Consider the following 144,179-nt stretch of genomic DNA (forward strand, 5'->3'; position numbering starts at 1 on the left):
GTTTGCTCTTTTGTGGGGTGCCCATAGGAGGATATTGCTTGCCAGAAGGAGAGCTGCATATTCAGAAAGAAACAAATGGATACCTGGTTTTCCTCACTGTTAAGATATGGCAGGAGTTGGGACCTTGGAGGGTCGGGTGAGGACCTCGGTGGGTGAAAGAGTGCGCCATGCAGAGAGGGCTTGAGTGTGGAAGAGAGAATGGGAAAGACAGAGAGACGGAGAGACAGTGAGGGAGGAAAGAGGAGAGGAGAGGGAGAGAGGCTGAGACCTGCTTGCCTCAGAGGGGATAGAGGGAGAGAGAGAGAGAGAGAGAGAGAGAGAGAGAGAGAGAGAGAGAGAGAGAGAGAGAGAGAGAGACCACTTACTTTATGCAGAGGAGTACTGGGTTCCATGGGGCAGGGCCTGACGTTCCTTCCCTCCTTTTTATTAAAAAGGTGAGGTGTTAGGCATGGCAGGTTAAGGGGATGAGGGCGTCGAGTTCTCCAGACTGTTTCCTGCTAATTTGGGGCATGAGGGGACTTGAGACAGTTAGGGTGCTGCCAAGTTCTGGGGTTGCTGATTGCTTCCCTGCTGTTCAGTCTCTGTGGAACTGTCCAGTGTCTCTTGGAGGTGGCAAGGTGCTGGCAGAGCTGAGGACAAGGATAAGCTTAGGAAAAAAATATTTTTTTCTTTAGGTCCTGGTGATTGAGGGGGAGGGGTCAAGACCAGGGGAAGTTGGGAAGACTTGTGCTTTTAGGACCTGGTAATTTAGGGATGAGCGCACCTGACCTATTGGGGGTGAATCCACCAAGTCAGCTCCTGGAACATAAAAGAATTCTTTGTGTTTGTGAAAACCTAAATTTAGACACATTAGCATTTTTACTGTTTATAATCTGCACTGAAATTTGTTCCATAGAAAGGCAGTAGACTCATGTCAGAAGTGTCTGTGACAAGTCTTTTGCATAATGAAAAGTATCTTTTAGATTTATAGTTAGAAAACGACCGAAGAGAATTTAGAATCTTGATCTTTCAGTTATGATAGTGGGAGTACTCTGCCAGAGCTAGATTAATGGCTTATCAGAATTGTTTTGATTAATGTTAAGACTATGGACCCTTGGAGTCCTAATACAACTACAGCACAATGAAACAGAAAAATCTAGAACATGTTTTATTCTTTCAAACATCTCAAATTACTTGCCTTTGTCATCACTTAAGCTTTTTATCCTCAGACCTTTATAACTTGCAGGTACGCACCTTAATAACTTGTATGAACACACCTTAATAACTTGCATGAACACACCTTAAGAACTTGCATTTGCACACCTTAAAACACCATCTTAGACCCTAAACCATTTAGATCCTCACATCTTGAGCTTTGCATCCTAAAACACCTTTTGTTTAAACACGGTAAGAAGTTATGCTGAAAAAAAAAAAAAGAAGTTATGCTGAAGTCTGTTTTGTGAGATGGTCCCTTTTAAACTGGCAAACTTCCCAGCCATAAAAGTGCATCAGAGATCTTGAGAAGAATTAAATTTTACCTGAGTTATTGATTTAAAAATGACAGAGAACTTACTTGATTGGCTACCTAGACAGCCACCCCAGGGTCATCCGTGGTGGTTAAGGGCAGGTCTCAGGGCAAAGTCTTATGACAGGCAGTGTGGGGTCTAACAGGCTTCAGAAGATCCTGTGGATTAGGAGTTTATAGGAAGACCTGTCTTCCTTCCCCCGGGGAAACAAGGCAGTTGATTCCAGTGTCCTGTTGTCCACTGTCTGGAGAGATCTTCGCAGCAGTTTAGATAAAAGGCAGTTTTTCTCAGTGGCTAGTGCTTTTGTTTGATGAAGAGAGTTACGGATGGAAGCTTTTCTATGCCCGTTCATCTTCTTTGGAGGAAATAGGAAAATGGTTGCTGCCAAGAGCTACCCTGTCTCTCTGTTATAAAAAGCCTTTTAAAAATTATATTCCCCAGATCTCTGAGTATCTGAGGCCTCTCTGCTGAGTATTATGTGAGTTATGACTACAGCATAGGATCTACCTGAAGAGCTGGATCCAAGCTGAGAGGTTGTGGAGGAATGTTTTACCCAGAGTCCTCCGGCTTGACTGTAACTGGCTTTAACTTAGCAGGTGAGATTTATACTTGCAAAGGACAAAGAAGAAGAAAAAAAAAAACCTTTCGCAATAGAAGCTTAACAGTAAAAACTATCAATAGTGAAGAACAGCTTACAGCAAATCTCTAGGTTAGCTTTTGTTTATCTGAAATAGATCTTTATAACCTTAAATTTTTATTACTTTGTAGAATATATTTTAACGCAGAGTTGAATCACATAGACAGTATCTTGTAACAAATGTTACCATATATTTATCACCATTTAAAAGTACATGCCAAAAAAAAAGAAAAAAAAAGTACATGCCAATTTACAATATTGGAGACTTATTGCTTACTTAGTCTAGAAGGAGATATAATGAACAGAGCTCATTGGGATTAAGAAACCATTGTGGCTGTTTAAAGCATTTTTCTAGTCGGGCAATGGTGACGCATGCCTTTAATCCCAGCACTTTGGGAGGCAGAGGTAGATGGATCTCTGTAAGTTCCAGGCCAACCTGCTCTACAAGAGCTAGTTCCAGGACAGGCTCCAAAGCTACAGAGTAACCCTGTTTCGAACCCCCCTCCCAAAATCTAAATTGTAGCTGAATTTAAGATGCATGCACACAGAGAGAGAGAGAGAAAGAAAGAGAGATAAATTAGCTTAAAAGTCATGTGACTAGTAAGAGTGAGGAGGCTTGGCTTCTCTGATTCCCATGTTGCAGACCCAGCTGCAGGCACTGAGGAAAAGGCAAAGATTTGTTACAGGTGTTAAGAGAGCTGTTACAAGTGGGTAGGATCCTGTGGTGCTTGGTTAGGGGCAGAACCGCTTGAGTCTACGGATCCTCCCTGTCTCAGTCCCAGTTACTACCTGGGCTGAGTGGAAGTATAGGGGTGGCTGGTCACATGGTCATCCCTAGCAAAGATGGCGGTGAAGTAATTTGACCTGCCCTTAACCAGGATGGCACCTGCCTACCTGTTGTAAGGCACTGAGAATCCACATGTCTGTTAGAACAGTTATGCAAATTTTAAACGGACCCAAATAACAAGGCAGACATACAGGGCACACAAAACATACGTGTAAAACAGTCAGAACCACACCCGTGTGGCCACACCATTCACGCCTTCTTTCATATATGAAGTCGATAGGAAAGTTCCCCAGCATATGCTGCCAGCCCTCAGTCAGGCCAGAAAGAGGGAACCCCCGACTCCGGGCTGGATGGCATGGTAGCAATTGTGGCAGAGACAGGACAGATAGAAGAGAGAGACAATTTGAACAGGACAGTGAAACAGAACCCTTCCAGGTGGAGGGATGATCCCGACCCAGACGGGCTTAGTCACGGTGGGAGGCGGCAGGAGGCTGCTGACAAGACAGAGTTTAGTGTGGCTGGATCATACACCAGGAATGGGGGGCAGACAGAGGAGCAAAGAGAAAAGGGACAAAGAGCAGAGGCCGCACTTCCAACTACCAACCACCAGCAAAACGTAGAGTGAAAATAAACGGCTCTAGGTGGTTTGATTTCTGAAGGGGTGGGTGCAGTTTCTGCAACTGAGGTAGAGAAGAAAAGGTCCAAGAGACTGAGCTCCAGCTTCCCAGAGGTTCAGCACGGACAGCGGCTCAAGCTGTGTTTGGGTTGTCCCCTACAAGGTCCAGGGCCCATGAGGAATGGGTAGGCACATATGATTATGCCAGTTGTGAGATGGTTGTGATAGACTTTGAAGTGCTTCGGAGCAGCAGAAACGATGGTCCCAGAAAGAGACATCTGGGGTCACACCCCAGCTATCCACTGAGACTGCTGGAGCTGAGCTTGATCCTCATCTGTGTGATGGGAATCTTTGTTCAGTGGGACACCTGAGAGAGAGGCTGTGCAGGTAGCCTGAGCTGCATCACCCTTGTTCTGTCCCCAGATCAAAGCCAGGGCTACAGTTCTCAGTGCATGTGAGTGTGCAGATTGTGCTTTGCCTAAGGAAAACATCAAAATCTCTGATGAGAAACTGGGTAGCCTCAGCTGGAAGCAGGTCCACATCCTTAACTGATCTACTGCTTTTGTGTGTTAGACTCAGGGTTCAAAGCTTGCCTGAACCCAGTATCAGGGATTCAGGCAGAATGAAAGATAGTGTATAGGAGCTAGAGGTTCAAAAGGCTCCTTTTCTTTCTCCCTCCCTCCCTCCATCCTTTCTTTTCTCCTTCCCCTCCTCCTTTATAGTTTTATTTCTAAGCAACTTTATGCCAGTAAGCTCAATTTTTAATGATTCCTCATTGAACACACAAAGTCTCCTAAACAGAAGTTGAAAGTTTTATAAGGAACAGAATGTTTGTATAGTTTTAAAATATTTAAAAGAGCTCCATAATTTTAAAAGAAAAGCCATAAATTTATAGGAGAGAGAGAGAGAGAGAGAGAGAGAGAGAGAGAGAGAGAGAATGCATGACTACAAAATTCCACAGAGAGTAGAGCTTTCCCATGTTCTTCTTGGTGCTGTGCGCTGAGGCAGATACACACACAGCAACCACCTGTCCAAATCTGATTACATGCACTACGGAGAAATCAGACTGAAGGACACTCTACAACGCCACATCACATTCTTCAAAATCGTCAATTCCGACATCATGAAAAGTAAAAAAGGACAAAAGAACAGTTACGGACTTAAAAAGACAAGAGAAATGAAAACTGTATGTAATACATGATTCTGAACACAATCAGGAAGGTGAATTTTTTTGTGCATGTGTGTGCAATGTATTTATGTGTATGATGTTTGTGGGATGGTACTTGCCAGTTGTGCATGTCTGAGCAGGGCTTAATGTTGAGATATCTTCCTCAGTTGCTTCTCTGACTTCTTTACTTTTGACAAGCTCTCACTGAACCCAGAGCTTGCCATCTGGATTGAGATGGTTATCCTATTAGGTCCAAGGATCTGCCTGTTTCCACCCCCACTCAACAGGGTTGCAGGCATGAAGTGTCCCCAAGCTGTTTTACAAGGATACTGGGGATCCAAACTTCAGACCTCACGCTTGCCGAGGAACCCCTTTAGTCAGTGATTCGTCTCCCTAGCCCAGAAAGTAAAATTGAATTAAACCTGCAAGTTAGAGTTAGATGGCAATATTGCATCATTGTGAAAATTCCTGATTTTCCTTAATTATAGTTAAGCTATGAAATAGCTAAGAAAATCACTAAGCTTGTTTTAAGCTGGATGGTAAGGGGACATAATATCTACAAAATATCCTCAGAAAGTTCAGGGGGAAAGTAGACAAAGCAAGGTATTAATAATCATAAATTAGAATGACAGGCATGGAGTTACAACCTCTGTAAGTTCGGAATACTTTCCAAATAACTGGATAGTTCCACCAAATTCAGATCCTGAAACAAGGCACTGAGTTCCCTATATCCAGCCTGGCATCATGTCATCTTGGGGCTTACACTTTTCCCCCTGGCAGTGTAACCACTTGATTTTCCCCAAATCTGTACAGCATTTTCCACCTTAGACTGTGCTGTCTCTTAGCATTCTCTTGTCTAGGTAGCCTTTTTGATGCGGCCTTGTCTTTGAAATCCTGTTCAACCCTTAATTAAATATGAGCAATTTAAGAAAAAAAAATCCATTCAGGTGTCAACTTTGCTGCAAATTTGTCCCCTCCAGTTATTCAAATTAGATAAACACACTTGTCTATGTGCTGCAGAAAAGATTCTGCTCTGGTTTAGGTCATCAACACGGGGAATAAGACCTGTGTAATTGTGCTCTTGGAAATGGATGTCGGCTGCCCCCTGCTGGTCTTCAAGAGCACACCAGCCTGAACTTTTCTTTCTGGACTCAAATTTGTAGGAGGGAAAAAAATCTGATGAAAGACTTTCATTTAGTTCATCTGTTGAACACAATAACCATTTAAGAGATTATTTTAATGAGAGCTAATAAAAGTCACTTTCAAGTAGTAGTTGATATCATTATTAGAAGCAAAGGAACTGCAAAGAATCTCTTATTTCATCATTTTCCTAGTAAAAAACATAAAATCTGAGGGAAAATAAAAGGGAGCCTGAAGGGCTGGCTCTTGCTCCTCACCCATTCTCTGAACACACACAGAAGAAACAAGTTGAATGAGAGCTACAGGAAATTGGAGTATGTAGGTGTGGGTGGCTTTAAGGTGTTTAGATCGCACATGTAGCCACCCTTTCTTGACTCTGGTCTTCAAAGACCCTTGGGGCAAGCCACAGGGGACAGAGGCTGGGTATGCCCCGGGGCAGTACAAGTGCTTAAGGAAGGGAAGCCACTTTTTAAACGATTTTTATTTTTTTTATCCAGTTATTCGGCTTTACAATTCAGTTTCACTTTTTCCGGATGGTGAGTCACTTCCTTTAAGGTTCTGTTCCTGCCTCTGAGGCCTCTTTCTCAAAGCCCAACAAAGGGCTCTGAGCCGGGTCTCCTGCACTGATCCCTCAGAGGAGCTCCTGCTGACTTCTGATCAGAAATCAGTAGTCTCCTTTCCTCCAAGGAACTGATGCGGAAGATGGCGTTCTGCGACGCTCCTCCCTCTCTGTCCCGTCGCCCACAGGGTTCTTTCTGCCAGACTTGGAGGGAGTGGTGCAGATGTCCTGTTTCCGGCCGAGCGTTTAACAATTCTAAACTGCTGCCCACTGAAGAAACTGCCCTGATCAGCGTATTTTGAAATCTCAGTCTTCAAGGTAATTGTGTTAAAAGACAAGACATTTAAGAAATGATTACTTCATGAGGATAGAGCCCTTGTGAATTGAATTAATACCCTTGTAAAACCAATTCCAGAGAGCAAACTCTCCCTGACTACCACAGAAAGACAGCCACACATGAACCAAGCAGCAGCTCCTCACCAGAATGTACCCTCAATTTGAGCATGGATTTCCAGCCTTCAGGATGGATGCAAAATCAATTTCTTTTGCTTATAAACCACCCACTTTATTTTTGTTATAACAGTCTGTTTTATTACACTATTTCTAGGGAGACCTAAACAAACATCTCCGCATCCCAGATAGGGACCCAGGACAGACCAAAGTAAAAGAAAGTACCATCAAGGTTCACCATGGTGAGCCAGTGAGTTTCCTTGGGGTTACTTAAAGGAATATTGATAAGGGTTACTTAGAGAAACAGAAAAGACTCAAGAATACCACATCACCAAAACCCCACTTCAGCGTGGGTGACGCTCATGGAAGTCGGAAACCTGGCTGACTGCAAAGCCTGCTGGTCTTTTCAGGTGGCTCCCCTGGTCCCCACCACTTCCAGACAGCTGGACTAGTCTCAGGGTATCTCTCAACAGTTCTTACTGCTTAATAAGTTTGGAGAAAGAGGGGACTAGTGAATCCAGTCCGTTTCAGGGACTTCTTGAAGCCTTTGTATTGTTTACTGCCTGAGTTTTAGTAAGCATTCCTAGGAATGTTCCACTCAACTCTAAAACATGGAGGTCTTAAGAAGCCACCATCCAAGATCAAATGTTTTATCTCAGAATAAATTGCTACACAACATACCCCAACTTGACTAGGAAAGTTTCAATTCTAAAGCCTAATGTTAGTTACTCTTTGATCTCAGAACAGCCTGTTTTTCTTCCTCCCTCACCTCCTCTCCTATGAGTGGTTACTTTGTACCATGTATGTGGTAAGAAAGCAAGCCTTCTAGAAGCTTTCTTCTAGGCAGAGAGATCAGATTTGAAACTATTGAGGTCCATCAATTTCTCCAAATGGATTTTTTTAAAGTCTATATTTAATTGAGGTTTTCACCAAAAATCTTTTGCTTTTCTGTTCAAGGATCTCACACAGGACACCGCAGCACACTTTGCATCCACTTCTTCTTATTTTCTCTTTCATATGACAGTTTCTAGGGCTGCCCTTGCTTTTTTTTTATTAAAGATTTCTGCCTCCTCCCCGCCACTGCCTCCCATTTCCTTCCCTCTCCCCCAATCAAGTCCCCCTCCCTCATCAGCTCTAAGAGCAATCAGGGTTCCCTGACCTGTGGGAAGTCCAAGGACCACCCACCTCCATCCAGGTCTAGTAAGGTGAGCATCCAAACTGCCTAGGCTCCCCCAAAGCCTAGACTTTCAGTTAACTATTCAATCCCCAAATGGCCCTTCTCTACACTTCCATTTCCATCTCATCCTAGGGCCTTGGGCTTGAAATAAAACACCTTCGAATTCACTTGGAATCTCCATAAGCCCATTGCTTCTGAGCTGAAGGGGTTTGGGCAGAAGAGAGATGGTCCATGGGCCATCAGTCAGTCAAATATTGCATGTGAGTATGGTCAAAGACGAAAATTCCAGTATCTAATCCAGAGAAGACAGAAGCAGGGGACTACTTTCCAACACTAACACCCTCAGTCCTACCTCAAAAAAGGGGGGGAGGGGGGTACAAAGCGGGGTTGGTGAAGTGACTGAGTATAGCACTATGCACAGGCCTGAAGCCCTGATTTGACTTCCAGATCCTATAAGGTGGCAGAAGAGAACCTAATAGTTGTTCTCTGACACATACCTTATACACACACACACACACACACACACACACACACACAGAGAGAGAGAGAGAGAGAGAGAGAGAGAGAGAGAGAGAAACACATGAGCAGTCATTCAGAAAAATAGAATGCTCCCTCTTCCTTGAAGAGACACATTCCAAATATGTTTATAAAAATCTCCAAAAAGTTAAGCTTTAAAGAAAAACTCTTGACCTTTTAAAACTTCATATTTCCCCAATTTATCTGATCATAGTACAGTGTAATATTTAAGAGACAATGCTTCTCTTTCAGATGCTTGTGCCCATGTCGCGCACCGTGCCCCCGTGTCTGCGCTCTGTGCGCTGGCACCCAGTTCGCGAGCTTCGGGCAAGGGAGCTGGAGGTTAAAATACACAAACACGCACAGACAGAGAGACAGCAACACGGGTCACCCTTGAATTCCCCCAAGAATGCCCCCTTTATTGTGTTCAGGGGCAGATTATATAGAGATAGCCACGCCCCAGCCAAACCCACCAGAAACCACTCTCCTGCCATCAGGAACTCCTGAAGGTCTCGTGCTCAGAGCAGCTGTAGGCACTCAGATCAGGGGATTACAAGAAATTCAGGATCTGGGGTCTCACTGCTCCCAACATGCACATATACACAGATACTTGGAAGGTAGCCAGTATCACAGCGTTAGTGGCTTTACCATCCTGATTTCTGAAAGACTATCTTGTTCCTTAGTTCTGCTGGACTTATCATCTAGACCTCTGTGCACTGAGAGGAGGGATTCAGGAGAAGGGGCAGGCAAGAATAGAGGGTCCCACTCCTCAAGATCTTTCACTCCCAGGATGGAAAAGAACAACAGTACCTTGACAGACATATTTCTCATCATAAGAAACCCCTGATGAGCTGCCACTGTTCCTCCTCCCCATCCACAGCTACAGCCCAGGCTGGCCTGGGAGTCGCTTCTGCCTCCCAAGGGATAAGATTAGAATCGGGAGCCCCATATCTGGCTCTCCTCCTACTCTGGTCCTTTGATACATGTAGGAATCAAATCATGAAACATCTCACGTGAGCAGTTTAACGAAACAGACTCCTACACAAAAGAGCTTTTTTCTTATTATAGGAACCCGGCTCTGAATGGAGCAGATGTCACGCATCTGGGCCTGGACAGTGGGGCCCAGCTGCTAAGGCAGCGCAGGCAGGGCTGTCAGCAGCAGCAGCTTCTGTATCATGGGGCAGCCTCTCTGGGCAGCTGTCCTGGCTATGGCCCAGGTCTGGGCAACCTTCCAGATGAGCCTTAGCTCTTCAGCTTCAGACTTGTGCCTGGTCCCACCCATCTGTCTAATGGGCACATCAGAGGTCAGAATGGTTCGAATGTCACTGCCTATGGACATTATTCAAAAGTGGTGTATATTTGGCTTAAGCGGACAAGAGTCTTGAAAACATTTTCTGTTACATTTATGATATGTTTTGCCAAATATCTTAATATCTTAATTCTCCATAACAAACCACATTATAGGTATTAACTAATAAAAATGGTGTAGATGCTATATATATATATATATATATATTTTTTTTTTTAAGAAGGAAAGCATTTATTTGGCTTAAATAGCACAAGAAACAGTCCACTGAGGGAAGCTAAAGCAGGAACTCAAACTGGGTGGGAACCTGGAGACAGGAGTTAAGGCAGAGGCCACAGAGAAGTGCTCCTTTCTGGCTTGATCTTCCTTGGTGTGGGAGGTCCTTCTGTCTATGTGTTGTTTTTATTGGTTAATGAATGAAGAATTGCTTTGAGCCTATGGCAGGGAAGAACAGAACTAGGCCGAGAAAACTAGGCTGTATGCTGGGAGAAAGAAGGGAGGAGTCAGAGAGAAGAGATGGAGTTACCAGATTCAGACACTGGGAACTTTAGCCAGTAAGCCACTGTCACATGACGATACGCAGATTAATAGAAATTGGTTAAATTAATATAAGAGTTGATGCTATATATTTTAAAGTCAAGAGAATCTTAGTGGATTATTTTACTTTGTCTGAAGAGGACACTGATATTGAGTAAAATCGAGTAATCGGCATATACTCATATTGAAATCAGGTGTATCTTAATCCAACTCTGTGCTTTTACCTAATTCTATAAAGAATAAAGAAAGCCATCTTGGAACGACAAATTGGCCATAAGATGCAGCGTCAAACCCTTGAGGCATACATACAGATGCCACATACTTTATTATTTCAGTTAGTATATGAGTTTTGTTTATAACCAAAGGAAAAATAAAAGTATTTTTAAAAGGCTGACATCTTGAATGGCATCCGCTTCATAAATGTCAAATGACTATATTTTCATGAGCTGTGTGAAAAACATGATCAGTGAAGTCTGTGGTGTTAAATATAGTCAGAGGATGGGGGCAGGGCAGATGAAAGATAAGGGGGCTGGGAATCTGAGAGAGCAGAGGCCTAATGAGTCAGAAGGCAGCATGGAGAAACACTGCAGAAAGCACAGTCTTTATCTCTGTGCTTCAGCAATTGCTTGTAGAAGAACAATTTTTTCTTTAAAATTGAAAGGTCAAGTAGTAATTTTCTTTTTTATTAACCAATATCCCTAGAAATTACTTGTGAAAAAGGTTTAATGAAACATAGCTGAATAAACTGAAAACAGTTTATCTACTGAAACATTAAGAATAGCTGTGATAACTGATTCTTTGAGATGGGCATAACCGGCCATTCTAGATGGCCCCATCCCTCTACCTTTGAAATTGTTTCTTCAGGATCATCGTCCCATTTTGTACCCAGGAAAACTGAGGCCTACAGATGTTAGCGTGCCCATGACTGCAGAGCTACTAACAGCTGGACTGTCACTCCATGGGCTGATCTTCTAACACAAAAACTATATGATTAAAAAAAAAACTATATGATTGGCATTCACAAAATGTTGGCTTTTTGGCCAAGATAATTATTTCTTATTCTGAACAATTACATGCTTTCAAAGGTATCTTTGCTTTTCAGACACCAAATGCCAATATCAATATCCTAATTTTGCAAAAGCTAAAATTTCCTCTTATGTTTCCAGATTTCTAGTTGACATAGCTAATTTTCATACCCAAAACATGTAAAATGCAACAGTTAAAGAAAATAATGAATTCTATAAACTTAAAAAGTTTAAATTAAATTTAAGAATTCCTCAATTTTTACAGACAATTTGTAGATGGAAAAACTATTAATGAAGAACAGGAAATGCTGGAATTATAGTAGATTTAAATTTTATCTTTTGTGTATACTTAACATCTATCTTGTAATTTGTTCGACATTTTCATATCTGGCTATAAAAGAATGAGATAGGGTGAAGGTTTAAAGAGACGAGAGACAGAAAGTACAATTATCATTTCTTTGTAGTATATTTAATAAAATAATCTGCGAGAGAGCCAGTGAGGTGGCTCAGTAAGAAAAGGTGCTTGGGCCAGGCATGCCCTGAGTTTGGTCCTCGGAACTCACATGCTGGAAGGAGAAAACTGACTCCCACAAATTATCTTCTGACCTTCACATGTGAGCCATAGCATGTACACACACACACGTACACGCACACATACACACGCTAAATAAATAAATAAATGTAAAAAATATTACAATTTTACTCCCATATGATTTATTGATCAGCAGGCCCCCAGCGGTACCAAAAACAATATACACAATTGCCTTTGTTCTTAGTTATCCACTGAAACAATACAGTAAGGCTCTATTGCTGAAGACACCACACACTTTAGTGGCAAGACACAGAAAACTCAATCAAATGGACCCAGAATCTCACTGATGCTGGCTTTCATAATTCTGGAAGGTTCTATGAAGGCTGATGGGAGGAAAAATAAGGCATTAATGGCCTTATCCCGGATGGTCCCTGCATTATACAATATTGGCCTAGCTGGCAGATGTGTTCATTTGGTGCAATAGTGGCAAGACTATGGAATTAATCAATTGTTCTCTAGATAGTCTTCTTCACAGGAGAAAATGTATGCATAATGCTGTAAACATGGACAAAATTCACAGCCTAGGTAAGTCACAGGCCTTATGGGAGAATTTTGGGTGATGCTGTCTGTCTAAATGACTAAGTTATCAAATGTTTCCTATTTGTAGGTTGGTGCCGCTGCTCACAACTTTGGTCAGTGAGCTTCTCAGTTGGTAGCAGTTAATGAAGGATACGTTACTGTACAGAGTGCCAAGATGAACGGACTGCAAATGCTCAGTTGTAAATGGGACATCTGCGTCAACTCCATGCCAAAGCTCAGGGACTTCATCAAAGAGGTAAGGAATGTGGCAGGGAGGCATGAAATACTGTTCCCTGGACTCTTAAACTCATGAACCCAGTACAGCAATGATTGCCCATTCAAGATCCATAGATAAGACCAAGCCAGATAAAAATTCCAGCATGAAGAACTATTTAGCAGTCTCTGACCAATGAAAGAGAGAGTCACTTTTCTTTAGGGGTGTGGCACTACTTGAACTTAGTGATCTGAAAGTAAAGGATAAAAGGAGAATATGAAGTTGGAAGGTTGATGTTATGGCGTGGCCCTGTAAGGAGTTGGAGGGTGGGAGATGAAGGATGGATGTGATTCAGATACAGTGAATAAATACATGACATTTTTGAAGAATAAGGAAATAAAAGACGAAAAGAAAATCATGTCCCCAGAACTTAATTTTTTAAGCAAAAACTTCACTTGGACTTTTCCCTACCATACTGTGCTCAACTTGTTTCAGAGGGTTCTCCGCTGGGTCTTGAAATGGAATTTGGAACCATGGTGAAAATGAAACCCAACACACTACAATCCTAACATTAAAAGAGAATATACATGTGGTAGCAGTTAGATTTAGCAAATGAGAGGAGCGCTTTGTAAAATGATTATTGCGATAAGTATTTATAAGTAAGTGTAGTACTTAATTTCAATTGTCAGTTTAATGAGACTTGGAGTCACCTAGGAAAAGAGCCTCTTGGGATGAAAATGAAAGAGGGGAACTCTTCAAGAGTTCAGTAAGGCTCCCTGAAACTGGGAGACGGCAAACTGAAGCCAGCTCGAGGGTGTAATAGACTTTGAAAGTCCAACTCTTTAAAAAAGGTCGTCATTTCCCAGGATAAGGAAAACTGAACTGGTTTAAGCATAATAAGCAAAGTGTTCAGTAACAAACCTGTGGCCAGTGAGTGAAGACACCTGCTAAACCTGATGACCTGAGTTCAAACCCCAGGATCGACATGGCAGAAGGAGAAGACCCACTCCTTCAAACTGTCCTCTAGCCATAGCATGCATGCTGTGACATGGGTATGTACATACACAATGCATGTATGCATAAACAAATACAAATAAATGCAATAAAAATTGAAAAAAATACATAAAAATTGCTTTCACTGATAGTATTTAAGAGGAAGCTTCTGGGAATTTACCTGAAAGTGAAAGTTATGAAAATCCCAGGTAGGGAGAAGTCCTCTTCTCTGAGATAACTATGAATAGATTTTTATGGAGAGACAAGTCTTGTTTTTCCCTTTGACTGCAAGGGTGGATTTTACTTCTAAGTAATTGAAGGGAGACTTTCCCAGATTCCCATCATCCCTAAGTGTGGTAAACACAACAGCAGTTCTCTCAGAGGATGAATTCCCTCCCTATGAGCTTACAGGTAAGAGATGCTTTGCTCTTCAGTCTCCTACGCTAAAGCAGAGGATGTGGGTAGTGAGGAGGCGGGGACAGTGCAGATGCATGTGCAGATGTGTGTGTGTTTTCTCACATCCGCTTCCCCTTTTGAGCTGACAGTTGAATGAGAACAGAGAGAAAGTCACTGTCTTCGATATGAGACAGCCTCACAGTCCTCCCCTCTGTCACCACGTCTGAGAAGGGCTCAGGCCCATTTGGAGAACTTTCTTACCTCTGGTAAGTGCAGCTTTTACCTTGGTTTCAGGATGGGGCTGGTAGTAATAGAGAGAAGGATATGGGTAGGAAAAAAATCTTGCTTCCAAGGAAAGAGATGTGTCAAGAGACAACCTCCCATCCCTGACTTCGACTCTACGCTTTATCATTGGCCTTACTGAACAAGGATGCCTCCCTTTCCCTCCTGATAACCAGATGAGATTGTTCTAGGGTCATTAATCATGGTCTCACTTGATGAGCTAAATTGCTATTTACAAAATTTCATTTTTTTTTCCATGAGAGCTCTTCTTAGCATCTTGTGGAACTCACATGTGGGCTCACTTCATTCTATTTCCAACTATGAAAAGTTCTGAAGGAGAACAATTTCAGGACAACAATTTCTGAATGGCAGGTCCCGTTCTAGAGCCCATATCTCTGAATTTAGGAATACCTAAATCTGGATCCTTTTCTTTAGAATCTTCAGGGAAGAGGTGGAGGAAAAAATGCAATGGTGTGTGTGAAAGTTATTATGTAGGAGAATTTACATGGCTGAACAATGACAGGCCAGATTTACTAGAGGCCCACGGTTCATATTTTGTGAAGACTAAATTTTTCTTCATATCTCATTCTAAATATGTTTACATCTCTGTGATCTACATAATAACGGGGCTGAAGTTGAAGTCTCCAAGACCCTTTGTTTCAGGGTAACCACCACCCATCTGTATCCTGGGGAGGGAGGAGGCATGGAAATATAATTCACACCAGGCTTTCCCCTCAGCCCTGTGTACTACTAAGGTCATCAGTGGATGGAAGAGGCGAGGTGGCGATTTAGGGCAGAGCCCCATCATGATAAAGGTGTACTGTAGACATGGTTTAATAAGATAATAATCATTTGGAAGCAAATGACCAAGGACATACTTGTGACTTGTAGTTCATAAATATCCTTAATGGGAGGTTTTATGCATTTCAGGGGGAATTAGTGTTTGGAAGTTTGAAAATTGTGTGCCTGAACTTCCGATTCAGCAGATATTCGGCCAGAGTGGTGAGAGCCACAGATCTGTGTTCTCCTATGCATGAAACCATGGTGAAAAGAGGAGAGGCCAGGTTTGTTGGTTGATTGCTACTGAGCAATTATCACTGACAGCAAGATGAAGCCATAGTAGGAGGGATAGAAACAGAATTAAGACGTGATTTATTTACAAACACCCAGGTCGTTTAGGGGCTATTTATAATCATATTAATAATTTTCTTCTAACCCCTTTGGCCCTCTGAAAGTTAAAATATTTTTCTAGGATGAAGCATTATATAGTGGCTGTGGAGAACCAGCACAATCCTTTTAGGTCTGGGATTCAGATTCTAACAGATGATAAAGAGAAACTTTGATTCTTCACCCATAGTGACAGCAAGGGTAAAGATAAAGGCATTTCTTTCTACCTGCAGACCAGGGGTCAAGGAAAGTGACGAACCACAAACACACAGCACTGTGCCCAGACCATGCCCAGGCCCAATGAGAAAGCCTAAAACACAGATTTAGGCTGAGAAGAGAAGTTTGTCAAATAAACTGAAGGATGAGAAGATTATGTGTATCTACTGTGTAATAAAAAGGGGAAAGATGAGAACAGGAGTGAAATAACTTTATGACCATGAAAACAAGACTTTGAATCAATGCTATCAATGCAAAGGGATAACTCGGTAGTCAAGAAGTCTCTTCACTCATCCTAAACATGTCTGTACGAAGCCATGTCAAGTCAGGGCGCGTTGTTATTTCTTATTCATGATATGTTTTAGCTTACCCAGATTTTTTTTAAATGGCGTCTCTCACACATCAACAGTACAGGATGACTCGCTCCAATTATATGAGTTTAATATTTCCCATGGTCATACACAAAACTCACTCACATCTGAATGCTGAAGGAAGAAGAAAGGGAAGGAAAGGGAAAGAACTTGGACAGTTTGCATTCAGTATTCAGCTAAGTTTTTTTGTGGAAAGAAGGACATGAAAAAGAAAAGGCCAAGGAGTTACACTGAGTAGGTGACATTTTCTCCTTTTACTATTTCATGAATAACACCCTATTTTTCCACCCCCTGAAACAGAGATTGAAGTGATCCCTTAGGCCATAAATGTTTCAGGATGCTCCTACACCATAAGGGTAAGCTTTGATCCGATGATCTTCCTAGTGGCATATTGAGAAACAGAAACTAGGAAGATGGCTATCACTGATCTAGGAAAAAAAAATGTGATGGTCTTTTGTAAGTTCTGGGTATTTAGGGTCGAAGAAGGTCAGTCTGGCTTGAGGTTAAGTTTTCTCTGTTCATAGAGAAATGTTGCCTGCTCTGGGATTTCCCCCCAGTCTTCTGAATCAGTAAGACTATGCCTGGGCTATGGATGTAGAAATTCTGTTGGGCCACATCATGGAAACTCTATTTCCTTTTTCTCTCTTCTTATGCTTGATCTCACTTTCAGTCCAAATTCACAGGTACTACATGGGGCATAAGTAACATACAAACAGAAAAGAGAAAACTTTCTAGGTTGTGTCTGTGGAAGAAGGCCCACTGAAGACTCATCCAAAACCAAGAGTGGCAGGAAGAAGGCTGTGTGAAAAAGAAAAGAAGAGAGAACACATTTGGGATACAAACTTGTGATTCCTATTTTCGATCCTCCTTTTTCCCCTCCTATCCTTCCTCTGTCCCTCTCTCCTTCCTTCCCTCCCTTCCTCCCTTGTCTCTCCTTAGTCCTCCTTATGTCTGTCTAGCGTTCTCTACTCTAAAATGAGTGACAAGGATTAGATTTCTCTCTGATCCGGATCTCTGATCATTATATAAGGATAGGTAGTCTTGGGTTAGAGAGATGGTTTAATGGGTAAAACTTCATGAGGACCTAAACTCAGATCCTCAGTACTCACGCAAAAATTTGGAGGTGGCGGTGCACATCCGTTATCAATGTTGAAGTAGCAGGGACAAAAGAATCCCAAGGACTCACTGTCTGGCCAGCCTAGCAATTCAGCGTATCCCAAATTTTGTGAGAGACTATTTCAGAGAATAATAGAGGAAAATATCAAATATGGTTCTTTGGCCTCTATGGGTGCACATATGGTCACATGTATCTGTAAATATATACCACACACATACACACATATACACACAATACACACACACATACACACACATACACACATACACACACATACACACACACATACACACACACACACACACATACACACACACACAGTTAGAAAAGACGGAGGCTTTGTTTTATCTCACAGTGCCTAACGTGAGCACACCTATTTAACATTTCGGTTTTGCACATTCTAGTGTATTCTGATGGCCACTCCCTTTTCTCCATTCTAATTCTTAAAACTATTGTACTTTTAGAGATTGACATATAGTAAGAGAAAATTAATTGCAATATTGCATATTATTTATTACCTACTTTAATATCTTTTAATATTAATACACTTTTAATATCTTTTAATAGCCCAAAATGTGTGACAATTATCTGTTTACATATTGAAAGCACTTAACATACAGAGAGGTTCAATAATTTTTCCGAAGACTCACAAGTATAAATGGACAGACTATGGTTTTAAACAAGAATATTCTGATTCCAAGGCCCAAGCTCTTCCTAAATTTTCCTCCTGAGTTTCTAAATAACACTCTACAGAAAAAGAAAGACTGCCTACTGTTACTGGGCCTTTAAAAACATCCCCAAGTTGAGCCACATATAAACAGAGCTGATATTTGTCAACTTCACAGTGGTAGGCCCATTTGTTGTATTTAAATATTAAACTGGATGGGGAAGAAGAGAGAGCAGTAGAGGGAGGGGAAACTGTAGCCAGGATATATTATATGAAAAAGGTCTATTTTCAATACACATAAAAGAAAGAAGAAGAAGAAATGGAAGAGGAAAAGGATGATCAGGAGGAGAAACAGCAGCTGCAGTCCATTTGGCACATTGTTAATATAACATAGCACAGAGAAATGCATCAACCACAATTTCGAGTTTTAAATAAAAATCAAATTTCTCCCTTGGGGGAGAAGGCTATGTTCATAGCGAATTGTGGTAGATATTTGTTGCTCTTGTGATAGATATTCATTGCTCCAGGCCTTCTGAAAGCAATCAGTCCAGCCCTGCTCTTCCCACATGTTTCCCAGACTGTTCTAAAAAGAATCCAGAAGCTCAGTAACTAGACCTGTACTGAACAGGGCTGTGACTATTGTAAACTCTGTTAGTTCAGTCAGCGCCCTTCTACAGCTGCTGCTAAATATTCTAATTCTACAACATCAAAACAATGAAGAATTCTTTCATATAATCCCGAATTGGACCTTGTTGGAAAACTGGCCTGAAAGCCCAAGGGAGGGTTGTGTGTTTCAAGATCAATCACCAAGATGGAGTCAGGAAGAAAACCATGTTGGTAGCACAAACAAAGCAATACTTTTGCTGTGATTATCACACAGCTAAGTACAAAATGTGTTGGGTTTATGCTATTTCTCCTGTACTAGATTGTAAAATAGAAATCTGAACAGCGTGTCAAGTGGAGAATTTACTAAAATGTCTCTACTTTCCTTCATCCCAGATATTTGGATAACAATAGGCTACTTTATTATTTCAGTATTTGTGGAAAGATTTTCCAACATGGAATCAGTCCAATGTGACCTTAAATCCAAGCCCTTCAAGGCCTCAAATACCCATCTGTGAATGGGGCATTCTCCCTGAGCTTCAGATGCTAATGATTAGCTCTAAGGTGTTGGTCAGGATTAAGTGAAGTAATTTATAGGATATATATAGATAGAGATATATAGATATAGATATATATGATGATCTACACCAATCAGTTCCCAGTTATTATTACTAATACCCGCTTCTTTGATTCACCATGTCAGTACGTTGTGAAACTCCAGATGCTTCTTCTAGAAAAAGGACGGGCAATGTAGGACTGGCAAGATGCTGGTAATGTTCTCAGTTCAGCAATAATGACACTTTCTCCATTTTCACTACTACTGCTCTTGATGATATTTTATTGGAAGACAGACATTCAGAGTTCTTAAATAATCCTGTGCTCTTAAGCCACAGATGTGATTTCATCCTGACTTCTATAAATTCTGCCTTTTCTATACCCTTCACAGAACAAAGAACATCTTCTCTTGCTCTATTTGGTTGTAGTTAGATTCCAGACCTCCTAGTGGGCTATGGTAAATGATTCAAGGAAAACAATTCTAGAGAAACATCTAAGGGAAGTGGAAGGACAAAAGGCAATGGGGGGGGAGGAAGGAAACCGTTGTGGGAATTCAGGCAAACCCTGTGTGGCACTTTTCTTGAGTTAGTGGGAAAATGGGAGAAAAGAGATATGCAGACTTCTGTCTCCACACTGGACACAGTACAGTCAATGTTATAACAGAATCAACATCAAGGAAAATTGTAGAGTTCAGAGAAGTTTTTTTTGAGTAGGAAATGAAAATGTAGAGTGGAAAATAATTTTCTAAAGATAGGATAATTTGCTAGTTTAAGCTTTAATCCTTAATTAGACTTGAGTTGCCCTTATGCTGTGTTAACTAAAGCCTGAGAAGATGATGCCCCATAGCTTCTCTTCACTACAAGGCAGGTAACACACACACGGAAGATCTGAGGCTATAGAGAGAGGTAGTTGGTCTATACCTCTTCAGTGACATGTACTAGGTGAGTGCAACTTCCCAGCAAAAGTATGACTCTTGCTCTTCAGGAGGTGAAGGGTTTGCTGAGTTACCTCCATTGGAAAAACACCACACCATGTCCTGTTGTTGGGCTCCAGGGAGGTTGTACAGAGAATGGTCCCATTAACACAGACATGGCACACACTCGCTTCTTGAAAGTAACACAAGCGCACACGCTGGTTGCTAGACACTGATTGGTGAGGTGAAATGGCATGAATGCAAATGGCTGTTTATTTTTTAAGCTTTTACTTTTTATTATCATTGCCATTATCGTTGTTATGTGTTGTATGTGTATGGTGTATGTGTAGCAAAGTCAGAGGGCAACCTTCAAAACTCAGCTTTTTCCCTTCTACCTTAGATTGCAGCGATTGAACTCAGGTCATCAAGCTTGTGTGGCAGGCATTCTGACCTGATTCCTGGCTGTGCTCTTTGCCCCTCACTGTGTTTCTTTATATTGTGGGAATGCATTTTTGTCTGATGACTCTTGTTGTGACCGGAACATTTCGAATAACCATTTTCATCCCTATCTCTATATTAGACAGGCTCCCTCCAAAAGCCTCCAAAGCTTCACCTTGCTATCTCCGGCCCCATCTGTCATTTCTCTGTAGTATACTCACAGCTGCCGTGTTTATCTGATATCATTTGCCACTTCCTCCAAATTTTCAGAAAGAGTACTTAGTTTTTTTATCTGCCAGCAGTATATTTTAATCTTGTTACCATCAATCAGATCCTTCTATTTATTTCTGTTTCCCAATATTGCTACCCATTCTTACAATAGTTACATTTACTACTTTGTGAACAATTCATTATAAACCCAAATATGACAAAGATTAGGAAAAATTAATTTCTATTTAGGTCCCACACCAATGAGCCATATTTGGTAAGGTTGGTTCCTTTACATCTTCTCTCCTGAGATGATTGGTGTGCGGTGTTGGTAGGAGTGGATGTGAGTGGGTATTTTCACATGCGCATGTACACACAGGCATGTGGAGCCCAGAAGTCAAGGTCAGGTGATCACCTCCATCAGTCTCCATCTTGAATCGAGAGATGGCGTCTTTCACTGATGCTGGAATTTGCTAGACTGGCTGGCCAGAAGACTCAGGAATCCCTCTATGCCACTCTTAGTGTTGGGATTACAAGCTTGTACTATAGCTTTTGCTTTTTTTATAGGTTCTGAGAATCTAACTTGGGTCCTTTTGCTAGCAAGTCAAGCACTTAGAGGTTAAGCCATATTTCTAGCCCCTGCCATAGCTGTCTTTTAAGGTGAAGAAATAATTCCATTCTCATCCAAATTGCCAGAAAGTGACTGCTCTTTGCAGTGGGTGGTAGAGCTCTTAGCTCACTGCTTTCTGCTGCTTGTAATTACAGCCTGTTTTGGAATCCTTCCATTGTGGCTCCTTAAGTACTGAACATTCTGCTGCCATGCATACTTTCCTTTAGGTATTTTCAGGAAGTAGAAATTCTGTGTAAGGATACACAGACGAGGAACAGACATTTCCAGGCACATGTCAGCGCTGTCCTCAGTTATCATCTCTTTTTTCCCAACGTTCTACTCCAAGACACTGTTAAATTTTTTTGGAAGCCGTGAAGCTGAGCACTGAGTATGTCTCTGGTGACTTGTAAGGGGTATAATCACCTAGGAAGCACTCATTTATTTAGAGTATATGTTTAGCCAATAGCATGTTTGATTCTGTTTTAGACATTGGAAACACAGCAGTGGACAATCCAAAGAAGCACCTCTTACCCTGGAGCTTATGTTTCAATTAGAAGAGTAAGTAAAACATAAGAGAGATTAATAAAAGTGTAATGGATGTTGATGATAATAACCAAAAAGAAAAGTCAAGCGGAAGAAAGCACACAGGGACAGGGTTAAGGCCAACTGCAGAAGCCACATCTGGGTTCCTGGAGAAAATGCATTGAGAATGGACTGGGGGCTTTGTGGTTTGAGTGTGGCAAATACGTACGGTGAAAAGGGAGAGGAAAAGATGTAAGAAAAACCATGGCTAAAACAGGTGGAGAGGAAATTAGCTTATTTGAATGAGAGCCTCAAAAATGTGAGGAACATAATCTAGAGACATATCCAAGAGGGTGCAGAGACCTTTTACTTGGCATTCCAGGTAGGGAATCTCCTCTAACAAGGGGCTCCAGGAGGTCTTTGATACTGACAATAAGGTGTCAGAGTACAGTGTGGCAGCCCTTCCTCATTGGGTCGCTCCTCTCTTTCTCTGTCCTTTCTTCTCCCCCCTTTACCTCTCTCTTTCTCTCTCTCCTTCCTTCACTCTCTTCCTCTCATACATTCCTTCCTCATTCTCTCCCTTTCTCTCTCAACTCCCTCAACCTCCATCTTTAGCTCTCCCTCCCTCCACCATCCTGCCTTTTCCCCATCCTTCCCTTCCTTGCTGACCTCCTTTGAAGTCTTGCTATCCACCAAAAATGGCCTTGTGCACCAAGGATTCCCTGTGATTTATGTGAGGGAATTAAAGAAACAGGCAAGCCAACCCTCTGGTATTTTCTTTTCTGGGCTGGCTGGAAGCAGCCTATTAAATATTTTGGAAGGCAGAACTAGGAAAACACACTTGATTCAGGCTTTATGGAGACTTCATGAATTCTGGAGGCAGCTCCATCCTCGATCACCTAATGCCAGCAAGTCTTCTCTGATGTCCTTCTCTGTAGCTTTCCTTTGACCTGAGCTTAGCTAAAAATATTGAAATACTGAATATTTCCTAAAAGGCAAAAAGGAGTGCAGAGCATAACAGTCTCACAATGCTAACAGCTGCCTTCCCTAGAAGAGAAAACCTGGACTGGGCTTGAAGGGAAGGGTCCAAAATTAGACAGCAGCAATATACATTGTCTTTCCTCAGTATACATCTTATCTGTAGCAAGACAAAGCAACTAAAAAAAATTATTGCACTAACAGAACATTTTATGCTCAGAATGTTCTTTTTAAAAGTAGCTGTTTTAGTACCCGAGTCTTTGACCATCTCACAAATGAATCCTAGAAGAAGGCTCTTGAAAGCTCTATATTTTTCTCTTTTATTTTCCTGGATCTATATAATTCAAAGTATAACACCAAAGATGACGCTATGCATGGTGGCTCCAGGGAATAGAAAAATAAAATCTGAAAGTCTTGTTGCAAGCCTACTAGCTCCTGGTGGAGGGATGTGGCTGTGACTGGGTGTGCATTAATGCCTGCCTTTCAAGGCAGTTGAGTGATGCCTATTGGAGCAACTGAATGATTCTATTTATTCTTCTCAGAATCTGTGCCTAGAGGCATTAGTATATATTTTGAGGAAGAATGTAGAGGTGCCAGATGAACTATTACTATATGGACTGACAATTGCATTGACAAGCTGAGTAAGTAACTCATAGTCAATGTGGAAATACAAGTTCACAAAACTAGAAAGTGACCACTGAGGAGGCATGGTCTGTTAATTGCTTAAGACAGTAAGTTCAGTGTCTCCTTGTTTGTATCATAGCTTTTTTCTTCCTGGGAAAAGAATATATCAAACTGAAAACCAAATAAATCCAGAAACAAAATAAAATGTAAATTTTAAGATTTTGGTGAGTGTGTGTATGAGTTGCATGCATGCATGAATGCATGTGTGTGTGTGCACGTGCGTGTGTGTATACAGACTATGATCAATAGAAATGCCTTCCTGAATCTCTCTTCACCTTGTTTTTTGAGATAGGCTTAGAACTTTCTTATTTAGACAAAAGGGAGAGGGGCTGTGGGAACTTCTTCAGCCAATAGCCTTTAAGATACCAGACCGCTTGGGATGTGGTCTCTATACTATAAATGCAGCCGTTAAGCTTGTATGCTCTCTCTTGGCTGCTGGATTTGGTTCCTGCTCAGCATTTGTGCAGAGGACTGTGATCTGTGAGTCTACCCCTGAATAAAGAACCCTTTATTATACTCAAATTTAAGTGAGTATGGGATTACTCTATAGCATCTATCTTCATCTGCTGCTCATGTGAATCCCAATTCCATGCCTACTAGGACAGGCCCAAAAGGCCCAAAAGATCTGAGGCCCAGAAGGTCTCCGCCCCCACCTGCCTGGCTTGATTTCACCTACTAAGTGGTTTTTTGCCAAAACCCCACCACTGTGGAGTTACCGTACAGCAACTTGGCAATTTCCCTGGCTCATGCATGCCCCCCTGTGCCACTTTCCCAGCTGTGTGGTGACTTGCACACTTTCCAGTTTCTGTTCCCTGCTCACAAGCTCTGGCTTCCTTGATATTCTGGCCATCAAATTTATTTAATTGCTCTTAATTTGTCACGCAAAACATATTTGTCAGTATTTAAGCAGATGCCAGTGTGGAACTGAGCAGGACTCTTTATGCTACCGCTGGTTGCTTCTCTCTGCCGCTATGTGGTGACAACACCTGTTGGCAAATAAAGATTATTACATCTACAACAATTTACTAAAATCTCTTAATGGAGGTAACTTTATTTGATTAAAAAATAAATCAATAAATTTGAAAGTTATATAATTGCAGATAACTTTAGCATCCAGGAATTTAATAACCTTTTTGCTTATACTATGGATGGTATTCTGCAAGGTTTATATGGTTTTTCTGATACATCCATTTATTGGATATTGGGACTTAGCTTTGTTTTTCATATTATATCCTTAAGAATTAAGAGAGCCAAGAATCAGGCACTTTAAGAAATGATACAGTCTTTACACACTAATAATGAACAGCAAGCTGACAAGATTAATACCATTGAAAAGAAAAAGTTAGCTAAGAAAATTAATAGCATTGAAAAGGACAAAATTAATTTGACAGACAAAATTCAATCCATATTAAAGAGTACTGAGAAATAATCTGAAAGAACTCATTGAATTTGACTGTTGAATTTGACAATCAAAATCTGCTAAAAAGTTATAATAAATTAGCAGATAGAATATTTTTCCAGGAAGGTTATCAGCACATCATCCTAATGATATCCAAGAATGAGAAGTTATGCTTAATGGAAATTTTTCATACTTTGGTATCATATGTGCAGAATAAGAACCAGAGGCTAAATGATTCAATGAAAGCACTAGAATTATATGCAGGTCAAAAGATTTGGGCTTTACAAAAGGCAGTGGTAAAATGATTTGAAATGACTAAGGAAATTATCAGAGCTGATGAGCAGGGAAAGAAGGTTCAAGGACAGGATTTAACATCACCAGTACGTGTCAGAATCAGAGATGACTTATCCAGGATTTTAACTTCCTAGCTTGTAATCACTTCTAGCAGACCATCAAGTTCTAAATGGACAAAAGGATCCAAAGATTGTAAATGGAAACCTATAGGTATAAGCGATCTAAAAGAAATTAAGCAAGCAGTAGTATCTTATGGTTTGCATTCACCATTTGTTAGCAAAATGGTAAAACATGGGCTTCAAGCAATAAGGCTACCTACCCCACATGATTAGCCCTAATTAGTCTCAGCAGTCCATGGAGATGGAACTCAACTGCTATGGAAATGCTATTAGTGAGAAGAAGAAAAAAATTAGAACAACAGGGAAAAGCAAAAGAATTTGTGTCTTTCCAAGATAAAAGGTGAGATAAATTATTGGTGAGAATATTTATATTGACCCACAGGATGAAGCTCTTTATGATAAACACATCTTGTCCCTATGAAATGTGGCAACACAGCAGCCTTAAATGCTTGGGACAGAATTCAAGCATGATGAAAAAGAATGGAATCTTATATTATGGTTAAACAGAGACAAAGAGAACCCTTTCATTACTTCTTACAAAGATTAACCAAGGCTGTACAAATAGGAGTAACAGACACAGAAGCTAGACAAGTACTTATTGAATCTCTGGCTTCTTAAAATTCCAACTTAGAATGCAAAAAGATACTTAGATCTTTAAAGGTTAGATCAGCACCATTGGATTGATGGATCCTGCATACAGTGAACATTGAAACATTTGACTATATTACTGAGGCTTAAGTAGGAGAAGCAATTTCCAAAGTTATGAGAAGACATCAAACTGCCAAATGTTTTAACTGTGGTAGAATAGGAAATCTGACAATGGATTGTAGACAAGGAATTTCTAGAAATAATGTCTTCTCTGGGAATGGCAAGAATAGAAAGTCTCAGTCTTCTGGATTATGCAGAAGATGTGGCAAAGGCCAATTGGATCAACAGAAGACAATCAAGGCAACCTGATACCCTCAGGAAACCCCTTGTGGGGCCTCTCTCAGGCCCCAAAGTCAAATGTGGTCTAGTCATTCCCAGTTAATGTGGAGAACATGCCCCAGCAGGAAAATTTTAAAAATCCATTGTCTGCTGTAACAAAAAAAACCCGTACTGTTCTGGATGATGGAATAAACATTGAGGATGAATCAAAAATTCCAATAGGAAATAGGAAGCATAATTTTGGCAGACCTCTATAAATAGTAAAAGACCAAAGCTAAGAGTGTATATAAATAACATCGTAATTGAGGGTTAGTGGACACAGGTGTTGATGTAACTATCATTATTCCAGAATCTTGGCATCTGAATTGGCCTCTTCAAGAGGCAGATATTCAATTCCTAGAAATTGGAACTCTGTCTCAAGTGAAACAAAGCAAGAGGTAGGTTGAATGCATAAGGCCAGAAGGACAGAGAGAAAGGCTGAGGCCATATGTGGATAATATTACAGTGAATTTGTGGGATTGTGACCTGCTGTAGCAATGGAATACCCAGACTAAGATTTTTTGCAGAAGGATATTATAGGGTGCTATAAACAAAGGTCACCAACTATTCAGGCTGTACAAGAACACAAAGCAACTAGCAAATCTTCAGAGGTATCATAGCCCAACCTTTAAAAAAGTTAGCTGAGGGACAATGACGACTACTGAGAACTCAAGAACAATGGCAATGGGTTTCTGATCCTACTGCACGTACTGGCTTTGTGGGAGCCTAGGCAGTTTGGATGCTCACCTTACTAGACCTGGATGGAGGTGGGTGGTCCTTGGACTTCCCACATGGCAGGGAACCCTGATTGCTCTTCGGGCTGGGGGGGGGGGGACTTAATTGGGGGAGGGGGAGGGAAATGGGAGGTGGTGGCGGGGAAGAGACAGAAATCTTTAATAAATAAATAAATTAAAAAATAAAAAAAAGTTAGCTGAGAAACAAATATGGGTTAAACAATGGCTTTTAACAGAAGAGAAACTGCAGACTTTAGAACAGCTGGTCCAGGAGTAACTAGATGTTCACCATATTGAAGACTGAACCAGAATTTTTTTTTATTGAATGTATTTCTATATGATTAATGTTTAAGTTTTCCATAATGAACAATAAATTTTTCTGCAGTGATCCTTGAAGTTTCCAAGAAGAAGGTGAGACCCCAGAACAATGATTCTACCTCATTGGTATGATGTCATGACATTGTTAGCACTACTTTAAGATCAATTTTGGGTGCCAGCTGCTCAAAATGATTCCCACTTGGCTAGCTGAAATGGTGCACCTTCTTACAATGTTCTGGCCAGAACTTCAAGTAAGAACTTCAGAAAAAACATACCAAATATTCAGAGACTATTTGCAATTATTCCAGAAAGTAATCTTGAAACTTAACCATCATTTTAGTTTTACAAAATCCCATAGAAAGAACATTGCCCCCATGACAGCTGGAAGTAATTCTAGAATACAACCTCCCCTCTCCCAACAAAGTTTGTCCTCAGGGTTAGGGACATCAATTATGGGTTGATTATAACTGGTATAGGGTTGGGGGTTGGGGTGGAAATTATTTAGGCTCAGGGATCTTCTTTGAAAAAAGGGGAGAAATTGTATGGGTTAATAAGTAGATTAGTGTGAGTGTATTCACACTAATAATAATAGGGTGTTATAGAATAAATACTTGTGAGCTATTATTTGTAGACCATTTATATTTGTATAGATTCTTGTATATTGATACAAATTCAAATTATGTTTGTTATATTGAATATGCTCCTATTTCTGTTTACAATATTTGTACACCTAGCCAAAGTTCTTTTGTTCATATTATATGCATGCATGTATATATATCTACTTAAGACATTTTGTACATTGACACAGTTTTAGGATATATTTATCACATTTCAGTATACATTTCTACCTCTGATCAAGATACTTATACATCGTTTGCATTTCAAATGAGGTCATTGTCCTCATTTGCTGCACAGTTCCTTAAAGATTATTTAATATTCTAATATGAGCCCTTACTTTTTAAGCTATAGAAGTATTAATAATTATATGTCAACAGTCATACATGTTTGTCACATATAATTAGACTAATCAAATTCTTTAGATACATAAAGATTATATTCCACATAGATAGGTAATCTTTAACAACTTCAAAGAACTATAGAATACGGCATTTAAAAAAACTTAGGGTTCTGTTGACATGAGACATGATTGCTCCTGGCAGCACCAATCTATACCTGAGAGAATGTTGGGCATTTAAGATGCTCCACTTGGAGCTTGTTTTCTTCTTGGCAAAACTGCCCTTTGGGCAAGGAACTGCCAGTGCCTTGACCACTGACAAAGCACATGGTGTCTGAACAGGACAAGCAGGATACAAGAAAAAAGACTTCCAAACCTTACCAGGGCAGACTAAGATGGTTCTGAAATTTTTCCTGCCTCTGAAAATTATCTGTCAGTTACTCTAGGCCTTAGCCAAAGTTGGTTGCTCCAACATTGCAAATGAGACTTTGGGTGATTACCCAGGTAGCCAGTTGTCTCTGTCATTTGCTGCACAGTTTGGAAGTTGCTTGATTGCACTTCCTGTTTACTCAAGTAATATTATTTCCTCTCATGTTTTTGATGGGGCTGAAGACTAGATAGCCATAGTTATTTTCCTCTCATGACTTTGCCGAGCCATTTCTAATACAAGACTTAGACTCCTTAGGATAGGATAATTATTGAAACATTTAGCATATGTTTGTTGTTTGATATTATTTATACTGGTTGTAATTTTAATGTTTATACTTTATATTTGTTCTTATTGTATATAGTTTTGTATTAGGCTTAGAATTCTCTTATTTAGACCACATGCGGGCATGCTGTGGGAACTCCTCCAGCCAATAGGCTTTAAGACACCAGCCCAGTCATGGTCTCTTATACTATAAATGCAGCCATAAAGCTTGCACACTCTCTCTCTCAGCTTCTGGATTTGGTTCCTGTTCTCCATTCATGCAGAGGACCATGATCTGTGAGACTACTCCTGAATGAAGAATCCTTTATTATACTCAATTCTGAACTAGTATGGGATTACTTTATAGCATCCATCTTCAATAGGGTTTCTCACGGAACTTAAAGCTAACTGATTTGACTAGGTTATCTACCCAACAAGCAAACTTCAGGGAATGATCCTACCAGTTGTATCCATAGCTAGGATTATAGATCTACCCCTGTACTTGGTTTATATGTGGGTGCTGGGAATTTGAATTCAGGTCTTCATGTTTGTGTGCCAGGCAATTAACTGACTAAGGCATCTCCTCAGTCCCTCAAATATTTTAGTTGCAATGGTAAATTTTGAGAAGCAAAAATTTAAAAATAAAAAAAAACAATTTTTAAATAGAATTTAACAGGGAGATGTCTTGAAACAGGGAGATGTTGAGCTGTAGCTTAGATTCATCTGCCTCAGCCTTCTGAGTTCTAGAGCTACAGGTATGAGCTAACAAACATGCCTTAAGAAAAGTGTTTCAGTTACCATGAGAAATAAAGATACCTTAAGTCGAAAAAGTTTCCTCAGTGGCCTCAAACTCCTGTGATGTTTGAAGCTTTTAGACTCACTGACTTGAAAGCCTTGACCTGGTACTTAGATTTTTCAGGGCATTCCCTTTTTTTGGTGGTGGTAGTGGATGGGTTGAAACAGCAAATGGCTATGCATAATTTCTTTCCCAGTTAGGCAAATAGAACAGACTCTCTGTACAGACAGAAAATTGGGAGTCACCTTGATAGGAGTGGATTCTGAATAGAGGGTGAAAGATTTTCCTTGTGTTCCATCTTCCAGGAGGGTGTCGGTGTGGTGGACAGGCCTGAAAGTGGCCCAGGACCATGGAAGCATCAGTGCTGAGCCCCACATCCTGGGAGAAACGAAGAGCATGGTTACAACAAAGTCGTAACTGGCAAACCCAGGTCCTGGAAGAGGAGGCTGCAGCTGCCCTGCAGGATGCACTGGATCCCGAGCCTTCCAGCTTGGATGATGTTTTCCAGGAAGGTAAGAAGCTGCTGGACATCACACAGATATCCACTGTGTCTTGCAGTAGTCTGCAAAGGCTGGAAAGAGGCCTCGGTTTAAAGTAGGACCTGACAGAGGCTCATTTCAAAGAGTGTAAGGAAGAGGTGTAGTGTAATATGAAAAACAAATTATGTGAGGAAGAGGGAGGCATATGTTTAGGAAAAGGAAGGAACACATTCGCACCATTTTGAGAATCTTCTGTGAGAGTCAAAGGAAGAGGGTTTGTTTGGGAATTAAGTTTGCTTGTGCAACAAGACTACATACAGTCTATGCCCAGATTCAGGCTGCAACTCTGGCAACTGTGTGGCTGTTGAGAAGTCTTTCTGAAGATTCTTTGCTCAATGAAGCAGTGGTTTTTTTTCTCACATACTCATATTATCTGAAGTACAAAGAGAAAGACCAGAAATGTAGTCTGAAACAAAAACTTTTGGACACATAAACCCACCCTTTTTTATTTGTCAGAAAACAAAAGCCTAGGGCTGTCCTCTTCTGATATTTCCTTCCTTCCTTTCTTCCTGTATCCCTCCCTACCATTCTTCATTTCTTTTTTCCTTTTCCTTTTTTTTTTTTTTTTTGCAAAGGAACCATCTCTATTGCCAATCTTTGGGAAAAGAAAGCAGAAGCATGGTAGCCTGGACTCTGGGAACTTGCCATTTTCTGAGGTAGATAGAAGAGACGCAAAGGCAGGAGACATATACATCATCTTTACATATGAATGCATCCCTTTCATATCTCCCCTCCACGGGTAAAAGGAGCCATTTTGTGGCTTTTGTGAAGACAGCTCGCTGAATGCCCTGAATTGTTTGAGGCGGTATGCTTTTTTTCAGTTTCACAATAACCAGTGTCTACTTTTTCTAGGAAATCCAATCAATAAGATTGAGGACTGGCTGCAAGGCTGTGGGTAAGTTCTCACAAGCAAAGATGTGGCTGGCGGGTGGCTGTGATGGTGGACACAGTCCTTGTGAACTCAGAGACAGGAAAAGAGTGAGAATCAATTTGGTGCAGGCATGATGAAGAGACTTAGGTCTTGGACCAGTTGGTGATCCAGGCTGTGAGTCAAATGTAACTCAGAACTGAGATACAGTTCAACTGGTTGAGAATCCAGGCTAGGTCTGGGATAGAGCTAAGAATAGACGGAAATTGGCCTCTTTTTAGAAGTCCAGGGGTGAGTGACAGCCCTCACCCACTCGCTTTTCCCATTCTGATTGAAGTTTTACGTGGTGTGGCAAAAATGAAAGAGTTGGAGGTGGACCGTTCCTACTTCAGTAGCAGAACGCAGGAAAGGCTCAGGGACTTCAAAACCATGAAGAGTTCAGAGACTTTGAGATAGTATTACCTCTTTTCTTGAAAACAATTTACTATATACCACAAAGAAGCCTGCAAACGTGCTTACTTTTGTTCTTGAAGGGTAATTTAATATATTTATGTAGTATATACACATATTTTTAAATATAATGTGATTCATCTGTAATATTACTTGTATGTATATTTTCAGGGATAATCTTTGGATATTGGATCATGATACTGGATGACAATTTGTTGTGCTCCTTCCCAGGAAAAACTGTTTTCACCACTCTCAGCATTCCTTAGTTGGTCTTTATGTAGGGTAGAAGTTTCATGGGCTTTCCTCCATCCACTTTAGCATGTCTATCAGTGTCCTTGTTCAGTTCATGCTTAGACAGTCGTGTTGATGAGGCTTTATGTGTATAGCTTCTGGCAGTCATAGAAGACACAATCTTACAGAAAGCTCCCTGTTCCTCTGGCTCTTACAATCTTTGTGTCCTATCCCTGATCCTTAGGTGTAGATGCTGTGTTTAGTGATGTTAGTTAGGACTGGGATCCAAAACTCTGCATTTTTATTGGTTGCAGTTTTCTGCAATAGTCTCCATCATTTGCAAACAAAAGTTTTGCTGATGAGACTTGATGATTATACTTATGGATATAAGGACAAATAATTAGAGTGTAAATGGAGATTATGATGACTAAGTAAAGCAATGATTGTAAGTTTTCCTCCACAATCCATAACTTCACCAGTCCTACGGGCTGGATAGGTTTCCAGTACCAGAGATGATTTCCCTCTTGTTGAGCAGTCTCATGTCCAATTACAGAACTATTGAATACTGCTAAGATATGTGTGCCACTACTGTATTACTAGGGTTATCCTGTAATGCTGGTCCTTGTGGTTCATAGGCACCATAGCTGTGGAGGAATGTTGGTTGCTTTTCATCCCTTGAAACTTGCTTGGCACCTTATTGTACCCAGCTCTTACACAGATTACTTTGCTTACCAATTTCAGAGGAAGGGAATTTGTTTTGTTTGTCAAACTGCTGCTGTTTCTTACTATCTGTTATGCTGATTTCTGTTTTTTCAAGATGGTGAATGATTGATACGGCATCATTACAAAACCTAAAACTGTCTAACAGGAAGCAGTTTTTCTGTTTCCTGAAAGATGTGATATTCAAATAAGAGTTTGGGTGCTAGGAAAGTGAAGGGATGTGGGTAGATATGGTGAACTGACAAAAACCTGAAAAAATGACCTTTGTATATGTTATATAAAAATTAGGATGTCAGATATTGTCAAATTCTAGCTATTAGATCACTAGGAAGTGATAGGTATCATGGCATCAAAAACCTCTATTCTAATAACGTATTTCCCCAGTTTTGCTTCTGTATTCTTTTCTTATTTTGATAAAGACTGATGAACCATTGCAAAACCAATTTCAGGGTATGCAGCCTTAACAACAGTAGCACGTTTAGGAAATACAACATATGGCAATCTCAGGCCCTCATCACTCCTTCTATGAACCTGCCAGTCAAGTAGTCAGAGCCTAATTGTCTTCAATGTGAGAGCAAATTCAATAGTACTGATTATCACTGGAAAAATTATATGAACATGTGGGAGATATTTGAAGAAGGCATGAAAATGTATATTTTTTCTTTTGGTTTTAGAGACACTGAGGAAGGACTTTCTGAAGAAACAGGGCAATCCAACTGCAGTGGTGAGCTGCTCTAGTTTCTTTTCTTTTTGGATGCTGTGCAGCTCTGTGTGTGTGTGTGTGTGTGTGTGTGTGTGTGTGTGTGTGTGTGTGTGTGTGTGTGTTTACACAACTACATTTATGTGTATGCTTGAGATTATGAGTGTCTTTAGCTTCTGAAAAATACCATTTGTTTGTTAGATAACAGTTTAGAAAGTCCAAAAGGAAGTGCTACCACAAAGGAAATGATTCTAATATTCATAGAATACTACTATTGGAGAAGAACCTTGTGAACTTTGTGAATTTATATTTGTGTGTCCCTAAGGGTGGTCACACACCTGCACGTGTTAACTACTTGGCAGAAGATTGTGTGCATGGTTGTGATTATGTGTGGCAAAGTACACAGATAAATTACACATGAATTTATATAATTCTTAATCAAAATATAACTGTGATTGCTGACATAAAGCTGGGAGAATATTTGTGAACATGAAGATATCTAGCATGTTTGTGTAGTTATATAAGTCATGTCCTTGGACATGTTCAAGTGTGCATTTGTGTGTGTGTGTGTGTGTGTATTTGTATTGTGTTCTGACTCTATTTTCTGCAATTTTTCTGTGACGTTTTTGGCAGGGTACTCTAGCCATGGGACTAGCTTTGAAGATGACTTGAGTCTTGGAGCAGAGGGTGAGTGGTACAGCTGTATGGGGTTGGAATCAGTGCAGATAGATCATGTGGTATGATTTAAGACCAGGGTGGAGCAGAAACTTAATGAAGAATCAGGGTCATCTTGGGTTCTTCTGGATGGAAAGAATAGTTTGGTTTTCTTGTTGTTTGTTTGTTGTGATATGGGATAAACACAGAAAGTGTTCCAGATTTAGGAACATTTCTTCACCTGCCTGTTATGATTTCTGACAGTCTTTTTATGGTGGTTGAGGAGACAATATCAAAGTACCATCAAATCTGCTATATATTTTCCTTTATGATTTCTTTCTTTGTTAGCAGTCCAAAGAGCCAAAGAAGTTTGAGAGCTTCTTCCTCCTCTTCTACTCCATCTTCTTTATATTGGGTATCAGATCCAGTGATTCATTCTGCTAGGCAAATGCTCTATCACTGAACTATCCCCATCCCTAAGAAGTGGTGTTAAGAGGTAAATTTTGCTACAGAGGATAAGGGTTTAAATAAAAGATAAAAGAACTGTCTCTTTCCAGTATCTCCAGAGACTTGTAAGAGACCCATGTGATGGGCAGGAACAAGACCCTAAAGATCTGAGTGACCCCCACACTTAGGTCAGAGAGTTCCTTGACTAGATCTCAGTTACAGATCGTAAGTTCAGACTACAGGCTGGGTGTTTGCTTGACATGTCCACTGCGCTTCTTAGGCTGTGTTAGATGATACTGAGATTCCCAAACTCTGTACCACTGAGCTGGCCTGCAGTAATAACAGAGGTGAAGAGTGGAGCTATTTTATGGCCTAAGAAACAACACAGGTGTTTTTAATTTTCTTTTTAACTTATTTTTACCTTTCTGTTCCTATCCAGCCACGCTACTAGCCACCAATGGAAACCTCTTCTCCAGGTAAGTATGACGTGTAGACTGTTGAAATGGTGTCTCCCAAGGAGACAATAAACTGGAGGAGGTACAGAATCAGAAATTTCAAGCAAAGAGCTAAAGATACATGGCAAAGAGGAAGGCTTTCTAAGCAGCAAAGGAAGGCACAGTCCTCGGCATAAGAAAAGTATACCCAGTAGGGAGAACTTGAGGCCGGGTATAGATTAGAAACTAGAGCTGAATGTCATCCAACTTTGATCTCTGCAGGAAATTCCTCCAGACACCCAGGCCTTGTCAGTTACTTGATCTTGGCTGTAGTTTGGCTTCCAGCAGCATGACTGGCGGAACCAACAAAACCAGTTCAAGGTAAGGAGGAAAGTTTGGAGGGTTAAGTTCATTGAGGGATAAAAGGCTGTGGAGAATGAGCTGAGAGTCTGCATACCAGAGCTTTGATGCATTGTCTAGGTACAGTCAAGAAATATGATGATGTTTGTACCATGATGAGGGAGGAGTGTAGAGGAATATTCATCTCAGAGATGGATGCTGTGTATGATGCATAGGAACTTTCTTCCAATGAACCTGTACTCCAAGAGGTATAGTAACAATATTATCACAGTACCTAGATGAATAATAGGTGTTCAGCAAACAGTGTGTATTATGTAATCAACTAATTTGTTGATAGAAGCAATGCTAATCCAACAAAGGCTGTCTATTAATGAAAAGTCCAAGAATCAAGTAGTTTCTCAGTCCAGGAGTCTGGACATCTCAGCTGACTTCCAGTATATTTTGGAATCCCAAAAGTGTAATGCTTTGAAGGAATGAGCTTGCTAGGGAGTCAAGAGCAGACAGGCAAAGAGAAAAAGTTTCCTTATTCCTTGTGTTTATATAGGATACTAGCAGAAGGTGTGGCCCAGTTTAGAGGTGGGTATTCCCAGCTCAAAAGGTATGGATTAAAGGTGTGTCCTTTTACCTCAAAGAACCAGATTAGAAGTAGGTGTTCCCACTTCAAATTAAGAAATAAAAAAGAAACCCTTTTCACAGGTATGTCCCTCCATTTATGGACTTTAATTGATTCTAGATGAGGTCAAGTTGACAGCCATGAATAGCCATCACAGGTATCTAGATTTTTTTTAATGATTCTTTTATTTTTGTGATTACATTGTAATTAAACCATTTCTCCTGATTTTTACTTCCTATACATTCCCCCAGATACAACTCCTGTGTAAATAGAAGTTTCTATCTTGCCTGGTCCCACAGCCATTCAGTCCCATAGAAACACACAGAGCCTTATTTTAATTATAAACTGTGTTTGATCATTAACTCAGGCTTATAACTTGTAACCATCTCTTACAACTTAAATTATCCCATAATTCTTGTCTGTTTAGCCATATTGCTTAGTGCATTTTCTAAATAAGTCATGCTCATCTTGTTTCCTTCCCATCTGGCTGGTGACTGACTCTCTGCCTTTCCTCTTCCCAGAATTCTCTTAGTCTGGTCATGCCATGTATCCTTCCTGCCTTGCTGTTGGCCACTCAGCATTCTATTAAACTAATATGAGGGACAAATCTTTACAGTGTACAATAGTATTATCCCACAACATCCTTGATCTCTTTCAAATTCACGACACCTTTTATTTTATTAATTGTCGTTGTGTGTCTATGTGTGTGAGTTCCTAAATGCAAATAAAATCTGAATAATGTCACTTCTGTGTATGTTTTCAGGACAGATTATTTGATGTTGGTTAACCAATTCGTATGCCTATCCTTGTGAAAGACTATTTCTCCTGTTTTCAGCATTCTTTAGTTGCCTACAGTTTTTTGTGTAGGATTCAGGCCTCCTGGGCTTCTCTCCATCCATGTTTATTATTTATCCATGTTTATTATTTATCCTCCATCCATGTCTATTGCTGTTGTTCAGCTTCTGGTTTAGGCAACCATGTAGGTGAGACTTTATGTAACTTTTGACATTCCTAAGGGACAGAATCTCACAGAAAATTCCATGCTCCTCTAACTCTGAAATGTTTTCTGCTCCACTCTGAGTCTTTAGGTATAGGAAGTATGTTATAGATACATCAGTAGGGACTGGGTTCCAAAACTCTGTATTTTGATTGGTTGTGCTTGCCTTTAACTTCTCTATTGCAAAGAGAAGTTCCTTGATGAGGCATGAGGACTGTACTTATTTGTGGGTATAAAGATAAATATTTAGAATTCAGTTAGGGGTTGTGCTGGCTTAGCAAGGTGGTTCTAACACTCAGCTCCTGAGCAAAGATCAAGCAAATCTGTGTCAGTAACTCATAGATGAGGAAACCCACAATGGTGGAGATAAAAAGAACATGGGGCTGGAAACACAAGAACAGGTTTAGGGACTTCACAATCCAGCTGCTAATTAACAAAATGGTCCTGGTTTTGACTTAAAAAAAAAAATTCTACCATCCTTTCTGAAAAGAATGATAGTGATAGCCTGGACTTCACACACCTTGCTTCCACTGTTGAAACATAGTTATTGAAAACAGGTGTCAAGTAGATTCAACATGGTTCCAGAAGGAGCATATATGTGATCAGAGTAGGGGTAGTACTTAGTCTTCTGTGAAATAGCATTTCTCTAGATGAACAAATGTCAGAAGGAGGGACACCTCTCTAAATCGGGTATTGAATGTACCTAAGTTCAAAATGAAACTATAAGATCTATGTTCTTTATGCACTAATTGTTTAGTTGTCTCACACAACTTCTAAGGCAAATACAGTGACAGATAAACTGCAAAGCACCTGGCAAATCCAGATATATGGCAGCCTGCAATTGGGAATTGACAAGTTAGCAATGTAGGCATATTTCTTTGACTCTATATTGCTCTTCATTTTCAAGGCATGTCCATATTTTTTAAAATTTGTTTTCAGCTGTACAAACAGCTCAAAGCCCTAGGCTAATAGTTTTTTTATAAAGATATCTGGGATATACTCCCCATGCCTCAGACACAGAAATGAGATTCAAATAGTAAAATCTCTTTTCAATAGAGAAATGCCCAGGGTAGAGTATAGAGAAATTCCCAGGAAATAAATGTTAGTCTTGATAATATTATTAAATATTGTCCTTGGTACTGCTCTATTGCTGTGAAGAGAGACCATGACCAAGGCAACTCTTATAAAAGAGAACATTTAATTGGGATCTTGCTTACAGTTTCAGAAGTTTAGTCCATTATCATGGAAAAGTTTGGCAGCATACATGGTGCTAGATCAGTAGCCTGGAGTTACATCCTGATCCACAGGCTGAGAGAGAGATCCTAGACCTAGCCTGGACTTTTGAAACCTCAAAGCCCCCCTCCCCCATTAACATGCTTCCTCTAACAAGACCACTCCTCCTAATCCTTCTAATCTTTTCAAATAGTAATATTGCCTGGTGATTAAGTATTTAAATATATGAGTCTATTCTTATTCAAACCAACACAGATATTATGAATTCATGTTTATCTCCAAATTGTCTTATGTACCAAAACTCTCTTTCTTTAGCATCTCAGAGATCTTGGACCAGGTACAAGAAGATGCAGAAGACGTCCTCTTCAGTCTGGGCTTTGGCCATGAGGACCACAAAGATACATCTCGTATCCCTGCAAGATTTTTCACCAACCCCTCTCAGGCCAAGGGCATTGACTTTCAGCTCTTTCTGAAATCTCAGATGGAAAGGATTGAGATGGAGGATCCCTGCCTGATGCTGGCCAGTGAGTGTTACTTCAGCTCCATCCATGATCTTCTCCCTTACCTTCCTTCCATTTGTAACATGGCTCCACACCCTTTTTCTCTTGGTTAACTTTGTCCTCTCCTTGTTCCATCCTCAATTATATTTTTCCAAAAATGGAGCGCTGTGGTGTCTGCTTTTTCTCTTTTGAAGAGACAGTCTTCAGGAAATCCAGGGCCATTAATGTTTCGCTTAGGTCTTTTGTCCTTCAGCTGAATCAAATCAGCATAAAACCCTCACGTCTTTATTCCACTTTAAAATCTCATTGTTGGGGTTATTTTACTGGCAACTGGGAGTCTTCAAGCCAAGAAAGGAGTCTCTGGGTGGTGCCTTGATTCTATATTGGAGGATCACCAGCGGATCAACTGGTACTTCTCTCTCTGAAATTAGAGCTCTGGGGAGGGTTTTGAATGAATATATTAAAAATGTGGTTTGCTGATGAGCCCCTCAAGTCACCATCTTCATTCCTTGTATTCAGGCCGGTTCAAGCAGGTGCAAACACTGGCCGTCACTGCAGATGCTTTCTTCTGTCTCTACTCCTATGTATCTAAGACACCCGTCCAGAAGTTCACACCACCCAACATGTTCTGGCCTTGTGACCCAACTGATATGCCATCCATCAGGATTCTGGATGCAGAGCCTGAACCCCACTCACCCAGAGAACGTCTGCGGAAAGCAATCTCTAAAATGTGCCTGTATACAGGTTCCCGAGATCGCCTGGCACCATTTCACAACAACCCCAAAAGGAACAGTTTGGACCAAGTTGTGTGGGAAGTGATGGACAGAGTGAAAGGAGAAAAGCTAGGTCTCCAGCAAGGCTCTGGAAATGGACAAGTCCCTCAGGAAGAGTCTGTGTCTCCAGTACAAAATACAAAGCCGTCCACTTCTCCTTTTTCATGTGTTTTTTGCCCTAAAGAAGAAACACGGGGAGACAAGTGCTGTGTTCATGCTCTGGACAGAGCAGGTCCACAATGCAATACAGACTCTATACAAGTAAGAGAGCTGTGGGGTCTACAGGCCATTGAGGAGAAGCCCCACTCGGCTGAGAATGAGAGTTCATGGGGAAGGAAAAGCAAAGTGAGAAAGAGCCTATTCCAAAGTCCTCGCTCAGACAAGGAGATCAAATCACTGGACTTTTCCATCATCCAGAAGAAACAAAAGCAGAGCCAAGCCAGACACGAGCTACACCAATCTCTAACTCAGCAGCTTGGGAGTGCTTCTGACTTGGAGCAGGTGAGTGTCCTGGGGGTGAGGGGAAAGCAGGACGTGAATAGCTCTGGATTTTTGCTCAGAAGATAAAGGGGTAGTGATTTGCAAAGCAAATCCATTATCTTGTTCTTATTGGACAAAATAAACCCAACTTGAGAATATTCAGAAACTTTTGTTAAGTGTGCTGGTATAGACATAGAAAAAGAAAGAGCTACGCTTTCTTAAGAGGTTCAGTTTCTCATGAAACATGTATGCACTGATGGCTTTTAGTGTTTTTCATATAAGTGAAATTGAATACTAGCTATATACAAAGCTACAGATTATTTAATAAGATGTGTGTTTTATATACATAGGGAACCATTAAGATCTAGACATCCAGGTTTCAAACCCAGAAGTTGTATCCATTTAGCTGTGGATGGAGCTTCTTCCTAGCCCGCACTTGGCACCCTTTTCTTTCTACATCTGGTATAGTTGGAACCATAAAGGATTTCTCACATACTTTTGTGAACTCTGCAAATGATGTAGCTAGCACAAGCCCTTTCCTACACAATTAGCCATTCATTAGTAATAACATGGACCTACAGATACATACTGACGTGGAGAGGTTCTTGCGAGAACAGACTGCAAACAAAACCAATACAGGTCTAGGCAAACAACTTAGGGTCCTTTGACAAGCACATTTTGTGATTCTAGGTAACCAGAGTCTTCGAGAGGGGATATTCAGGCTTCAGATACTGCCCCATCTATTTTTGCCTGTTCTTTCCCCTGTGGACCATCTAAAGCTGAGCATCCCTTTGACCTTGATGTACAGATGGCACTGATATCAAGTGTCAGGATCACTTGGAAAAGCTTTCAAATCCTTTTCACACGAAATCTGTGCTCATTTACGATAAAAGTCAAATGCATGTTCCCACTCATTGACATTATATAAATCATACCTGACCACCAGATGTCTGACACAGCACAAGAAGGAACCCTCTGGAACACACTCAGTCCTCAGCCTTCTTTTTAACTCCTTCCTACTCTGGACCTTTCCTTGCTCCTATCTCCCATTAGTTCTGTCTGAGTTATGAGGAGATTTTGTTCACAGGTACAAAACAACAATGAAGAAGAGGAGGAGTGTCACTTGCCCAGCAGAGCTGGGCACCCCTCCTTCTACCACACTTCCCTTGGAGAAGACTCAAGAAGTAAGTGGGCCTGTGTGTCAGGCAGTGTTTCAATATGCGGACACATCCTCTCCCCAGTGAGAATGTATGACTATCCACAGCAGAACTTACCTACTACACAGTACAATAGCTATTTTTTTCTTTATTATTATTATTTATTTATTTATTAAAGATTTCTGTCTCCTCCCCATCACTGCCTCCTATTTCCCTCCCCCTCCCCCAATCAACTCCCCCTCTCTCATCAGCCCAAAGAGCAGTCAGGGTTCCCTGCCCTGTGGAGAGTCCAAGGACCTTCTACCTCCTTCCAGGTCTAGTAAGGTGAACATCCAAACTGCCTAGGCTCCCACACAGCTAGTACGTGCAGTAGGATCAAAACCCAGTGTCATTGTTCTTGACTTCTCAGGAGTCCTCATTGTCCGCTATGTTCAGCAAGTCCGGTTTTATTCCAGGCTTTTTCAGACCCAGGCCAGCTGGCCTTGGTGAGTTCCCAATAGAACATCCCCATTGTCTCAGTGTGTGAGTGCACCCCTCGCGGTCCTGAGTTCCTTGCTCATGCTCTTTCTCCTTCTGCTCCTGATTTGGACCTTGGGTTTCAGTCCGGTGCTCCAATGTAGGACTCTGTCTCTGTCTCCTTTCATCACCTGATGAAAGCTAAAGACACTTAAGGTTATGCTCAACTTCCTTAGCGATCAGGGAAATGCAAATCAAGACAACTTTAAGATACCATCTTACACCTGTCAGAATGGCTAAAACCAAAAACACCAATGATAGCCTTTGCTGGAGAGGTTGTGGATTAACGGGTACACTCATCCATTGCTGGTGGGAATGCAAACTTGTGCAACCACTTTGGAAAGCAGTGTGGCGGTTTCTCAGGAAATTCGGGATCAACCTACCCCTGGACCCAGCAATACCACACTTGGGAATATACCCAAGAGATGCCCTATCATACAACAAAAGTATATGCTCAACTATGTTCATAGCAGCATTGTTTGTAATAGCCAGAACCTAGAAACAACCTAGATGCCCTTCAATGGAAGAATAGATGAAGAAAGTATGGAATATATACATATTAGAGTACTACTCAGCAGTAAAAAACAAGGACTTCTTGAATTTTGCATACAAATGGACGGAAATAGAAAACACTATCCTGAGTGAGGTAAGCCAGACCCAAAAAGAGGAACATGGGATGTACTCACTCATAATTGGTTTCTAGCCATAAATAAAGGACATTGAGCCTATAATTTGTGATCCTAGAGAAGCTAAATAAGAAGGTGAACCCAAAGAAAAACAAATAGCTATTTTTTTTAATTCCACAGGTGGAGCTAGAAAATAGTTCTCTTAGTGAGTGGTGTTCAGTTTGTGTATATACCAGAACATCCCAAACGTCTTGAAAAATTGCAGATATCTGGGACTTGGTTCACGGTTTCTTTCTCAGTAGATCTGAACAGGCCAGACAAGTCTGAAATGTTTGGATTCTGAAATTTAATTATTCTGAATGACTTCAGGCTTGTGAGGGGGAACAGGGTTTCACGGACATCTTGGAAGCATTTTCTTGGGTGAGGCTGACACCTGGTGGACAAACAGCAGAGAAGCAAAACTTTGTGTTTTAGAGCAGGCGTCTGCTAAGAGGACCAGGCTCCGCAGTGTGCTTCACGGTTTTTCCATTTAAAATCAGTGAGCGCCCGGGCGATGGTGACGCCTTTAATCCCAGCACTCGGGAGGCAGAGGTAGGCGGATCTCTGGGAGTTCGAGGCCAGCCTGGTCTACAGAGCTAGTTCCAGGACAGGCTCCAAAGCCACAGAGAAACCCTGTCTCGAAAAACCAAAAAAAAAAAAAAAAAAAAAAAATCAGTGAGCATAGGATTTAACTTCCTTTCAGATTTCTGCTTGATATGCCTGGGTTTGACTAGCCCTTGAATGAGAGTTTGCTGTTGGTGAAGTCTAAAGACATAAAGAATGTTGATAAAGCTGGTGTTTTTTTACTATCTGTAATGAATCGTTTAAAAAGATGACCCAAGCCGGGCAGTGGTGGCGCACGCCTTTAATACCAGCACTCGGGAGGCAGAGGCAGGCGGATCTCTGGGAGTTCGAGGCCAGCCTGGTCTACAAGAGCTAGTTCCGGGACAGGCACCAAAGCTACAGAGAAACCCTGTCTCGAAAAACCAAATAATAATAATAATATAAAAAAGATGACCCAAACCTTCCCATTCCATGTGTCTTTGTACTGTCTGTTTTTGTCACCCATTAAATGTTTTAACTGAATGAGTAGATCTTATTTCCTGCCAACGTAACACAATTTCAGCAGGAAGGCTAGGCATTCTGTATATTTTGCATCCTATGTGTGTAATTTTTAAAACTGTAACATATCTACAGTTAGGATTAATTCTATAATTTATATCATTAGTCAAATTTTTCTTTTAATTAATATGTGTTCACATGCAATATCAAATAATTTTGAATCTTGTAAGAGACAACTAAATGCAATGACATTTTAAAATCTCAAGAAAATGAAACCAAAATAATTTAAACATTTCTCTCCTATGACTACCTGGGAGAACCAGAAATCTGTTCTCAGACAGCCTTTTGTTTGAGTTTTGGAGTGTTGGTTTTCCAAAGTCTTTCCCATGTTTTTTTTTTCCTTCTTTCTTTTTTCTTTTTGAAAATAGATTTTTTTTTCATACAAATTATCTTGATTATGGTTTCTTCTCCCTCTGCTCCTCCCAGTTTCTCACCACCTCCCTTCCCGTCTGGATCCACTCCCTTTCTGTCTTTTATCAGAAAACATCCATGCATCTACAAGATACTAATGAAATAAAATAAGATAAAAACAAACACATCAGAATAGGACAAAACAAGCGAACATGAGAAAAAGAACCCAAGAAAAGTCATAAGAAACAGAATAGATACAGAGACACACTTGTTTGCACGCTCAGGTATCCCATAAAAACACATAACTAGAAGCTATAAGATATACACACTGTGGTGGGGGGGATTTAAAAAATAAAAATTAAATTTAAAAAAGAAAAATTTCCAGCATGACATTATGAGACAAGGAATCTCCAAGCATGCCGTTGAGTATTTTCTGTTAGCCATCTACTGCTATGAACGGGTCCTACCTTTAAGAGTATTTTGTTTCCCCGGTGAAATGTTTCCAAAAGAGACATAAATTACCACTCTCAACCTGTGCCTCTCACTCTTTAAGAGGTCACAGGGTGATTCAGAAGTTGCTCAGTGCTGCTGAGATTGACACCTGTGTGGTGAGTGTGACAGGGGAATAGACTGGTGGACACTGAATAGACCTCACTCCTACCTCTTTAAGGACCTAAGGATGGTGGGATATGCTAGCAATATTCAGCTGGCCACCCTGTTCAGATGAAGAATCTCCATTGTCCAGCCTTCTAGGGTAACAGAACTTAAAATCTACCCCTCCCCAACAATTTACCACACAAAAACTCTAGGGGCCAGAGAGAAGTGAAAGTGGAGACCTATTATCCAGCCCGTATCATGGGCCATGTTCTCCTGGATTTTCTTATCCTTTTGTCTCCTACAATCCTTCTTTCCCCGTTTTCATTGGGTTCCCCAAGTTCTGCCTAATGTTTGGGTGTGGGTCTCTACATATGCTCCCATCAGCTTCCACAGGAAGCATCTCTGATAAGCATCAGTGGACTAGACACGGATCTATTCAGTTCTGTTCATCACCGAAGGAAGTCAGGACAGGAGCTCAAACAGGGCAGGATCCTGGAGGCTGAAGTGGATACAGATGCCAAGGAGTGGTGCTGATTACTGGCTTGCTTTCCCTTGCTTGTTCAGCCTGCTTTCTTATAAAACCCAAGATTTCCATACGAGGGATGGCACCACCCACCAAAGGCTGGGCCCTCCCTTGTTGATCACTAATTGAGAAAATGCCTTACATCTGGATCTCATGGAGGCATTTCCTCAACTAAGACTCCTTGTCTGATGACTCTGGCTTGTGTTAAGGTGACACACAAAACCAGCCAGTAAGCTGACCACTCCCACAGGCTCTGGGCCACCATTTCCCTTACACATCTTGCAGGCAGGACAGGTGTTGGCTCAAGCATAAGCTATCCCTTGTGTGATTGATCTTAACCATTCTGACAGATGTAAGATGGAGTCTCAAAGTACTTTTGATTTGCATTTCTCTTGCTTGGCCTCTTTAGCCTCCTTTTTCCCCAGGGAGAGGTAAATGCACTATCCACCCACCTGCAATCCCACGGTGCAGGACAATCAGAAGCAAAAGGGAGTCAAGTCAAACAAGGAACTCAGTCTATTACTGTGAGTGCCAGCCTATATAGATTAGGTGACATGCTGTGATTGGGGGAGGGGGTGCCTCCAGACAATGAGAGACAGCCAAGTCCTCCCTCTGGCTGGAGGGACATCTACCTAGATTTTGCTGTCTCATCTTCACTCGATTCCCTCAAACTTGAGCCAGGCTTTTCTCTGTCCCACAGGCCTCAAGGTACAGGCCCTGAGATTTTTGGCCCAACATTCCCTCAGTGCTAAGGATATTGAACATTTCTTTAAATATGAGACATTTTTCTTAAAGAAACATTCATTGGTGGTTGAATACATGAATGATTAGATTCAACTCATAGTGCAGTATTAAGGGTAGTTTCATGAATTTATTGATCAGTGTTCAGTAATTTACAAACAGGGATAAATATAAATATAAATTTTGCAGAATATCAGAGCCATAAAAAGCATACTTCAAGTATAAACATAAGAGCTTTTAAATATTAAAGAATAAGTGGCTAACTCTTCTTGGAATCTTTCCTTGTTGTAAAAATAACAGAAACTTTAAGTCACATGACTATTGTAGCTGCTGTTGCTATTGCTGATAAATTTAAATATTACTTATGGCAGTGAGAAACGAATCCACAGGTAAAATATAAAGAGTACTTCCAACCTTCCGTTACTAAGCTTATCTCAAAATAGATACATATTACATTTCTTTTGAATTACCATCACAGGTTCTCTCGACCACCAACTCAGCATGATCTGACAACAGTGGCTTCACGGAAGAGCCAAACTACCACCTCATCCCGCAGTTAAGTTGCACCATCCTCAGCAACCAGCTCCTGATCTTTCCCAAGCCTCTTACACTAGGATGAAGACCGGACAGAGAGAATTAGACAGTACATCCTGATGCTGGTGTAATTGGATGCAGAGAGAAAGACTTCCAAGTAACATTATTTCTGTATGGGCTGTTTTTTTTCTCCTTGGTGGATGCTACTCACATGATAGGGATATGGGCAAGCTGAACAAAGACTTGCTTTTCTAAGCTTTGACACTCACAAAGACAGAAGACATATGAGTGGTCATCTCCAGGGACAGGGATTATTCCTCAACGCTGTTAAAAGGCCAAAGCTACAGGAAAGAGAGATTCTAACTTCATGTTCAAAAACTTTGTGTGCTTTCCTCTGGACCTCGGCTCATCCTTAAGTATTAATTAAATTCCTGCTGACCTTGCACAACATCAGAGTTTTAACTTCTTTTCGACGATTTTTCTAAAGATATATATCTTTGGAACATTTTCCTTAAACACACTTCCTCTCTATTCCAAATTTCTGTGCCCTCCTAGAAAAAAACAGATGACTTAGCCTCAGGGTCCTTTATTTTGTATTATGTAAAAGACAAACAGAGAGAGAGACAGAGAGACAGAGATAAAAGCAAAATTTCCTGCTGGCAGAGAACAATTCAAATAAAAATAACTTCTAAATTGTATCAGTTTTGTTGTTGGTAGTTGTTGAGTTTTGTGTTTTTAAGACAGGGATGAATTCAAGATTTGTTCCGTTGTATAAAATGGGAGGAAACGGCTCACACTCACACAGTCTCGTTCTGAGATTTCAGGAGATAGGATCGCAATTTCAGACGAAGTAAGAGCCAGTGGCTGGCTGTTTTGCTTTTAGGATCTTCAGGCAGTATTTATTTATTGAAATACAATTGAAATGCCATTACACCTAAGTACTGGGTATATAGGAATTTGCCGCCACACTGGGTTTGTGATGTGTTTGCAGAGGTAGTTAACAGCTGTGCATGTCTTTGGCTGGGGGGGGGGGGGGCAGGGGATATTTTGTCAGAAAGCACCATGTAAAACTACAGTGTTCTGTTAAGTGGTCTAGAATACCCTAGCACTTTCTTCAAACTAGAACATTTGTTCAATAATAAAAAAATATATGTTTCCATAAGTAGATCGCTTCATTGTTTAATAAATTGAAAAAGAATACAGAAAAGAAAAGGGAATTTTTTTAAACATTTTGAAGAAAATCATGATCTTGAGGGCTAGAAAAGATAAACTATACCAAGTAAGAACAGAAATAAGTCAAACACAGGGGCAGACACAGACTACGTGTGGTTATCTAGTGACAGAAAATTTCTTTTGTATCCCAAACTAAATTGTAAGTTGAGGAATAGATGAAGAGGGAGAGAAAAGAATTAATTTATTAGCCTCTATGGGTGAAACCAATTTGAAAAAAGATTCCGTGTTTACTTTATTACCCAAATCCTTACTTTAAAAATCTTTACCCAGTCAATCACACCCTGGGCACCATAGTATCGTAATTATCTGGAAAACCTAGATGCAATAAGCACCTCTCACTATGGACTACTAACCACCTCAATTTTTGCCCTGTTTTGTGTTATACATCTTGCTCAGTTATAATCACTTTAGGTCGATGTCAGTAATATATGATTTTTCTTTCCATAGATGTATTTGACCCTAAATCAAGCAGATACATTTCCAACTGCTATGTATTACTGCTGGCAGTTTCAGAACACACCTGGTCTTGTAGATAACACCTAAAATGGTAAAAACAAAACAAAGCAACCCTTTCTTTAAGGGATCCTTCAGTCTTCAAATTTTTGGTTCAATACTAGGTAGTAAGAGGTGGCACCAATGGGCTGAGAGTTTTTACCTAAGTAAATGAGAAGTAAGCAACTTCCAAAACTCTAGAAACGGCAGAGATATCTCGCTGCCTGGACAGTCATCCAAAGTCCCTCTGTACCGTTGGGGCATCCATCTTCAGCCTACAGGCCCATAGCATCCAGCAGACATTTCCATGAAGCAGGAAAATTCAAAGACAGCTCAGTCACTTTCTTTGGTGTCCTGCGGAATGTCTCGCAGACTCTTTCATGAAGCAGGAACCCCGAAAGATCATCTCACCTTTAGGCAAGTTCAGCAGTCCTCTCTCTGCGGGTTCATTATGTCCAGTTTATGCATCAGTCCAGGCAAGAGCAATTTCTTGCCCAAATGGCTATCAAACTCCATAAGGAGCCTCTTCAATGCCCATCTTCTTCTTGAAGTAGATTGGTGCTGCCAGGAGCAGATATGTCTCATTGTCATGAAAAGCCATGGCTACTTTATTCCTGACCCCAAGTGAGTCTACAAATGATCCATAGCCGGGAGTTTGCACCGGCAGCAGGGCCCAGGAAGCCTCATTCTAAAATGGCATGGCTTTTTTTTTTTTGGCTGCTGAGTCAGGATATTGTCTCTGCGGCACGCCACCCACAAACAGCAAAAAGCTGTGTTAAGCTCTCTCTCTCTCTCTCTCTCTCTCTCCTTTTTAAGCCCTCTCAGGTTTTACATGGAGTTAGTAGACCACGTTGGGCAGCCACTCTGTTGTAATGAGGAGCGGCGGGCTGCATCCCCACCACCCAACTAGTTTGTACCCGAAATAACCACACCAAATTGTATTAATTAAATTACTACCTGGACCATTATTTCTAGCCTCTTATTGGCTAACTCTCCCATATTAGTTTAACTCATTTCTAATAATGTGTATTGCCTCTTGACTGTGTCTTACCAGCATTAGTCTAATCAGGGTCCGTCTCAAGCAGGAGAATCATGGCGGCTGCCACACTGCCTTCTTCCTTTAAGCATTCTGTTCTGTCTACTCCACCCACCTAATTTTCTGCCCTATTAAAAGGCCAAGGCAGTCTCTTTATTTAACCAATGAAAGTAACACATAGACAGAAGACCCTCCTACACCAGTTTTTATGCCAATAGCCGACTATTTTCATTACTGTAGTTCTGTAATAGAGTTTGAAATCAGGGATTGTGGTGCCTCCAGAAGTTCCTGTATTATAGAGAACTGTTTTGACTATCCTGGGTTTTTTGTTCTTCCATATGAAGTTGAGTACTGTTATTTCAAGGTCTGTAAAGAATTTTGCCAGGATTTCAATGGGCGTTGCATTGAATCTGTAGATTGTTTTTGGTAAGATTGTCATTTTCATATGTTAATTGTACCTACCCCAGAAAATGGGGAGCCTTTCCATTTTCTGGTGTCTTCTTCAATTTCTTTCTTCAGAGATTTCAAGTTCTTTTTTTTTCTTTTTTCTTTTATAAATTTATTTATTTATTAAAGATTTCTGTCTCTTCCCCGCCAACGCCTCCCGTTTCCCTCCCCCTCCCCCAATTAAGTCCCCCCGCCCAGCCCGAAAAGCAATCAGGGTTCCCTGTCCTGTGGGAGGTCCAAGGAACCCCCACCTCCATCCAGGTCTAGTAAGTTGAGCATCCAAACTGCCTAGGCTCCCACAAAGCCAGTGCATGCAGTAGGATCAGAAACCCATTGCCATTGTTCTTGAGTTCTCATTAGTCCTCATTGTCCGCTATGTTCAGAGAGTCCGGTTTTATCCCAGGCTTTTCCAGACCCAGGCCAGCTGGCCTTGGTGAGTTCCCAGTAGAACATCCCCATTGTCTCAGTGTGTGGGTGCGGTCCTGAGTTCCTTGCTCATGCTCTCTCTCCTTCTGCTCCTGATTTGGACCTTGAGATTTCAGTCCGGTGCTCCAATGTGGGTCTCTGTCTCTGTCTCCTTTCATCGCCTGATGAAGGTTAATATTCAGGAGGATGCCTATATGTTTTTCTTTGGGTTCTCCTTATTTAGCTTCTCTAGTATCACTAATTATAGGCTCAATGTCCTTGGTTTATGGCTAGAAACCAAATATGAGTGAGTACATCCCATGTTGCTCTTTTTGGGTCTGGCTTACCTCATTCAGGATAGTGTTTTCTATTTCCATCCATTTGCATGCAAAATTCAAGAAGTCCTTGTTTTTTATTGAGAGATTTAAAGTTCTTGTCATACAGGTCTTTCACTTGTTTGGTTAGAGTCACTCTGAGATATTTTGTACTATTTGTGGCTATTGGAAGGGTGTTGATTCTCTGATTCCTTTCTCAGCCCATGTAGCATCTTTATAAAGGTGGGTTGCTCATATTTTTGAGTTAATCTTGTATCCTGCTACATTACTGAAGGTATTTATGAGTTAGAGGGGTTCCCTGATAGAACTTTTGGGGTCACTTATAAAAACTATCATATCATCAGCAAATAGGTCAACTATTTCTTTTCCAATTCTCATCCACTTGACCTTATTTTGTTGTCTTCTTGCTCTAGCTAGAACATCAAGAACTATACTGAATAGATATGAAAAGAGTGGGCAGCCTTGTCTTGTTCCCGATTTCAGTGGGATTGTTTGAGTTTCTCTCCATTTAGTTTGATGTTGGCTGTTGGTTTGCTGTATATTGCCTTTATTATGGTTAGGTATGTTCCTTGTATCCCTGCTCTCTCCATGACCTTTATAATGAAGGAGTATTGGATTTTGTCAAAGACTTTTTCAGCATCTAATGAAATGATTTTTTTTCTTTCAGCTTTTTATATGGTGGATTACATTGACAGATATTTTATATGTTGAACCATTCCTGCATCTCTGGGATAAAGCTGATGTGGTCAAGATGGATGATTTTTCTGATGTGTTCTTAGATTCAGTTTGCTAGTATTTCGACATCAATGTTCCATGAGTACGACTGGCCTGTAAATCTCTTTCTTAGTAGTATCTTTGTGTGATTTAGGTTTCAAGATAACTGTAGCCTCATGTAAAGAGTTTGGTAATGTTCCTCCTGTTTCTATTATGTGGAACAATTTGAGAATTATTTGGTATTAGTTCGTTTTTGAAAATCTTGTAAAATTCTGCACTGAAATCATCTGGTCCTGGGATTTTTTTTTTTTTTGGTTGGGAGACTTTTGATAACTGTTTCTATTTCTTTAGTGGCTATAGGTCTATTTAATTAGCTTGTCTGGTCTTGATTTAATTTTTGTAAGTGATATTTATCTAGAAAATTGTCCATTTTATTTAAGTTTTCCAATTTTGTGGATTACAGGTTTTTACTTGATAATTCTCTGGATTTCCTCTATGTCTGTTGTTATATCTTCCTTTTCATGTTTGATTTTGTTAATTTGGATATTCTCTCTGCCTTTTGGTTAGTTTGGATAAAATCTATTTTGTTGATTTTCTCAAAGACCAACTCTTTGTCTCATTGATTGTTTGTATTGTGCTTTGTTTGTATTTTATTGATTTCAGCTTTCAATTTGATCATTTTCTGCCATCTATTTCTCCTGGGTGAGTTTGCTTCTTTTTTGTTCTAGAGTTTTGTTCTGTTAACTCACTAGTGTGGGATTTCTTTCAGTGTCTTTATGTAGTCATTTGGTGCTATGAACATTCCTTTTAACACTGCTTTTATTAAGTGCCATAAGTTTGAGTATGCTGTACAGTCATTTTCATTGAATTTTAGGAAGCCTTTAATTTCTTTCTATTTCATCCTTGGCCCACCCATTGGTGACTCATTGTTCAATTTCCATGTTTGTGGGCTTTCTGGAATTAGTTTTGTTGATGAAGTCTAACTTAAAGCCTTGGTGATCTACGAAAGTACATGAGGTTATTTCAATGTTCTTGCTTCTGTTGAGGTTTGCTTTGTTACTGGGTATGAGAAGGTTCCATGAGGTGCTAAGAAGAAGGTATTCTTTTATGTTTGCATGGAATGCTGTATCAATGTCTGTTAAGACCATTTGAGTCAAAACATCTGTTAGTTCCCTATTTGTAAGCTACTTTTCTGTCTGACAGACCTGTCCAGTGGTGAGAAAGGAGTGTTGAAGTCTCCCACTATTAGTGTGTGGGTTTTGATGTGTGATTTAAGCTTTAGTAATGTTTCTTTTCCATATGTGAGTGACTTTATATTTGGGGCATAGATGTTCAGAATTGAGATTTCCTCTTGATGGATTTTTCCTGTGACTAATATGAAATGTCTTTCTTTGTCTCTTTTGATTGATTTTAGTTTGAAGTCTATTTTGTTAGATATTAGGATAGCTACACCAGCTTGTTTCTTAGGTTCATTTGATCAGGAAATGTTTACTCAACCCTGTACTCTGAGGCAATGTCTGTCTTTGAGGTTGAGGTGTGTTTCTTGTATGCAGCAGAAGGACGGATTCTGGTTTCATATCCAATCTGTTAGCCTGTGTCTTTTTATAGGTGAGTTGAGTCCATTTATATGAAAGGATATTAATTAATGTGTGCTAGTTGCCCTGGCGATTTTAAATTGCAATGACCATACTTTGCCAGCAGGTATCGCACCGCCAAAGCAGGTCCAGGGACAGTGTAGATCCGGTCTGACTCATCCCAAGGTTGTTGCCTGACTTGTGAATTCTGAGTAAAACTCAAACAAACCAAACCGAAGGGATTTTCGGATCTTCGTTAGAGAGAAAGGAAAAGTGAGGCTGCATGTTCAGCAGTTGCTAAAAGGCTGCGAGTTGCTGGTAGTCCGGCACAGCAGGGCGGCCGTGCAGCTGGCGCAGGCAGCTGGAGCTCAGGCTATGGAGGTGCATGCAGCTCAGTGTCGTGCCAAGCTGAGGCGACCCAGCATAACCTTGTGATTCGCTGGTGCCCGCAGGCTCTGGAACCCATGCAAGAGGCCGGAGCGTAACGGGCACTGGAGCCCTGGAACCCAGGCCGGAGCAGGACAACCTGCTCAGTGCACAGAGTGTACAAGCTTCTAGGGCGAGCTCCAGCTGCCTCTTAATGCGGCAGGGAGCCAGGAACCAGCAAAGGGTTCATTTGACCTAGTGAACTCGCCGCGGTTGGTGGGGTTTGCTCAGTGGGCAAGGGACGCGGAGAACTGGGAGAACTACTTTTCTCTCTATCCCAGGTTGCTTTTCGGGGGCCGGACTTTCTCACCTGAGCTGGGGAGCTTGGAAGTGCAGCGGGGCTGGGCAGGTGTGGCAAAGAAAGCAGGCAGGGGTAGGAGGTTTAGGAGTTATTAAGTTAGCTCATGTGGGGCAGTTTGCCCCAGTAAGGACGTTTGTGTTCTGGTCACATTGGGTGCTAGATAAAAGAGAAGTCATTCAAGAGTTACAAGTTGTCTTTATTGTGGGGATACAAAGGGAAATACAGACGCACAGAATACAGGACAAGGTGGAAGCCGCCATATCCTGCTGTTCTGTCCCTCGGGAGATGTGAACAACTGCTTCTGCTCGTACCTCCCAAGTGAGAGACACCCATTCTCTTCCTTATAAGAAATCACATCTGCACACAAAAGACACATCTAAGGCTGGTACCCAAAAAGCTATCGATGGAGAAGATTTCCCACAACACATTACTCTCAGTTCTAGGGTCTTCCAGTTGGACTGGGATGTTGTGAGGATTCCTCTTCCTCCTCACCTTGTGCACATAGGATGCGGGTGCTTGGGCCAGAGGCTGGGATCTGTACTCCTGTATTAGCAGACAATATACACAAGTGTCCAAGTAGCATGGTGAAGAGTATTCTAGAGTAATTGGATCAGCATGTGGATTAGAGAGGGGCCTCCAGATATAAGAATCAAAATGCTTACTAAAGAATCAGCCATAGGTATAAGCCAGGAGATCCATGAAAAGTTGTGAAGCCTCCTATCCCGTGATGCTAATGCCTGCGGTCTGATTCTGATTCTTAAAGCACAGGCAGTTATCTTTTTTGACTCTGTCACCTGACTGGACTGGCACGCCTATTCCCATCCCCTTGGTGAAAAATACAGCATCTAAAGTGTTTATCTAGCAGCTACTGACCTAGGCAAGCCCTGTGCCCAGATTTTGAATTGAGGGAAGAAGTAGGCACACATCATACTTGTCCTCACAGCAGTTATAGGAAGTCCATCATGCTGACCGGAACACAATTCATGGTGTGGTGAGCTCTACAGAAAAAGTGACAGTGGTTATGGGAGACAAGCATAGTGACAATCCTGTGAGGGTCCCACCCAAGCCTTAGAGTATACATTGGAGTTAGCCAATTTACAGACGTTGAGAGAATGAGGCAGGACGGAAAGAAAAGCAGTGAGGTGAGGTCTAGAAGCAAGAGGAGGCTGAGGAAGATTTGAGATATGAGATGGGGGATAATAGGATGGATTAAAGGGACGAATACAGGGAACATATGAAAGTCCTAACATTTACAAGTTTCCCAAGGAGACAGGTGTTCTAAGATACATGGCTTTGCTCTCAGAAACGAGGCCATAACTCAAAGAGGGGGGTGGGCATTAGGGCTGTGCCTGCTTGCAGAGGCAGAGATAAAGATGGAATATTTACTTTACATTGTACTTACAGCTAAAGAGAGATAGAGATCTAAGCTGCAGGGAAGGGTTACAGAGGCCACATTAAGAGCAGATAGTACAAGAGGTTTATTGGGGGAGGGAAGACTCAAAGAGTGAAATGGCATGTGGATAGGGGACATGAGAGATGCAGACAGATAGATAGACAGAGAGAACAGGGAAAGATAGGAGGGAAAAACACAGAAGCGGTATGAGACACAACTCTGCCTAGCAGCCACTTTTAAAGAATGCACTTGTCGCATAGCTGACAGAGGAAAAGCACCTGGAGACAAGTGATGATGTAACTGCTCTGGCGGGAGAGGCAGGCTGCTGCCCAGGTGGAAACTAACAGTCCTGTAGAGTCATGTGTTTGAATGTGTCTCCTAAAGGCAGTGGTACCATTAGGAGGTGTGTCCTTGTTGGAAGAGTGTGTCGCTATGGGGATAGATTTAGAGGTCTCCTATGCTCAAGCTACACCCAGTGTGGAAACGTTTACTTCCTGTTGCCTGTGGATCAAGACGTAGAACTCTCAGCTCCTTCTCCAGCACCATGACTGTCTGCATGCCACCATGTCCAGCCATGATGATCATAGAATAAACCTCTAGAACTGTAAGCCAGCCCAAATTAAGTTTTTTTTTCTGTATAGGAGGATCCCAGGTCATGATGTCAGCAATAGAAGACTGACTGAGACAGGAGGTGAGAATATAGCCGATGATCATGTACAGATCTTTCACACTCACATCCTGTACGAGTGGGAACAGAAGATGAACTTGTTGGGAAACTTTGTCTGGTTTGTGGATGACAGGTCCCTGGGTTATTAGGTACCATGAGAGATGTGATGCAGCAAAGAGGGCAAACAGTTTAGAGAATGGAGTGAGCTGGAATTCCAAATGCATGTGGAGACATCACCTTTAACACGTGGAGACATCACCTTTAACAGGAGCCAAAGCTCTTCAATCAAGCCAGAAAGAAAATAGCAGCAGCCCACCAATGGTTTTGGTAACTTGGAAGGGAGAACTTTGTACGACATTGCTTCTTTGCTTTCAGTGTATGAGGCCCTGGGTTTCTTTAAACTTACTTAGCCTTTCACAGCTTTACGCACATACACAATGCACTTTGTTCTTGTTCCTCCCCAAATTCTTCTCCTATCCCCTTCCTCTTCCCACTGAGCTCCTTCCCATCAAGCCCTCTTCTCACTTAAGGACTTTTGTGTATGTGGGCCTTCAGCATAAGTACTTGCATTTCCTTGGGTGAGTGTTGATCTCTTGAGCAAGGGAGATTACCAGTGACTAAACCCCTGAGGGATGGAACTCCTCTCTCCCTCTCACCCTCAACAACCATTAACTGCTGATAGCTCCTCTGGGAGGGGTGGAGCCTCATACACTCCTCCCTCAGCCAGGCTGAAATGCTAATGGGACTAGCAGAAAGCCATTGCTGCTGAGAATGTCTGTGTCTAACAGCCATATTATATGCCTACTACAGCATTTCATAGCAAACCTTCAATCCTCTTTATAGTACAAACACTTCAAATGATTTGGAAAAACAAAGTATTTCATAGAATATAGTATGGTTTGGAGTTAGACGCATATGGCTATTAACTGAATGGCTATTAAAGCCTTGGATAAGCTTAAAACAAGGACAAAGTAAAAGATAAGAGTCTAAAGAGTTGCCATAAACAGTTTGTTAAAGGATGAAATGATATACTACTATATGTAACTGCAACAAGGTAACAAATTTTCCTTCTTAACACTTAAACCATTATCTTGAGGGTCCCACACAACAATCTGCACTGGCTATGACTTGAGTGGTGGCATTTTCAGGGAAGATGAAAGACAAAAGTGAGGGACAAAAGGGACGGCCACAGAATTTGCTCAGATCTAGCCAGCTTTATTCTGTTAGACCGAGGGGAAATTACTGAGAAAGAATTTCCTGAGAGTGCATGTAAGATGTCTGCTCTTGCAGAGGACCCAGGTTCCTTCTGAACACAGCACAGTTTACACTCATCTGTTCCTCGTTCTGGTGCCCTCTTCTGGCTCTTAAGGGCACTGATGCATGGGGTGCATAAATGTGGAGGGAAGACATCCATACACATAGAACAAAATGCAAAAAAAAAAAATCTGTAGCTTTTGAAGCCAAAAATAAAGAATTTAAAAATAAACTATGATGTTACTCATGCACTTTAAAATGCCTCAAAAATGCCGGAACAGCACACAGGGATCTGTCTGTCACTGTAGCAATGTCTTCATGTCTGCATGACTGGAGGATGTCATGTTGTGGAAATAACTGTGTCAAGGGTCCATTAGGGACAAAGGACCTTGGTCTGTTTACTTTTGAATATTACACCAGCAATATTCAGCAGGTTGCATGTGGATGGGAGTGTAGACACAGGATATGTGTAGATGAGGATGTAGCCAATGGCTATGTGTAGGTTAGCATGTAGGTTCTGCCTAAATGTAGGTGAGTATGTATGCCGTATTAAGAATACCTAGTTGATTTTTCCAAAAGATAAACAATTTTCACCCAGAGACCACATATAAGAGTAAGCACACACAAGATTTGCATCAAAAATCATTTAATGGTATTTGAAGTTTTTCACAATGCACTTAGATTTGCTGACACAAGCTCATCTGTCTCAGTTAGATAATATGCACGAAGCTACTTGAAGAAAGTCAAGGGCTAACACAGTCACCCATCTCTCTGGAATACCTCATGATCAGCACGTGAGGATTCTCCTAAGGATTAAAGCAGCCTGACTATGAGCTAAGAATTTGTATTTTAAGTGGTATAAATGGGACAGTTCTCTACTTTTTGAAAAGGTCACACATTTCATGACAGCAAGTTTCTAAGCTGAGGCTGTCTCAGTTCTACGCACTCTGACTTCTGTTCCCTTAAAACCAAACGTGCCCCACACAGCGGTGTTCTAACTGACTACGTGCTGAAGCCACACACAAGGCCTTGCAGCTCATGCAGCCGCCATTTTACCCAATATCGAATTATCTCCTTAAGAATTTGTTGTCTGTGTATCCAACAATGGAGATTAATTATGATGGAACATAATGTAAATGATGTCATAGGTGAAGAATTTACAGATGTGTACGATGATAAAGTGTTTGACCAGTGTGACCAGCATCTGCTCCATCAACTAACCAAAAGATGGAGGTTTTCCTTAAAGCAATGAGCACATAAGGTAGCAGTCAGCCACTTAGGAAACAGGCTCCATTTTGCTCCTGTTCCTGGTTTAACCTGATTGTTTGAAGGGGAAACCAAGAAAGTGTGACCTTTCCCATAACTACTTCTAGAGCGAGAAAGAGACAGGATGAGCTGAAGTGGAAACGCACAGCGGTTAGACTCCACAGTCCTTGACGTACTTGGAGAGATCTTGGTTTTGACAGTGGGTTCTCCATGCCACCCTGTGGAGAAAAGGAGACAGGGGAAAGATGGTTAAATGCTTCTCCTCTGTCACACAGATACTCTAACCTTGGGGAGAAACAGTGTACCAGTGACACTAATGGTGATTGTTTCTGGGCCAGCATCTAGTGTGAAACACAGCTACAGCTGCAGGCAGAAACAGCTACTGAAGATGGAGCTGTGTCTGCAGGGCAGTTTATTCCTCCTGAACCTAAGCAGAGCACAGGATGATCAATGTCAATGTGATGTCTCAGGAACAGAACAGTAAGTAGCTCACTCTATGGAGTGTTAAGAAGAAAGTATTCATGTATATAGGATTCTCAGAATTCAGAGAAATCCCCTAAAACTAATGATGTAGAGACAGGTCCCAGCTGTGCCTGCAGTGCTCAGAATGACACTTGGGCCTCATTAAGGCTCACTGCATAGATCAACAGAACCCACAGTTTCCCCTTTCAAAGTTCCCACATACCATGCTTTAACACCTTGTGGGTCACTCACAACCCTCTTTGCACACTTGATGGCTTGAGTGATGTCATCCTGGAGCAAAGCTGAAAGACAGGGGTGGGGAATGACAAGGACGGTTAGAGAAGCCATTTAGTTCAGATCCAGGCAGCTTTCTTCTGTGACACTGAGCAGTGAATACAAACAATGACATTACAGCTGTCCATTCATCTGTGATTATTGGAGAGAGTCCCTCTCGTTTCCATCCACTTGACGTGGTATAAGCCATTTTATTTCTCATTTCTCAAGACCCTGGGTGATAGAATAGACTTGAAAGTAGAGTGGTCTTAGAATTCCATCACTGATAAAAAGTAGAGAACAAAAAAAAAAGTAGAGAACATATTGAAGTAGTGAGGAGTTACTGGAGGTTCTATGACTGTCAGCTACCATGGGGGAAGTTCCTCTTCCTTCTCACACTGGAAATTAGAACATGCTAATAACAGTCACCTGGGTCTACCATTGGAAAATTCATCCTAAGAAAACACATACTGCACAGATGACTCAGTGACTAAGAGCCTCTTCCAGATGACTTAATTCCCAGCACCACATGGTGGCTCTTTAGTGTCTGTAATGCCTGTTCCCCAAGATAGAAAACCTCTTCTGACTTCCACAGGAACCAGGCACACAAGTGATACACAGTCCTATATGCAGGCAAAGCACCCACACACGTAAAGATAAATGAATACTTTATGAATGAAAACCATGCATAACCCTTGTGTGAATAAACCTCTTCCCAACAATTTATAACCAGTAAAATAAATGGAGTCAGGTGCTCTTAGACTCAAGATCTGAGGCTGTCAAGATAACTCAGACCAAAGACACTGGTTGAGCCCCAGGATCTTGAGTTCTATTCCCAGCAACCATATGGAGGCTCATAACCATCTATAATAAGATCCTCAGACATCTTTTGGAATGCAGGTAGAACACCGCAACTATAATAAATAAACAATTTTTTAAAAAAGTTTCTATACTTGTGTGGTGTTTTCAACAGAGAGAATATTGCTATTTAAACTTTATTCTCTTTTTAAAATGAGAATTCAGGTCAATATTTGTTACCATGAACATCTCTCGAAGCTATGCAAGTATAATTTGTGTAAAAATAGGAAATCTTTACATGTTTCTATGTGAGTACATATCTATGTTATATATCTCTACATATATAGAATAGATGTATAATCTAAGAGAGTATTTTCCAGAGGTTTCCAGGTATATGAACTCTCTAAGCAGTCAAACCAGGAGTAATATTCCTCTATCCCCGTAGATTCTAATCCCTTTCAATGACTGTAGATGAGTCTACAAAACACTTTTGCAGATAGGCTAAGGAGATGACAAAAATATTCCACCATCTGTTCTCTTGAAAATTTTAACAACCAAATTTAGCAGAGTAGGAATTAATAGTTCACTATTTAGTGCTTGGCTAAAATGTACCAAGTCTTGGGTTCACTTCCCACACTGGAAAAATAGAACGACATTGGCAGATTAAATTCATGCACAGAAATTGCATATTACTTCCACCATGGTATGAATTCAAGTTCTTCCATCCCAAGCCTCCATCCTGATATTAACCCTGTGTGCTCCGTTTCTTGTTGAAAACAAGTTTCTTCTTAAATACTTAAATCTATGTTATTTTATTTGATGAGATCCTAGGAGTGAATTGTTTGAATATGCAAACTAAAGTTTTAAAACTTAATTTGAAATTAGTAATTTGCTCTAAGATCTCTCAACATGAAGAGCACATCAATACATACCAAAGAAGCCAGTTGGACAAAATGTCAGGACTCCATAGTACCCTGTCATATGAGCTTTATTATAGTAATATCTTCATTTCTATATGCTACAAATCCTTATAATAAAATCCATTAGGTAAAAAGGACCATACAACAATATCTATAACTAGCCATAAATAAACTGTTAGAATGGATATCTTCAGAACAAAACACCAATAAGGCCACTTACAATTATTTGTTGCATATATATATATATGTATGTATATATATATATATATCCCAGAAACATTCATGTCATAAAATAACAATTTGTTGCAAATATTTACTTTTATTAATTTTAATTATGTGAATGAGTAAGTGCATGTGAGTATAAGTTTAATGAAACGTCAAGTTTTAATGATAACTATTTATTTTTAAATTTTCTACTATTTTAACATGTATGTCTCTGGTGGTATGTGCACCTGTGAACCTGTACATGTGTCTATTTATCTGTAGAATTCAGAGAACAGGTACAGGATCTGTTCCTTAGAAGCAGTCCCCATTGTTTCTGAGATAAGGTCTACCATTGGAACTGGCTTACAGATTAGGCTATGCTGGTTGGCAAGTGAGGTCCATGGATCTGCCTGTCTCAGACTCTGCTGGCCTGGTCTTACAAATGCATGAAACTCAGAAAAAAAAATAATGATTATCTTGAAATTTGCGGACAAATGGGTGGATCTGGAAAACATAATATTGAGTGAAGTAATCAAGACCCAGAAAGACAAATATATATACTTACTCATAAGGGACTTTTAGACATAAAGCAAAAAAAAAAAAAAACCCTACAATTCACAACCCCAGAGAACCTAGACAATAAAGAGGACCCTAAAAGAGACTTACGTGTATCTACATGTATCTAACAAGAAGTAGAAAAAGACAAGATCTGCTGAGTAAATTGGGAGCATTAGAATAATTGGAGAGGGGAGAGAGAGGGGGGAGAGGGAGGGACAGATTGGAGAAAATTAATAGCTCAATAAAATCTATTAAAAATGAAAATACAATGATTTTATTACAAAACAAAACAAATGCATTTCACCAAATTTTTATGTGGATGCTGAGGGTAAAACCTTGACTTATGGGACTCCTGTCTGAGCTGTCTTCCCAGGCAGTATTTGGTTTGTAATTCAGGGATTTTGAGGTGGAACCCAGGCCTTCTGAATGGTAGGCAGGGCATTCTATCAGCACACTATGCCCTGAGCCTACTGTCTTCCTTGGCTAATTTTGATGTGAATGACAATGACTTTCTCGCAGTCTAAACAGTCTGCCCAGGTTCCTGGTGTTCCTTCAGTGCTGTCTCCTGCACAGAATCTCTGCTCTTGCACCTAGGGCAGGTGAGCTGTTTGCTCTCTGAACTAATCCTGCCATGTCTTACCGCTGCAGGATATCCCACAGGCGTTCACTGCTTTCGGGGTTTTGCCATCATTGCACCAGTATCGGCTATTGATCTGAAATATTCCGTAGTCGGTGCTTTGGCCTCCAGAGTTGTAGTTTGTAGCCTTTGTGTTATAATTGCTCTCGTGTTGAGCCAAACACACCCCTAGAAAGAAAAGAATATTCATCAGTAAGCAGCGACACCAAATGATTTACACTGGATACCAAATTAGCTTCTTCTCTTGCTGTGTTTTACAAGTGATTTATTTATAACTACAAACATATGATTAAAATATAAAATATGATACTACAAGTTCAGATCAGGTCTGGCTGTGTTCCTCAGGGAAGTCCCTGGTCTCAATGATCCTCCTGCCTCTGCCTTTCAAGTAGGTGGAACTGCTGCCCCTGTCAGCAGGTGAAAATTTTCAAGTGCTCCAAACAAAATCTACTTGAAGACAAATCGATTTGCACTGAGAATAAATGGGATAAGGTCCTTTAAATATTCAAATATATGAAACAGACACAGTGGTACTCAATTATATTCCCAGCAGTGGTTAAGTAGAGGCTGTGAATCTTTATGGGTTTGAGACAGCCTGGTTTACACAGCAAGTTTCAGGCCAAACAATGCTATAGAATGAAACCATTCGCCCTGCTCTTCAAAATAAAATAGCTCTTTCTTCCACTGTTTCTCCCCCTTCCGTCTATCCTCAAAACCCCTCTGCCAGAAATAGACTCATCAAGAGCAATTAGGTAAATTTGATAAATTAATATCAAATACATATGCTAATAGATTTCCTATGAGAAAACTAAGGATTTCCTAAGATAATGCTATAATAACCAAAGTCAATTAGCACGTTAAATTAGAATTCTTTTTTCTTCTCTTTGGCACTAAGTATTCTACTTTTGTACAGAACATGCAATCTCCTGCCTCAGCGTCCCATTGCTTGAATTCCATGAGTGTGTAGCGCCACAAATGCTGGTGAGAACATTGAAAACAAAAATAGGAAAAGCTATTCTGCAATCCAATCAAATCATATGTTCATCAATCCACCCATACATCTACCGAACCATGTATCCAATCATTCATCCGTCCACCCATCCATTCATTCATCCAGTCATCCATCTGTCCACCAATTCATCTACACATGCTCTCTCGGTTTACTTGTTCATGGACAACTAGTTATTGAGTAGTAACTGCCTTAATCTAATCTGCAAACCACACTAGTTATAATGTGATCATGGGAGTAAGCCACAAACAACTTTTCTTCATCCATGTCCTCTACTGTGTAGGATGAAAGGCCATCTCAGAGTGAAGAAGCACACTAAATCATTGCATCCACAGTGTCCGACATCATTTCAGCAGCCTCTAGGGGAAATCGGACCCCTCTGTTCTGCAGAGGAAGTTCAAAAAGCTTGAAAACATTTCTCTAAAACTCTCCATACATAGTGAAAGACACGAAGACAAATGCCAGTCACTCCAGCTCTGAGAACTTCAGCTCTGAGTCCTCCCTTGCATTCTCAGCCTCCTGTGGACTTTCGAGTCTGAAGCAACCTGAAAACCCAGTGACGCTCTAAGAGCACCTCAGGTTCTATTGCCTTAGCCTGGCCCAGATGCCCCCTCCCATGCTCTCCTCACCCCAGTGTCTGTGATGATAAAGACAAATGCTGGTGTTTGCAATCAAACCAAGCCAAGCACACGGGAATCCTACAAGCTTATTGACTCTGGGTCCTGCTCCGCTCACTCATCGCTTTCTTATACCTGCTCTGTAGGGGTTGCTGGTGTAAGAAGAGACTTACAGTCTGCCAGGCTGACTCCCTTGTAGCCATCCATCCCATTTTGTTTCAGAAGTTTGGCTAACGCGCAGCGTGTATAGACCTTCGCGTCGACAGTGACAGAAAGCAAGAGCAACCCTAGGGCTAGGAGAGCCTTCATTTTGCCTGGGTATCAACTCAGCAGCTGCCTGGAGCAAACTGACACCAGTATTCAAGCATCTTTTAAGTCCCTTCATCCTCTAGTGGTTTGGGGGATCTTCCCTGTGAACTTCCAAGAAGGAAGTTCTTATTGATCCGTAAACTTGAAAATAATTTTTTATTATCTCCCAGTGTGTGAACAGAGATGTTCTGTCCTATAGACGATGATGAAATGAGACCGTGTAAAGACTTGGCTCACAGAGAGCCAGATTGCATTCCTCCTAAACAGGAAGCCCATATTATTTTATCTTGAATATGGCCAATATAAAGAGAAAAGCGGTTATGCTTTACTGCTTAAAATAAAGTGTGACTATTAAGTCATACGTCTTTTAAATTTTAATTGTTTTCTGTGTATTTACCATCTTGCATTGTCTTTTTCACTACAAACTATCTCGCATAGACCTTACCACATAAATAATCTCTTAGTATTTATGGTTATATGTCTTTGCTTAATCAGTTTCCTTTTTTAGACTTCTAGATTGTATTTTGTTGCAAACCAGTGTATTGGGTTTTTTTTTTCTGTGACAAGGTCTCACTGTGCAACACTCACTGGCTTGTAAATTGTTATTAGAGTAGACTGTACTTGAACTGTTCTGCCTACTGAGTGCTGGGGTTAAACATACGTGCTACCATGAACAGCAACCAGGTTTTTTTTTTCTTTTTTACATTTAAGTTACTTATCTAAGTCCTTTCTGAGCATAAGCAAAGGAAAAACCAATATACTGGTCATCTTTGATATAAGAAACAGTGTCTTTAAAGCCCTGGAAACTTTCTGTCCACGCCCTGAATAACAGTTTAATATAGAGCTGTGTGCATCGAGTCTTTTTGTCATATTTCCTTAGACCTCCAGCAACCAAACAATAACACAATTTTACAACATTGTGAGAGTGGAGCAGGATGGGAACAGAACTTCGCGCAGTGGGGTGCAGCAGCAAGATGTTGAGGAAGATGTGTAAGGCAATGCAGGCGTCTGGGGAGAAAATGCAGTTGGAGGAAACTGCACAGCAAACTGATGACCCGAACTACAGTAGGATTTAGACTCTTATCCTAGAGATAATAGGGAAATATTCATGAATATTTAACTGCAGTTTTGGGCAGTAGAATACTTACCTAGTTTGCACAAAACGTTGGAATGCCTTCTAAACCCCCATAAACCTAGGAATGATGCTGTAAGCCTATAATTTCAACATTCAAGACATGGAAGCAGGAGGACCAGAAGGTTCAAGGTTATCTTTGCGTAAGTATCCAGTTTGAAATCTGCTGCCCGAGACCCTGTGTCCCTCTGCCTTCTCAGTTCAAAACTGAGGCTGGTCTGATGGCTCAGCAGGTAAACTGCTTTCTGTGCAAACATGGAGGATCAAAGGTTATTACCCAGAACCCATGTACAATGCCGTGGGGCATGGTGCTCAGCCTGAAATCCCAGCACATGAGGTAGGGAGGCAGGGAATTCCTAGAGTAAGCTGGCCAGTGGAACAATCCAAAATGGTGAGCTCCTTGCTTAGTGAGAGACCCTGCCTCAAAGTGTAATGTGGAGAGCAACTGAGAAAGACACTGCGTGTCAGCCTTGGCCTCCACAATACTGCCTTTGTGAATGTGTGCGCACGGCCTAGGTTGTTGCATTAACATGGGTGAGTATTACTCACCTGAGCAAGGGCAATTACCAGTGGCTACACCACTGAGGAAGGCTACTCCTTCCCCCTCTGCCCAGCAACCATTTTCTGCTGATAGCTCTTCTGGGAGGAGTGAGGTCTCACATACCCCTCCCTCAGTGACTGGGTTCTGGGTCAAGATCTAGCATGAAACATGGGCTGTTTATAATCTAAGGCTTGGGGGTACCTCCCTCCCAGGATTACCACATGTTTGCCTCCCATAAATGCTTCCACCCTTCCTATAGAGGTCACCACAACATGAATTGTGTTCCAGTCAGCGTGATGAACTTCCCATAAGTGCTGTGAGGACAAGAAGGATGTTCTGTGCCTTTGTCCTCCCTCAACCCGGAGTCTGGGTAAAAGGCACGCCTAGCTCAGTGTAGCTGCTAGATAAATACTTTAGACTCTACATTACACACTAACAGGCTGGGAATAGTCGTGCCAGTCCAGTCAAGTATGAGAATCAAAAGATAACTGTGCTTTAAGAATCAGAATCAGACAACAGGCATCAGCGTCACTGGACAGGAGGCTTCAAAACTCTTAGTGGATCTCCTAGCTTATACCTATGGCTGTTCTTTTAATAAACGCTTTGATTCTTATATCTAAGTGTAAAGAGCTGCGTGGAGCTGCACCTTAAAGATGGCGCTGGCTTCCGCCCTCCACGATCCCAAAAGTGAGCGCTCTCTGACAAACAACTCCTTATTTGGCTAAGGCCGGACTCTTGCGATCATCACTCGATGATCTCAAGCTGTTTGCATATGCGTGGACCAATGGACGGTGCCCACGTGGCTATCCAGTGTTGGTAGCCCAGGCCTACTTAAGGGCTGGGAGAGGATTGCCCGGAGAGAGAAGAGAGAGAGATACAATTGTAAAAAAGATCCTGAATAAAACTTCTTGCAAGAAGAGCTCCGGTGTCGCGTCATCCATGCTGGTCGAGGAGGTCGCGACACCGGACCTAAGCTGTTCCCTTAATAAACACTTTGATTCTTATATCTAAGGCCCCTGTCTAACCTACATGCTGATCCAATTAATCTAGAGCACAGTTTAACATGCCATTTGGACTCTTATGTATAATGTCTCCTAATGCAGGAGTACAGATTCCAGCCTTTTATTCAAGCACTGGCATCCGATGAGCACAGGATGAAGGTGAGGAGGGAGGTGATTCCCCACAGCATGGCAGTCCAACTGGAAGAAGTTAGATCAGGGGGAATGTCCCTATCTGTGGACCCCCACACCCTTTGCCTTCTGTCCTGTGGAATTCTTTCCTTCATATACTGTAACCAAAGCAGGGAATATTAGGTCATGGCCTGCTGCTTTTCACATGGTCACTGTAAGACAAAGCAGCCACACCTTCCCCAATACATGGGTCTCTATCTCTCTTTAGCTATAAGAACAGTGTAAAGTTAATATTCCTTCTTTATCTCTGCCTCTGCAAGCAGGCACAGCCCCGATGCTCACCCACACCCCTGAGTTATAGCTTCATTTCTGATAGTAAAGTCACGTATCTTAGAACACTGAGCCCCTCAGGAAACTTGGAAAAGTAAGAACTTCTGTGTGATCCTTGTACTCCTCCTTCTAATCCATCCTGAGATGAATTCCCCGTTGTGGTGGCGGCCATTATCAAAACTGCCTGCTTACCTGGAATCCATCTCAGCACCTGTCATATTAACCACCATGCTTATCTAACAGTTATCTCCACAACCCACGGCTGTGGTGCCATGAAGAGAAGGACAGACACAAGAACCTGCTGACCTAGAGTAAGAAAGAGGACAGAGAGAAGCAGAGTAAACAAGAGAACAGTTCTTTCTGCGGCCCTTGATGAACTTCTCAGAGCATCAGTGCGGAACCCATACTTGGACCAGGTGGAACAGAACAAAAGGAAGAAGGAAGCAGCAGAAGAGGAGCCCCAGGGAGGATGGGTGCAGTCACAGCAGGAGCAGAGAGTTCTCTCATGAGCCTGGGGCAAATGCACAGCTGAGGCCAACTAGGCTCTTGCTGCTTAGGCTGTGGCATCAATCACGGCTTTGGAACACGGTAACCTTTAGTTGGGCTCTGTTTGTTTTGTTTGTTAGAAACTGGCACAATGGTGGCAGTGTGGTAGAAATAGCGCTGTTTACTCAGGACTCTGGAATATATTGAGCTGTCATTTCTGTCGGTGTTAAACTGTTTCCTGATGCAAAGGCCAACTGAGGTGAGACTATAGCTTTGATTAAACCAAGGTGATGGGATTGTGTCTGGAGACCTGGAAAGGAAATTTGCTGCCTTCTTTTACCTAATTTTCACTGAGTAAGACTTTCAACTCAGAGACATTGGTTATTTAGAGGCCAGAAATTGATCGTTAATCTTCAAACCAAATGCACTGGTTTTGACTTTCACACACCCAAAATCTGGGCTCGCAACCCAGGCATTACAGGGACTGCCAAAATACCATTTCTGGGTTAGGGTTAAGACCTCCTGCTTGCACTCACAAGAAGTCACCTGACCCAGGAGGCAAAAAGCAGCTCCTTAAGACAGTCTGTGTGTTTAGGGACTCAACAGTTAGAAAATTGCAATTTTATGCAACTTCTCTTGCCATTTTCATATTAATACAAAAGGGAAAGCAATCTTTCAGATGCAAGCTCAGAGAGTGGCCCTATGGATTCTAGTTTAATAAGACTCATTCTAGAGGACAATTGCAAACAGATCTCCAAAGATGCCCTCACAGTTCCAAAGGGTTCTGAACTGCAGAAACCAGAAAGATTGTTCAGAAGAAAAAGAGAAAGGAGTACAATGCCTTGGATTCCCAGGGATCATCTCACTCCCCGTTTTCATTCTCATTCAAATCAGAAGAACGAAATCTATTTCGACTATGTGAGTGGGAGTAAGCTTGTTAATCGTAAATGGAAATTTCACCTTCTTTTTCTAATTTGTCATCTTGTTCTGAGCCACAATTCTTATCAAGTGCAAAGGCGGTAATTCTCTTTCTGAATTCAAAACAAAAACAAACCACATTTTCTGTGCAGAAATTTCCAAGTGTTTCAAGAAACTACAGTCAAAAAACAAACAAAAACAAACCAAACTCCAAAAACCTAAAACAAAGAGGGTATCGCTCAGAGTGGGTCCAGTCTCCTCCTAAGACAGACATTCAGTGGTTATAGCTGAAGCTGAGGTCATCATCCAGAAGCAGGAGGTTCCTCCCCTGAGCTTCCTGACCTCTGAGATAGAGCAATGTGTGCTCTCTTTACCCAACAGCTATGTGCCCTTCAGACAATTCCTTCCATTGCCTCCATCACGTAGACATGGGTTGTAGAACATGCCTTAGCACTCCTAGTAAATGTTCTTAATGCAATCGCATTTGTCTTTTATAATATAATTTATATTTTCTCTCTATAAAAATTCTATTTTATTATATCATTGAAATTTAGCATCAGGGGGCAGTGGGAATTCCTTGCAGGCCTAAGCCACACTTGAATCTTCCCTCTTTAGGGCCACTGCCAACACGGGGCGCAAATTCCAGAATCAGAGGTGGATGCCTCACGTGATCTCCTACAGCTTGTCACCCTTTGAGCAGCGCGCCTTCCTTCCGGAACTACTTCAGCAAAGGCATCCCCAACGTGCTGCACGGCACCCGCGAGCGCATCCTGCGCGTGGCGCCATTTGTAGCATTTGAGTTGATCTACACCTGGGGGAGCCAAGAGTTTGAGCAGTCCAAGAGGAAAAACCACGCCACGTACAAAAGTGACAAGGGAGCAGCACGCATTTGGATAACAGTTTCCCGCCTGAAAGACCCTTCTCTGCGAGAGGAGTCTATATTATAGTGTTCTGAAAATACAATAAATTACTTACTTTACAGGCAGAAAGGAAGGAAGGAAGGAAGGAAGGAAGGAAGGAAGGAAGGAAGGAAGGAAGGAAGGAAGGAAGGAAGGAAGGAAGGAAGGAAAGAAGGAAAGAAGGAAAGAAGGAAAGAAGGAAAGAAGGAAAGAAGGAAAGAAGGAAGGAATTTATCATCAAACTTGTTCCATGCATGTGATTTTTTTCTTTTGTCTATAAGATACACATTATGGGTCATGTTGTTTTGTATTTCCTGAGCACCTTTTTTTTCTGAATTAATCTTTTTAAATGATTGCTTTGACCTGTCTTTCATATTAATTTTGGATAGTGTGTGGTGATTTTTGGTTAGTTTTATACAGCCTTAAACACTAAGTGACTAACTGGAAAATCGGTGAACTCTGTAGGTTTGACATCAGAGGCAAATGAGTAGAATTGGCTGTTTCAAAGGTAGTCACGAGTATTAGGATGGAAATGTCTCTTCTTCTTGAGATGATTGTCACAGACAGAAATCATAGTGAGTCCTACGTGGAAGTTGTTATGTCAGGGGGAACTCAAGTTGTTCTAATGCAGCTGATAGAAATGGGTCCTGGCTTATGGCTCAGAATGCAGGATTTTATTTTATCAAACAATTTGTATAATGACATTATAACTCTGATTACAACCACTCTGTCCCTGGACTGGTGTTTCTATAACTTTTTAAAAGGATGAGAACAGCTGGGCGGTGGTGGTGCACGCCTTTAATCCCAGCACTCGGGAGACAGAGGCAGGCGGATCTCTGTGAGTTCGAGACCAGCCTGGTCTGCAAGAGCTAATTCCCAGACAGGCTCCAAAACCACAGAGAAACCCTGTCTGGAAAAAAAAAAAAAGGATGAGAACAAAGGTGCATGCATTCATATAAGACACCAACAATAGATCAAAGTTACAATTCACCAAAGTTCAACTCAGCGAGGCAAGGAGTGTAGTGGGTTTAGGTACAGAACATAAGTAAGATATTCCTTAAAGAGTCAGAATTAAGAGAAACAGCTGCCTGCATCACTGAGTTCCCACCCATCATGAATGGCCACAGCATGGAAGTTCATCATGGAGTTTCCCTCCCAGCTAACGTATAGCATATTCAATAATGACCAAGAATCACTAGCAGTTGGGAAAAGGCAGAAGGGTATAATAGCTGGAGTCCATGATGAGGATCATGGATTCTCTCTTCCTCTACCTACTAGAAGTGTTGACATCCTATTATCATTGCCTGCCTATTCCTTACTAGTTGACTCTGCTCATTGCCAAGGCCAACAGGTGATCTCTCTACACGAAGATGATGATCATTTTCTGCCTGGAAGAGAGTGTCACACTCCAGCAGCCGAGGATCTACCTGTGCTAGAATGCACTCTACCGTGGAGATACATCCCAGACCATCTACTGAGCCTTGAGTCTCAGATCCAGAGTGTCCAGTTCATCCTCTCCAAAGAGTGATTGTCCCACTCTTCCTCTGGAGTGTCTCCCTCTTGGAAAAGAAGAGTGAAGCATTGAAATGACTTCTTTGACAACCTTCTAATCTGTCCTGGTGTCTGTGGGCTGCCACGCAGTGTTTTCTCTTACTGTTTTCCTCGTTGGAGGGTGAGACCCAGACTGTCTTTCCTTGATCTCTCCTTCAATGGACCCTTGGGGATTGTTTCCCCACATCTCAAACTCCTGTTCTTCATGTATGGGTTACATCTTTTGTACTTCTTCTTTGTTTCTGCCTTTTCCATGTACTTTCAGATAAATTGAGAAAGCTGGAGCCTTGTGTCCAGGGCACTTCTTCAGACACAGATTCCAAGTGTATTCTATACACTTTCATGTATTGTGAAAGCTTTGGCCTTTGAAGCAGGTTTTCACTGAGGAGCATAGTCAAATATCTGACAGAGTTCCCTAAGCCAAGGTGTGACCCTCAGCACCCACATAAAAATTGAGTTTGGGGGTATGCATTTTTAAGACCATCACTGGGGAGTCGGAGACAAGCAGATCCATGGGGCTCACTGGTCAACCAGCACAATCTAATCTGTAAGCCAGTTCCAATGGCAGACACTGTCTCAGAAACAATGCAGACAGCTTCCAGGGAACAGCTCCTTGGGCTATCCCCATACTTCTGGATACATACACACACATAGACAGGTTCACTGCCGCATATACCACCACACCAAGACACACATGTCAAATTAATAGAAAATTGAAAAATAAAGAGCTGGTATCATTAAAACCTGGTGGGAGTTTTTTTTAACCTATACTCAAATGCACTCCATACACAGATACATAATTAAAATTAATAAAAAAGGATATTTGTAACAAGTTGTCATTTTATAATAAAAGAAAGTTTTTGGCATATTTACCAATTAATTGTACATGGCCTTCTGGGGTTTTCTCCTAAAGATTTCCATTCTAACTGTTTACTTGGGGTAATTGTGGATATTGTTGTAGGTTTTTTTATGGAATGAATTTTATTAAAAGGATTTCTGACTTATGCAAATAAAGATATTACCACTGAGTCAATGGCAATTGACCAACTGGCTTCTATGTGTACGTATTGATGTACTCTGTATTGAGAGATTTTAGAGTGAATCACTAATATCATTTTTGTTTTTAAACTCTTTAGTTTACAAGTTCAAGGACGTTATGTGATCCAAAATAACATAGATTTATGTATTTAAGATGAAACTTTTTTTTAATATTTATTTATTGTGTATACAATATTCTGTCTGTGTGTATGCATGCAGCCCAGAAGAGGGCACCAGACCTCATTCCAGATGGTTGTGAGCCACCATGTGGTTGCCGGGAATTGAACTCAGGACCTTTGGAAGAGCAGGCAATGCTCTTAACCACTGAGCCATCTCTCCAGCCCCCGATGAAACTTATTTTTAACAAGAATCAAACAAGATTAATCAAGATGGAGGCCTTGGATGATAAAACTTGAACTTATGCCATGATGGAAGCAATATGTCATTTTTAGTGTATGAATATAATTATTCAATGCTGGTCTGTTTTTCCAGTGTGGGAATTGAATCCAAGACTTGTGACATTTCAGTCAAGTGCTCGAAACAGTTGACTATTAATTCCTAATCTGTTAAATTTGCTTTAAACAATGAGCACATAAGTTAGCAGTCAGCCACTTAGGAAACAGGCTCCATTTTGCTCCTGTTTCTGGTTTACCCTGATTGTTTGAAGGGGAAACCGAGAAAGTGTGACCTTTCCCATAACTACTTCTAGAGCGAGAAAGAGAGAGGATGAGCTGAAGTGGAACGCACAGCGGTTAGACTCCACAGTCCTTGACGTACTTGGAGAGATCTTGGTTTTGACAGTGGGTTCTCCATGCCACCCTGTGGAGAAAAGGAGACAGGAGAAAATGGTTAAACTCCTCTCCTCTGTCACACACGTACTCTAACCTTGGGGAGAAGCAGTGTACCCGTGACACTAATGGTGATTGTTTCTGGGCCAGCATCTAGTGTGAAACACAGCTACAGCTGCAGGCAGAAACGGCTACTGAAGATGGAGCTGTGTCTGCAGGGCAGTTTATTCCTCCTGAACCTGAGCACAGCACAGGATGCTCACTGTCAATGGGATGTCTCAGGAACAGAACAGTAAGTAGCTCACTCTATGGAGGGTTAAGAAGAAAGTATTCATATATATAGGATTCTCAGAATTCAGAGAAATCCCCTAAAACTAATGATGTAGAGACAGGTCCCAGCTGTGCCTGCAGTGCTCAGAATGACACTTGGGCCTCATTAAGGCTCACTGCATAGATCAACAGAACCCACAGTTTCCCCTTCCCAAGTTCCCCACATATCATGCTCTAAAACCTTCTTTTTTTTTTCTCTGTGGCACTAAGTATCCTACTTTTACAGGAGATTGAATATACAATCTCCTGCCTCAGCGTCCCATTGCTTGAATTCCATGAGTGTGTAACACCACAAATGGCTGGTGAGAATATTGAAAGCAAGACCTTTAGAATTGGAAAAGCTGTTCTGCAATACAGTCAAGTCATACGTTCATCAATCTACCCATACATCTACCCACACATCCATCCAATCATTCATCCATCCACCCATCCACTCATTCATCCAATCAATGAATGAATCCAATGAATGAATGTCCATCCATTCATCCACACCTGCTCTGCTCACTCATTGCTTTCTTACACCTGTTCTGTAGAGGTTGCTATTCTAAGAGACTTACAGTCTGCCAGGCTGTAGCCTGGCAATCCATTTTGTAGCCATCCAATCCATTTTGTTTCACAATTTTGACTAATGTGCAGCATTTATAGACCTTGACCTGAACAGTAACAGAAAGCAAGAGGAACCTTAGGGCTAGGAGAGCCTTCATTTTGCCTGGGAATCAACTCCGCAGCTGCCCAGAGCAAACCAACACCAGCATTTAAGCATCTTTTAACTCCCTTCATCCTCTAGTGGTTTGGGGAATCTTCCCTGTGAACTTTGTACAAAGCAGGAAGTTCTTATTGATCCACAAACTTGAAAATCATTTTTATTATCTCCCAGTGTGTGAACAGAGATGTTCTGTCCTATAGACAATGATGAAATGAGACCGTGTAAAGACTTGGCTCACAGAGAGCCAGATTGCATTCCTCCTAAACAGGAAGCCCATATTATTTTATCTTGAATATGATCAATATAAAGAGAAAAGCAGTTATGCTTTACTGCTTAAAATAAGGTGTGACTATAAATCATACGTCTTTTAAAATTTAATTGTTTTCTGTGTATTTACCATTTGTATTGTGTCTTTCACTTCAAACTATTTCACATAGACCTGCCCACATAAATGATCTCTTAGTATTTATCATTATATATCTTTGTTTAATCCGTTTCCTTTTGTAGACTTTCTTGATAGTATTATAAATTTTATATTGTGACAAACCAGTGTATTAGTTTTTTTTCTGTGACAAGGTCTCCCTGTGCAACCGCAACTGGTTTGTAAATTGTTATTAGAGTGTACTTGAACTGTTCTGCCTCCTGAGTCCTGGGGTTAAACATATGTGCTACCATGCACAGCAACAAGGTATTTTTTTTTCTTCTTTTAAATTATTTATTTAAGTCCTTTCTGAGCATAAGCAAAGGAATAAAAAACCAATACATTGGTCATCATTTGATATAAAACAGTGACTTTAAAGCCCTGTGAACTTTCTGTCCACACCCTGAACAGCTTAATATAGAGCTGTGTATATCAAGTCTTTTTGTCATATTTCCTTAGACCTCCAGCAACCAAACAATGACACAATTTTACAACGTTGTGGGAGTGGAGCAGGATGGGAACAGAACTTCGTGCAGTGGGGTGCAGCAGCAAGAAGATGTGGAGGAAGATGTGTAAGGCAATGCAGGAGTCTGGGGAGAAAATGCAGTTGGAGGAAACAGCAAACTGATGACCCGAACTACAGTAGGATCTAGACTCTTATCCTAGAGATAATAGGGAAATATTCATGAATATTTAACTGTGGTTTGGGGCAGTAGAATACTTACCTAGTGTGCACAAAGCATTGGAATGCATTCTAAACCCCCATAAACTTAGGTATGGTGCTGCAAGCCTATAATTTTGACATTCAAGACATAGAAGCAGGAGGACAAGAAGGTTCAAGGTTATCTTTGCGTAAGTATCCAGTTTGAAATCTGCTGCCCGAGACCCTGTGTCCCTCTGCCTTCTCAGTTCAAAATTGGGGCTGGGCTGATGGCTCAGCGGATACTTCTTTCTGTGCAAACATGGAGGATTAAAGGTTATTACCCAGAACCCATGTACAATGCCATGTGGCATGGTGCTCAGCCTGAAATCCCAGCACATGAGGTAGGGAGACAGGGAATTCCTAGAGTAAGCTGGCCAGTGGACAATCCAAAATGGTGAGCTCCTTGCTTAGTGAGAGACCCTGCCTCAAAGTGTAATGTGGAGAGCAACTGAGAAAGACACTGAGTGTCAGCCTTGGCCTCTTTGGGAATGTGTGGCCAAGGCCTAGGTTGTTGCACTAACATGGGTGAGTGTTACTCGCCTGAGCAAGGGCAATTACCAGTGGCTACACCACTGAGGAAGGCTACCCTTTTCCCTTTCTGCCCAGCCACCATTTTCTGCTGATAGCCCTTCTGGGAAGGATGGGGTCTCACACACCCCTCCCTCACCAGAAGAAAATCCTAACAGACCCAATCTTGAACAGGAAGCCACTTCTCCTGAGAATTTATGGGTCTCACAGTCATGTTTTTTTAAAAAGGTAGCATCTCATATCACCCTTCCCATCAGCTTTAGAACACACAGACACTTCAAATGCTTTGGGAAAACAAAACATTTCATCACAATACAACATGGTCTGGAGTTAGACCACAATATTCTTATGAATAGACTGGATATTAAATGCCTTGGATATGCTTAAAACAAGGACAATATAAAAGAGTAAGACCCTCAGTCAATTGGCACAGTTTGTTCAAGGATGAAGTGATATATTCCATGTATCTGCAACAGGTATCAAGTTTTCGTTCATAAAATATAAACCATGACTTGTGGGTCCCTCACAACATTCTGTACAGGCGATGGTGCTGGTGGTGTCATGTGCACTGAACTGAAAGACAGGAGTGAGGAAGAAAAAGGACGGCCACAGCATCTGTTCCGAATTAGCCTCCTTTATTCTTTTAGGCTGAGAGAAATTTACTGAGAAAGCATTTGGTAGGAATGCACGTAAGATGTCTGCTCTTCCAGCGGTTCCAGGTTCCATTCCAAATACAGCATAGTTTGCACCCTTCTGTGTATCAAGTCCCAGGGGATCTGGTGTCCTCTTCAAGAATTTTAGGGAGCCGGGCGATGGTGGCGCACACCTTTAATCCCAGCACTCGGGAGGCAGAGGCAGGCGGATCTCTGTGAGTTCGAGACCAGCCTGGTCTACAGAGTTAGTTCCAGGACAGGCTCCAAAGCCACAGAGAAACCCTGTCTCGAAAAAAAAAAAAGAATTTTAGAGCACTCATGCTTGTGGTGCACACATGTGGAGTTAAAACATCCATACACATGAAATAAATGGGGGGGAAAAAACAAAACTTTGTAGCTTTAAAGTCGAAAATAACGAATTTCAATCTAAAATATCATGTTTCTAATGCACTTTAAAGTGCCCCAGAAAACCATCATAGATACAGAGAGGGAGAGGGACAGATAGAAAGGAAGTGAGAGCAGCAAACGCTAGAACAGCACACAGGGAATGGCTGTCCCTGTAGCAATGTCTTCATGTCTACACGAGGATTTCATACTGTGGAAATAACTTTCTCAAGGGCTTATTAGGGAGAAGGTATATCGGTTAGCTTGCTTTTGAATATTACCCCAGAAATATTCAGCGGGATACATGTAGATGAGGGGACAGGCAGCTGACACGTGTGTAGGTGAGGACATAGAACTTGCTTATGTGTAGGTGATACAGGTGTGGGTTAAGCTCTGGTGAGCATGCAGGTCCTATTAAGAGTGCCGTGTAGATTTTTCCAATATATAAACATTTCCCCAGAGACAGCATGTGAGAGTATACAAAGATGAGTTCTGCAATGAAACCATTTAATGGTTATTTATAGTTTTCGCAACGCCCTTTCTTTGCCGATACGTCTGACTCAACTCAGAGTTAGTTAAAGGCATGAAGCTACGTTAAGAAAGTTAAGGGCTAGCACAGTCACTACTCAGTCCTGAATACCTCGTGATCAGATGGGAACATTCTCTCCAGGCTTACAGACTGACACAAGAGGTTAGAATCATGTTTTAAGTAATATAAATAGACCAGGTAGAACAGAACAAAAGGAAGAAGGAAGCGGAAGCAGCAGAAGGGGAGCCCCAGGGAGGATGAGTGCAGTCACACCAGGAGCAGTGAGTTCTCTCATGAGCCTGGGGCAAATGCACAGCTGAGGCCAACTAGGCTCTTGCTGCTTAGGCTGTGGCATCAATCACGGCTTTGGAACACGGTAACCTTTAGTTGGGCTCTGTTTGTTTTGTTTGTTAGAAACTGGCACAATGGTGGCAGTGTGGTAGAAATAGCACTGTTTACTCAGGACTCTGGAATACATTCATTTCTGTCAGTGTTAAACTGTTTCCTGATGCAAAGGCCAACTGAGGTCAGACTATAGCTTTGATTAAACCAAGGTGATGGGATTGTGTCTGGAGACCTGGAAAGGAAATTTGCTGCCTTCTTTTACCTAATTTTCACTGAGTAAGACTTCCAACTCAGAGACATTGGTTATTTAAAGTCCAGAAATTGATCATAAGTCTTCAAACCAAATGCACTGGTTTTGACTTTCACACACCCAAATTCTGGGCTAGCAACCCAGGCATTACAGGGACTGCCAAAATACCATTTCTGGGTTAGGGTTAAGACCTCCTGCTTGCACTCACAAGAAGTCCCATGACCCAGGAGGCAAAAAGCAGCTGCTTAAGACGGTCTGTGTGTTTAGGGACTCAACAGTTAGAAAATTGCAATTTTATGCAACTTCTCTTGCCATTTTCATATTAATACAAAAGGGAAAGCAATCTTTCAGATACAAGCTCAGAGAGTGGCCCTATGGATTCTAGTTTAATAAGACTCATTCTAGAGGACAATTGCAAACAGACCTCCGAAGATGCCCTCACAGTTCCAAGGGTTCTGAACTGCAGAAACCAGAAAGATTGTTCAGAATAAAAAGAAAAAGAAAGGAGTACAATGCCTTGGATTCACAGGGATCATCTCACTACTTGTTTTCATTCTCATTCAAATCAGAAGGACAAAATCTATTTCGACTATGTGAGTGGGAGTAAGCTTGTTAATCGTAAATTGAAATTTCACCTTCTTTTTCTAACTTATCATCTTGTTCTGAGCCACAATTCTTATCAAGTGCAAAGGCGGTAATTCTCTTTCTGAATTCAAAACAAAAACAAAAACTAACTACATTTCCTGTACAGGAATTTCCAAGTGTCTCAATAAACTACAGTCAAAAAACAAACAAACAAACAAAACTCCAAAAATACTAAAACAAACAAGGAAGGGAGACCTCAGAGCAAGTCCAGTCTCTGCCTGAGGCAGACATTCAGTGGTTATAGCTGAAGCTGAGGTCAACATCCAGAAGCAGTAGGTTCCTCCCCTGAGCTTCTTGACCTCTGAGATAGAGCAATGTGTGTTCTCTTTACCCAACAGCTATGTCCCCTTCAGGAAGATTCTTGTCCTTGCCCTGGGCCTCATGTAAACGTGGGTTGTAGAACATGCTTTAGCACTCATAGTAAATGTTCCTAATGCAATTGCATTTTTCTTTTATAATATAATTTATATTTTCTCTCTATAAAAATTTTATTTTTTTAATTTATTTATTTATTAAAGATTTCTGCCTCCTCCCTGCCACTGCCTCCCATTTCCCTCCCCCTCCCCCGATCAAGTCCCCCTCCCTCATCAGCCCAAAGAGCAATCAGGGTTCCCTGCCCTGTGGGAAGTCCAAGGACCAACCACCTCCATCCAGGTCTAGTAAGGTGAGCATCCAAACTGCCTAGGCTCCCCCAAAGCCAGTACGTGCAGTAGGATCAAAAACCCATTGCCATTGTTCTTGAGTTCTCAGTAGTCCTCATTGTCCACTATGTTCAGCAAGTCTGGTTTTATCCCATGCTTTTTCAGACAACTTGTTCCATGCATGTGATTTTCTTCTTTTGTCTATAAGATACACATTATGGGTCATGTTTTATTGTATTTCCTGAGCATCTTTTTTTTCTGAATTAATCTTTAAATGATTGCTTTGACCTGTCTTTCATATTAATTTTGGATAGTGTGTGGTGATTTTTGGTTGGTTTTATACAGCTCTAAACACTAAGTGACTAACTGGAAAATCAGAGACCTCAGAGGCAAATGAGTAGAACTGACTGTTTCAAAGGTAATCATGAGTATTAGAATAAAAATGTCTTTTCTCCTTCTTGAGATGATTGCCACAGACAGAAACTATATGGAGTCCTCCCTGGAGGTAGTTATGTCTGGGGGAACTCAAGTTGCTTCGATGGGGCTGGTAGAAATGGGTCCTGGCTTATTGCTCAGAATGCAGGATTTTATTTTATCAAACAATTTGCATTATGACATTATAACTCTGATTATAACCACTCTGTCCCTGGAATGGTGTTTCTATAACTTTTTTAAAGGATGAGAACAAAAGTCCACATGTTCATATAGGACACCAACAATAGATCAAAGTTACAATTCACCAAAGTTCAATTCAGGGAGGCAAGGAGTGTAGTGGGTTTAGGTACAGAACATAAAGGAGATATTTCTTAAAGAGTCAGAAATAAGAGAAACAGCTACCTGTATCTCTGAGTTCCCACCAATCATGAATGGCAACAGCATGGAAGTTCATCATGGAGTTTCCCCTCCCAGCTAACGTATAGTATATTCAATAATGACCAAGAATCACTAGCAGTTGGGAAAAGGCAGAAGGATGTAATAGCTGGAGTCCATGATGAGGATCATGGATTCTCTCTTCCTCTACCTACGAGAAGTGTTGACATCCTATTATCATTGCCTGCCTATTCCTTACTAGTTGACTCTGTTCATTACCAAGGCCAGCAGGTGGTCTCTCTACACGAAGATGATGATCATTTTCTGCCTGGAAGAGAGCGTCACACTCCAGCAGAATGCACTCTACCGCGGAGATACATCCCAGACCATCTACTGAGCCTTGAGTCTCAGATCCAGAGTGTCCAGTTCATCCTCTCCAAAGAGTTGATTGTACCATTCTTCCTCTGGAGTATCTCCCTCTTGGGAAAGAAGAGTGAAGCATTGAAATGACTTCTTTGACAACCTTCTAATCTGTCCTGGTGTCTGTGGGCTGCCACGCAGTGTTTTCTCTTACTGTTTTCCTCGTTGGAGGGTGAGACCCAGACTGTCTTTCCTTGATCTCTCCTTCAGTGGACTCTTGGGGATTGTTTCCCCAAAACTCAAATTTCTGTTCTTCATGTATGGGTTACATCTTTTGTGCTTCTTCATTGTTACTGCCTTTTCCCTCTATTTTTAGATGAATTGAAAAAGTTGTAGCCTTGTGTCCAGGGCACTTCTTCAAACACAGATTACAAGTGTATTTTATACACTATCATGCATTGTGACAAAGCCTTGGCCTTTGAAACAGGTTTTCAGCGAGGGCACAGTCAAATATCTGGCAGACCCATAGTCAACTTTTTTCAGAAGTCTAAAGCCCACAGTGCTCATCATAATTTCCTTTATCTTTGCAAAGAAGATTAATAAAGTATTAATTATGAGCACCTTGTGCATTCTCTTCCATTATAATACAACAAAACTTTCTGGGATCTCTAAACAACCAACAAAAATGTCATAATGTATATCTTCTACAATAGGAGAGTGAAATCTCTATCCCCAATCATGTCTGCTTGCTGTTGTATTTTTAAGTCGCTTGCTGACTACTTCAAATGAAACAAAAATTATAACTAAATATTGTCACTGCCTCTAAAATCCTGCACCAGAAAAAGTAACTTTTGAGATTGGAATCTCTACTGGCCTTTGAGGTAGTCACTCTGGATTATTGATAGTGGCTTGCCTATGGATGCTGAGTAAATATTTAGCAATTCAACCTACAAGAGAGCACAAGTTCATAACTGTTCACATGTTTGTAATGAAAAATCAATTTAGTCAACAGAATGCACAAAGGTGTATAAATAACAGCTGTGGGTCCTGGAGCACTGGTTTAGGACAGGCACAGAGGAGATAGTGATCATCTTTTTTTTTTATTCAACAAATATTTATTGGCCTTGAGTACAATAGTTAGGAAAAATCAGTTGTTTCTCAATATATCAATTTTTTTGCATTCACTCTTCTAATACATTCTACAGCAGCTAACTGCAGGTAACATTATTAAAAAAAATATATCATATGACAGCTAGTGATCCTTATCTGGTTTCTGTCATTTTGAATTCCCCAAATATGTCAGAACATATAAAAGAACCAAAATTATTCTGACAATAAAAGTAGCATTGTTCTTGATTTTTGAATAGCAGCTCAAAATTGGAGACAAACCTAGCACACTATCTAAGGCAAAGAGAATGGAACTTCGTTTAGTGGAAATAGAGTTGACAATAAAGTTGGAATTTTGTATGACTTTGGAGCTTCCTTCCTAAGGTTATTCTGGCTCTGCTGCTGTGTAGTTCTGGTTGCGCTGTGTTAAGGAATGTGCACAGGTTCATGAGCTGATGACTTCTAGAAGCAACACTCGGTTGGATGTGTTTGTTTGGGTCCATTTCATTTTTAAAGTCCCATTGCTTCCTAGTGACTTCTATGCTTTAACATCTAAATGAGTTGGGAGAGAGGAAGACAAGGCCCTGTGTGAAAGATAGGAAAGTTGTTTACATTAGATTTATTTATACTTAAAAATATATTTGCCTTAGTCAGTGTTTCAATGGCTGTGAAGAGACACCATGACCTTGGCAACTCTCATGAAGGAAAAACATTTGTTTTGGTGGGGGGGGAGGAGTTACATTTTCAGTTGTTCGGTCCATTACCATCATGGCAGTGAGCATGGCAGCATGCCAGCAGACATGGTGCTGTCTGCATCTTGATATGCAGGCAATAGAAAGCAGAGTGTACCACTGGGAGCAGCTTGAGCATGGGGGCCCTCCAAAGTCCACTCCAAAAGCGACACATTTCCTCCAAGAATGCCACACCTCCCAATAGTGATACTCATTTGGGGGTCCATTTCCTTTTAAACCACAACATGGGTGCAGTCCAAAATGGTAGCGGTAGTACCTGGGTTTCTTGACTATTGGGTTGGTCTTGAATGCCATCAAAAACAACGAGGGCCCAGCTCTGATATGGAAGGCCCTCAGTTATTTCCTCACACTGCCTGGGCAGGGAGCCTGCTGAATGTTTTCCTGAAGTCACATCGTTAGGACACAAGGGATGCCAGTTGATCACTGTTCCCATCTTTGCGTCAGGACCAAGTCCTTTCCCTAGGGAGGAGGTAACTCTCCTCACTGCCATAACTTCCATGTGACTCTGCTTCACTGAGCTATGAAGATGAATAAAGAAAATCCCAGGGCTGGAGAGATGGCTCAGTGGTTAAGAGCATTGCCTGCTCTTCCAAAGGTCCTGAGTTCAATTCCCGGAAACCACATGGTGGCTCACAACCATCTGGAATGAGGTCTGGTGCCCTCTTCTGGCCTGCAGACATACACACAGACAGAATATTGTATACATAATAAATAAATAAATAAATATTTAAAAAAAAAAGAAAATCCCAATTTGGCCCACAACTGATTAGGAATATTTTTTACACTAATTAAAGATGTGTCTGTGTTTTGCCTCACTTGCCTAGGGCACCTGCTTGGCTTAATTAAAGAGCGAAATGGCCAGTAGCTAGGCAGGAGAGAAGAGTAGGATTTATGGGCAGGGAGAAAAACTTGAGGTTAGCATCCGTCATGGGAGGAGAAGCCATCAAAGCTTGGAGGGAGATGGGCCTACAGAGGAGCGGCAAAGAGCCACACGGCAGAATGTAGACTAACAAATGGGTTAATTTAAACTGTGAGACCAAGTTGTGAACAAGCCTAGGTTAAAGGCCAAGTTATCATGATTAATAATAGCTCTCTGTGTCATTATTTGGGGACTGGTGGGCCAAAGAAATATGACAGAAAAGCATTGATACAGAGCACTGGTTTGAACTATTACTCTGGGAGTAGATCAGAAAGCTCACAGGCTTTTTAAGTTACTGCTTTTTGCTTCTTTTTTTTTTTCTTTAGTTTTCCGAGACAGGGTTTCTCTGTAGCTTTGGAGCCTGTCCTGGCACTAGCTCTTGTAGACCAGGCTGGCCTAGAACTCACAGAGATCCGCCTGCCTCTGCCTCCTGAGTGCTGGGATTGAAGGTGTGCGCCACCACTGCCCGGCTAAGTTACTGCTTTTTTATATCAAATGAGAGCTAGTATATTAATCTTCTATTACTTTGCTTAGGCTAGGAAAGGACTTAAAGAAATAACTTAAAAGGAAAACACCTGGTTACTGAGAATGGTGGCACCTGTCTTTACCCTAGCACTCAGGAGGCAGAAGAGTTCAAGTACACCCTACTGTACATAGAAATTTCCAGACCAGCCAGGAGTGCACAGTAAGACATTGTCTCAGAAAGAACCCAAACCACTAGTTTCCAACAGTACAAAAATTTATAATACTATGAAAGAGTCTAGAAAAGGAAACTGCCTAAGCCAAACAATAACATATGATGGTAAATACTAAGAAACTCGTGTTGTGGGAAGGTCTATGTAAGATAATTTGAAGTGAAAAAGACTATAGAACATGATAAATAAAGACAAAACAATTAAATTTTAAGAGGCTGTTGGTTTATGGTCACACCTTATTTTTAGCTGTAAAACCTAACCACTTTTTCCATGTTGGTCACATTGAAGATAAGATAATATGGGCTCCTTGAATACGAGGAGTGTTATCGCCTGGTACCTTATGAGCCAAGACTTCTAAATGGTATCATTTCATCATTCTCTATAGACCAGAAGTTCTCTGTTCAAACATTAAGTGAAAATAAAAAATACTTTTACATTTTGGATCAATAAGAACTTCCTGCTTTGCACAAACCTCCAAAAGTAGAGCTCCCAAACCACTCGCAGATGAAAGGGGTTTAAAGACACTTAAATGCTGGGACCTGGGTGTTCTGGGCAGCTGGTGAGTTGATTCCTGGGCAACACGAAGGCTCTCCTCACCCTGATTTCCTCTTGCTCTCTGTCACTGTCCATGCCAAGGTCTATGAACCTTGTGAGTTAGAACTCTGAAATCAAATTGATGCTTATAAGGGAATAAGCCTAGCAAACTGTAAATTTTGACCCATCCACATAAGCACCCCATGTACAACACGTACAAGGAAGCCATGAGTGAGCGGAGAAGGAGATTTGGTCAATAAGCATTTAGGATTTTTTGTGTGTTTGACTTAATTTGATTAAAAACATCAGCATTGTCTTTTCCACCATATTAAGATAATGGGGAGAGGGCATGAAGGGACATCTGTGCCAGGCTAAGGCAGTAGAGCCCGAGGTGCTCTTGGAATGTCACTAGGTTTTCCAATTGCTTCATGTTCAATGGTCCACAGGGTGCTGAGAAAATAGTTCACATGGGAGGACTCAGGTATTCAGAATTTGAGTCCTGAGAGCCTGAGTGTATGGTATCTATCATTTCTCTTATCATTGACCTTTTGAGAAAAATTTATTCAAATGTTTTAACTTGCTACGTGGGGCTGAGGGATCCCATTTTTCCCTTGTTGCTGTTGAAATGAGGTATCCTGAACCTTAGAATGAAATTATTTGGTACACTTCTTCACTTTGGGACAGCTTTTCATTCTGCACAGTAGAAGAGATGGATGACAAAAAGTTGTTCGTGGCTTACTCCCTCCATGTCATTGTAATTAGTGAGCTTTTCAGATGCATTAAGGCAGTTAAGACTCATAACTGATTGTCTACTAATGAGTGAGCAGAGATTTGTATGTGTGGATTCATGGGTGGTTAGATGTGAGGGTGTAGTAAGAGGCTGCTTGCTTGTGTCTGGCTGCCAGGCAGCTCAGACCCGAAATAACCACACAGAAACAACAAGTAAACCACTGCTTGGCCTGTTAGCTCTACTTTCTTATTGGCTAGCTCTTACATATTAATTTAGCCCATCCCCATTCATCTGTGCATTGTCACAAGGCTGTGGCTTACCAGGCAAAGTTCTGGCATCTGTCTCTGGTAGGGCTACATGGCTTCTCTCTGACTCTGCCTTCTTCTCCCAGCATTCAGTATAGCTCTCCCTGCCTTGTTCTACTCTGCCCTATCAACAGGCCAAGGCAGTTTCTTTATTTATTAATCCATAAAAACAACACATATTCAGAAGGTCCTCCCACACCATGAATTTAATTAAAATGATTTCTAACTTATGCAAATAACGATATTACCACTGAGTCAATGGCATTTGTCCAACTGGCTTCTATGTGTATGTATTGATGTACTCTTTGTATTGAGAGATTTTAGAGTGAATCACTAATATCATTTTTGTTTTTAAACTCTTTAGCTCACATGTTCAAACAATCTAATTTGTGGACAGACATATGTGATCCAAATTAACATAAATTTATGTATTTAAGATAAAACTTATTTTTAATGAGAATCAAACAAGGTTTATCAGGATTGAGGACTTAGATGGTAGAACTTGAACTCATGCCATGATAGAGGTAACATATAACTTTTAGTGTATGAATATAATTATTCAATGCTGTTCTATTTTTCAATGTGGGAATTGAACCCAAGACTTGTGACATTTGAGTCAAGTGCTCTAAATAGTGGACTATTAATTCCTACTTTGTTAAAATTGTTGTTAAAAAAGAGAGAGAGAAATCTTGAAACATTTTGTACACTCATCTACAGTCATGGATACTTATCAGAAACTAGAAGCAAAGAGGAATATCACTTCTGACTAGGTGCTCAGAGAGGCGATGTGACTGGAAACCTGTGGAAAACACTCCTCTAGAGTGAAGTCTATGCTGTAGGCTTATGTAGAGCTATGTCATGCAATATGTACTCACAATGAAACATGTAAGAATTTTACAATTACACCCAAATTAAATTATACTTGCCCAGCTTCACAAGATGCTCATTACTCAAAACTCCATCCATAGTAGCAACTACTGACCTGAATTCTATTTTGTTTTTTTTTAAAGATTTATTTATTTATTATATATACAACATTGCTTCCATGTGTGCCTGCAGGCCAGAAGAGGACACCTGATCTCATTAAAGATGGTTGTGAACCACCATGTGGTTGCCGGGAATTGAACTCAGGACCTCCGGAAGAGCAGTCAGTGCTCTTATCCTCTGAGCCATCTCTCCAGCCCCCCTGAATTCTATTTTGAAGAATTAAACTTGTAGTAGGAGTGTTCTGGATGCTGAAAACACTACACTTAAGTCTTGAGTCTTAGAGAACCTGGATCCTTTCCTTTTACTGGCTATAAATTGCTAGGAAGAGTTTTATTCACACACGAATAAAAGTTGTGCATTGTTTTCCTGAAGTATTTTTTTATCTTTATGTGTGTGGGTGTTTTGCCTGCATATAGGACTGTGTACTGCTTGTGTGCCTGACACCTGTGGAAGCCAGGCTTCCGTCTCCTAGAACTGGAGTTATAGATAGTTAGAGCTGCCTGAGGGTACTGTGTAAGAGCAGCCAGTGCTTTTAGATACTGGGCCATCTGTCCAGGCCCTGTTTTTCATTCCCTTCTTAATTTCTTTCTTTTCTTCTTTTTTTCTTACTTTTTTCCTTTATTTTTTCTTTCTTTTCTTTCTTCTTTTACTTCCTTCCTTCCTGCCTGTCTTTCTTTCTCTTTTATGTTTTTTTTTATTTTGACAGGCTTTCTTTTTATCTTTGAAGTATGTCCTCGAACTCACTCATATACAAGGCTGGCCTCGAATCACAGAGATCCACCTGCCTCTGCCTCCCAAGTGCTGAGATTAAAGATGTTCACCATCACTGTCTGGTCGCTGTTTTCTTTCGGATGAATTTCCATGGCAGTCCCAGGTGACAGTTCCAGTATGTTCAATTTCCAAGTGTGAGAAGAAAGAGGAACTTCTTTCATGGTAGCTGACAGTGTCACCACCCCCAGTGCCTCCTCATTTCTACAATGTGTTCTTTACTTTTTATCAGTGCTGGAATCCTAAGAACACTCTACCACTCAGGTATATCCCAGCCCCCAGGGACTTCATAAATGCAAAATTAAATGACTTATACTGTGTCATGTGGATAGGATCAAGAGAATATGTCTTTAATTACAATCTGTCCATAATCACAGATGCATGGATGCTAGGAAATTGATTTCTTGTATGTATTGCTCAGTGTCACAGAAGAAAGCTGTCTGAGTCTGAACTGAAAACGGGTTCTACAGGTCCTGGTCATTCCTCACTCCTGTGTCTCAGCTTTGCTCCAGGATGACATCACTGAAGCCATAGACTGTGCAAAGAGGGTTGTGAAGATCCACAACGCATTAGAACTTGGTATGTAGGAACTTGGATGGGGAAACTGGTGGTTCTGTTGATCTATGCACTGAGTCTTTCTGAGGCCCAAGTATCAGTCTGAGCCCTGCAGACACAGCTGAGGCCTTTCTCTACATCGTTAGTTTTAGGGAATTTCTCCAATTTCTGAGAAGCCAATACATGACTACTTCCTTGTCAGCCCTCCAGACTACCTGTAGATCAGTTAACTGTACAGTGCACGTGATGTCACATTGACATTGAGCCTCCTGTGTTCTGCTGAGGGTTTGGAGAGGCTCAAAGTGCCATGTAGACATACTTTACCAGTCACCAGCACTTTCTGGGTGCAGCTTTAAGTGGGTTTTACGCTAGATCTTGGAATACAACCCAATCACCATAAGTGAAAATGTTATATTTCCCCAAATGTTGGAGTATGTGTGTGGCAGAGGATACAATTTTAACCATTTTCTCCTGTCTTACGCTCCTCCATAGGGTGGCATGGGGAATCCATTGTCAAAACTTAGATCTCAGCCCATGTATTCAGAACTGTGATGTGTAACCACTGTGTGTTTCCACTCCAGCTCTTTCTGCATCTGTCTAGATGTCAGAGGAAAGGTCACACTTCCTTGGTTTCCTCTTCAAACAGAAACTGGAGAAAAATAAAGACATATTCCTAAGAGGCGTAATTCTGACTAATGTGTTCATTGTTTTAAGCAAAGCCTCCATTTTTCGGTTAGCAATGCAGTTGATGCTGGTGACAGAATCTAACACTTAGATCATCACACACATCTCTCTGCATCAGTTCTTCACCTGTGAAGTCATTTACAGTACGTCTCATCGGAATTAACCTCATCTCTCCCTTGTTGGATACAAGGACAACCAATGTTTAAGGAGACAAGTTGATTTTGGGTGAAATGACAGCTGTGTGAGCTCCAAGGCCTTGTGTGTGGACCCAGCACCCGGACAGCTAGTGCCACAGTGTGCGGCCTGTGCGGTTTTGAAGGGAACAGAACTCCGAGTGCGTAGAACAGAGACTGCCTCCGCTCAGAAACTTGTTGTCGTGAAGTGTGTGACATTTCAAAAAAGTATTTTCTTAGAGCTATCCCATTATACTGCTTAAGATATAAATTCTTTTTTTGTTGTTGTTGTTGGTTTGTATTTTTTTTACTTTTTTTATTTTATTTATTTATTAAAGATTTCTGTCTCTTCCCCGCCACCGCCTCCCATTTCCCTCCCCCTCCCAAGATATAAATTCTTAACTCATGTGTCAGGCTGTTTTAACCCTTATGAGAATGCTCCCATGCTTCTTGCTGATCCCGAGGTCTTCCAGACAGATTAGATACTGTGCAAGCCCTTAACTTTCTTCAAGTAGCTTCATGCATATTAACTAACTGTGAGACAGATGAGCTTGGATCAGCAAATCTAAGAGCATTGTGAAGAACTTCAGATACCATTAGATGATTTTCGATGCAAATCTTGTGTGTGTTTACTTTCCTATGTTGTCTCTGGGGGGGAAATGGTTTATATATTGGAGAAAGAAAGTAGATATTTTTAATAGGGCATAATCCTCACCATTGGCTACATCTTCATCTACACGTGCCTCGACCCTCATCTACACGCAACCAGTGGACTATCGCTGGGGTACTATTCCAAAGTAAACTGTCCAACTTTCCTTTTCCCTAATAGACTCTTGACACAGTTATTTCCACAGGATGACATCCTCCAGGCATGTAGATGTGAAGTCTTTACTACAGTGACAGCCAGATCCCTGGGTGTTGTTCTAGCATGTTGATGTCATTGCTTCCTTTCTGTTTGTTCCTCTCACTCTCTGTATCTATAATGGTTTTCTGAGGCATTTTGAAATGCAATGGAAACATCATATTTTGTTTATAAATTTTTTATATTTGAATTCAAAGGCTAAAATTATTTGTTTTCCATTTTATTCGATGTATAAGAATTTCTTACCCCATTTATGCACCACATGCATCAGTGCCCTTAAGAGCCACAAGAGGGCAGCAGATCCCCTGTGAATGAGGAACAGATGAGTGTAAACCGTGCTGTGTTCAGTAGGAACCTGGGTCCCCTGCAAGACCAGACATCTTACATGCACTCTCAGGAAATACTTTCTCAGTAATTTCCCCTCGGTCTAACAGAATAAAGCTGGATAGATCTGAACAAATTCGTGGCCGTCCCTTTTGTGCCTCCCTCCTGCCTTTCAGCCTCACTGCAAATGACACCACACCAGTCACAGCCAGTGCAGACTCTGCTGAGGGAGTGGTTTAAGTTTTAGGAAGGAAAATTTGTCCCCTTATTGCAGTTACATGCAGTAGATCACTTCATCCTTGAACAAAATGTTTATGGCAACTCTTTGAGAGCGTTTTTACTTTATCCTTGTTTAAGCTTATCCAAGGCATTTAATATCCATTCAGCCAATAGCAACACTTTGTTTTTCCAAAGCATTTGAAGTGTTTGTATTATAATGAGGATGGGAAGGTGTCCTATGAAATGCTATAGTCTGTATATAACGTAGCAGTTGGACACATACCTTCTCAGCAGCAGCGGCTTTCTGCTCAGGACTAGTCCCATTATCATCGTCGTCTAAACCCAGATATTAGGACTATCATTTTGGACCTAGACCGATGTCATGATTTAAAAGGAAATGGACGTCAAAACATGTGTCACTGTTGGGAGGTGTGGCATTCTTGGAGGAAGTGTGCCGCTTTGAGAGTGGGCTTTGAGGTTTCCTATACTCAACCCAATCCCAGCGAGACACTCTACTTCCTGTTGCCTGAATATCAAGATGTAGCCAGCACCATGTCTGCCAGCATGCTGCCATGCTTCCCACCATGATGATAATGGACTGAACAAGTGAAAACGTAAAGCCCCAAATTAAATGTTTTTTTTTTTCTTGGAGAGTTGCCATGGTCATTGTGTCTCTTCACAGCAATTGAAATCGTAACTAAACAACCCATAAATCAATATTTTTAAGGATAAATAAGCTCATGTAAGCATCTTTCCTAACATCGTTCACACAGGGCCTTGTCTTTCTCTCTCCCAACTCATTTCCATATAAGAGCATCAAAGATCACTAGGAAACAACAGGACTTTAAAAATGAAATTGACCCAGACAAACACATCCAACTGAGTATTGCCCTCAGAAGTTATCAGTTCAAGAAGCTGTGAACATTTCTTAACACAACACCGCCAGGACTATACAGCAACATGACCAAGACAGGCCTAGGAAGAAGCCCCCAAGTCATGCAAAATGCCAACATTATCATCAACTCTATTACCATCAATGGGAGCTCCACACTGTTGGTCTTAGAGAGTGCTTGTCCCCAACTTATTATTTAAACATCTTATTCAAAATCAAGAACAATGTGACTTTTAGCTCAGATTGAGTTTGGTTCTTTAATAATATATACCAAGATGGATTTGGGGAATTCAAAATGAGAGAACCAGATAAAGGTCACCATCTGTCTCCTCTGTGCCTATAATAACCCAGTGCCCCAGAACATACAGTTGTTTTCAGCACAGCTTTGAGAATTTTGTTGCCTAAACCGATTCTTTATTGCAAACATTTGAACAGTTAGAACTTGTGCTCTCTTGTGGGTTGAACTGGCAAATATTCGCTCAGCATCCAGAGTGAAACCACTACCAGTGATCCAGTGTGACTACTTGAAAGGCCAGAGGTGGTTCTGATCTCAAAAGTTATTGTGCCTGGTGCAGTAGATAGATGTAGTGACAATATTATAATTATAATTGTAGTTATAGTTTTTGCTTCATTTAAGTAGTGAGCAAGCAACTTAAAATTCAGCAACAAGCTCACATGATTAAGGACAGAGATTTCACTCTCTTTTTTGAGAAAATAAGCATTATACCACTTTTTTAGGTTGTTCAGAAATCCTGCAAATGTTGTTGTATTATCATGAAAGGGAATGTACAATGTACTCATAATTAATACTTTATTCATCTTGTTTCCAAAGATAAAAAAAAATTATGATGAGCATTGTGTGCTTTAGGCTTCTAAAGAAGGAAATGACCATGGATGAAATAGTTAGTTCTGCTCACTTGCCTCTCATGTCATCTACACAAGTCACAGATTTTCCAGTTAGCACCTGAGGGTTAAAGGCTATATAAAACCAACCAAAAATCGCTACATACTTTCCCAAAGCCATTAATATGAAAGACAGGTCAAAGAACTCCTTTAGAAAGAAGAACTCACAAAATAGGAACTAAGAAAATATAATAAAACAACAACCTGTAATGTATATCTTATAAACAAAAGAAAAAAATCACATGCATGGAACAAGTTCGATGCTAAATTTTAATGCTATAATAAAATAGTATTTTTATAGAAAGAAAATTTGAAGTGTATTATCAAAGAAAATTGTGATTGCATGGAGAACTGGGAGAGATAAAGGATGTTCTACAAACCACATCTACATGAGGCCCAGGCAATGCAAGAAGCCTCCTGGAGGGCATATAGTTGTTGAAGATGTGAGCACACATTGCCCTGTCTTCAAAATGAATAAGTTCAGGGGAGAAGGCTACATCTTCTGAATCATGACCTCAGCTTCAGCTATAACCATTGAATGTCTGTCTCAGGAGGAGACTGGACCTACTCTGGGAGCTCCCTGGTTTGTTTGTTTTACTGGGGGGGGGGTAGTTCGTTCATTTTTTTTGTTTTTCCACTGTAATTTCTTGAGACACTCGGAATTTACTGCACAGGAAATGTGGTTTGTTTTTGTTTTTAATTCAGAAAGAGCACACTGCCTTTCCACTCAATAAGAATTGTGACTCAGAGACAAGATGATAAATTAGAAAAATAGGAAGGTGACATTTCCATTGATGATTAACAAGCTCACTCCCACGCATAGTTGAATTAGATTTCCTTCTTTGGATTTGAATGAGAATGAAAACGGGGAGCGAGATGGTCCCTGGGAGTCCTGGGCATGGCACTCATTTTGTTCTGAACAAGTTTTCTGGTTTCTGCAGTCCAGAACCCTATGTAACTGTGAGGGCATCTTTGGAGTTCCGTTTGCAATGGTCCTCTACAATCACAGTCTTGCTTCACTGGAATTTATAGGACCACTCATTGAATTTGCTTCTGAAATATTGCTTTCTCTGTTTGTACTAGTATTAAAATGAATTTAGCATTAGAAACTCCATAAAAAATAGCATTCTACTTTCCAGCTACAGTGTCCCCAAAGACACAGACCACCGACTGTGAGTGCTTCCTGTCTCCTGAGTCATGTGACTTCAGTAGGAACAAGCAGAAGGTCGTACCCCTAACCAAGAAGTTGAATTTTGGTGGTTCCTGTAATGCCTGGGTTGCTAACACACACTTTGTGTGTGTTAAATCCAAAAGCGGTGTATTTGCCTTTGAGGATTAGTGATCAATTTCCGTCCTTTTAACAATCAATGTCTCTGCAGTTCAAACTCCTGCTCAGTGAAAATTGGATTTAAAAAAGAAGGCAAGAGTTTCCTTGCCAAGTTTTCAGACCACAGCTAGTATCCGAACATCACCTACCTTTTTTCTGAGCTATAGTCTGACTCCAGTTGCTCTTTTCATCAGGAAACAGCCTGATATTGGCAGAAATGGTATTTCAACATACGCCAGAAACCTGAATAAACAGTGTTATTTCTGTCACACTGCCAATTCTATGCCAGTTTCTAGGAAAACACAAGCAAACACGCAAAACTCAGCATCAGGTTAGCGTGTGGCAATCCTGTGATTGAAGATGTGGCCCAAGCAGCCACAGCCAAGTTGGCCTCAGCTGTGCATTTGCCCCAGGCACATGAGAGAACTCTCTGCTCCTGCTGTGACTGCACCCATCCTCCCTGGGGCTCCCCTTCTGCTGTTTCCTTCTTCCCTTTGTTCTGTTCTACCTGGTTCATGTATGGGGTCCACACTGATGTCCTCAAGTTCATCAAGGGCCACAGAATGAACTGTTCTCTGCTGTTTACTCTGCTCCTCTTTCTTACTCTAGGTCAGCAGGTTCTTGTGTCTGCCCTTGTCTTCATGGCACCACAGCCACGGGCTGTAGAGATAACTGTTAGATATGGATGGCGGTTGGTAAGACAGGTGCTGAGATGTATTTCAGGCAAACATGTATTTTTGATAATGGTGGCCACCACAACAGGGAATCCATCTCAGGGTGGATTAGAAGGAGGAGTACAAGGATCACACAGAAGTTCTTACTTTTCCAAGTTTTCCAAGGGATTCGGTGTTCTAAGATACATGACTTTACTATCAGAAAGGAGGTTGTAACTCAAGGGTGTGGGTGAGCATCGGGGCTGTGCCTGCTTGCAGAGGCAGAGATTAAAGAAGGAATATTTATTTACTTTACACTGTTAATATATCTAGAGAGATAGAGACCCAAGCATTGGGGAAGGTGTGGCTACCTTGTCTTACAGTGACCACATGAAGAGTAGCAGGCCATGACCTAATGTTCCCTGCTTTGGTTACAGTATATGAAGGAAAGAGCTCCACAGGACAGATGACAAAGATATGTAGGGGTCCACAGATAGGGACATTCCCCCTGATCTAGCTTCTTCCAGTCGGACTGCCATGCTGTGGGGAATCACCTCCCTCCTCACCTTCATCCTGTGCTCATCGGATGCCAGTGCTTGGATAAAAGGCTGGAATCTGTACTTCTGCATTAGAAGACATTATACACAAGAGTCCAAATAACATGTTAAACCGTATTCTAGATTAATTGGATCAGTATGTAGATTAGACAGGGGCCTTATATACAAGAATCAAAGCGTTTATTAAAGAAAGAACCATAGGTATAAGCCAGGAGATCCACTAAGAGTTTTGAAGCCTCCTGTCCAGTGACGCTGATGCCTGTTGTCTGATTCTGATTCTTAAAGCACAGTTATCTTTTGATTCTCTTACCTAACTGGACTGACACGACTATTCCCACCCTGTTAGTGGGAAATATAGCATCTAAAGTTTTTATCTAGAAGCTACACAGAGCTAGGCATGCCCGCTACCCAGACATCAAGTTGAGGGAGGCCCAAGGGACACATCATCCTCCTTGTCCTCACAGTAGTTATGGGAAGTTCGTCATGCTGACTGAAACATGATTCATGGTGTGGTGACCTTTACAGAAAGAGTGACAGCATTTATGGGAGGCAAACATGGGGTAATCCTGGAAGTGAGGTACCCCTAAACCTGTGTTTAGAAGCAGCCTGTGTTTCATGCTAGATCTTGGCTCAGAACCCAACCACCTTTAATGTCATTTTGACACTATTTTCCATCAAATCTTTGAGTATGTTTGTGCTCAGGATACAATTGGAACCATTTCCCCCTGTCTCACTTTCTCTCACAGAGTGGCATGGAGAATCCATTGTCAAAGCCAAGATCTCACCCAGTGTATTCAGAACTGTGATGTGTAACCAGTGTGTGTTTCCACTTCACCTCATTCTGCCCCTTTCTCGCTCTAGAAGTAGTTAGGGGAAAGGTCACACTTCCTTGGTTTCCCCTTCAAACAAGCAGGCTTTGAACAGAAACAGGAGCCAAATGAAAACGCTTTCCTAAGAGGCTTCATGCTCACTAATGTGTTCACTGTTTTATGTTCCATTTTTTGGTTAGTCAATGCAGCAGATGCTGGTGACAGTAATCTAAGACTTTGATCGTCACACACATCTCTATACTTGAGTTCTTCGCCTATGATGTCATTCACATTAGGTTTCATCAGAATTAATCTTCCTTTCCCCCAGTGGGACACACATATAATAAATATTTAAGGACAGTTGATCTTGGGTAAAATGTCAGCTGCGTGAGCTCCCAGGCCTTGTGTGTGGGCTCAGCACCCAGACAGTAAGAACAGCCACTGTGTGAGGCTAGGTGGGTTTTTAATGAACAGAACTCTGGGTGGATAAACTGAGATTGCCTCAACTCAGAAACCTGTAATGAAATGTGTGACCTTTCAAAAATATTTTCTTAGATTTGGCCACTTGTATTGCTTAAAAAGTGATTCTTAACTCTTGTGTCAGTCTGTAAGCCTGGAGGGAATGTTCCCATCTGATCATGAGGTATTCAGGACTGAGTAGTGACTGCTAGCCCGTAACTTTCTTAGCCTAGCTTCATGCATTTTAACTAACTCTGAATCAGATGACCTTGTACCAGCAATAGTAAGGGTGTTGAGAAAACTACAAATAACCATTAAATGATTTCATTGCACAACTCATCTTTGTATACTCTCACATGCTTTCTCTGAGGAAATGTTTATATATTGGAAAAATCTACATGGCACTCTTAATAGGGGATACATGCTCATCAGAGCATTATTTGGGGGCTGAAGGTCAAAAAATGACACAAAGACTCAATACACAGAGCTCTGAATTAAACTGTTACTCTGGGTGTGGACAGAAAGCTTATAGGGCTTTAAAGTCACTGTTTATTTTATCAAATGATGACCTGTATATTGGTTTTCTATTTCTTTGCTTATGCTCAGAAAGGACTTAAATAAGTAACTTAAAAGGAAAAAAAACACCTGGTTGCTGTGCATGTTAGCACATATGTTTAACCCAGCACTCAGGAGGCAGAACAGTTCAAGTACACTCTAATAACAATTTACAAACTATTCAGGTCTGCACAGTGAGACATTCCCTCACAGAAAAAAAAAAACACAGTAGTTTGCAAGAATATAAAATTTATAATACTATCAAGAAAGTCTACAAAAGGAAACTAAATATGCAAAGACATATAATGATAAATATTAAGAGATCATTTATGTGGGCAGGTCTATGTGAAATAGTTTGAAGTGAAAAACACAATACAAAATGGTTAATATACAAAAAACAATTAAATTTTAAAAGACGTATGATTTATAGTCACGCCTTATTTTAAGCAGTAAAGCATAACCACTTTTCTCTTTATATTGGTCATATTCAAGATAAAATAATATGGGCTTCCTATGTAGGAGGATTGCAATCTGGTTCTCTGTGAGCCAAGTCTTTACACGGTCTCATTTCATCGTTGTCTATAGGTCAGAACATCTCTGTTCACACACTGGGAGATAATAAAAAATTATTTTCAAATTTGTGGATCAATAAGAACTTCCTGCTTTGTACAAAGTTCACAGGGAAGATCCCCCAAGCCAGTAGAGGATGAAGGGAGTTAAAAGATGCTTAAATACTGGTGTTGGTTTGCTCTGGGCAGCTGCTGAGTTGATTCCCAGGCAAAATGAAGGCTCTCCTAGCCCTAGGGTTGCTCTTGCTTTCTGTTACTGTTCAGGCCAAGGTCTATAAACGCTGCGCATTTGCCAGACTTCTGAAAGAAAGTGGGATGGATGGCTACAAGGGAGTCAGCCTGGCAGACTGTAAGTCTCTTCTTACACCAGCAACCCCTACAGAGCAGGTATAAGAAAGCGATGAGTGAGCGGAGCAGGACCCGGAGTCAATAAGCTTGTAGGATTCCCGTGTGCTTGGCTTGGTTTGACTGAAAACACCAGCATTTGTCTTTATCATCACAGACACTGGGGTGAGGAGAGCATGGGAGGGGGCATCTGTGCCAGGCTAAGGCAATAGAACCTGAGGTGCTCTTAGAGCGTCACTGGGTTTTCGGGTTGCTTCAGACTCGAAAGTCCACAGGGGCAGAGAATACGAGGGAGGACTCAGAGCTGAAGTTCTCAGAGCTGGAGTGACTGGCATTTGTCTTCATGTCTTTCACTACGGTATGGAGAGTTTTAGAGAAATGTTTTCAAGCTTTTTGAACTTCCTCTGCAGAACAGAGGGGTCCGATTTCCCCTAGAGGCTGCTGAAATGATGTCGGACACTGCGGATGCAATGATTTAGTGTGCTTCTTCACTCTGAGATGGCCTTTCATCCTACACAGTGGAGGACATGGATGAAGAAAAGTTGTTTGCGGCTTACTCCCATGATCACATTATAACTAGTGTGGTTTGCAGATTAGATTAAGGCAGTTACTACTCAATAACTAATTGTCCGTGAACAAGTGATCTAAGAGATGCACGTGTGGATGAAGGGGTGGACAGATGGAAGATTTGATGAATGAATGGATGGGTGGATGGATGAATGATTGGATACATGGTTGGGTAGATGTATGGGTGGATTGATTGGGGGTATGACTTTGATTGGATTGCAGAATAGCCTTTTCTACTCTAATTGCTTTCAATATTCTCATCAACCATTTGTGAGGCTACATACTCATGGAATTCAAGCAATGGGATGCTGAGACAGGAGATTGCATGTTCTGTGCAAATCTAGGATACTTAGTGCCACAGAGAAAGAAAAAGAATTCTAATTTAACATGCAAATTCATTTTGGTCATTAAAGCATTATCTTTGGAAATCCTTAGTTTTCTCATAGGAAATCTTCTATTAGCATATGTAATTTGATATTAATGTATCAAATTCGCCTAATTATGCTTTATAATCTATTTATGGCAGAGGCATTTTGAGAATAGATGGAGAGGGAGAAACAGTGGAAGAAATGGCTATTTTATTTTCGGAAGCAGGGGGACTGGTTTCATTCTATAGCACTGTTTGGCCTAGAACTCGCTATGTAAACCAGGCTGTCTCAAATCCATGTAAAGTCACCAGCTTCTACCTAACCACTGCTGGGAATATAATTGTGTACCACTGTGTCTGTTTCATATAATCAAATATTTTGAAAGGACCTTATCCTGTTTATTCTCAGTGCAAATCGATTTGTCTTCAAGTAGATTTTGTTTGGAGCACTTGAAATTTTTCACTGGCTGACAGGACAGCAGTTCTACCTACTTGAAAGGCAGAGGCAGGAGGATCATTGAGACCAGGGACTTCCCTGAGGAACACAGCCAGACCTGATCTGAACTTGTAGTATCATATTTTATATTTTAATCATATATCTGTACTTATAAATAAATCACTTGTAAAACACAGCAAGAGCCGAGCGGTGGTGGCTCACGCCTTTAATCCCAGCACTTGGGAGGCAGAGGCAGGCGGATCTCTGTGAGTTCGAGACCAGCCTGGTCTACAGAGCTAGTTCCAGGACAGGCTCCAAAACCACATAGAAACCCTGCCTCGAAAAACCAAAAAAAAAAAAAAAAAAAAAAAAAACCACAGCAAGAAAAGAAGCTAATTTGGTATCCAGTGTAAATCATTTGGTGTCGCCGCTTACTGATGAATATTCTTTTCTTTCTAGGGGTGTGTTTGGCTCAACACGAGAGCAATTTTAACACAAAGGCTACAAACTACAACCCTGGAGACCAAAGCACCGACTACGGGATATTTCAGATCAATAGCCGATACTGGTGCAATGATGGCAAAACCCCGAAAGCAGTGAACGCCTGTGGGATATCCTGCAGCGGTAAGACATGGCAGGATTAGTTCAGAGAGCAAACAGCTCACCTGCCCTAGGTGCAAGAGCAGAGATTCTGTGCAGGAGACAGCACTGAAGGAACACCAGGAACCTGGGCAGACTGTCTAGACTGCTAGAAAGTCATTGTCATTCACATCGAAATTAGCCAAGGAAGACAGTAGGCTCAGGGCATAGTGTGCTGATAGAATGCCCTGCCTACCAATCAGATGGCCTGGGTTCCAACTCCAAAATCCCTGAATTACAAACCAAATAGTTCATGGGAAGACAGCTCAGACAGGAGTCCCCTAAACCAAAATTTGACCCTCAGCATCCACATAAATTTTGGTGAAATTCACTTTTTTTGTAATAAAATCATTGTATTTGTATTTGTATTTTTTTATTGAATTTATTGAGCTATTAATTTTCTCTGCTCCCCTCTCTTCCTCTCCCCTCCCCTTCTCCCCTCTCCCATTATCCTCATGCTCCCAATTTGCTCAGGAGAACTTGTCTTTTTCTACTTCCCCTTAGATATGTGTATGTCTCTCTTAGGGTCCTCTTTAATGTCTAGGTTCGCTGGGATTGTGAACTGTAGGATTTTTTTTTGTTGTTTCTTTGTTTTGGGTTTTTTTTTTCGCTTGATGTCTAAAAGCCACTTATGAATAAGTATATATGATATTTGTCTTTCTGGGTCTCGGTTACCTTACTCAATATGATGTTTTCTAGATCTATTCATTTGCCCACAGATTTAAAGATGTCATTTTTTTTTTCTGAGTGGCATGCATTTGTAAGACCAGGCCTGCAGAGTCTGAGACAGGCAGATCCGCGTGGCTCTCTGGCCAATCAGCATAACCTAATCTGTAAACCAGTTCCAATGGCAGACCTTATCTAAGAAACAATAGGGACTGCTTCTAAGGAACACGTCCTGTACCTGTTCTCTGAATTCTACAGATAAATAGACACATGTACAGGTTCACAGGTGCACATACCACCAGACACAGAGGCACGCATATTAAAATAGTAGAAAATCAAAACATAAACAGCTGGTATCAGTAACACTTGATGTTTTCATTAAAAATATACTTGCATGCACTTACTCATACACATAATTAAAATTAATAAAAGGAAATATTTGCAAAAAATTGTTATTTTATAACATGAATGTTCCTGGGAGAAAGATAGATAGATAATATATATATATATATATATATATCTGCAACGACTAATTGTAAGTGGCCTTATTGGTGTTCTGCTCTGAAGATTTCCATTCTAACAGTTTATTTATGCCTAGTTATAGATATTGTTGTAAGGGCCTTTTAACCTAATAGAATTTATTAGAAAGATTTCTAGCATATAGGAATGAAGATATTACTATAATAAAACTCATATGACAGGGTACTATGGAGTCCTGACATTTTGTCCAACTGGCTTCTTTGTGTATGTATTGATGTGCTCTTCATGTTGAGAGATCTTACAGTGAATTACTAGTACCAGATTTTGTTTTAAAATGCTTTAGTTTGCATATTCAAACTATTAACTCCTATATGGACATTATCTCATCTAACAAAATAACATAGATTTATGTATTTAAGAAGAAACATGCTATCAACAAGAAACGGGGCACACAGGGTTCATATCAGGATGGAGGCTTGGGATGGAAGAATTGAATTCATACCATGGTGGAAGTAATATGCAATTTCTGTGCATGAATTTAATCAGCCAATGTCGTTCTATTTTTCCAGTGTTGGAAGTGAACCCAAGACTTGGTACATTTTAGCCAGGCACTAAACAGTGAACTATTAATTCCTATTCTGCTAAATTTGGTTGTTAAAATTAGAGAAATAGATGGTGGAATATTTTTGTCATCTCCTTAGCCTATCTGCAAAAATGTTTTGTACACTCATCTACAGTCACTGAAAGGGATTAGAATCTACGGGGGTTGAGGAATATTATTCCCGGTTAGACTATTTAGAGAGTTCATATACCTGGAAACCTCTGGAAAATACTCTTCTAGATTATACATTTATTCTGTAGGTTCGTGTAGAGATATATAACGTACATATGTACTCACATAGAAACATGTAAAGATTTTCTGTTTATACACAAATTATACTTGCATAACTTCGAGAGATGGTTATTTCTCAAAACTGTGTTCATAGTAAGAAATATTGACCTGAATTCTCATTTTAAAGAGTGAATAAAGTTGCAGTACAAATATTCTCTATGTTAAAAAACATTGCAAATAAGTATAGAAATTTTTTTAAATTATTTACTTATTATGGTTACAGTGTTCTACCTGCATGCCAGAGGTCATGAAGAAGATCAGAGGATCTTATTATAGATGGTTATGAGACTCCATATGGTTGCTGGGAACGGAACTCACAATTCTGGGGCTCACCCAGTGCTCTTCAGCCTGAATTTGCTGTAGAGCAGCATCAGGTCTGGGGTGTCAGAGCACCTGGCTCTGTTTATTTTGCTGGTATAAATTACTAGGGGGCTGGAGAGATGGCTCAGCGGTTAAGAGCATTGCCTGCTCTTCCAAAGGTCCTGAGTTCAATTCCCAGCAACCACATGGTGGCTCACAACCATCTGTAATGAAGTCTGGTGCCCTCTTCTGGCCTGCAGGCATACACATAGACAGAATACTATATACATAATAAAATAAATACATAAATAAAAATAAATTACTAGGAAGAACTTTATTCACCCAAAGCTTGCGCATTGTTTGCATTCATAAAGTATTATTTATCTTTGTGGGGGGGGGGTGTTTTGCCTGTATATAGGATTGCTTGTGTGCTTGGTACCTGTGGAAGTCAGAAGAGGGTTTCCATCTAATGGAACTGGCATTATAGACACTAAAGAGCCACCATGTGGGTGCTGGGAATCAAGTCGTCTGGAAGAGCATCCAATGCTCTTAGCCACTGAGCCATCTGTGCGGTATCTGTTTTCTTCAGATGGATTTTCCAATGGTAGACCCAGGTGACTGTTATTAGCATGTTCTAATTTCCAGTGTGAGAAGGAAGAGGAAATTCCCCCATGGTAGCTGACAGTCACACAGCCTCCAGTAACTCTTCATTACTTCAGTGTGTTCTCTACTTCTTATCAGTGATGCAATATTAAGAACACTCTACTCTCAAGTCTATTCCAATACCCAGAGTCTTGAGAAATGAGAAATAAAATGGCTTATACCATGTCAAGTGGATGGAAACAAGAGGGACTCTCTCCAATAATCACAGATGAATGGACAGCTGTAATGTCATTGTTTGTATTCACTGCTCAGTGTCACAGAAGAAAGCTGCCTGGATCTGAACTAAATGGCTTCTCTAACCGTCCTTGTCATTCCCCACCCCTGTCTTTCAGCTTTGCTCCAGGATGACATCACTCAAGCCATCAAGTGTGCAAAGAGGGTTGTGAGGGACCCACAAGGCATTAGAGCATGGTATGTGGGAACTTGGGAAGGGGAAACTGTGGGTTCTGTTGATCTATGCAGTGAGCCTTAATGAGGCCCAACTGTCATTCTGAGCACTGCAGGCACAGCTGGGACCTGTCTCTACGTCATTAGTTTTAGGGGATTTCTCTGAATTCTGAGAATCCCATACATGAATGCTTTCTTCTTAACACTCCATAGAGTGAGCTACTTACTGTTCTGTTCCTGAGACATCACACTGACATTGATCATCCTGTGCTGTGCTCAGGTTCAGGAGGAATAAACTGCTCTGCAGACACAGCTCCATCTTCAGTAGTTGTTTCTGCCTGCAGCTGTAGCTGTGTTTCACACTAGATCCTGGCCCAGAAACAATCACCATTAGTGTCACGGGTACACTGTTTCTCCCCAAGATTAGAGTACGTGTGTGACAGAGGAGAGGCGTTTAACCATCTTTCCCCTGTCTCCTTTTCCCCACAGGGTGGCATGGAGAACCCACTGTCAAAACCAAGATCTCTCCAAGTACGTCAAGGACTGTGGAGTCTAACCGCTGTGCGTTTCCACTTCAGCTCATCCTGTCTCTTTCTCGCTCTAGAAGTAGTTATGGGAAAGGTCACACTTTCTTGGTTTCCCCTTCAAACAGTCAGGTTAAACCAGGAACAGGAGAAAAATGGAGCCTGTCTCCTAAGTGGCTGACTGCTACCTTATGTGCTCATTGCTTTAAGGAAAACCTCCATCTTTTGGTTAGCTGATGCAGCAGATGCTGGTCACACTGGTCACACACTTTATCATCATACACATCTCTATGTTCTTCACCTAGGATACCATTCACATTAAGTTTCATTGGAATTAATCTCTATCTCTTCCTTGTTGGATACACAGACAACAAATATTTAAGGAGATAAGTTGATATTGTGGCAAAGGGCAGCTAGGTGAGCTGCAAGGCCTCGTGTGTGGGTCCAGCACCTAGACAGTTAGAACACTGCTGTGTGGGGCACGTTTGACTTTTAAGGGAATGGAACTGGCAGTTCATAGATCTGAATCTGCCTCAGCTTGGAAACTTGTTGCCAAGAAATGTGTGACCTTTCCAAAAAGTGTAGATCTGTCCCATTTATACCACTTAAAATATAAATTCTTAGCTCATAGTCAGGCTGTTGTAATCCTTAGGAGAATCCTCACATGCTGATCATGAGGTATTCCAGAGAGATGGGTGACTGTGTTAGCCCTTGACTTTCTTCAAGTAGCTTCGTGCATATTAACTAACTCTGAGACAGATGAGCTTGGATCAGCAAATCTAAGTGCATTGTGAAAAACTTCAAATACCATTAAATGATTTTTGATGCAAATCTTGTGTGTGCTTACTCTTATATGTGGTCTCTGGGTGAAAATTGTTCATCTATTGGAAAAATCAACTAGTTATTTTTTTTTTTTTGGTTTTTTGAGACAGGGTTTCTCTGTAGCTTTGGTGCCTGTCCCGGAACTAGCTCTTGTAGACCAGGCTGGCTCGAACTCACAGAGATCCGCCTGTCTCTGCCTTTAATGCTGGGATTAAAGGCGTGCACCACCACCGCCCGGCTTAGGTATTCTTAATACGGCATACATACTCACCTACATTTAGCCAGAACCTACATGCTAACCTACACATAGCCATTGGCTACATCCTCATCTACACATATCCTGTGCCTACACTCCCATCCACATGCAACCCGCTGAATATTGCCGGTGTAATATTCAAAAGTAAACAGACCAAGGTCCTTTGTCCCTAATGGACCCTTGACAAAGTAATTCCCACAACATGACATCCTCCAGTCATGCAGACATGAAGACGTTGCTACAGTGACAGACAGATCCCTGTGTGCTGTTCTAGCATTTTTGAGGCATTTTAAAGTGCATGAGAAGCATCATAGTTTATGAAAGGTACAGGGTTTTGTTTTGTTTTGCATTTTGTTCTACGTGTATGGATGCCTTCCCCCCCCCCATTTATGCACCACATACATCAGTGCCCTTAAGAGCCACAAGAGGGCAGCAGATCCCCTGTGAATGAGGAACAGATGAGTGTAAACCGTGCTGTGTTCAGTAGGAACCTGGGTCCCCTGCAAGAGCAGACATCTTACATGCACTCTCAGGAAATTCTTTCTCAGTAATTTTCCCTCGGTCTAACAGAATAAAGCTGGACAGATCTGAACAAATTCTGTGGCCGTCCCTTTTGTGCCTCCCTCCTGTCTTTTACCTTCACTGTAAACGACACCTCTCAAGTCATCGCCAGTGCAGACTCTTCTGAGGGAGTGATTTAAGTTTTAAGAAGGAAAATTTGTCCCCTTATTACAGTTACATGCAGTAGATCACTTCATCTTTTAACAAACTGTTTTTGGTGACTCTTTAGAATCTTATCTTTAACTTTGTCCTTGTTTTAAGCTTATCCAAGGCACTTAATATCCATTCAGTTAATAGCCATATGGATCTAACTCCAGACCATACTATATTCTGTGAAATACTTTGTTTTTCCAAATCATTTGAAGTGTTTATACTATAAAAAGGATTGAAGGTTTGCTATGAAATGCTGTAGTATGCATATAACATGGCTGTTAGACACAGAGATTCTCAGCAGCAATGGCTTTCTGCTAGTCCCATTAGCATTTCAGCCTGGCTGAGGGAGGAGTGTATGAGGCTCCACCCCTCCCTGAGGAGCTGTCAGCAGTTAATGGTTGTTGAGGGTGAGAGGGAGAGAGGAGTTCCATCCCTCAGGGGTTCAGTCACTGGTAATCTCCCTCGCTCAAGAGATTAACACTCACCCAAGGAAATGAAAGCAACACTCTCTTATACTGCAGACACACATAAATAAAAGTCCTTAAGTGAGAAGAGGGTATGATGGGAAGGAGCTCAGTGGGAAGAGGAAGGGGATAGGAGAAGATATTGGGGAGGAATAAGAACAAAGTGCATTGTATGTGTGCTGTGAAAGGCTAAGTAAGTTTAAAGAAACCCAGGGCCTCATACACTGAAAGAAAAGAACAATGCTACATAATGTTCTCCCCTCCAAGTTACCAAAACTATTGGTAACATCCCTGGGCTGCTGCTATTTTCTTTCTGATTTGATTGAAGAGCTTTGGCTCTTGTTAAAGGTGATTTCTCCACATGTATTTGGAATCCCAGCACACTCAATGCTCCAAACAGTTTGTCCTCTTTGCTACCTCACATCTCTCATGGTACCTAATAACCCAGGGACCTGTCATCCAAAAACACAACGTTCTCCAACAAGTTCATCTTCTGTTCCCACTAGTACAGGATGTATGTGTGTGAAAGATCTGTATATGATCATCTACTATATTCTCACCTCCTGTCTCAGTCAGTCTTCTATTGCTGTGAAGAGACACCATGACCATGGACCCTCCTATACAGAAAAACACTTAATTGAGGCTGCCTTACAGTTTCAGAGGTTTATTCTATTATCATCATGGCTGGGCATGGTGGCATGCAGGCAGATATGGTGCTGGAGAAGGAGCTGAGAGTTCTACGTCTTGATCCACTTGCAAGAGGAAGTAAACTGTCCTGTACTGGATGTTGCTTGATCATAGGAGACCTCTAAATACCCATATTTAGAGGAGAGGGGATACCCATAGTGACATACACCTCCAAAAGAGCCACACCTCCTCCAAAAAGGACTTGACTCCTAACGGTACCACTGCCTTTAGGAGACACATTCAAACACGTGACTCTACAGGGCTGTTAGTTTCCACCTGGGCAGCAGCCTGCCTCTCCCGCCAGAGCAGTTACATCATCACTTGTCTCCAGGTGCTTTTCCTCTGTCAGCTATGTGACATGTGCACCCCTTAAAAGTGCCCACCAGACACTGTTGGCTCTCATACCTCTTGCTCATCTCTCGACTGTCTTTTTCCTCTTGTCTCCTCCCTGTTCCGTCATCTGTCTGTCTGTCTGCATCTCTCATGTCCCCTCTCCGCCACGGCCCTTCCTTCTTTGACTCTTTTCCTCCCCCAATAAACCTCTTGTATTAACTGTTCTTAATGTGGCCAATGTAAGCCTTCCCTGCAGCTTAGATCTCTATCTATTCTCTTCAGCTATAAGAACAATGTGAAGTAAATATTCCATCTTTAGCTCTGCCTCTGCAAGCAGGCACAGTCCTGATGCTCACCACACCCTTGAATTATGGCCTCGTTTCTGAGAGTAAAGCCATGTATCTTAGAACACCTATCTCCTCTGGAAACTTGTAAATGTGAGGACTTCTATGTGTTCCCTGTATTCGTCCTTCTAATCCATCCTGAGATGGATTCCCTTTTGTGGTGACCACCATTATTAAAAGTACGTGTTTTCCTGAAATACATCTCAGCACCTGTCTTACCAACCGCCATCTTTATCTAACAGTTATCTCTACAGCCCGTGGCTGTGGTGCCATGAAGACAAGGGCAAACACAAGAACCTGCTGGCCTAGACTAAGAAAGCGGGGCAGAGTAAACAGCAGAGAACAGTTCATTCTGTGGCCCTTGATGAACTTCAGAGCATCAGTGTGGACCCCATACATGGACCAGGTGGAACAGAGCAAAGGGAAGAAGGAAGCAGCAGAAGGGGAGCCCCAGGGAGGATGAATGCAGTCACACCAGGAGCAGAGAGTTCTCTCATGTGCCTGGGGCAAATGCACAGCAGAACAGAGCTAGGCTTAGGCTGTGGCATCAGTCACAGGTTTGTAACACGCCAACCTGATGCTGAGTTTTGTTTGTGTTTTGCTAGAAACTGGCACAGTGTTAGCAGTATGAAGAAACAACACTGTTGCCGGTTGTGGCGGCGCACGCCTTTAATTCCAGCACTCGGGAGGCAGAGGCAGGCGGATCTCTGTGAGTTCGAGGCCAGCCTGGTCTACAAGAGCTAGTTCCAGGACAGGAACCAAAAGCTACAGAGAAACCCTGTCTTGAAAAATCAAAAAAAAAAAAAAAAAAAGAAAAGAAAAGAAAAGAAAAAATTATAAAATTAAAAAAAACAAAAAAAGAAAAACACTGTTTATTCAGGCCTCTGGCATATGTTGAAAGATCATTTCTTCTGTGTTGTTTCCTAATGCAGAAGGCAACTGGAGTCAGACTATTTAATCTGAGTCAGCTCAAATTAAAGGTAGGTGATGCTCAGAGGTGGAATGGGGTCTGAAGACATGGAAAGGGAACTCTCTGCCTCTTTATATCTTATTTTCACTGAGCAGGCATTCAAACTGCAGAGACATTGGTTACTAAAAGGCCAGAAAGTGATCATTAATTTTCATATGAAAATAGACTAGTTTTGGATTTGACCCACCCAAATCCTGCGCTGTTTCCTAGCAACCCAGGTATTACAGGGACTACCAAAATGCCACTTCTAAGTTACAGTTAAGCCCGCCTGCTTGCTCCCACGAGAAGTCACCTGACTCAGGATGCAGGCAGCAGCCTAATAAAGTGGTCTGTGTCCCTGGGATGCTGAAGTTAGAAAGTAGAAGGCCATTTTTATGCAGTTTCTCATGTCGCGTTAATTTTACTATTAACAGGGCTGGAGAGATGGCTCAGTGGTTAAGAGCATTGCCTGCTCTTCCAAAGGTCCTGAGTTCAATTCCTGGCAACCACATGGTGGCTCACAACCATCTGTAATGAGGTCTGGTGTCCTCTTCTGGCCTGAAGACATACACACAGACAGAGTATTGTATAAATAAATAAATAAATGTTAAAAGAAATTACTATTAACAGAAAGCAGTGTTTCAGAAACAAACTCAAAAGGTGGTCCTATAAATGCCAGTGACACAAGACTGAATCAGAGGACCCTACAAACCAAAGCACCGAAGATGTCCTCACCGTCCCGTGGGGTTTTTGTACTACGGAAGCCAGAAACATTTTCATAAAGGAAAAATAAGTGTAGTATAATGTGTGGGACTCCCAGGATCCATCTCACGTCCCCATTTAAATCAGAACAAGCAAATCTAAATCGCCCATGTGTAGGAGTGAATGTGTTCATCATAAATGGCAATTTCACGGCAGTATTGTTCTAACTCATGAAACCTGTCTCTGAGCTTCAATTCTTCTTGAGCGTGGAGGCAGTAATGGTCTTTCTGAATTAAAGACAGAGGGAAAGACCACACCACATTCCCTGTGAGGGAATTGCCAAATGTCTCAAGAAGCTTGTCAAAAAAATAAATAAAACATAAAACAGGGGAACCCTCAGAGTAGGTCCAGTCTCTGCCTGAGACAGACATTCAGTGGTTATTGCTGAAGCTGAGGTCATCATCCAGAAGCAGTAGGTTCCTCCCCTGAGATAGAGCAATGTGTGCTCTCTTTCCCAAACAACTATATGCCCTCCAGGAGGCTTCTTGCATTGCCCTGAGCCTCATGTAGACTTGGGTTGTAGAACATCTCTTAGCTCTCCTAGTAAATGTTCTTAAGACACTCACATTTTTATTTTTATTTATTTATTTTTTTTTTTTTTTTTTTTTTGGTTTTTCGAGACAGGGTTTCTCTGTGACTTTGGAGCCTGTCCTGAAACTAGCTCTGTAGACCAGGCTGGTCTTGAACTCACAGAGATCCGCCTGCCTGTTTTTTTTTCTTTTTTTTTTTTTTGGTTATAATAAAATTTATATTTTTCCCTCTAGTGATTTATTGTAGCATCGAAGTTGTTCCAAGCATGTGATATTTTCTTCTGCCTATAAAATACACATTACAAGCCATGTTACACTGTGTTTCCTGAGCTGTTTTTTTCTGAGCTCTTCTTTCTAAATGTTTACATTGACTTGTCTCTCATAGTAATAGAGTTGGGAAAGTATGTGGTGATCTTTGGTTGATTTTACCTCTCTACAAATCCTCGACCGGCTCTCTCCAAGGACAGCAGCAGCCGGGCGCCTGCGCAGTGTACGGCTGAGGTCGTTGCGCTTGCGCACGCGTCGCCGCCCCCCCCCCCACCCGCCACACACACCCCTTCCGCTCCGCTCTCCCACCGGGGGGCTGAATGGCCGACCGCGCCGCCGCGGGTGTGGAGGAGGCAGTTCGGCGCCGCGAGCCCAGGTGACTCGCCCATCTCCAGTCTGAACCCCTCGGCCCGGGCGACCCCGCCGGCCTGAGCTCTTTCCTGGCGGCCGCGGCTCCTTCCCTGGGACAATATGTTTAAAAGAATGGCGGAATTTGGGCCTGACTCCGGCGGGAGAGTGAAGGTCAGTGCGCAGGCGCAGCGCGGAGGCCGCCGAGTCCCCTCGGACGCTCGGCTCTCCGGCTGGCCCCGCCCCGCTCGGCGTTCATTGGGCCCCGAGTCACCCGTCACCGCCTTCCGTCCCGCCGAAAAACAAAGATTCGGGGTTTGGTTGGGGCAGTCTGTGGCGCGGACGGAGCTGGAAACCGCGGTGCCCAGGCTTATCATTCCCGACGTCGTCAGAGAAGCACTTAGCTTCTTTCGTGTTTAGTGAATGTGTGTCCCCATCATAATGTTGGAGATTGTGACATTTAATTCCCACACGTTTGTTTTAGCATCTAGCATGTATTATTGATAAGGGGTGGAGGTCAGAGCACAACTTGCGGGAGTCTGTTCTCTGGGGTCACCATGTGCGTGGGGCCTTGATGCCAGTCTCTGGTCCTCCAGGCGTCGTTGCCCACAGAGAGCACTAATATGCTCTCTGTCCTTTGGGTATTTCTATTATTGGACAGAATGTCTCAGATCTATGTGCAAAACTTGGTATTTCTAATAACAGCTTTCCCATCGTAACCTGTCGGTACAGCCTTTACCCCAACCAGAAATGATGAGAGCACCTAGAACTGAGCACAGCTGTAGCGGACACGCTCACGGCTGGCGTGCTTCATGCCTTCAGGGGCCACATTTACTATTTTTGCCGTACTTGCTTTCATTAATATTTACTGTAACATTTATTCTTAATTCCGTTTTTTGAGTCTCTTCCTAAGCATTTTGAAATGGAGAGTTCGACTTCCGAGTTGTAGTTCTGTCTTGTGTCATGAATATTAAACCATTGTGTTAGTTTCTCATTGTTGTAACAAAGTACCTGAAAGGACCCATTCTAAAGGAGAACGGTTTATTTAGGCTCTAGGCTTCAGAGGTATCATAATCCGAACGCCTGAATCTGTGCAGCTCTCACCACAGAAGCCGGGGACAGAAAGGGGCACTGGATCCTTTGGTTTAGTTTTATGCAGAGGTCAGCAGTTGGAGAAGGGAGCAGACCAACACCCACCACACTGCCTTCCATTGTCTCTGTAGCCATTTCGGTGGCAGGGGAGCAGGAGAAAGGAAACCCATCATTTTGAGCTTAGTTTTGCCCCTCTGGTCAAGTGGTCAGCCATGTTTCTTCTTACCATTCCTTGCATTCTTCCCTGTCCTCTTGAAATGCCGAGTCTAGTTAAGTATCCGCTGGTGTCAACCTTGTCCTTTTCCAGAAGCTTCTAGGCCGAGGGACTTAACTCAGAACAAACCCACCATCATCAGCACACATACCAAGCATTTAGTAACGTGTGCAGATCCCTTTTTACTCTACGGAATACAAATGTGTTTATTATACAGAATATAAAATGTCCCTATTGGTCCCCACCGTCCTCCATCGGTTTCTACCTGTGGTCCTCTAGCCCACTATAGACTGAGGCAAGGCTGAACATCATGGCAGGGAGCACACAGCAGAGCAAAGCTGCTGATCTCTGTAGCTGGGGAAGGGATGGGGGAGCCACCAAGATGGACCCTTTAGAGACCCAACCCAAGTGGCCTGCTTGCTCCCACAGGGCTCCAGCCGTGAGCTCATCAGTGCACTAATTCATTAGTGCCCCTGTGAGCCAGACCTCTCAGTGGTCCTGGCTGGGGACCAAGTTTTCAACAATAAGCCTTTTGGGAGGTACTTTATATCCAAATTGTAATTTACATGCTGATGACAATGGAAAATGTTTGCCCAAAATCCTCTCATGAACTGTCTGGGTTTTTGTGCTGTGCTTTGGTAAATACTGCCGTAAATTAATTTAAAAGACATTTACCTGCAAGCGATACCAGTCAAACTGTATTCAGTATCTTAGCGTTTAGGTTTGTGAAGACATTGTTTTTCTTTAATCAAATATTCATGTGCCTTACCTACATGGTAATGTAGATGACAGGGTTCAAGCCATCATTTAAGCCGTGGGACAACTCGGCGGGTAAAGGCACTTGCGTTCAGGCCTCAGGACCCGCATGGTGGAAGGAAGAGAATCTCCTCCTGCAGGCCGTCCCTCCTCCACATGCACTGTGCAGTGCAGAACATGCACACAGATGCACAGAACAGCAAACACTTCTATTATGTGAGTGCTGGAACCAAACCTAGTCCTCTGCAAGAGTAGCAAGAGCTTCAGCTGCTGGACCATCTCTCCAGCGCTCAGATGGGAAGGCTGGAATTAATTTGATACTTGGCTCTTGTGTTAACTTGAAATGAGTGTGAAAATGGGTTGAAGAGATCTCTGTCCTAATTAAACCCTTAACCTGTTAGACGCTGTTCCCTAAAACAAGCTGCCAATGCTCATAATATTTATTCAGGTGACGGTAAAATATTGATTTTAAACTTGTTTTCTTTTAGGGGGTTACCATCGTTAAGCCAATAGTCTATGGTAATGTTGCCCGATATTTTGGGAAGAAAAGAGAAGAAGATGGACACACCCACCAGTGGACAGTATATGTGAAACCATATAGAAATGAGGTATGCATTTGTTTTTCTATAGTTATTTTGAGGTACAGTTTGTTTACTTGACAGTAAATTATATAATTCTATGTAGTAACTTTCCAAGAATGAAGTGGGCCCATTTTAGAATTCTCACTTCACCCCATAATTCTTATCTTCATTTAATTAATTAATGTAATTCAAGATGTTTTCTGATCGAGGTAAGAGGCTAGAGAGATGACTCAGCAGTTAAGAGCAAGTAATACTCATGGAGTGTAGTCTCCAGCACCCACACAGGGCAGCTCACGAATATCCATAATTACAGCCCTGGAGGTCCCAGAGCCTCTGGGCTCCTTGGGCACCTAAGAGCACATTTTCAAGCACAAGCATTCACACAGACATACACACATTCACACAAACATGTACACATATGAACACGCATGTATACATACACATACGAACACTGGCCGTTGTTTCCTTTGCTGTGCTGGGAGAGGAAATCAAGCATGCTTCCTGAACTACATCGCTGCCCTTTCTAAACACTTGGTTCTGATGTGGGGTCTAGCCATGTTGCCGCCCAGCCTGCCCTCAAACTCACTCACCCTTCCTCCGCTTCTGGGTCAGCTAGGCTTACAGGTGTGTCTCACTATGCCAGCTAGCCCTTGCTTTGTTTTAATTATGTTCTGTAAACTTCAAGAAAAGTATATTTTACAAAATTGTATGATATGCTCAGTGAATTTCCATTGGAGCACTAATTTCTCTGTTTTAGGATATGTCAGCGTATGTGAAGAAAATCCAGTTTAAGTTACATGAAAGCTATGGCAATCCTTTAAGAGGTACGTTACAGTTTTTGGTTCATCATATACGTAATTATAAAAGGAAAGGAACTACATCAGTAATTTACAGTTGTTTCTTTTTCTTCCCTCTCCAGTCGTTACTAAGCCGCCCTATGAAATTACTGAAACAGGATGGGGTGAATTTGAAATAATCATCAAAATATTTTTCATTGACCCTAATGAAAGACCTGTGAGTAACATTAACCTTTGCACATAGAGAGTAGAACATTAGTGGATGAGCATGTGTTGTACTTACCAGACAGCTGCTCTGTCCTTGCTCTCCGCGTACACTTGCTCTCCGTGTAACACTTACCAGACAGCTGCTGTGTCCTTGATCTCCGCGTACACTTGCTCTCCGTGTAACACTTACCAGACAGCTGCTGTGTCCTTGATCTCCGCGTACACTTGCTCTCCGTGTAACACTTACCAGACAGCTGCTGTGTCCTTGATCTCCGCGTACACTTGCTCTCCGTGTAACACTTACCAGACAGCTGCTGTGTCCTTGATCTCCGCGTACACTTGCTCTCCGTGTAACACTTACCAGACAGCTGCTCTGTCCTTGCTCTCCGCGTACACTTGCTCTCCGTGTAACACTTACCAGACAGCTGCTGTGTCCTTGATCTCCGCGTACACTTGCTCTCCGTGTAACACTTACCAGACAGCTGCTGTGTCCTTGATCTCCGCGTACACTTGCTCTCCGTGTAACACTTACCAGACAGCTGCTGTGTCCTTGATCTCCGCGTACACTTGCTCTCCGTGTAACACTTACCAGACAGCTGCTCTGTCCTTGCTCTCCGCGTACACTTGCTCTCCGTGTAACACTTACCAGACAGCTGCTGTGTCCTTGATCTCCGCGTACACTTGCTCTCCGTGTAACACTTACCAGATAGCTGCCGTGTCCTTGCTCTCCGTACACTTCAGTCCTAGTGGTCTCGCCCTAAGTTAAAATTTCCCTTATTATTTAGGATCTTTGAGTTTAGAAAGAAACTAAAATTTCTGAAGGTGGTGGGGGTGGCCCTAAGGTCCTGGCAAAGCTGAATGTAAACAAACCTTTCAGCCACAGCGGCTCCGGCCGGTTAGTCTCAGCGCCTTCAGATCCTTCCAGCCTGAGTGAGCCACAGAATGAGACCCTGTAACCGGAAACAGAAAGATAGGAGCATTGAAAATGGGCATGGTGAGGAAGCCCCAGTGACCCCAGCACTCAGGAGGTGCAGACAGGAGTTCAAGGTTATCTGCTACTGCTCGTCTCAAGGAGACAAAGACGGAAAATGCACAGGGAGGTGGTGGTACAGGCCTTTAATTCCAGCGCTCAGAAGGCAGAGGCAGGTGGGTCTCTGTGAGTTCAAGGCCAACCTGGTCTACAGAGTGAGTTCCGGGACAGCTAGGACTATCACACAGAGAAGCCCTGTCTCAAAAACACAAAAAGCAGAGTATCCTACCTGCCCGAAACCAAGTGATTCAGGAGTCAGAGTCAACCAGGCCCAATGGGATATGGGCCCTTCTGGATGTATAGGGCACCTTCCCTATCGACCCCATGAGGCCATGTTCGTTGTCATGACGTCACCTTCAGTGCCACCTCTGTCTTGGTATCCAGTGAAAAAGGAAGGTCAGCAGGACTGTCCACCCCATGACCCTTCTCTATTTTTCTTTTTCCAAAAAATTTTTACATTTATTTATTTGTATGTGTGGCATGCACACACGGTTCCGTCCTGTGCTCTCTCGGGATGCAGACGTGTGGCGTGCACATAGAGTCTTGTGCTCTTGGGTTGTAGACACTCGGACAGTTGTTGTCTGTCCCAGGAATTATTAAATACATCTTGAACGTGACCACATAATTCACCTTCCCACTTAAGATAGTCTGCTGCTGTTTTCGCCAGGCCCTGGGGATTTGCCTTCTCCCCTCACATACTCACCCCCCAAGCTAGGAGTAAACCCAGAGGCTCATACTCCTGAGCTGTAGTCTGAACCTGGGAAATGCCTTTTGACAGGAGGGTATTTCCACTGGAGAAGGCGGGCATCTGTAAGTTGATTTCATCTGTTTAAATTTAGTGGCAGATGTGTTCATTTTCCTCTACAGAATATACTTACTGTTTTGTGGTTGTTTGGAAGAATCCCGTTTCCTTACAGTGATTTTAGCTAACCTTGCAGGAAGTTCTGTGGCCTCTGAATGGGTTTGGACCGTGAGTTGAGCAGCTTTGCCAGCTCCTGATTGGTGAAGTAATGGGTCATGTGCTGCCGCATACAGCTTCTCCTGAGGCCTCACAGAGCGACACCTGTGGTTAAGTTACCTGTCGGCTGTTTGTATGCCCCTGGGAGAGTATCTGGCTCCCACTGGAGATTTTAGTATTAATTATTTTTTAGAAAACTATCTCCTTCCCCTCCCCACAGTCTCATTATGCAGCCCAGACTGCTGACATAGAACTCAGAAACACTCCTGCCTCAGCCTCCCGTGTGCTGGGATTACGGGTATTGACCACCACACCCAGCTGCAGATCCTTGTTTCCAAGGAAATTTGTAGACTTTAATATTCACAGAAAACTATTTAAATTCCCATAGCTATATGTACGCTGTTTGGGTATAATTACTCTCTAGAGATGCTTGCATAAACCCTCACCCCTCTGAGATGTGGACAGACGGTTACCTGGTAGAAAACCAAGGACAGAAAGTTTGGGGGATTTGCCACTAAGTCACAACTGCAGCAAGATCTGGAATTTGATATATTTACTAATTCCATCCCATAATTAGCTAAAGACATGACAAGGTCAGCCAGGCCTAATGGCGCATGCTTGTAATTCCAGCACTTGAGTAGTGGAGGCAGGAGGATGAGCAGTTCAAGGCCTGCCTTCTGCTAGTGAGTTTGAGGCCAGCCTGGGGGGAGGACTGGCGGGCAGGAGGAATGTTTCAGATGTTGATGGGCGTCCTGAGAAGTTGACCCCTGCTCTGCTCCACAGGTGACCCTGTATCACTTACTGAAGCTCTTCCAGTCTGACACCAATGCAATGCTGGGCAAGAAGACGGTGGTTTCTGAATTCTACGACGAAATGGTAGACTTCATAATGAGGGGGCTTTCTAAAACCCTTCGGGTATGGTGTGTGGGTCAGAGTACAGCTTTGGGAGTTGTTCTCTCCTTCCGCTGTGTGGGATGGAACTCAGCTCTGAGGCTTGGCAGCAAACACCTTCACCTGCTGGGCGTTCTGGCCCGCTCCTGCAGGGAGTTTTAAAAGCGCTTCAGTTGGAGACCTTTGGAGTTATTGGTCTTTTTTTCTCATTTTATCCCTAAGATATTTCAAGACCCAACAGCAATGATGCAACAACTGCTGACCACGTCTCGCCAGCTGACGTTAGGAGCCTATAAACACGAGACTGAGTGTAAGTGCTTCAGTGTCTTCTGTAATGGCGAAATAATTGTTCATTAGTGGCTTTTTTAAGGTAAGTTCCTTAGCAGTTAATAAAACAAGCTGGGTATTCCCGTAGATGGCAGCAATGAGCTAGATAAAGGAGCAGTCACCCGTATTTCCTGTGCCTCTTTAGGTGATGGATGCTTTAACTGTGGTTGTTCTCTTCATCCTCAAACTGTGTGGAATGCCCGAGTTTTAACTGTCATGTGGTAGAAGGAATGAAGGGAGACTCAGAAATAGCTGGGGTTAGGCAGCAGGGAGTGAGGGTATGTTTGAACTCAAGTCTTTGCGATTTCAAAGTTAGCTTTTCTCACTCTACCTTGCTGCCTGTTAGTGAGTCACGTGTGTGAGAACAGCTGCACTTGGCCAGCAGCAGTTACCTGAGGCTTCCACAAGATGGCGATGTTGGCTGCAGGCAGGAGTTTTTCTTTGTCAAGAGCATACCATACTAGCCAATGGGCATGTTTAAGCAGATGTATATCAGTTTGTAGTTAAGACATTTATTTGGTAATTTTTGATGTATCCAGAGAAATTTTTTTTTTTTTTTTGGTTTTTCGAGACAGGGTTTCTCTGTGGTTTTGGAGCCTGTCCTGGAACTAGCTCTGTAGACCAGGCTGGTCTCGAACTCACAGAGATCCGCCTGCCTCTGCCTCCCAAGTGCTGGGATTAAAGGCGTGCGCCACCACCGCCTGGCTCCAGAGAAATTTTTGCTTTTGCATTGCTGGGGTTTGGATCCAGCACGTCACCTAAGCATTCACTACCACAAACAACAATCCAGCCTCTAGACATTTTTAAAAAATAACATTCTTTTGTCAACATAAGTAGTTGTAGTAATAGTTAGTAAAGCATTTTATATATCACACCATATTCTAGGTACTTTCTTCACATTGGTTCATGTAAGATCTTCTGGACGGGGTTGGGGAGGTACTCGTGCACAAAGACCTGAGTTTGGATCGCCAGCACCTGTGTAGATGCTGGGTATGGTGGCGTGTGCCTACAGTCTGGGAGCTGGTGGCTCAGAAGAGGACTTCACTGGGGCTTGTCGGCCAGCTGTTCTTGAGCAGTCAGTGAGCTCCAGGCTCGGTGAGAGACCTTGTCTCAGAACAGTTAGAGAGCCATGGAGGAGGACTCCAGAAGTTGCTCTCTGGCCTGCACACACACGTGTGCACACTGCACACAGTCTTCTCTACAAATATCGTTTATGCCATAGATGAGGACGTGAGTATAGAACTGTGTTGTGGTTAGTAGAGCCAGATTTCAAACTTAGACAGTTTGCTCTTTTTTGGAAAAGCTAGAGGCTCATTTTGGTGATACGATTTTGCTATGTAAATTGCATCTATGAATTAGTTAAGAATATTTTGGGTTGGTTCACTGGCATTTCTTGGGTTTGTATGTCCCTTAGTCTGTAGTACTATGTATCTAGAGATAAACAAATAGTGTCTCAAAGCCTTAACTATGAGTTGCTGTAATTTAGTTTTTCTAGAAAACAGCTTGGAGCCTCTGTCAGAAGTTTAGACTCCCTACCCTCCCAACCCACTGTGTCCCATGTTCTGTGTCCTAAAGTGTCCCCTCTCGTCCTGGAAACAGCAGCCCTGAAATGCTGTCTGTTCCTCTGTGCTCCATCTCAGCACTGGAGGGACCAATTCTCAGCTCACGTATTTTCTTCAGTCGCAGAACTTGAAGTGAAAACCAGAGAAAAATTAGAAGCTGCTAAGAAGAAAACAAGCTTTGAAATTGCGGAGCTTAAGGAAAGATTAAAAGCAAGTCGTGAAACTATAAATTGTCTAAAAAATGAAATCAGAAAACTTGAAGAAGATGATCAGACAAAAGACATATGAGTGACTGGAAGTAAGTTCAGCCAGAAGCAGGCGGGCGCCGCAGGAGGACAGACATGGTGCAGGTGCTGTGATGTTCGTGGGGAGCCGCGTGGGCCTTAGCCAGCCGTGATTTCAGCAGTGAAGTCCGAGTACTCTGACTGCTCGAGTCTTCCCTGGACGGTCCGTCTGTCCTGAGAGTCGACGCTGTGTGGCATTCCATGATGAAGCACAACTTTTAAAGTTTTTATTTTGCTGTTGTTTTTTAATTAGGACTATAGTTTATTTTCCTTTATGCAGGCATCCAAATTTTGTTACAAAGTCTAACGTGTACATATTTTATACTTGTGTGTATTAGTACTAAGGAGAACTAGTGTATGTATTTAATTCCTCTGGGTCCTAACTGCCCCATTCTACCTCTTTTGTGGACAATGTATCTGGTAAGGATTCAATAAATGTACTTTCCTGCAGCTATGTCTGCCTCCTGTGACTTCTCCAGGACTTTTCCACCATGTAATTTTAAATAAATATTTGGGTTTTTTCTTTCTTGAGAATCTCATCCAGTGTGTCTGATGGTATTCACCCTCACCTCCTCCCTTAGCTCCCCAGATCCACCCGACCTCCCTGCTTCCCCAACTTCATGTCCCCTTTTTCTTTTTAAATTTAACTTGTCAACTCCAGATTGCTCTCTGTGTGCTTTTGGGAGTGAAATCTTGACACATCCTTAAAGAAAACTGACTCCCTCTCCCCCAAAGCCCTCATGTGTCTAGAGCTCCTCAGTTAGGGGACATCCTCCTGGGGACGTTTCCTCCTAACACCTAGATCATGATGTAGCAGTTCACAGAAATGACCCGGAAGTGACATGTATGAGAGACCCAAGAGCCAGGCCCTTTCCAGAAGATGAGGTAAGGTCTGTGTCTCTCAGTGCGTCGTGGTGAGCAAGAGTGAACCACCGTGATCCTAACGTAAAAATGGATGGTTGAGGGCTGGAGAGATGGCTCAGTGGTTAAGAGCATTGCCTGCTCTTCCAAAGGTCCTGAGTTCAATTCCCAGCAACCACATGGTGGCTCACAACCATCTGTAATGAGGTCTGGTGCCCTCTTCTGGCCTACAAACATATACACAGACAGAATATTGTATACATAATAAATAAATAAATATTTTGAAAAAAAAAGGATGGTTGAAGTCTGAGCTGTTTTGTTTTGAGACAGGGTCTTACTGTGTAGCCCTGGATGACCTTGAACTCACAGAGATGATAGCGCAGGAGAACTTTCTGGGGTCCTTGTTGAGGCAGGGTCCCCTGTTTCTGCTGCTGCACTCCGGGTTAGCAGGCCTGTGAGCCTCCACAGGACTCCTTTTCTGCCTCCCACCCTAGCGCAGGAACACTGGGATGGAGATGTGCCCCACCACATCCAGCTGTCTATGACTCGGAGGGCTTTGTGTTAAAGTTGCTCTCGTGTTGAGCCAAACACACCCCTAGAAAGATAAGAATATTCATCAGTAAGCGGCGACACCAAATGATTTACACTGGATACCAAATTAGCTTCTTTTCTTGGTGTTTTTTTTTTTTTTTTTTTTTTTTTTTTGGTTTTTTCGAGGCAGGGTTTCTCTGTGGTTTTGGAGCCTGTCCTGGAACTAGCTCTAGTAGACCAGGCTGGTCTCGAACTCACAGAGATCCGCCTGCCACTGCCTCCCGAGTGCTGGGATTAAAGGCGTGCGCCACCATCGCCCAGCTTAATTAATCTTTTTTAAATCCTTAAAAACGTAAGAGATATTCAATGACATCCTAGATGTCTCATATAACACACTGCTTGCAAATTCCCGCCTGATGGGCCCTCCTCCACCCACGGAATTTTGCTCACTCTCTCCCTGTCTACCTTCCCTAGGCTGTCTGTTCTCTATCTTCAACAAAGCTTCGTTGCTCCTTAGTAATTCCTTAGCGGATCATTATGGTTTGAAATTTTTTTAATTTTTTTTAAGATTTATTGATTGACTGATTTATTATGTATACTGTGTTCTGCCTGCACATCAGAAGAGGGCACCAGATCTCATTACAGATGGCTGTGAGCCAGTGGTTAAAAGTACTTGTTACTCTTGTAAAGGACTTGGGTTTAGTTCCCAGCACCCACATGGTGGTTCAAAACCAATTGTAACTCTAGTTCCAGGGAATCCAACGCCCTCGTCTGGCCTCCACAGGCACCAAGCATGCACGTGATACACATCCATAAATCCAGAACTCTTGTACACATAAATCTTCTTTTGAAGAAGGAAGAGACTCCCTGCAGAGGTGGCGTGTGTACAGAGTCCAAGCAGGCTGTGGCAGCTAGCGGCTTGGCAGGACAAGCTTCTGGAGAGTTCCACTCCTTGACAAAATATTGGTTAAAAGGAGTGCAGCTAAGACTAACCAAAGGGGGCATAAGGTTCCAGAAAAATCTCAAGGAAAAGCATTGCAAACGACAGCAGTTGCCATGGGATGGGGCCCTAAGGAAAGGCTGGAACGAGCCAACCAGTGAGAAAGTTGGAGACAGTTCTCCCAGACCACAGAGGCACCAGAGTAGTTCTGGACAACACGATTATTTCTGACTTAGAGATGGTGACATTCTTGGAAAGTATGTGGACTAAAGTCACTGTTGAAATGGTGGCTTTTAAAGCTGCCCGAACCACTAACATTCTGAACTATTTCATCGCGTAAATAACTTCCAAGTCTCCCTTTTCTAATGAACCGATGACACCCATTGTCTCAGAAGCTTAGTTTTGCTGCACTGTAACACACATTCCCAAGGGAAAAAATGTTAAACAAACAAACCAAACCCTTCTCTGGCGAAGCAGCTTGGGCTCAGGGAAACTGCTATCCCTCTTTAAGCCTGCCCGTGCCTGAAATTGGCACTAACGGTTTTCCAAATTCCAGTGTTGCCTCACATGCACGCCGCTATTACCAGATGCCGAGAAAGCCCATGCTTCAAGCTAAGCCTCCTAGCTGGCCCCACGCTTCCTCCTGCTTTGGACCTCAAGATCCAGGGATTGTTCCGAAATCTAAGACTTTAGGATGTGGCACAAATGCGTTTGTTTCATTGAGGCTTTTAAGTAGCCAAGCTACTTAACGATTATTTTTATTCTTAGGAGTGTGTCCCTGTTTGTGCATGTGTACACCACTTGTATGTTAGGTGCCTTTGGAGGCCATTTTAGGGTGTAACTGAAGCTGTATCTGCAACTCCCCTGGAGTTGTGAGATTCCATGTGGATGCTAGAAATGGAACCTGGGTCCTCTGAAATAGTAACCTCCGCTTCTAACCACTAAGCCACCTCTCCAAAGTCTCAGAATTTCCTTCCTGCCTTTTGCTTTGTTTTGTTTTCCAAAAGGGGATGACAGAGTTTCTCTGACTGTCCTGGAACTCACCCTGTAGACCAGGCTGGCCTTGAACTCAGAGATGTGCCTGCTTCTGCCTCCTGAATGTGCTACCACTGCCCACCTATGCCCCATCTTTTGAGTTGAGGATACAGGGACTTTTTCTGAAGAGACCCAGGCAGTAAATATCTGTTTTTGTCTGTTGGGGACCTCTGCTATTGTGTGAAAGCAGTCCCACACAGCAAATGCATGCAACTATGCAATAAAAACAGCTTTATTGACACTGAATTTGAATAACAATTTTTCATGTCAAAATATTTTTCTTCATTTGTTTTAACATTGAAAACTATATGTAATAAGTGATATATATTACACTATTACACAGGAGTGTGTGTGTGCGCGCGAGAGCGAGAGAGAGCAAGAGAGAGAGAGAGAGAGAGAGAGAGAGAGAGAGAGAGAGATCATCCACTATTCACAGGCCACAAATAAGATTAGGCAGCCAGGCTTGGCCCCAGGGCTTGTTTTTCACCGGTACTGGAACGTGTTGACCACAAGAGGGCGATATACGCTTTCCCATGGAATTCAGAGTTTGTCGCTGGCCTCTTGCAAATGTTCTGAGCAGATGCGATTAGTCCAAGCTACCCTACCTAAAAAAGGGATTGCTTAGAGCCTGTGGGATGGCTTAGAGGATGAATCAGACTGACCGAGTTCAGTCCCTAGGACTCGAGAACCAACTCCCGTGTGTTGTCCTCAGACAGACAGATAAGCATGCACACGCCACATGCACTTCACCCCACCCCCGACACACGTGCGCACGCGCGCGCGCACACACCACACACACACACACACACACACACACACACACACAAAATAAATAGATGTAAAAGGAAATGTCATGGAACTCTGAAGAATCATGAAGCACAAGTACACCGGCTGATTTTTTTTTCCAGTGGAACATTACTGGAGGCTTGCCCTCTTCCTTCCCTCTGGGGCCCAAGCCGTGTTTATCTGACCCTCAGGATCCTTTGGTGGAACTTTTTGTTTATTTGTTTTCTTGAGATGGTTGGGGGTTGGTCTCGGTACGTAGCCCAGGTTGGCCTTGAACTCAAATCATCTTTGCTGACACCAGCCCGCACACCAAGCTAACTGAATTCCTTCCTCCCTCCCTCCCTTCCCCCTCCCTCCTTCCCTCCCTTTCTCCTTCTTACTTCCTCCCTCCCTCTTTCCCCTCTTTACTTCCTCCCTCCCTCCCTTCCCCCTCCCTCCTCCCCTTCCTTCCTCCCTTCAGTCCTGCTCCGTCTTTTCCAGCATCTTTTTCTCCACTGAGTCTATAAATGTTTAATTAATTTTATTAGTTATTTGGGGTTTGGTTCTGTTAGAGACAGGGTCTCATGTAATCCAGGCCTAGAACTTGATAAGTAGCAGAGAACAGCTTCAAACACTCCTGGCCTCCCCAGTACTGGGATCACAGGTTGTATTACCACAAACGATGGGTAACTTTAAATTTTTCCAAGTGTCTACCCTGAACCGGCTTTTAAGGAATTCTCGCTTATCCGTGGTTGTAAGCAGTATTTTATGCTAATCATTCGAAGCCTACATGCCTACGCTAAGCTCCAGACTAAATTAAACCACTTCTAGATAATATATCTGGATATTCTGCAGTCACTTTCATCAGAACATTCCTGAAGCGTAAGTCATCTCCTATTTTAGTCCTCCTCCCTCGCGAGCACCCCATCCTGGCACACACCAGTGCCTTGTTGTCTGTGGTAGACAGCACCCCTCCAGCACAGGCTTCTCGGGGTAGAGTTATAAACCTCGCTCCTCGCTCACAGAAATGGGTCCTGTGGCCAAGCTCGTATTGTGTGCCCCTTCTGAGTTTGGATTTAGGGCATTTGTAATCAATCCTGGCCTTATCATCTTTTGGGATCATTGTCAGGCACTATTGTTGCCCAGCTTAGGGCTGGTGTGTCTCTGTGCACGGAGAGGAGGGTTTGGTGGAGGGGCTCGGAGTGTGGGCTCCGGACCGAGACTTCAAAGTCTGAATGATGCCTCTGTGGCTGGCTTTGTGACCCCAGGCGAGTTATTTACTTAGCTTCTCCGTGCCTCAGTTTGTTCATGCTTAAAGTGGGCATAATTATAGTGACCTCATAAAAGATCAAATAAGATGATGTATGCTAAGAACTGGACATAGAACTTAGAATGCAAAAAAGTAAGTGTGTTGTTTTTCAAACGGCTTTATTAGAGTTTAATTTATATATTGTTTCGAGCTCGCTTGTGTCTCCTCCAAAATTTGTATGTTGAATCCCAAGCCCCCAGTACCTCAGAATGTAATTGTATGTGAAGATTAAGCATTTAAATATGTAATTAAAGCTAAAATGGGGTCATTAGATTAAAGTGGGATCTAATTCAATATAACTGGTATCCTTTATTTATTTAGTTAGTTTGCTTTTGAGACAGAGTCTCTCAATGTAGCCCTGACTGGCCTGGAGTTGACTATGTAGACCAGGCTGGCCTCGAACTCACAGAGACCCACCTACGTCTGCCTCCCGAGTGCTGGGATTAAAAGTGTGCCACCACAACCAGTAGTGGTGAACTTTTAATTCCAGCAATTCAAGGAAGGCTGAGGCGGGAGGTTCAAGGTCAGCCCTGGCTAAGCTATGCCGTAAGATCCTATCCAAAAAACAACAAACCCAAAACAAAAACAGTCAGAAAAAGAAGGAGGAATGAGAGGAGGAGAAGGAGAAAGAAGTAAGAGGAGGAAGAAGAAAAGAGGAAGAGGATTTGGAATCAGACACGTGCAGGAGACGGTGGACCACAGACTTGGGGGACATGGCTGTGTACACCCAGGTAGACCTGGGACAGGCTTTCTTCCCAGCTTTCTGAGGGAGTGGGCCTTGCTGGCACTTTGATCTCCGACTTTCTGCCTCCAGGGTTGCATAAGAATAAATCGGTGTTGTTCAAGCCACCCAGCGCGTGATGTTCCATCAGCTCCAGCAAACTGGCACCTGCGCCATAAATATCGCGCACTTGATGTACAATTCAGGGATTCTGTAGTAAACTTAGAATTATATACAACCATTACCACAGTCTAATCTTAGAATATTTGCATCGCCTCTAAAAGAAACGTTGCGCCTATTTGCAGCCCCGGCCCGTCCACCCTCAGCTCCGGGCAAGCATCGCATTCCTTCCTGTCTATACATCTGTCTTTTCTGAACATTTCTCATAACTGTCTGTGACGGTTAGCAAAGGTTGCACTTCAGAACCAACCCCCTGCCGGGCGATGGTGGCGCACGCCTTTAATCCCAGCACTCGGGAGGCAGAGGCAGATGGATCTCTGTGAGTTCGAGACCAGCCTGGTCTACAGAGTTAGTTCCAGGACAGGCTCCAAAGCCACAGAGAAACCCTGTCTCAAAAAAACAAAAAAAAAAAAAAAAACAAAAACAAAAAAAACAAAAAAAAAAAAACAGAACCAACCCCCTCCATGCCTTCCATCTCCTTAAAACTTAAAAATAACAAGCCCAAGTTGTAAGCCTTGTGGCTTCTATACACTTACTCCATCCTCTTATAGTTTCTTTGCAAAATATGTAAAAGGAAATGTATATGGGCCTCGGAAGAGCTGGGATGAGGATTGAGATACTCAAGTCCAAAGGTCTACAAGATGGCCCAGGGAGTAAAGATGCTGGCCATTGAGCCCCATAATCTGGGTTCTATCCCTGGGAGCCATGTGATGAAAGGAGAGAACACTGACTTCTGCAGGCTACACACACACACACACACACACACACACACACACACATACATTTGTAAAGAACAACAGAGAGTTGGGCGGTAGTGGCACACTCCTTTAATCCCAGTTCTCGGGTGGTAAGGGCCGGCAAATCTTTGTGAGTTCGAGGCCAACCTGGCCTACATAGTTTAAAAATAATTTTATGGTGGGGGTCACCACAACACGAGGAACTGTAGTAAAGGGTCACAGCAGTGGGAAGGCTGAGAACCACTAACATAGTAGGTTCGGGGTTAGCCAAAGTGACACGGTTGAGACCATGTCAAAAAATGAAAGAAAAAGAGAAATAACCACTGTAGCCAGGCACGGTGACCCTGCGTGGCTGTTCTTGCAGAGCACAGAGGTGAAGTAAGGGGGTCAGCAGCCCAAGGACACCTTCCGCCACAGGTGGAATTTGAGGCCTGCCCGGGGTACCTGGACTCTGTTTCTAAAGCAAAACAGCATCAGTATCCATGGTGAGGCCTGAAATATCAGTTGTTCCCTGAGCTGTGTGTGCACAGCAACAGCTAAACAAGACATTCTGTTAGGACCACATCTAGGGGGTCACAGCCCGGACAGCACAGGGTCCAAATGGCCAAGGACAGTGTTGAGGACGCACAGAGAGGCACAGCACAAAGTGTCTGTGCTGGCTAGCTCTTAGCAATTTCACACAAGCTCGAGTCGCCTTGGAAGGAAAAAAAAAATCTTCCTTTGGAAGAATGGCTCCCATCAGTCCAGCCTAGGGAGAAGCCAAGTCATTTCTCTTGACTTGTGATGGATGGAAAAGGACCCAGCCCGCCATGGGCAGTGCCATCTTCGGGTAGGAGGGTCTGGGCTGTAGAAGGAAGGTAGCCGAGCATCAGCTTGGGAGCGATGTAGCAGTGTTCCTCTGCGGCCTCTGCTTCACTTGCCGCCTCTAGGCTCCTGCCCGAGTCCTTGCCTTTGCTTTCCTCGATGATGTAGATTGTGACCAACACGCCCATTAGACCCTCCACAAGTTGTCAGGGGGACAGAAAAACTAGGACCGCTCCTTTTGTAGAAAATGAATTTTTCTAAAAGGTGACCCCATGTAGCCCAGCCGGTTTCGAACTTACGATGTAGTTGAGGACAACCTTGGATTTCTGACTTTCTTGCCTCCACCTCTCATGTGCTGGCTGGGATCTAGCCATGTGCCACCATGCCCAGCTTATACATACTCAGATTTAACCCAAAGCCTCATGGAGGCTGGTCAAGCATGTTACTCACTGATCTACATTCCCTACTTTCAAGAGAAGGCTGTTGAAATAAAATCTTTCCACAGTACTATATCGAACCACGGCTGTGAAAACTTTTGCTTTTCTCATCTAGCAAGCGTGGCATCCCCGTAGTAAGCTTCAAGCCACATAAACTAGGAAAATGTGTAGTGATATATGTGTAGACGCAGATGTTCGCGCCAGACTGATTGATGGTCAACTGACGGTTAGTCCCTGACCAGAGGTGCCAGGAATGGGTTTGCATGGCTTTGTATTTATATGGCTTTCTTTTTCAAAGAAATGTTTGACCAGGAGTTTTGTCAATAAATTGATAAATAAGTTGATTGTCAATTTGTCAAACAGTCAACAAAGTGGCAAAGAAGAATGTCTTTAAGGAATCACAGTGAGCGGGGGAACCAAAAGTCTAAGAAATCACACCTGCATCCATTCCTTTCTTAATCGCTGTGATAGACCTGACAAGAAGCACCTTCAGGATGAAGGATTTACATTGGTTCATGCGAGAAGGCCTAGGCTATCACAGTGAGGAAAACACGGCGGTACAAACAGCTCCCGGCTCCGGTGTCAGGAAACAGCAAGAGACTGCTTGTCGACTTCTCCCCTGAGAAGTGGGGTTTGGCTATAAACCTCAAGCAGAACTCACTTCCTCCAGCTAGGTCTCACCTGTCTCCCAAAGGTTCCAGACCCTCCCCAAATAGTCCCACTAGTCTGGGAACAAGTGTTCAAGAACATGAGCCTATGGGGGATGTTTTCCAGGCAAATTACAGTGCCCCCAAAGTCTTGTAGGGTGTATGCAGGCATTCACAAAGAGGAGCAAAGGGGCGATTCTAAAGCCAGAGACGTCTGTATGACCTGAGCACAACTTCATATGCAGAAGGGACAGCATCTAGACACTGCAGTCAGGAAGACGGAAGGCAGGGGACATGGGAACTGTTTCCTGAGCTGGCTTTGAAACTGCCATTTGACATTGATAGTCCCTTTAATTTATGTGTGGAAGAGTGCTTGCCTTCACACATGTTACGTGCACCGAGGTGCTTGTGGACCCAAAAATTTGAGTCGCAGATGGGTGCTGGAACTGAACCTGGGTCCTCCACAAGAGCAAGTGCTGTAAACTGCCGAGCCCTCTCTCCTCCCATCTCCTTCTTTCCAACCAGGATCTCACTAGATAGCCCTGGCCAACTTGAAACTTGTTATATAAACCAGGCTAGCTATGAATCCACAAAGATCTCAGCCAGACAATGGTGGCGCAGGCCTTTAATCCCAGCACTTGGGAGGCAGAGGCTGGTGGAGTTCTATGAGTTCAAGGCCAGCCTGGTCTACTAGAGCTAGTTCCAGGACAGCTAAGACTGTTACACAGAGAAACCCTGTCTCAAAAATAAATAAGTAAGCCGGGCGGTGGTGGCGCACGCCTTTAATCCCAGCACTTGGGAGGCAGAGGCAGGCGGATCTCTGGGAGTTCGAGGCCAGCCTGGTCTACAAGAGCTAGTTCCAGGATAGGCACCAAAAGCTACAGAGAAACCCTGCCTCGAAAAACCAAAATAAATAAATAAATAAATAAATAAATAAATAAATAAGTAAATAAAATGCAAAGATCTGCCTGCTTGTCTCCCAAGTGTGTTGGGATTAAAGTTGTATGCCAGGGGCTGGAGAGATGGCTCAGAGGTTAAGAGCATTGCCTGCTCTTCCAAAGGTCCTGAGTTCAATTCCCAGCAACCACATGGTGGCTCACAACCATCTGTAAAGAGGTCTGGCGCCCTCTTCTGGCCTTCAGGCATACACACAGAATATTGTATACATAATAAATAAATAAATAAATATTTAGAAAAAAAATAAAATAAAGTTGTATACCAGCAAGCCTGGCTAATCTTTCCAATTTAAGTGCCCACAAATCCTATGTGCTCAATAGTTGTAAACCATAACTTAGTATCAAACACTGAATACAGTTATGTGTTACACAGTAGCATTTTAGTTAATGCTGGACTGCATATAGCGTGGTATCCCATAAGATTAAAATGTAGCTAAAACATTCCTAATGATGTCATAGCCATCCTAATGATAGGACTCAACGAGTTACTTGCTCACTAGTGACAAGACTGTGCTGCTAATAGTACCAAAGCATAACGCATACAATAATGTATGAGCAGAGTATTCCATAATGATGGAAACAACATTAGGTATTTACTAGACACAACTTTTTATAGTAATTTTACAGTGTATTTCTTCTCATTTTTTTTCCCTCCTGAGATAGGATCTCCTGTGACCCAAGCTGGCCCTCCAGTTGACTATGTAGCCAAGGATGGCCTTGGGCTTCTGTTTTGTTCTGCCTCTACCTCCTTTGTGCTAAGATCACAGGCCTGCAGCATCATACCCAATTTTGCGTTGTGCTGGGACTGAACCCAAGGACTTTGTGCATGCTAGGTAAAGATTCTCCCAAATAAACTACATCCTAACCCTCCTTTTCCACACACACACACACACACACACACACACACACACACACACACACACAATGCTTAAACTAGGAATGCCTATAATTCTGATATTCAGAAGGTGAAACAGGAGAATCTCTTGTTAAAAGCCAGACTGAGCTACACAGTAAGTTATAGGTTGGCTTGGGCTAGGCAGTGAGACTGTTATCTACAAATAAATAAATCTCATATCAAATGACCGATGCCTACATCACGTTTTGTGGTGTTTGAGAAAAGCACCTCATGACACATCTTTCAGAAGACATCCCTGTCATCAGGTGATGGGAGTGTCGCTATACTTAGGGTTAGCAGGGAGAGGGACCATTTCATAGCAAGTGTGACCCCAATGACCTAAACGGGAGAGCCGCCTCTGTCTTTGCTAAGGAAGGCTACAGCTACGAACGCGAAGCACAGCAAAGGAAGCCTGGGTGCAGAGACCAGAGCAGATGTGGATGGATGCTGACCGGAGGCGGCTGAGAAATCTCTGTGGGCGGGGGCTGGCCAGGGACCCCAGCAGGAATGTCAGCCATCGATGCTGTGAGCCCTGCTGCCCCAAGATGGCATCTCCCACTCTGAGGAATCCGTGTGGAGCGTACAAAGGCTTGAAATACATTTTTAGAAGGTCAGTTCACATCTGTTTTCTATTTGTCATGTTTTGTCAGCACTTCTGTGAGAACAGAGCCATTACACCAGGCCAGGAAGCCAGAGGCAGCCAGATCCTGCAAGCCTGGCACCTCCCAGGTCCTTGATCTGTGCCCTCCCCCCCCCCCCCCCCCCCCCCGCTGCCCCAGCCCCCAAAGGAAAAGAGCTGGAAATGCCGATATACCCTCCAGCTCCAATCTCAGTTTCTGCCATGGTCACTCACTCCCTTGCAGACTGCTTCCAAGAACAAGCACAAGGAAGAATTCAAGCCTGTCAATCACTTGTTCTCCCTCACCACCGATCAAATCCACGACAAACAACTTAGAGGCCTCAATCCTCTGATGTGTTTATCATCTGGCAAGCAAGAAAAAGAAAATTCCCCTAATTTTTTTTCTTTCTATTTACAGTCTTCTCTAGCCAGGAACCTGGAGTCTGTCCAAGAGACGCACAGCAAAGCAACCAGCTTCAGGAAAATCCCCAAGCTAAGCAACTGCAATGCCGCCGAGTCGAGCTTATCAGAATAGAGATTTCCCAATAGTACTTATCTTGAAGCATTTATCAGGAGCAAGGAGAGCTTACCTTAGATCTGGTCCAAAGGGCAGCTGAGCAAGCAAGCTGGGTCACGTTCCCCACTTGTCTCCTTGAGTCCCCCACGACCAGGCTGACTTCAACGGGGTTGATTTGAAATTACAAGGTTTCCATGACACTTTAGTCCTTCATGGGTCAGTAACAACAAACTTCCAGGGCTTAATTTTAATTTGATGGATGTATTGCACGAAGCACGCAGGAGTACAAGGTCATCCTTGGCTACCTGACACACGAGAGTCTTCTCAAAACAAAACAAAACGTAAAGCAACATTTGGTATTTGGCGAGAGACAGACAGTACCCAGTCTGCTTAAAGCCGAAGGAACTAACATCATGGGTAAATGTTTCTGAGGTATCTGAGCAGATGAAAAATGATGACCTAGGGTAGGAGTCTAGCCCATTGCTGTGTTTGCCTACCACGCACAAAGCTCTGGTCTGCTCTCTAGCACCAGATAAAATGGGGTCTGGTGCTACATGACTCCAATCTTAGCACTGGCAACGTGAAAGCAGGCAGATTGGAAGTTTAAGGTCCTTAGCTCTGGGGAAAGTTTGAGGCCCTGACTGGAGAAAAAAAAAAAAGAATGGCTAGTTATCGTTCCTAAGCTTCCTTGTCAGGAGGCAAGCACTCTGTGACCACGAACCCTTTGCTCTTCAAGTCTGATGACTAGTGCTTTGTGTTATGGTGAGAAGTAGGCTGGAAATGAAGGAAACACGCTACTGGTCACTGTCGTGTGCAACACGTCTAGGATTGCTCATTGGTCCTGCTGGAAAACACAGCAACCGCTAGTTATGTGAAAACAGTCTCCAGGGAAGACACCGGGGCTTGGTTTAATATTGGTTTTTATGCATATTAATATTATGCAAAATATTAATGTTTCTTAATATCTCCCCCTACACACACACACACAGAACCAAACAGAACACCAAAAGCGTCTGCAAGCAGACGTGCCTGAAAAGAATCGTTGGTAAGACCTCGTTTCAGGGTACAGAGAGCGTTCAGCTAAGATAGATAGCCACGTGAACCAGTGAAATGAATTATATTTAAAGTTTCTGGCTTTCTTGTTTATCTTCATCAACCAAGCTAGCTATATTCTAGAGATGAAATCGAAGATCGTTCTGGTTGGAGGCAGATGCTGGGGACTGTCTTGGAGCAGAGAAGGCCTTCCCCTAGGGAGTGCAGTTTTGGCAGATGATGGCAGACTTCTGTTCAGCGAACAGAGGTTTCCAAAGCTAAGTCACATTGGAACTTCAGATCCTGCGTCTGTGAGATGCACAGGACGGTTTGCCAGTTTTCAGGTCTACATCGCATCTCATTTGCCGACTTTCTATCCTTTGTTTTGCTTCCCTTCTGGGGTGCTTGAGGTTGACCCATGAACCTCACACATGCTAGGCAAGCATTGTATAACTGAGCTACACCCCCAACCCTGCATCTTTTTTTAAAAAATGTCAATAATATATAAATGTTCCTCTAAAACATTCACCTGTCAACAAAAGGATGTATGTATATTAGGATTGACTCTTACTTAACTATTTTGGTTTGGTTTGGTTTGGTTTATCGAGACAGGGTTTCTCTGCAGCTTTGGAGCCTATCCTGGAACTTGCTCTGTAGACCAGGCTGGCCTCGAACTCACAGAGATTCGCCGGCCTCTGCCTCCCGATTGCTAGGATTAAAGGTGTGCACCACCACCATCCAGCTTTACTTATCTGTTTTATACCAAAATTAAAGCCAACATCATCTAAATACATTTGGGACGACCCTTCAACACATTATCTTACCATTGTTATAACCGCCTGGAAGTTATCTTAAAGCTGGATATGATGGTTCGGATCTATAAATCCCAGTATTTGGGAGGCTGGTATAGAGGACTGAAGGGAGTTTAAGGCCAGCCTGAGATGTATATAGTGAGTTCCAGCGTAGCCTGGGCTACAGAGTGGAGCCCTGTCTCAACAAAACAAAACAAATAAATAATGTTTTCCTCCAATCAATTATTTCCTGCCCATCTCTTGAATGTCCAGTTCAAATGCCACACCCCCCTTCACTCTGGCACTGTAGGTCAATATCCCTGAATGAAGCCTCTCTATACTTCACATGTATTTCCAGAGTTGGCAAGATGGCCCAGTGGGTAAAGGTGCCTGCGGCCAAGCCCAACAACTTAAGTTTGATCCCTCGTCTCTGGAATCCACGTGGTGGAAGGAAAGAACTGACTCGGGAAAGTTGTTCCCTGTCCTACACGCACACACGTAACAAAATTATCTATTGTGCTTATTATCCTTCTCTGTGATGTTGGCCATGCTTACTAGTTTGAATGAGACAGGGGTGGATGGCGTTATCAGTTCAGCTTTGAGACGGACTTCGTACGATGCTGAAAGGACCTCCCCATCACAGAAAGGCAGACTTGCAGGAATCAAAGAACGGCATGAAGCAGGCAAGCATACAGAGAGCTGCCCTGGTCCATCTTTTCTATGGGCGACAGTGGTGTGGACCGGGTGGTCTCCCTGCTGTCGGAGCACTTTCTGAACTTCTTTGCTCACCGTTGCGACCTGTCGCATCCTTGCAAACACTTGAACTGTGATCACATGTGTGATTAAATCTCTGCTTTTCAGTGGGAGCTGCTGTCATGAATTCCACAGGTGATTTATGAGTTATGGGGTGTACATGCTGGGGAGGTTAATTTGGTCGACTTGATTGGCTAGGAGAGCCTATGGGATTAGTGGAGCACACCTCTGGGTGTGGCTGGGATGGCGTTTTCAGAGACAACTAAATCCAGAGGACTCCGACTTGCTGCGTGGGTTAATCCCTTGACAGGGTCTTTTTTTTTTTTTGTCTAAAAAGAATGAAATCTTTATTTCAAAGTAAATTGCCTGATTTTGTTGTTGAGCAAAGGTGGCATTGCATATGCTAGGCTGGTTGCAGTCCAGTTTGAGCTAGACTGACAGAACATGATCTTCCTCCCAACTGTTGGGATTACCGCTGGTGTGCCACCAGCGAGAATTATCAATTCTAAAGAAACTGACCCAGGAAACATGCAATGGATCGTGGCTGCTATTCGAGCTGCCGGTTTTAGAAACCCTCGCTCTTGGGGTTTGGTCTGTGGCACTGACGACAGGCCAGGAATGTCCCCAGATGTAAGACTGTAAAAGGGCAGATGGCCAGATGTGCATTTTAGGGCTGGGAAGAGAACAAAGTGCTCCAAAAGGAAAACTGGAGATTCTGCTGCAGAAAGTGGTCCAAGGGCAGGTGAAAGGCACAAGACTCTTGGGAAAGAGAGCCATCTTGGCCCTTTAGGTGGGAAGGATGTGATGGATTTCGGAGGAGGAGGGTTTTGGTGGATGAGAGAAGATGAAGGGCTTGACATGAGTGTACAAGTGAACTCTAAGAAATGGTGGTTGAGCTCTCTCAAGCCCCCACTCCCAAGGAAGGAGCAGTAGGTTGTATGGGAAAGACTGAGGCCACGCACGCACATTCATTTCGTCAACTGTACCCTATGCGTGTCCAAGGGCAATGGCATTAAGTTCATCATGAGAGACAGGGTAGAGTCTGCAGTTGCCAGAGATAGCTGTGACATGGTGTCTTGCACATCTGTACGCATCCGCTGCATGACTGCATGAGTTAGTATCAACACAGCAGTTACGACCTTTTCTCACAGCATCTAACAGGACCAGAGAAGCGGCAGACCCCATGACCTTCACCAAGAAAGAAAGAGAGGGAAGGAAAGAGGAAGTGGTCGGGTAGAGGTGTAGTTCAGTAGTAGTGTGTACTTATCACACGCAAGACCCTGGGTTTAAGTTTCAGCACCAAATAAAACATTAGAAATTGATGTCTCCTTTCAAAATAAAGGAGGATCCAGGGCCTAGGCCATGGGAGGTGTTAGGTAAGGAGGGTTTGAAGAGTTCCCAGAGGACCCAGGGCCTAGGCCATGGGAGGTGGTAGGGTAAGGAGGGTTTGAAGAGTTCCCAGAGCTTGGAGGCAGTAAGTAACAAATCAAAGATCTACCTGGAGTTGAGAGCACGCACCTGGAGGGATTTTTCATTTAATCAACATTTTAAATTTTCCGCTATTTTGTGAGTACGTTCTTATCTTCGTTGTTTTGAGACAGGGTCTCCCCCCCCTGGTATCCCAGGCTGGCCTTGAACTGTCTTCTTGCTTCAGGCTCCAAAGGGCAGGGATTATAGGTGCTCACCACCACACCCAGCTTGCTCAGCATTTCCAAAGTGCCTCCTGCATTCCGGACACCAAGCTAAGCCCTCGGGATTTTCTGTTAAATGGAAAAAGATGAAGAAATAAGCAATTGCCACAGGGCTGTAAATGCCATACAAGGGTTATTAGCGGGACACTATTGGGAAATCGAAGGAGAGGCATTCTGCAAGGCTTGCTAGGAGGAGGTGTTAAAGTTTGTGTTTAGAAAAGATGTACAGGTTAGGAAGCTACTGGGAAAAGCCCAGGTTGTCTCTCTCTCTCTCTCTCTCTCTCTCTCTCTCTCTCTCTCTCTCTCTCTCTCACACACACACACACACACACACGTACGTTGTGTATATAATATATATATGATTTATATATTATGTATTATAATTCATATATATCATATTTATCACTGGAGGTTAGGACCAGCAAGACGCACCCTGGGAATTCTAGCTAGTTCCATGGGTCTGAAACAGAGTTGCTCCTGGCAGAGCAAGAGAGGATGAAATTGAAAAGTTGGCATGAGGGAGGGAGCATGAATGGTCTCGAGAAACCTGGACTCGACCTATGGACAAGGAAGGGCATGACCGTAACATCATCAGTTTGTCCGAGGAGGTGCACTGACCGGAAGCAGGAACATTAAGAGGGAAGCCGGTCCTGATGTGCAGTTATATGCTCATCAGCAGCTAGCTCTTAATGGATTGAAGTGAAATCATGTCACTCTTAAATCTCTTTATCCTATGAGTAATCTAGGGTTGTACAGCCATCTTAGCCCAATACGTGTAATGGGTGCCTACAAGACACTTCCTGTAAGTGCTTCTATTTTGAAAGAAAAAATACAGAAAAAGAAAGCTTTGGTTGTTCCCTTCCTGTTTTTGTTCTCTGTAAAGATGTGACAGTTAGAGCTACAGCAACCCTTTTGAGATTACGAGGCAATCGACCTAAGAATGGAAGCTGGAACAGTAAAGATGGCAGAACACAAGACGGACCATGGCTCTTGGGGACAATTTTAGTTTCCAAAATATCTTTGGAATGGCCTGCCTTGAACTTCCCCAGTTATTATGAATACTCTTAATGTCTTAAACCATAAGGAGTTAGATTGTCGTTGCTCGTAATTACTGCAGTACCTTATCTGTGACCATCGGAGAAGTCTTATAGGGCCACCTTGGAGCAGGGTCCCAGTGTGTAGCTCTGTTTCCACGCGCACAAGGGATGTACCATCTCTCGCCAGCTTTCACTTCCAGGTCTCATCTAGATCTCAATAAGGTATTTTCCCGCTCATGCTCCTTTCTTTGCAGCGCTGCACTCTCCGAGACAGAACTCACTGCTCTCATCCAGTGTCCCAGGCTCAACACTTAGTGTACTAAATTAGTATTGATCACAAGCCATTGATTATTATCGATCAAAAGTCTTGCCTTTTTTTTTTTTAACTGACAGAAAGACTGGAAACCAATAGACTCTAATAGTATTTGAAATAGGAGAATCAAAACAACAAAGAGAACATTAGACGTTTTCTTCGAGTTCTGGGTGCTGAAGCCAGGGCTTCACGCATGCGAAGTGGCGATTCTACTGCTGAGCTAAACCAACTGCCCCCATGTATTGTACTGTGTTCTATGTTTCCCCAGGCTGCTTTGCTGGCTCCTGAGTAGGATCCTAAAAGAGTTGCTCTGGTGCCTATGGCTCCGGGCTTGAGGATAAGCTCTGGCAAGGCCTCCATCCCACCCACGCAGCTAGAGTTCCAGCAGAACCAGTTCTCCTGACTGCGCGACCTGGCAGGTGATATCTTAGCCTCTTCCTCCCTTCAGGACTCAGAAGCAACAGTGTGCCTTAGGCCAAGACTTCCCTGGTGTCTGCCTGAGGGGGGTCTCAGCTTATAATGTTTGGCAGTGTCTAAGGGTTTCCCTCCTGTAGGGTCTTCTTTGACCAGATCGACTGCAGGAGACCCAGCCTCCCTCTTGCTCGTGGGTAGATCTGCTCTTGCAGGGACTCCGAAGAACCGGCGAGTGTTTCCGCTGAGCCGTCTCAGGAACCTGTCTCGGGAACTCCTACCACGTCGCTGGGTCTTGGCTCTGCTTCTGTCTATGACTGATTTTTTTATTATTCACTTTTGCTGACCTAGAATTGTAACCTTTCCCTTCTAGTAAAACATTAGCATAGACTCTTGCCTCAACCTTTGTTTTCAAGAACAAAAGAAAGAATAGCTATTGTTCAGAATCTGTGCGTGTGTGTGTGTGTGTGTGTGTGTGTGTGTGTGTGTGTGTGCCTCAGCAAGTGTGAAGAGGTCAGACCATAGCTTTGTGGAATCAGGTGTATCCTTCCCCTTCGTGTAGGTTCTGGGGATTGAACTCAAATCTTCAGGCCTGTGGAGCTAGCGCCTTTATTTGTTGAGTATTCTCGCCAACCCCCAGATCAACCATTTAAATTATGTATTTGCAGATGCTTCCTCAGTTTAAAACCTTTTTGAAGGTGAGAGTTGTGCATGCCTAGAATCCTGCACTTGGGAGGCTGAGGCAGAGAAGTGTAAATTTGAGCCCAGGTTGAACTATCTAGTGAGTCACTGTCTCCAAATTAGCGAGTAAATAATAAATAAGCACTTTTAAAACTTCCTTTTCAAAAGATAGGCAGCAAGGGATGCCAAAATGGCACCGAATCTTTGTAATGTTGCTTGTTGAATTAAGCCACTATTAACAAAAAGGTATTTCTTAGAAATTAGCACTGATATGTGCCTGTGGTCTCAGCTACTTGGGAGGCAGGATCACCCAAGCCCAGGACTTTGGGACCAGCCGGGACAACAAGGTGAGACTCTAAAAGAAAACGTGTCCATTTAAAAAGCCTCTTTACTATCTTAAAGAAGGTGGAATAAAGTCTCAAGGGCATGTGGTAAACAAGTAGGATCAGCAAACGTTTAATTGTCTTTGACTTTCAACATTGAGATGCCAGTTTGAGTTTGATAGTAGTGTCTTTAAAGAGCATATTTCTCAATGCGCCAAGCCTGTGTTGACAAGTTTTTTTGAAGGCGTGTTGGAAGAATAATTGACACGTAATTATTTTTTGCTTGATGTTTGGTTTATCTTAATGCCATCTAATATCAATAAAAATTACAGCAAATGATGAGTGTCTGGGTTCTTTTCTCCTGACAGACGTGAAATATTATACCCTTTTAAGCGTTATTCTGTTTAGCATAGAGATGTCTTTTTGCTGCACTTGAATTTGTTTCATATTGGATACATTGAGGAATTATACAGCATTAACAAAGAAATCCTGAGTGGGGAAATAAGCCTTGAATTCTAGGGGCAGCCTAACTACCTTGAATTTGTGAACGTCTCTGTCTATAAGAGGCTGGGATTATTAACAACAATAAATTAAAGACACTATCAAATCAAGATACTAACTATAAAATCTTATTTGATGTAAGAAACAGACGCCAGATTTCAGCTGATTGTTTAGTGGTCTAGAACAGTGTCATGGAAGCACACTAAGAAATAAACTGCTTAAAGACAGTGGTTCTTGGGGCTGGAGAGATGGCTCAGTGGTTAAAAGCATTGCCTGCTCTTCCAAAGGTCATGAGTTCAATTCCTGGCAACCACATGGTGGCTCACAACCATCTGTAATGAGGTCTGCTGCCCTCTTTGGGTCTGCAGACATACACACAGACAGAATATTGTATACTGTATACATAATAAATAAATAAATAAATATTAAAAAAAAGACAGTGGTTCTCAACCTGTGTGTCGCCACCCTCTGGGGGTCAAACGACCCTTTCACAGGGGTCACCTAAGATCATCAGAAAAACAAATAACTTACACTATGAATCATAAAAGTAGCAAAATTGCCAGTCAGTGACTCAGTTGTTACCCTAAGAACAAGAAGGATAAAGAAAGCCTTTGGGTTTATCTAAAAATGGGTTCTTCCAAAACACAGGTTCTCCCATTCCAATTCCTAGCGATCATAGACTAACAAGGTCTGGAGGCTAGTAGGGAAATGGATTAAGGAATGGAAAGAAGGAATAACCGGGCTAGAGAGATGGCTGAGAGGTTAAAAACACTGGCTGAGTTCAGAGGTCTTGAGTTCAATTCCCAGCATCCATGTGGTGACTCACAACTGTCTGTTATGAGATCTGGTACCCTCGTTTGGTGTGCAGGTGTATATGCAGGCAGAATACTGTATACATAATAAACAACCTTTTTTTAAAGAAGGAGAAGGAGAAGAAGAAGAAGAAGAAGAAGAAGAAGAAGAAGAAGAAGAAGAAGAAGAAGAGAAGAAGGAATAACTCTGCTCAGACTTTGGACATCAGGTAGTGGGCTGCTGTGATTACGCTGCCTTTCTGCCTCTCCCCGTGGAGTTCAGCAGGAAAGTGAGGTGCTGACACCCTCATTTCAGTCTCCACAAACAATGAGAGATTAAGCTTGTGTTGTTCTAAACCCAGCAGGGTACGGTGTGTTAGTGCCGTCCTAGGAAATGGATGCCGACATTAAAATAGAGATTCTGCCTCCAATTACTCTCGAGGCTTTCCTGCCCTGGGAAAGGTGACTCTATCCCTGGAGAACTCCTCGAGGTGCTGACGTGCCTGCTAGGGGCGGAGACCCCTTCCAGGAACAAGCTATCTTTTGTCGCAGAAAACCAAACCAACCGTACCAGAATACCAACTTTCCTCAGTGATGCTGGTCTCTTAATCACTGCTAATTTCTTAGCTGCCCCAGACGTGTGAGTAGAGGAGAGTTTAATGTCAAACTGACTAAGGAGCAGTAAGGTACTTTACGTCGTCAGCTTAGCCGGTAGATAAGAATACTAAATAAGGAAGCAGTGCTCTCCTCCAGGTTCAGCCTTGTCACCATTCTTCCATAAGCCTGTAGAAATCTCTGGCTAGAAAGCCCTGAAACCGAGAACGGATGGTTGTACTGGCTGATTTTGTGTCAACTTGATACAAGCTAGTCATCAGAGGAAGGAGCCTCAGTTGAGGAAATGCCTCCTTGAGATCCAGCTGTAAGGCATTTTCTCAATTAGTGATCAATGGGGGAGGCGCCAGCCCCTGGTAGGTGATGCCATCCCTAGGCTGATGGTCTCTTGGGTTCTATTTTAAAAAAAAAAGGCTGAGCAAACCAAGTAGAGTAAGCCAGTAAGCTGCATCCCTCTGTGGCCTCTGCATCAGTTTCTGCCTCTAGGTTCCAGCCCTGCTTGAGTTTCTGTCCTGATTTCCTCCGATGATGGACTGTGATATAGATGTGTAAGCTGCATAAACCCTTTCCTCCCCAACTTGCTATTTGGTCTTGGTACTGGGTTGCAGCAATAGGGACCCTAAGAAAAGTTAGTACCGGTGTAGTGCGATATTTCTGTGACAGACCTGACCAGATTTTTGGAACGATTGGGGAAGAACTTTGGAACCATTGAGGGTTGAGAGTCCAGTGTGATCTTCTGTAGGGAGCTTGGAAGATGAGAAGTTTGAGAGCAGTGCAGAAGATGGGGGCCTGGCTTGTGAAGTTTCAGAGGGAAGATTAAAGACTCTGTCTGGAACGTTTGCTCTTTTGATTTAAGCTTCTGTGGTTCTGGTTAGCCCGGGCTGAAGAGTCAGCTGTGATTAACAAGATACCAGAACTACTGAAGTGAAACCTTTGCATTACTAGGACAATTGATGCTGGGCAGCTGGAGCTAAGAAATTAGCAGTGACTAAGAAGCCAGCTTCACTGAAGAAAGTGTTTCCTGAGAGGACAGAGAAGCCGTGTTTCCAGAGGCAGTCAAGGTCATAGCTCTTGTTGGCAGCAAGATTTAGTGATGTGTCAGAGTCGCACAGATGATACTGGTTTAGAAGGTGTGAAGGGGCCGCACGCCTTTAATCCCAGCACTCGGGAGGCAGAGGCAGGCAGATCTCTGTGAGTTCGAGACCAGCCTGGTCTACAGAGCTAGTTCCAGGACAGGCTCCAAAGCCACAGAGAAACCCTGTCTCGAAAAACCAAAAAAAAAAAAAAAGTGTGAAGGGGTCACAGAAAGCAGCTGAGGCTTGGCACTGTGAGAGGCCAGGAGAGCCATTGGTGAAGGTAGAGTCTCAGTGGCAGTTTGGCAGTTGAAGGCCCAGGACTGATAGGGTCATGCAAGGAAGTTGAAGCTTGACACCATGAAGAGAATCCATGAGAGGCCATGGGTGAAAGTGCAGCCAGCTGCAGCAAGCAAGCCCAGCATTTTGAAGATGGATACAGTTACTGTTGAAGCCTGCTTCAGCCAGCTACCATCACTAAACAGTCTGAGTCATGAGGCTTAAATCACAGAAATGTGTTCCTTCACAGTCTCTCAGACTGGGAAGTCCAAGCCTAAGAAACCAGCTAATTCGTTCTTGTCGAGAGCTGTCTTCCTGCCATGCAAGCAACCACCTTCCCATTAGGGTCTTAGTATGACAGGGGCCTGAACACTGCTCTCTTCCCCTAATGCAGTTAGAGTAAGACTCCACCCCCTTAAGTAGCTTCAGTCAGCCCCCCTCAAAGGTCCCCTTTCCACCTATAATTATCTGGGGGGCTATTTTCAACATTTAAATTTGTTAGTGGGAGGTAAGGACACGATTCAGCCTATAGAAAACTGTAAAATATTTAGCTAATACAGGCTAGATCAAAGACACTCATGCATGAATGTAATAGGCTCAGTGGTTTAATGTCTGTTTTAAGGGGTGGGGAGGAAGCAAAGGAAGCTTATCTTTCCCCACCACTTCCTCCTCCTGTACACCCCAGTAATATCACATTCCAGTCCTCTGTGGTTACCCAGGGATGTCTCGGAGGAAAGGGGACCTTAGTTTATGAGATAAATCCAACTATGCCAGAAGATTAATATATTCTGGGAGCGTGTGCACAGGGCTTAATTTAGGTTTCTTCCTTAATGTCTTGCTAAATCCTTTTTCAGTTAGCAAGCTAACTCTTGATGCAGGGGGCATAAAAAAAAAAACTCAGAACTTGTATCACCTTAGAAAGATACAAAGTGGGGGCTGGAGAGATGGCTCAGAGGTTAAGAGTTCTTCCAGAAGGTCCCGAGTTCAATTCCCAGCAACCACATGGTGGCTCACAACCATCTGTAATAGGGTCTGGTGCCCTCTTCTGGCCTATAGGAATACATGTAGACAAAATATTGTATACATAATAAATAAATAAATATTTAAAAAAAGAAGGATACAAAGTGCTTCCAATAACTAAGTATGTATATATTCATATATCTTATGTGCCTGATATTGTGCTAAATGATTTCTAGAGCCATACCAGTTGATATAGCCATCCTTCCTGCAACCCCATGAGCCAGAGTTCTTGACCTTGCTTAATGTGTCAGAAAACTGAGGCAGGGTTAAGTCACTTGCCCAAGGTTGTACATCTAGTAGGTGCTCAAATGGTACCTGACCCTCACAACAGGACTTCAGAGTCCCTACCCTTCACCACTCCGCTCTGCTGCCCGGTAAGGAGTAGCACCAGCTTTAGGACTTTGCTGGGATAGTGGCTGGACTAAGAGATGATCAAAGTCAGTGGAAGATGATGATGCAGGCAAGCAACTACAGTGTAACTACAGTGTAACTACAGTGCAACTACAGTGCAACTACAGTGCTTAAAGTACCACATCGAGTGCAACTACAACAAGCAACTACAGTACAAGATGCTTAAAATACCACAACAGAGATACAGAGTCAGAAAGTGATCATGGGAGATCACTTCTGTTGGGTTAACTATCTTTTAAGCTGTTAGTCTCCAAAGACTTTAATGGCCACATAGCAATGGGCTGTGTCCAACGTAAACATAATTTGCAACGGGGTGAGGTTGCAACAGTACAGGGTGCCACATTAATCTAATCTCTCCCGGTACCCGTGGGAGGAGGTGCACACTCTCTATGGTCACACTCTGCCCTCCTGAATGCAGAACTGGTTGCCCCAAAGTTTTGTCCCCAGGGCAGAAAAGGAAGATTGTATTCCTTCCCATTGCTCCTGCTCACTGAGCCCCTGTGAGCCCCAACAAGGGGCTCTTCTTAGGCGGATGAATAGATGTGTAGAGAGGCAAGAGGCCAGGACTTATGGGCTCAAGGATCTCTAAGATTTATTGGAGCTGCTGGTTAGAGCGCTGCTGTTTTCATGAACTGGACCAAAATGCTCTCACACCGGGCTTTCACCAACTAAATAAATAGCCTCAGGTGTCCACTGACCTAAGGGGACCTGCTTGTAATTTGTATAATTGCCAAACCACTCACTGGGGCCTTGACAGATGAGTCCTTTAGGTTTCAATGCGAAGTGAGAATATACACCCAAAAGGGAGTCTTTCTTTCCTTTTTTTTTTTTCAATATGTTTGTATATTTATTTGTTTGGAGACAGGGTCTCGCTCTGTAACCAAGACTGACTTTAAACTCCCAACAAACCTCTGGCCTCAGCCCCCCAGGTGCTGGCATTAGTCCTGCACCACCATGCCCAGCAGAAACATATGCTTTTCAAAAGAGAAATACAAATTCCCCTTTTCTTGACCTTTCGTCGGTTCTCTTCTATTGAGTGCCCACTATGCACTAGGAATCTTTCTGGGAGGTGAGAATGCATCAAGGAGCCAAGCAAAGATTCATGCCCTGTTGGACATTAGACTCGAGTGAGTGGAGGTAGATGATTAGCCAAGGACTAGCGCTGTGTCCTAGGAGGTGATATACACGTGATGGAAAAAAAAAAAAACATAGAACAGAATAAGGAGGATTCAAGGGGCCAATTCCAACCTTAACATAATCGCCAACATAGGATCATCGAGAAGATGATGTTTGCAAAAGAATTTAAAGGATATTTAGAGGATTAGCCAAGTGATTATCTGGGGAGAGATAAACTAGACAAAGGAAACAGCAAGAGAAGGGAATGCCTGGCGTGTTTGAAGGAGACTAGAGCAGAGATAGGTCGGGGACAGAAGGATCCAATGATGTGGGTGGACTCGTAAGCATTTAAAGAGACTTCTCTTTGTACAATGTAGGACTTGACTATTCAACCAGGAAGTTTCCAGTAGAAGGGCAACTGCTGCGTTGCAAGCCGACTCTACGAGAGCGAGCAGGTGACTAGGAAAATAGAACGCAAGGACTGCAAATGCTGCAGACAGAGCAAGCTGTGGGAATCGCAAGTCTCCAGGCCAGGGAGAAAGGGCATTGTAGACCCAACTGCGGGCGTTATTGACATTCAGATAGTATTAAAGGCAAGGGATCGAGTAAAGGCAAGAGATTCCCTTGAGTCCTGGTAATACTGAGAAAGGAAGACACCAAGATGTAATGAGCAATGGGGCAGGCAGAAAGTGCAAATGCTAAATTCTTGAAAACCAAGTGAAGAAAATGTCCCAAGAGAAAGGCAAATGGCCACCGTATCCAGTATCACTGAGAAGCCAAATTGGATGAAAACTGAGAATTGGTCATTGGATTTAAGCACATGGAGACTTAGCAAATGTTTCAGGACAAAGGTAGCAAAGCCAGAGTAGAACAGATTGACAGGTGACTGGATACCATACATGACGTGTAAAATATATCACCATGAAGTTGATCTTAAAGCTCAACAAAAAGGGAGGGCCATAATCAAACAGCCAAACTCTGGAAATAACATATAGATTCAGCAATAAAAAATGAGTTCAAAATCATGATGATGTGGCTATTCTGTGGGTTTCTGTACACTAAGAAAGAATCAGCGATTATAGTCCCAGGGTCACACAGGGCACCAGGCCAATGGGTCATTTGCTTACCTATTATCTTTAGTTGGTTTTGTAAGCAGAGCTGTGGTTGTGATAGGCTTTATGGCTCACAAAGCTTAAAGTATTTACTATCTGACTTTTATATATAGTTTGTATATATAGTTTGTCAATCCCTGGTCTAGGGCAATCAGAATGAATCAACAATTGCTGTTTGTAACAAAACGGATCAGTGTCTCCAAGAATAACGTCGAAAGCACGAAGCAATACAGAGCAGAGTCATCCCTGGATGCCCAGTTGGTGAAGTCTCAAAACCAAAGATGTTCTGACAGTGCTGGAAATGGTTTCCCTGAAACTAACGGCAGAGCAGCCTTGGGAAGTGTCCCTCTCGGTTGCCGGTGATTATCCGTTTCTTGAGCTAAGGGTAGGTGACCAAGAAAGTTCACTCTGAAAAAAATTAATTGAGCATTTAGGACTTTGTACACATCTCTAAATATCTAAATAAGATTTACTAAATTTGGGGCTGGAGAGATGGCTCAGTGGTTTAGAGCACTGATTGCTCTTCTGGAGGTCCTGAGTTCAATTTCCAGCAACCACGTGGTGGCTCACAACCACCTATAATAAGATCTGGTGCCCTCTTCTGTCCTACAAGGCAGGATACTGCACAAATAAATTAATTAATTAATTAAAAAAAAGATTTACTAAATTTAATCCCAGCACTCGGGAGGCAGAGGCAGGTGGATCTCTGTGAGTTCGAGACCAGCCTGGTCTACAAGAGCTAGTTCCAGGACAGGCTCCAAAACCACAGAGAAACCCTGTCTCAAAAAACTAAAAAAAAAAAAAAAAAAAAAAAAAAGATTTACTAAAAATTAATCGTGCCAAGGGGAAAACAGAGTGAATTTTTTTTGTTTTTGTTTTTGTTTTTTTGTTTTTCGAGACAGGGTTTCTCTGTGGTTTTGGAGCCTGTCCTGGAACCAGCTCTTGTAGACCAGGCTGGTCTCGAACTCACAGAAATCCGCCTGCCTCTGCCTCCCAAGTGCTGGGATTAAAGGCGTGAGCCACCACTGCCCGGCCAGAGTGAATTTCTTTCATGAAGTTTTGCTGCAGGGGAAGAAAACTAAGAAAGACAGCATACAATAGGGGAAA

At 42.3% G+C, this 144,179-nt stretch overlaps 4 protein-coding genes across 6 annotated transcripts; 3 read left to right on the forward strand and 1 right to left on the reverse strand.

Moving 5' to 3' along the window:
* The first annotated feature begins 14,208 nt into the window (after nt 1-14,208).
* On the forward strand, nt 14,209-47,006 carry Tespa1 (thymocyte expressed, positive selection associated 1). 3 transcript variants are annotated; one of them, XM_075954527.1, is made up of 12 exons: nt 14,209-14,403; nt 21,770-21,841; nt 30,045-30,251; nt 31,131-31,173; nt 33,222-33,271; nt 33,881-33,934; nt 34,788-34,824; nt 35,065-35,163; nt 38,301-38,509; nt 39,005-39,759; nt 40,826-40,922; nt 45,889-47,006. In XM_075954527.1, the coding sequence occupies exons 3-12, from the start codon at nt 30,089-30,091 to the stop codon at nt 45,918-45,920; spliced, it is 1,539 nt and encodes a 512-aa protein (XP_075810642.1). In that variant the 5' UTR covers nt 14,209-14,403; nt 21,770-21,841; nt 30,045-30,088; the 3' UTR covers nt 45,921-47,006. The 3 variants fall into 3 exon arrangements, with proteins under 3 accessions (XP_075810642.1, XP_075810641.1, XP_075810643.1); XM_075954526.1 differs by lacking the exon at nt 21,770-21,841; XM_075954528.1 differs by lacking the exons at nt 21,770-21,841; nt 40,826-40,922 and having other exon boundaries at nt 45,889-47,005.
* Nucleotides 47,007-56,858: 9,852 nt separating this feature from the next.
* Nucleotides 56,859-63,297, reverse strand: LOC142838889 (lysozyme C-1-like). Its single transcript, XM_075954574.1, has 4 exons — nt 63,139-63,297; nt 61,343-61,507; nt 58,173-58,251; nt 56,859-57,705 (listed from the first exon to the last, which is right to left on the reverse strand). Exons 1-4 carry the CDS (start codon nt 63,272-63,274, stop codon nt 57,639-57,641), a joined length of 447 nt encoding a protein of 148 aa, XP_075810689.1. The 5' UTR covers nt 63,275-63,297; the 3' UTR covers nt 56,859-57,638.
* A 32,631-nt stretch (nt 63,298-95,928) lies between these two features.
* LOC142838724 (lysozyme C-2-like) lies at nt 95,929-102,312 on the forward strand. Its single transcript, XM_075954328.1, has 4 exons — nt 95,929-96,079; nt 97,905-98,069; nt 101,418-101,496; nt 101,962-102,312. Exons 1-4 carry the CDS (start codon nt 95,944-95,946, stop codon nt 102,026-102,028), a joined length of 447 nt encoding a protein of 148 aa, XP_075810443.1. The 5' UTR covers nt 95,929-95,943; the 3' UTR covers nt 102,029-102,312.
* Nucleotides 102,313-108,413: 6,101 nt separating this feature from the next.
* On the forward strand, nt 108,414-117,697 carry Yeats4 (YEATS domain containing 4). Its single transcript, XM_075954388.1, has 7 exons — nt 108,414-108,646; nt 111,023-111,142; nt 111,873-111,939; nt 112,035-112,129; nt 114,891-114,983; nt 115,221-115,308; nt 117,006-117,697. The coding sequence occupies exons 1-7, from the start codon at nt 108,596-108,598 to the stop codon at nt 117,173-117,175; spliced, it is 684 nt and encodes a 227-aa protein (XP_075810503.1). The 5' UTR covers nt 108,414-108,595; the 3' UTR covers nt 117,176-117,697.
* Nucleotides 117,698-144,179: the final 26,482 nt, after the last annotated feature.

The sequence above is a fragment of the Microtus pennsylvanicus genome, chromosome 20 (assembly GCF_037038515.1).
Source record: "Microtus pennsylvanicus isolate mMicPen1 chromosome 20, mMicPen1.hap1, whole genome shotgun sequence".
In the NCBI taxonomy this organism is placed as follows: Eukaryota; Metazoa; Chordata; class Mammalia; order Rodentia; family Cricetidae; genus Microtus; species Microtus pennsylvanicus.

Coding starts and splice junctions, on each gene's coding strand:
- LOC142838889 (XM_075954574.1), bottom strand. CDS start 63,274: ATGAAGGCTCTCCTAGCCCTAGGGTTGCTCTTGCTTTCTGTCACTGTC. Junction 61,508..63,138: donor GGGAGTCAGCCTGGCAGACT/GTAAGTCTCTTC, acceptor TTTTCTTTCTAG/GGGTGTGTTTGGCTCAACAC. Junction 58,252..61,342: donor CTGTGGGATATCCTGCAGCG/GTAAGACATGGC, acceptor CCTGTCTTTCAG/CTTTGCTCCAGGATGACATC.
- Yeats4 (XM_075954388.1), top strand. CDS start 108,596: ATGTTTAAAAGAATGGCGGAATTTGGGCCTGACTCCGGCGGGAGAGTG. Junction 111,940..112,034: donor CTATGGCAATCCTTTAAGAG/GTACGTTACAGT, acceptor TTCCCTCTCCAG/TCGTTACTAAGCCGCCCTAT. Junction 114,984..115,220: donor CTGAATTCTACGACGAAATG/GTAGACTTCATA, acceptor TTTATCCCTAAG/ATATTTCAAGACCCAACAGC.
- LOC142838724 (XM_075954328.1), top strand. CDS start 95,944: ATGAAGGCTCTCCTAGCCCTAGGGTTGCTCTTGCTTTCTGTTACTGTT. Junction 98,070..101,417: donor CTGTGGGATATCCTGCAGCG/GTAAGACATGGC, acceptor CCTGTCTTTCAG/CTTTGCTCCAGGATGACATC. Junction 101,497..101,961: donor CCACAAGGCATTAGAGCATG/GTATGTGGGAAC, acceptor TTTTCCCCACAG/GGTGGCATGGAGAACCCACT.
- Tespa1 (XM_075954527.1), top strand. CDS start 30,089: ATGGAAGCATCAGTGCTGAGCCCCACATCCTGGGAGAAACGAAGAGCA. Junction 30,252..31,130: donor GGATGATGTTTTCCAGGAAG/GTAAGAAGCTGC, acceptor TACTTTTTCTAG/GAAATCCAATCAATAAGATT. Junction 38,510..39,004: donor TCCCTGCCTGATGCTGGCCA/GTGAGTGTTACT, acceptor CCTTGTATTCAG/GCCGGTTCAAGCAGGTGCAA.